The sequence below is a fragment of the Lagenorhynchus albirostris genome, chromosome 2, assembly GCF_949774975.1.
Source record: "Lagenorhynchus albirostris chromosome 2, mLagAlb1.1, whole genome shotgun sequence".
NCBI classification, from domain to species: domain Eukaryota; kingdom Metazoa; phylum Chordata; class Mammalia; order Artiodactyla; family Delphinidae; genus Lagenorhynchus; species Lagenorhynchus albirostris.
Genome location: NC_083096.1, coordinates 16,360,532 through 16,483,866, shown reverse-complemented (window position 1 = coordinate 16,483,866; position 123,335 = coordinate 16,360,532). Strand labels below are relative to the sequence as shown.

The following is a 123,335-nucleotide window of genomic DNA, read 5'->3' as shown; positions in this document are numbered from 1 at the left end:
GTAGTTTTTTTTAATGTTAGAAGGAAAAACTAGTAAATACGTATTTTAAAAAGCAAAGTGGAAGTATACTTTTAATACGTATTTTAGAAAGCAAAGCTGTATCGGTAGTTATGATTTGTAAAAGTGGAGACTGCGGGCCACAAACTTTTCCTGATGTTTGTTTCAAGTCTTAGAAAATAAAGTTAGTTCTCACATCTAGGGCGACCATATAATTTATCACACAAACCTGAGCACTTCCAAGAGTGAAGAGGATGCTTTTCATCTATACACAGGACACCAGGGGTAAACCAGGACTGTCCCAGACTGTCACCCTAAAATGAAGCCACTTTCCAGTCGGAATCTGTAACAATACATCAGTTAACTTTTCACCTTTTCTCGGTTCAGTATGATATACATTGTGTATTTCCAAGCCTTTTTTTTCTTTGCCTATGCTACCGATTCTAATAATCACTATCAGAGCTATAATTTGAAAATACTTGTACGATTTTTAGCATTTATATAAAGATGCACCACGCCCAAAATGAAGTTCCTGAGAGATGCCTGGTCAAGATTCTTCTGAGCTCCATGGAAGCCCATCCCCCACACAGACAGGAAGAAGAGGAGGAAGATGAAAATGGGATTAACAAGTATTTCATGTATTCTGGGTGCAGCCAAATTCATTTTTAAATTTTGGAAAGTGAACAATAGATAAAAGAATCTGAAAGGTAAAAATAAAGTGTCCTCTTCCCGTTTTAGTGCACAGAACGAACAGAATGTTTCTGTCATTTGCTGCTTCCGGGTCACCTAATACTGACTTTTTACATGTTGATCTTTCCTGTTTAGTAAACAGTGAAGGCTGCAACAAAACCAGGGACACCTGGGAAGTTAACGTCACCTACAGTTCTGGTTTCTTTTTAGATTATTTCAGTTATCTCTATGTGTCTTTTCTAGTACAAACGCAGTATCTTCACAGTCAGTATCAAATGGCAAGCTGTTTACCATAAACCAAAGGAATAAATCCATAAATGGGCGTGTGCTCTGACCCAAAGAGACTTCAGCAATACACAAAAATGATTTTGGCTACCTGGTTATTAGAGAGAAGCTTTTGTTTTTTAAGAGGTCTTTGTTAATTAAGTTACTTAAGGTCACTAGACAACAGATTGTTGCAAGGTCAATCTGGTTATTTGACCAGTTACAACGGTTAAATGGAATCGATACCCCGGTTGTACTGATTGTTCAGAAACTAGTCCCTCGCCTGGTGTGAGGGCTGGAGGGGAATCGTTTAATTCAATGATAGCCTAAATCGTGCCACCTAGAGGAGAAAAGTGGTATGTCCTACAGCTTCCTATTTGGAGAAAACTAACATACTCAATTTCCCTGGGTATTTTCATCACAGCCTATTAAACAATGATACAATGTCATGTGGCTGTAAATTTTTTTTAACTGTAATTAACTTTCACCTCAAGGGTATTTTCCATTGACTTTTTTTTCCCCCAGAGGAAAAATAAAGTGTTAGTTACTTGTTATCTCCTAGCCAATAACATTCTAAACTAAAATCTACTCTTCATTTTTACAAAGCATAATTTGAATATCTAAATTCTTAATAGCAAAAATGTCAGCACTTACACTTTTATGAGCCATCTAATGTCATTAAGTAACAACCAGAGCTATGGGCAATATATTGTATCTTAGTATAAAAGGAGCTAGTCATGTTCCAATAGACAAAACTATTGGACACTACTCCAGTACTTAGTAGTACTTCCATTTCTGCAGCATCAAGATAAATAGCAAAGTTTTAATTATCAGACATACTCAAACAAGATCTATAATAAATTCTCCAATAGTACACTGTATAATAAACTGACAGTGGCAACCAAAATAAAGCCTGAGCTGACAAGCTACCTTTAAATTGCTAGTGCCAGGAAAATGTTCACCTTTTGATACGTGCCGTAGGTTCGTGTCATGAGTAAATGAGACTAAAAAATGTAATATGCCTATTTATTTTTCCCAGAGCAAAGTGCAATTTCTAGAATCTCATTTTCTATAAGACCTTAATGATTTCTAGAATGTCATTTTCTATACAACATTAGTATCACCTACAATGTGAGGAATCACTGTTGTGTAACAGCTCTTTGACTGGAGCTTGGACTCAACTGTATTAGTAACTGTGAACCTGGGCAAGTTACTGAACCCATTGCCTGTTCCCTCAACTATATGTTGGGGACAATAACAGCACCTACTTCACAGGGTCATAGGAAGACTGACTGGATGAGTTAAGGGCATTATAAACTGTTAAATACTATCTGGCACACAATAATTACTGTATAAATGTCTGCTGTTCTTATGACTTGCTCTGGTCCAACTTATACTTGACTGGTTGATGGGCCGACCTTCATGCAGTCATCAACTGCACCTCTCCATGTCAACCCCTTGGAGTGTTCTATTAAGACAGTATTTAGAGTTTTGGTTCTGGAACAGCTGAAGTAGACAGTAAATATATTTTAATTTCTCATTAAAGGTCAGGACCTTGGTACTCAGTGTGAACTCGACTTTTCAGGCCGTCAAACATTATTTTCTTAAAAAAAGAATGTTTTACGTTCTTCTATTCATCTAATGAATCTTTGGCATTTGAAAATTTTACTTATGCTATCCATAATTTTTTACATTTTCAGTCTACATGCAATTCTTGACACGTGATTTCACCAGTCTTCACGCCATCATGTTAAATGGTAGCACAAAAGTGGAAGTACCACAGTTGATGTCTGTGTGTGCCCTCAAGTCACTGAACTTGTAGGTTGTCTAGAATTTGTTGTTATTAAAAATAATGCTATTATACTGTTCACACAGCATTTTCTGTAATTAGGATCTTTTCCTGAGGAGGGTTTCTAGAAGTAGAATTACTGGGTGAACACAAATTTTACTATCTGCCAGACTTTAAACTTTTCTGGGAGGAACTCATTATCTAGAAGAGGAACGTTTATGATTAGAGATCAGAAATGAATAACAAGTCTACACGCACAGCATCTAAACCTCCAAATACATAATACTGTTTCCTGAGACCCTCCCTACTACATAGCAGGCACTGTGCTAGACAGACGCTGTGCGCTCATTGTTCCAATCCCTCCAATATACACAAACATATCCCTGTGCCTGAGGTACATGCTAGCCTTAAAAAGTTTTAAGACATTTTTGCAACAACACATGGCTTCATGTGAGTCCAAATTGAACTCTGAACTCAGTTCTGATTCCAAAATTTTGCCTTCTGTCATCTAACAACGAATACTGATATTTCTAAAAATATTCCATGTAAATATAACTTCATTTATCATTAAAAAGTGTACTTGGGAGTCCTCATAAGGACCAAAGTATGGCAGCTGTGTCATGCAATAGATATTCCTATCATTCCTACCATTTGGAGAGAAGGATAATGTCACCTTGAACCTTTTGGACTCTGAGCTTTTACTATTTATAATACACTTACGAGATCCCAGTGTTACTGTACAAAGACAAATATTACGTAGAGGCAGCCCTGATGTTGTGCTGGGTACTACTCAGTATTTCAGGATAACTGCTGTCTGGCTGCCCGGCTGATGTTTTGAGAGCTGATGTCAATCCCTTGTTTATGTCCATCCCACGGGAGGGGATCCATTTTTACCGAAGACTGAAGTCTGGCTCTGCGAGCACGCAGAGGCAACTGTCTAGAAGCCTCAGGGTGAATCAACAGCTGCAAGGCCACCCACACAAAGGACGCGGCTCTCAGCTGTCTCTTCATTCAGAGCCCCAGTTGGTCCTGACCCCATACAAATTTGGTGTTGCTGCTTTGATGTTTATGAACCGATTGCATTAAAGACCCAGGGTAATGATTCTGGGGTTAGAGAAACTGTTCTTTATACAAATGTGGTTTAACACCTCATCATTTTAAACTGGCTGTACTAACAACGCTCATGGTGCTCTTTGTTTTCCGGGGTTTTTGCCCAAATCTGCAACCTCCATTTGCTCTGGCAGGATGTCGAGTGTGTGCTGGGATAGATCTGAGCTGCTAGATACCTCGGGAGCTCTGCCACTCAAGGCGCTTCCTCAGGAAACCTCCTAAACAAGGAGGCTCCCGACAGAAGTCCCCAGCGCTGGAATTCACTGGCTTAGATGGCACCTGCTGTCTGCTGCTCTGACAGTTCTCAGCACGTCCCTTTAGTGCATCACGAACCTACTGTTTCACAGTACAGCACTGAGACTTAAAGTTTAGTGTGTTCATTCTGAAAGCTGCAGGTGGTACTACTAAAAAAGCAAATGCTATGTGTCATACACAGTGGCCTAACATGTAAGGACAATAGTTATACCTCAGGAAATAATTATAAAGCAACTTAATATAACTTTTTAAAAATACAAATAGTGAAAAAGACATCAACCATAATTTAGTCAATAAAAATCACACCAGTATTTGTATATACTTAAATTGTATCAGTAAATGTTTATGTAACAATTCAAGATAGACTTATGATTCCAAAATTTACTGATATTTTATTAGACTAAATATATGCTCTGTGACTTTATTCTCTTCTTAGGGAGACAGACCACCACTAGCCATGTGCAGCTTTTAAAATTTGAAGTAATTAATGAAAAATCCAGCTTCTCTGTATCCCTAGCCACACTGGAGAGGCTCCATAGCCACTTGTGCTACCATATTGGACAGTGGAGATATATTTCCATCATCACAGAAAGTCCTAGTGGACAGTAGTGATGTAGAGACTAAAATTATAAGGAATCAGGCCCACTTCTCTAACATATACCCTTGTTTAACTACTCGAATGAAAACCAAAGAGCATTTGACAGAAAGCTAAATATATACTCCTGCTATAGTGGAGGGGTGGGTGAATGAGGTGAGCGGTGTTGGACCAGATGTTGCTAACAAAGCAAAATGAAACATATTTTGTAACTGTCTCTGAGGACAACTCTTCTGAATACAAAAGTTTCATCACACACCTAGATAAATAGCCCTAAATCATAACTCCCTGAAAGTAGGCTCAGTAGACCAGATGAAAAATATTAATGTGCTTCTAAGCTACAAAACATCCTTTAGAGAATCTAAAATTGTTTAAGAATTGTTGGACGATATCTTCAAACTACAAAATTCTGATTAGATTTATTACAACTCTTAGTATTTTGTTAACCACCAATCACTACTCTAAATGTCCTGTCACCTATCTCAGACACCATTTTACTTCCAAATCTGTTCATTGGTCCTCCTGATTGATATATTTAATCAAGTTCTGAAAAGCTCACACAGGGAAAAAATTTACCAGGAGGCCTACCTTGCTGCAATAGTCAGTAAGATTCATCTATCCAGCTGGCCAAAATTCAGACTCCTGCTTTCTTGGGGAAGGAATGAGAGAGCTTTTTGTAGGCATGGAAGAGTTCTCTCTCCCTTTTCCAAAATTTGTTCTAACTGCCAATTCACCTCAAATAGTCTTCGTACTCATAATATCTGCAGGACTCAACAGACTCACTACCTATCACAGATATACTGAGTGGAGACAAACATCAGTCATGTTGATCCTAATAGATACATTTAAGGAAGGAGCAGTATGAACTCTGCTTCCTTCAACTGAAAACCATTTCCAAGTAAAAATGAACTTATCATCGACAGAGTACCGACAAATTAACCTCTTCACACCCCTAGACAAGCTTCATTATTCTAGGACTCCTATTACTGTACAATTCTGTTACAATAGTTTTTTAATGTACAACTTAGATTCCACTATAATAGTTTTTGAAAAGGTTATCTTTTAACAAACATTTTTAAAGTCATGGCACATAACTGATTTATTTCAAGTTATCACTGTTAATCCAAATTGGCACACAATCCAAATCATACAGTGGGCACGTATTGCAGGAAGTCGACTTTAAAAAGGAACAGGAGATTTGACTTTTTAATTTTTTACAGGAGCAAAATTACCCCTTATTTTGCCATAAACAATATCACTCAAATGATTCTAGTACCGTTCCTGGAACAGGTGCTCAATTAATGCCAGATAAATGCTTCATTTAACCTTCTAATTCTAGTAGGAAATCTAAGTCAAGAATCAATGGTAGGGCTTCCCTGGTGGCACAGTAGTTAAGAATCTGCCTGCCAATGCAGGGGACACGGGTTCAAGCCCTGGTCTGGGAAGATTCCCCATGCCGCAGAGCAACTAAGCTCGTGCGTCACAACTACTGAGCCTGTGCTCTAGAACCCACAAGCCACAACTACTGAGCCCACGTGCCACAACTACTGAAGCCTGCGTGCCTAGAGCCTGTGCTCTGCAACAAGAGTAGCCATGACAATGAGAAGTCCACACACCACAACAAGTAGCCCCCCCGCTCGCCGCAACTAGAGAGCCCGCGCACAGCAATGAAGCCCCAACGCAGCCAAAAATAAAAAAACAAATAATTTATTAAAGAAAAGAATCAACGGTAGCTAAAGTTATTTCACATCTAAGTTAAAAATGTACCATTTGCTATTTTATGCATTGCTGTGGACTGAATTTTTGATCCCCCGCCTTCCACAATTTCATATGTAGAAGCTCTATTCCTAATATGATAATATTGGAGGTGGAGCCCTTTAGGAGGCAATCAGGTCACGAGGCCCTTATAAAAGAGGCACTGAGAAAGATGATCTCTCTCTGCCTCAAGTAGACACAGCAAGAAGTCAGTTGTCTACAAACCAGGAGGAGGGTGCTCATCGGACATCAAATCTGCCAGCACCTTGATCTTGGACTTTCAGCCTCCAGAACCATGAAAATAAATGTTTGTTGTTTTTCCCACCCAGTCTATGGTATCTGGTATAATGTCCTGGACTAAGACACACACACACACACACACACACACACACACACACACACACATTCACACTTCCTTAAGAAATTACAAATGTTAAAAAGTATCTACTGATTTTTCAAATGTATGTTTTAAAAAGTGAAATTCACGTGGCACAAATATATCACTATACTAAGTGCAATAATGGTACTCTGTGATCATTAAAAAAACTGAAAAAATAAAACTTCCATCCCATTTCACTTATGACTCTTTTATATTATATAATTTTATATTAATATATTTTATATATATATTAAAATTAGTATAATATAATTTTATATTAATAAACATCTATAATAAAATAAAATAAGTAAATCCGTATAGGGAAGAAACAAGTTATCCAAAAGATGTAATATCAACTTACTTATTTGACCTCCTCCTATCTCTTCTAAATATTTATGCTCTACGATGAGTCCTTTACAGGCATTCTCTCAGGCCTTACAATTCCTTACAAGGTCCTCAGTTTGTCCATGTTTCTGTTCACACTTCAACCTTAGGACTTCTCTGCTGTTATATGTTAACTGGGACATCTGTAGGTGTCTAGAAACTGCAATTAAATGGCTTTATGGTTAAGTACTGTGTTTACATGTCCTAAAGACCAGCACGGGAGGAAGGATTAGTTTAGCTGGCAGCCACTGAATATTAAGTATGTTCATATGTGCAAAACACAGTGACTGAAAAGCCTTAAGAGGTTTTCCAACATTTAAACATTCCATTTCACCCACTTATTCATATTATAAAAGACAAAATATTTTAAAGGATTGGACTTACCCTCAAATAAATCTTCCAGAATTTCCTATGGAGTCATTTCAGGTTCTAAGTACTGAAAGCGAGCCTTTGAATTAGTCCATCCAAAGCGTTTCCAAGATATATTTTTCAACGAGTAGAATAATACTTAATCTATGTAGAAGTCTAGGTAAGTTGAAAATAAATTCAGTATTCTAAGTTAAAGTACTAAACTACTGTAATGATTCTAAGTTATTGTCAGTCTGTAACAGGTATTAATTTTGTGAGATTTCAACAGCTAAAAGCAAAAAATAAGCAATACTAAACTATGCTAATGCTGAGAACATTCACCCTAGCCAACTGAATATCCAGATAAGGGAATAAGATAATACCTAGGTACTGGTTACCTGGTTACTATTTTCCATTGTTCTTTTTAAACAAACAAAAATAAAATCTTTTTATTACTCTATTACCCTAAATAGTTACCAAAAATAAAATCCAAATATTGTTATTTTTAGATAACTATGGGGGGGAGGGGTATAGTAATGCTGTTCTTTCTCTTTTCCCTCCTTAAAGAACTCAAAGACAATATCAGAAGTTAGGTGCAGAATTATTTATCTGATTGATGTCAGAATTTAAATGTTGTAGGGGGACTTCCCAGGTGGCGCAGTGGTTAAGAATCCGCCTGTCAATGCAGGGGACACAGATTCAAGCCCTGGTCCGGGAAGATCCCACATGCCGCAGAGCAACTAAGCCCGTGCGCCACAACTACTGAGCCTGCACTCTAGAGCCCGCAAGCCACAACTACTGAAGCCTGCACGCCTAGAGCCCGTGCTCCGCAAGAAGAGAAGCCACCACAATGAGAAGCCCACGCACCACAACAAAGAGTAGCCCCTGCTCGCCACAACTAGAGAAAGCCCGCACGCAGCAACGAAGACCCAACGCAGCCAAAAATAAATAAATAAATTTTAAAAATAAATAATAAATGTTGTAGGTAAAATATTTAGGGTAGAGATGACAGAGCTAGATTATTTAAAACATCCATCTAAAGATACAGAGCTTTTAAAATAATATGCTCATCCTTAGGTTCATATATGGTGGTATTTTGCTTAAATATTTGACTGCCAATATGCAGAAATATTAATACACATAAAACATCCTATCTTTATGACAAAAATTATTTCACGTGATTTACATATGCTTTACACCTTCTAACATAAGTGATTTTTTTTCTTATAGCAGCAACTCAATTTTATTTTGGAATAAAATGATTTCTGAAAGAAGAAAATCTGCCAATATTCTCTTCTTTCCTTTCAGTTTGAAAATCTTGCTCAATTTTTCTAAATTAAACTAATGACTATATGATAAGTTTATGTTAAAAAACAACTTTTTTACTAAACAAGAAGTTATTTACCCATTTCTATCACCTGATGTCCTGTTCAGAAGAAATTTTGCAAAGCTTTAATATGATTCAGAAACAGAATAATAGCAGGAAAAAAAAAGTAAAATCTTTAATTCTGAGAAGATAAAAGTTTTTAGGTGCTGCAAATTTGTTTCTCAAAATTATCTACGTGTAAGGTTGTATTGAAATATTTATCTGTGTTAAGTTATACTGAGATGTTTAGCATGCTCATGTTACTACTGAGGACTAGTTGTTCACATTTACTTATATTACACTGACAAAATAGCAGTTCTATAATTTAAGAAGACACTAAATTTCAAAAGTTTGGATACATACAAAAATGTACTTTGAGCTCTGCTGGTTTAATCATTTGATATCTTAGATGTATACCTTCCTTTAGGATAACAAATACCAGGCCATGGACTAATTTAACTTTGGTTACATAATACTTGTAACACCCAAATGGGTTTGCAAATATAAACGTCTCTGCTCTAGCACAGTTTTGAGGGGAGGATTATCCTTCGATATATAACAGATGCAAGCATGTGCAATTTGGTAGTAGGAGGGAACTATTTTTACTATGGAAAGATGGAGTAAGGGATGGACCCTTTTAAAAAAGAACAGATCACTTTTATTAAATAATTCCCCTACAAAGTTTGCATCTTAGGCCCAGTTTCACAGAAATTTTGGAATGATATTAAATAGCCCTGCTTTCATTTCTCTTTTTGTTTAACACCTAGATTCTGAAAGTCATCCAATTTAATAATCTTTAAGACAACTATAAGAAATCAAGTCTCAGATCAGATGCAGTATCTGATGCAGACTATCTGTTGTCTAACTACCATTTCACTGGTCAGCCAGTCCATAAAAAAAGAATTTAAGCTAACTCAAATATTTAGGGAAAATAAGAGAAACGAGAACATGTCAAATATGCTTCCTAAGAAATTATGCCTCATTGCATAAGTTAAATATGAGAATTTCCACCTCAGTAAATCTCTCATACAAAAATAACCTAACACTTAAAATAAATCTAAGCCATTATTTATATATATTACTTAGCATATAAAAAGAAATAATATAAAAGTAGAAATTTGATGTTTCTTAAATCATAATTGCCAGAGTGTCTAAAAATAAAATCATCACCCCAAATCAGAAATGCTATAATTTAAAAATTTGCTACATAGTTTTTCTCAATAGCTCACCAAAAAAAACACACCAACCCTTCCCCACAAAAAATATACATATATAGGTCTGTAAGTTAGAGGCTGAAAAATATTAACTTCAAGGAGTTCATTTTAATTATGAATTGATATTGCATTTCTACAACCCTTGGTGATACTTAAATAAAACACCAATATCCAAAAGCAACAGGTAAACCTATAATGAACTTGGCAAAATGCATATCTCAAGTAGAAATATTTTTCTACGAACGTTCTAAAGAACAATGCTTAAAATTATACAAGGTTTGAAATATCATTTTAACCAAGTTTACATGAAAAAGAGAAACACCAAAGTTGATAATAGTGAAAGTCTTTTGGCTCTCTTACAAATGGTATCTTTATAATTCCCCAACTTTCAGAGCACGAGTATTTTTCTAGGAAAAATAAAATGGAAACTGTGTTTCTTATATAGCTTTATGTGTCAGAGTCACTTCCAGACCCCGGTCTGTTGTCATCTGGTCCATCACTTCCTTTGTCCCAGTCTTTCATGGATGCTCCCATCATGAAATTATCACGTAGGATAGCCCATCCTGGGCCCTCTTCTGATTTTGCTTCAGTCTGTGGAAAATTATACAATCAAAATATTCAGAAGTCAATTTCATCATAAGGAAATTTTAAAATTCCAAGCTATAAAACAAACCTGTCAACACTTTTATAATAGGAGTGAAATCAAGACAAATTATAGACTGACTTTATTTATACATTATGATCATATATGCACAAATATGTAGTACTATGTTAAAATATTTCAGCCTTATAAAAGAATCATGGAGCAGAATTAAACTTTTTTTTTTTTTGCAGTGGGGGGTATAATACAGTAAAATCTAGGTTTGGTATCAATTTTTAAAATCTTCTGACAATCAAAACAGACTTACAAAATATCGTTTAACATTCAGTGATAACTTATTAGAAAATGTTTGGCAAATTATTTTAACACAAAGAAAAATTTAACAAAGGTTTTTAACCCAAAATAAATTAAAGGCGAGAAAATGAAACTAACCTGATACTGTGCTAGGTTTTAATAGATGCTATCTCATTTAACATTTGATAAAAATTTGAACCAGGGCTTCCCTGGTGGCGCAGTGGTTGAGAATCTGCCTGTTAATGCAGGGGACACGGGTTTGAGCCCTGGTCTGGGAGGATCCCACATGCCGCGGAGCAACTGGGCCCGTGAGCCACAACTACTGAGCCTGCGTGTCTGGAGCCTGTGCTCCGCAACAAGAGAGGCCGCGATAGTGAGTGGCCCCCGCTCTCCGCAACTAGAGAAAGCCCTCGCACAGAAACGAAGACCCAACACAGCAAAAATAATAAATTAATTAATAAAACTCACTCCAAATTTCAAAAAAAAAAAAAATTGAACCAAATGTTCTTTATTTAGGTTATAATCTCACTGCCTGGCCAAATCATGGACTCAAAAGACTAATCACATGCTAAAACCATAAATATCTGAAACAGGCAATAAACATAATAGGTAGTCAATTCATTTTGTTTATTCATAGGATTTATATAAAACTATGTAAGAGAGGCTAAGAATTACAGCCTCTTATTTCATGCTACAACAGTACCACCTTGTGGCATTAATTAGGTAATGCAGGATGCTGAACTCTAAACTGGTTTCTGTCCTTCATTCCACAAATATTTACTGAGAACTGCATATCAAATACCTTTCTTAGTGTTAGAAACAGAGTGATGAACAAAACAAAGTCCCTGTCTTCATGGAGCTAACAGTCTGTGCTTTTCTACTCATGCCATTCACAGAAATACACAATGTGGGAAAAATCTCTCTAAATATACGGGAACCCATTTGGTTAGAAAATACTGTTACCTTATGGGAGCCATTAATCATATAAAAAGCAATTATTAAGGGAAAAGATCTCTTAACTGGGTTAAGAGATTACTTATCTAATTCTGCTGAAGCTATCTTTTATTTTAAAAAATATAGCCCTGAAACAGTCATACCATTAAAAAAAAAAAGGACACTATTACAAACGGGAAAAATCTCCTATTGGCTTACTCCTCAGGGCTTGTCCCTCAGTAGAACCCAAAGACTGGACAGCATATAAATGTGACCAAAGATTTGCAGAAATGACTTAGTGAATCAAACAGTGCACTTTGTACTATAATTTAACCAGCATAAAGAAACAAAAACATCTGTGCTAGGTTAAACCCAACAGTAAAACAGTTCCAATGCTTTTCACGCCACACTGATAGAGAGTAATGAAGTAGAAAGGCAATTTATAACGCTGCTCACAGAGGATGCTAACACCTCCCCATCCCTCATCTCTACAGTGTCAAACCTACATTCCTAAAAACGATTTCTGCTTCTGTCAGATTAAATTACCTAACTGGATAAAAGGCCATTTTCCCTGATTCAACTGAAGTTTTCTTTGCCAATCTCTTCACCTTACTTAAAAGAGACAGTTGCTCCCAATGAACAGAGATCCACTTAGAACCAATAACTGTAACACTTCTCCTGCCAAATTAATTATTCAAAGTTTTCAATTAAATTCTAAAAAGTGTATGCTTCCTGGTATAGGCATACACAAATTACTAACTAGTAAAGACAGCCTGACATTAATGTTTGTGTTTACATGCGAGTATGCACAACCTTAATGGTAAGGCTCCATGTTTAAATAACTACACCCAACATGCTATGAACACGTTACCGACCCAGAGCAGGCAGACCCCACGTGACCGACTTCAATGCAGACTTGCTTCTACATGAGAGCTCACCCTGACAGCCAACTTCTGCCGCATCACAGAGTTGCAGGCACCACAAGAAACAAGGGAAGGAAGAAGGGGAGACGACGACAAAATCTCAAACAGGCAGTTCAGAAAGAAAGAAAGGAATAACAGTGGACCAAAGGAAAAGATTCATTAATTTAAATGGTTAGACCTACTGTCTCGATCAAGACGATCAAGTAAACGTATGTTTTAGGCAAAGAGAGCGATCATAGCATAAATTCAAAGCTCTTCTCAATTGTCCAACTGGAAAATAATGAAGTAAAGCTTTACTGGAGGGTCTTGGTGGTGGCGTTCTGGTTTTCAAGCACTCATACAGTCTGCTTCAGTCAGTCTCAAAGTGTGGCCCTCACACCAGCATCAGCATCACTTGTTAGGAATTCACAATCTCAGGCCCATAAATACAGAAACATTAAAAAAACAACAACCCCCAAAACTTGGGCCCTGTTCTGGACCTACTGTATCAGAAACTCTGGTTTAAGCTGTTTTAATAAGCCAACCAGAGCTTCTGATGCTCACTAAAGCCTGAGAACCACCAAATAAAAGGACAAATATTTCTTAGAGACAGTTTTCTTTCACTGCTGTAAGACTAAGTACACTTTACGGCTGAGAGAGAAAAGATTTCAGATTTTGGAATCCAATGCAGACACAGCACTGGATGCCTGACAGACTGCCATCATTCAAGCTACATTACAGTGGCATTTTTATACCACAAAGCAACAATATGGAGAAAAAAACTGACAACATAAAATTTAGTACGAACAAGTGTAGGTTAATATAGTTTAAAACCAGGTATTTTCTATAGTATCTCTCAAGATGGCAGCTCAAGAAAAAAAACCTCTCTCAAGATGACCCTTTAACTTCTAATGCTTCCACATGCTGAAGAAATATGCAGCAAAAACGAAGGCAGGGGATCTGTGTGAACATAGACAACTAGGCCTGCTCAACTGCACAGCTTAAGCAACAAAGGAAAAGTGACTGCTGTTTTAAAGACATAATCCACTAGGACAAGATCCAAAGAGAAAAACAGCCACAAAGTTTTAGACGGTGGAAGCAGATGGACTGGAGGCAACTGTCTTGGCAAAGCCAAGGAAGGTGAATCCTACAACTGCGACTGTCAGGCTGACAGCTAATCCAAATCACACGGCAGAATGTTCAGGGGAAAAAACCCAAAACTTAGAAACGGGCAGTTCTGGGTACTTCTGGAAGTGAGGGTAAGAACAGAGGAACCAAAATAAAGAGAATTGGGTGACAGTTATCTTAAGAAACAATCAGGTCTCTAGATCCGTTCCACACTCCACACTCCCCTGGCAGAACATCTGAGGTTTAACCCCTGGAGAGGTTATGAGCTAGCACAGATGAAGGCATAGGTGCAGTACCAAAACCAAGGGATTAGGTTACACACACACACACACACACACACACACACACACACACACACACACACTCCACCCCCAACAATGAGTCCCAGCCTTCTTCTCACATTGGGCTCCCAAAATGCTGGTCAGCAGATCTTTTTTCTCCAGGCAGGAGATCAGGAATACTCTAGAAAATCTGACCAGTTAATAATAAATAACCCACAGAGAGAAGCCTACATTAAAGCTCACATGTCATGTGGACAATATCCACATACTCAGAGTTTCCAGTAACCTTTTTAGGATTATTTGTTCTAGTCATGAACAGACAACTAAGGTTTATCAGAAAGAAGACAGAGAATAACATAAACACAAGCATTTAAAAAGCAACTTGCTTGGGAGACTGGATTGACATAGATACACTAATATGTATAAAATAGATAATTAATAAGAACCTGCTGTATAAAAAATAAATAAAATAAAATTCAATAAAAAAATGAAAAATAAAAAGCAAATTGCAGGAAAAAGAAACTATTCAGGCAGACAGCAGAAGCAAGAAGAACTACAATCCTGCAGCCTGTGGAACAAAAACCACATTCACAGAAAGACAGACAAGATGAAAAGGCAGAGGGCTATGTACCAGATGAAGGAACAAGATAAAAACCCAGAAAAACAACTAAATGAAGTGCAGATAGGCAACCTTCCCGAAAAAGAATTCAGAATAATGATGATGAAGATGATCCAGGACCTAAGAAAAAGAATGGAGGCAAAGAGGGAGAAGATGCAGGAAATGTTTAACAAAGACCCAGAAGAATTAAAAACAAACAAACAGAGATGAACAATACAATAACTGAAATGAAAAATACACTAGAAGGAATCAACAGCAGAATAACTGAGGCAGAAGAACAGATAAGTGACCTGGAAGACAGAATGGTGGAATTCACTGTTGTGGAACAGAATAGAGAAAAAAGAATGAAAAGAAATGAAAACAGCCTAAGAGACCTCTGGGACAACATTAAACTCAACAACATTTACATTATAGGGGTCCCAGAAGGAGAAGAGAGAGAGAAAGGACCAGAGAAAATATCTGAAGAGATTATAGTCAAAAACTTCCCTAACATGGGAAAGGAAATAGCCACCCAAGTCCAGGAAGTGCAGAGAGTCCCATACAAAATAAATCCAAGGAGAAACATGCCGAGACACACAGTAATCAAACTGGCAAAAATTAAAGACAAAGAAAAATTATTGAAAGCAGCAAGGAAAAAATGACAAATAACATACAAGGGATCTCCCATAAGGTTAACAGCTGATTTCTCAGCAGAAACCCTACAAGCCAGAAGGGAGTGGCATGACATATTTAAAGTGATGAAAGGGAAGAACCTACAACCAAGATTACTCTACCTGACAAGCATCTCATTCAGATTCAATGGAGAAGTCAAAAGCTTTACAGACAAGCAAAAGCTAAGAGAATTCAGCACCACCAAACCAGCTCTACAACAAATGCTAAAGGAACTTCTCTAAATGGGAAACACAACAGAAGAAAAGGACCTACAAAAACAAACCCAAAGCAATTAAGAAAATGGTAATAGGAGCATACATATCGATAATTACCTTAAACGTGAATGGATTAAATACTCCAACCAGAAGACACAGGCTCGCTGAATGGATACAAAAAACAAGACCCATATATATGCTGTCTATGACAGACCCACTTCAGACCTAGGGACACATACAGACTGAAAGTAAGGGGATGGAAAAAGGTATTCCATGCAAATGGAAATCAAAAGAAAGCTGGAGTAGCAATACTCATACCAGATAAAATAGACTTTAAAATAAAGAATGTTACAAGAGACAAGGAAAGGACACTACATAATGATCAAGGGATCAATCCAAGAAGAAGACATAACAATTATACATATATATGCACCCAACATAGGAGCACCTCAATACATAAGGCAACTGCTAACAGCTATAAAAGAGGAAATTGACAGTAACACAGTAATAGTGGGGGACTTTAACACCTCACTTACACCAATGGACAGATCATCCAAAATGAAAATAAATAAGGAAACACAAGCTTTAAATGATACATTAAACAGGATGGACTTAATTGATATTTATAGGACATTCCATACAAAAACAGCAGATTACACTTTCTTCTCAAGTGCACACAGAACATTCTCCAGGATAGATCACATCTTGGGTCACAAATCAAGTCTCAGGAAATTTAAGAAAATTGAAATCATATCAAGCATCTTTTCTGACCACAATGCTATGCGATTAGAAATCAATTACAGGGAAAAAAATGTAAAAAACACAAACACATGGAGGCTAAACAATACGTTACTAAATAACCAAGAAATCACTGATGAAATCAAAGAGGAAATCAAAAAGTACCTAGAGACAAATGAAAATGAAAACGTGACGAACCAAAACCTATGGGATTGCAGCAAAGGAAGTTCTAAGAGGGAAGTTTACAGCAATACAATCCTACCTCAAGAAACAACAAACATCTCAAATAAACAACCTAACCTTACACCTAAAGGAACTAGAGAAAGAACAACAAACAAAACCCAAAGTTAGTAGAGGGAAAGAAATCATAAAGACAAGAGCAGAAATAAATGAAACAGAAACAAAGAAGACAATAGCAAAAATCGATAAAACTAAAAGCTGGTTCTTTGGAAAGGTAAACAATATCGATAAACCATTAGCCAGACCCATCAAGAAAAAGAGGGAGAGGACTCAAATCAATAAAATTAGAAATGAAAAAGGAGAAGTTACAACAGATACCGCAGAAATGCAAAGCATCCTAAGAGACTACTACAAGCAACTCTATGCCAATAAAATGGACAACCTGGAAGAAATGGACAAACTTTTAGAAAGGTATAACCTTCCAAAACTGAACAAGGAAGAAATAGAAAATATGAACAGACCAATCACAAGTAGTGAAATTGAAACTGTGATTAAAAATCTTCCAACAAACAAAAGTCCAGGACCACATGGCTTCACAGGTGAATTCCATCAAATATTTAGAGAAGAGCTAACACCCATCCTTCTCAAACTCTTCCAAAAAATTGCAGAGGAAGGAACACTCCCAAACTCATTCTATGAGGCCACCATCACCCTGATACCACAACTAGACAAAGATACTACAAAAAGAGAAAATTACAGACCAATATCACTGATGAAGATAGATACAAAAATCCTCAACAAAATACTAGCAAACAGAATCCAACAACACATTAAAAGGATCATACACCATGATCAAGTGGGATTTATCCCAGGGATGCAAGGATTCTTCAATATGTGCAAATCAATCAATGTGATAACCATATTAAGAAATTGAAAAAAAAACCCACATGATCATCTCAATAGATGCAGAAAAAGTTTTTGACAAAATTCAACACCCATTTATGATAAAAACTCTCCAGAAAGTGAGCATAGAGGGAACCTACCTCAACATAATAAAGGCCATATAGGACAAACCCATAGCAAACATCATTCTCAATGGTGAAAAACTGAAACCATTTCCTCTAAGATCAGGAACAAGACAAAGATGTCCACTCTCACCACTATTATTCAACATAGCTTTGGAAGTCCTAGCCACGGCAATCATAGAAGAAAAAGAAATAAAAGGAATACAAATGGGAAAAGAAGAAGTAAAACTGTCACTGTTTGCAGATGAAATGATACTATACATAGAGAATCCTAAAGAGGCCACCAGAAAACTACTAGAGCTAATCAATGAATCTGGTAAAGTTGCAGGATACAAAATTAATGCACAGAAATCTCTTGCATTCCTAAACACTAACAACAAAAGATCAGAAACAGAAATTAAGGAAACAATCCCATTTACCATTGCAACATAAAGAATAAAATACCCAGGAATAAACCTATCTAAGGAGGTAAAAGACCTGTACTCAGAAAACTATAAGACACTGATGAAAGAAATTAAGGATGATACAAACAGATGGAGAGATATACCATGTTCTTGGATTGGAAGAATCAATATTGTGAAAATGACTATACTACCCAAAGCAATCTACAGATTCAGTGCAATCCCTATCAAATTACCAATGGCATTTTTTACAGAACTAGAACAAAAAATCTTAAAACTTGTTTGGAGACACAAAAGATCCCAAATAGCCACAGCAGTCTTGAGGGAAAAAAACGGAGCTGGAGGAATCAGGCTCCCTGACTTCAGACTATACTACAAAGCTACAGTAATCAAGACAGTATGGTACTGGCACAAAAACAGATCAATGGAACAGGATAGAAAGCCCAGAGATAAACCCACACACCTATCGTCAACTAATCTATGACAAAGGAGGCAAGGATATACAATGGAGAAAAGACAGTCTCTTCAATAAGTGGTGCAGGGAAAACTGGACAGCTACATGTAAAAGAATGAAATTAGAACACTGCCTAACACCATACACAAAAATAAACTCAAAATGGATTAAAGACCTAAATGTAAGACCAGACACTATAAAACTCTTAGAGGAAAACATAGGAAGAACACTCTTTGATATAAATCACAGAAAGATCTTTTTTGATCCACCTCCTGGAGTAATGGAAATAAAAAGAAAAATAAACAAATGGGACCTAATGAAACTTAAAAGCTTTTGCAAAGCAAAGGAAACTACAAACAAGACGAAAAGACAACCCTCAGAATGGGAGAAAATATTTGCAAAGGAATCAATGGACAAAGGATTAATCTCCAAAATATATAAACAGCTCATGTAGCTCAATATTAAGAAAACAAACAACCCAATCCAAAAAAGGACCTAAATAGACATTTCTCCAAAGAAGACATACAGATGGCCAAGAAGCACATGAAAAGCTGCTCAACATCACTAATTATTAGAGAAATGCAAATCAAAACTACCATGAGGTATCACCTCACACCAGTTAGAATGGGCATCCACAGAAAATCTACAAACAACAAATGCTGGAGAAATGTGGAGAAAAGGGAACCCTCTTGCACTGTTGGTGGGAATGTAAATTGATACAGCCACTATGGAGAACAGTATGGAGGTTCCTTAAAAAACTAAAAATAGAACTACCATATGACCCAGTAATCCCACTACTGGGCATATACCCAGAGAAAACCATAATTCAAAAAGACACATGCACCCCAATGTTCATTGCAGCACTATTTACAATAGCTAAGTCATGGAAGCAAGCTAAACGCCCACCGACAGACGAATGGATAAAGAAGATGTGGTACATATATACAATGGAATATTACTCAGCCATAAAAAGGAACGAAATTGAGTCATTTGTAGAGACGTGGATGGATCTAGAGTCTGTCATATAGAGTGAAGTTAAGTCAGAAAGAGAAAAACAAATATCGTATATTAACGCATATATGTGGAACCTAGAAAAATGGTACAGATGAACTGGTTTGCAGGGCAGAAATTGAGACACAGATGTAGGGAACAAACGTATGGACACCAAGGGGGGAAAGTGGCGGCAGGGGGAGGGGTGGTGGTGGGATGAATTGGGAGATTGCAATTGACATATACACACTAATATGTATAAAATAGATAACTAATAAGAATCTGCTGTTTAAAAAATAAATTAAATTAAATTAAAAAGAGAATATAGTGGATAAACTTTAGTCAGTTGCTTTTAGTGTCTTTTACAAAAACAAGAAGCTCTGGGGAAAACAAGATGTTTCTGCTAGGACAAAATGCATGACAGGACAATACTGCCTGGGTGTGGTTTGGTTTTTAGTGCCTGGGGCATAGTCCATATTAATAGTATTTCTCATAATCCTCCTGATATGATCACTGGAGAAGAGTGGGAATTGAGCTTTTTCACTTATTTCTTTAAAAAAAAAAAGAAACTATTCAAATAAAGAAAATTTAGGGGAAAATACCATTAATATCCTTGAAGAGTTAGAAGATTATATTGCATCCACAAAGAGAGAACAGTTACTATTTTAAAATAAACATTAAGAGAATAACAAAGAGCTTGAAATTTAAAACACGATGGCAGAAATAAAAAAATTATTATAAGGGTGAGAAGACAAAGTTAAGGAAACCACGCAGAAAAGAGTAAAAAGAAAAATGTGATGGAAAACAGAAGAAAAAGTAAGATAATTCGAGAACCAGTCCAAGAGGTTTAACATACAAATAACAGGTCTACAGACAGAGATATGCAAAAATGTAGAGGAGGAAAATTGATGAAATACTTCAAGAAAATTTCCCGAAAATGAAGGACACACATTTCCAGAGTGAAAGGAGCCCTCCTGAAAGTCCAAAACACTAAAAAAAAAATGAGCCACATCAAGGACACCATGTACAGTTTCAGAACAAAGGGGTGCTAAAAGAATGCGCTATAAGCTGCCAGAAAGCAAACAAATAAATCACATACATACAGATGATCAGGAATCAGAATAAGATTCAGATTTTCCTACAGCACCACTGGAAGCAAAAAAGCAATAGATGAATGCTTTCCAAATGCTAAAAGAAAAGAATTTCCAATTGAACATTTAATACCCAGATACACTGTTATTCGAGTGTGAGGACAGAATAGAGGCACTTTCAGACACATGAGGTACCCAAAACTTTACTTCCAATTAAGCCTTTCTCGAGAAACTACTGAGAATGCCCTCCACAAAAAGGTGGAGTAAATCAAGAAGAGAAAGACACAGGAAAGAAAAAAATAAGGACATCCAATGCAGGAAAGAGAAGGGCATGTCCAGGATGAGACTGAATGGAGACTCCAGCACGGTGACTAGTCAGGCAGGGAGGAAAGCTTGCAGCGGTGACCTCGGGAAAGGCTGCTGAGAGCTGTCATCACCAGCCAACTGCCACAGTCCCATCATTTTAACTGGACAAAACCCCTAGAGGGTATGCTTTACCGAAACAGTGGGAGTAAACCAAGAAAGAAGAAGATACGAGATCCAGGAAATAGGGAATCCAATCCAGCAGACATTCCAAGGATCAGAAGAAATTTACGTCCCAGGATGACAACTGTGAAGCGGCCCAAGGGAGCAATCAACCCAGAAAAAGGAAAATAGAGGATTCTAGGAGAGAATGTCTCCAATAAAGTTTTTATAATAGATACATTACCTGAGGTAATTTCATTTTGAAAAACTAAATAAATTGTGGACGTTAAATATGAAAATCAAGGCAATTATTCATTTCAGGAAAAACAAATAGAAAGGAAACATAAGTAAGGAATATTACAATCTTCAGCTGTAAATAATACTTGTGCAGGCATAATAATATATGTTGAACACTGAATTAGCAAAAAATTATAAACTAACTATATTGAAAGGACATCCGGGAGGAAACAGAATGTGTAAGAGGAATGAAATATTTGCCTACAATAAGAGAAAGCCAACAGGTAACACCTCAAATTGACAAATCAAAAGATCTGGCTCTGTGATAGCTGGGAATATGAGATGTGTAAGTGTCAGCAGAACTAGCCACAGGAGCCAGCTGTCCTGGTTGCCCAGGTTGCCCTGGGGTCAGAGCCGTGCAGAGTAGACAGAATGGTGCAGAAAACTGCTTTATTTGATAATGAGCTTTTTGGCAAAATGTGGTCTTTTAAACTATATGCCTAAGTAAAAATTAATTTAAAAAGGAAAAAACAGGACAACAAGGAGAAAACCAACTATTCTTCAATCATTTCCACAAATCCCCAAGTTTTACAAGCCTCCTCCAACATCTTCCTAAAAAAATCTCCCCCAAGAAACCTTTCTGGTTTTATTAACCATAATGATTCTGCTTTCCTTTCTAACTTATTCAATGAAAAAAAGAATTACACTATGAAGCTATTATGTGCCAGACACTTTATATAATATTCCCTTGCTTCTAATTCTCCTAAGTTTCCTAGCCAGATTGCCATCATCCTTCTCATCTTTAATAAGGAAACTAAGGCTCAAAGAAGTGAAGCAACTTATTTAAGTCAGAGTTAATAAACAGCTGAGTCAATACTTAAATCCAGATCCATTTGATTCCAAAGCCCAAGTTCTTTCCATAATACTACACTGCTCTACAACTTAATCAATATGAACACAATATATTACTAAGTCATCTGTTATAACCTAAAAATTACACAGTAGAGTGAGTACTAAAGTACACTGAAAACAACTGAATACACTTTCAGATAATTTCTACGAAAGTCAAAACTTGGGCAAATTATCTCACACAACAGACTTACATAATTTCAACTTACTGGATCTTTTCCATAAAGATGACTTAACCATTAAGTAGAAAACCTCCTAAATGCTTGGAGCACCCACAAAGAAAAGGTGGATCAGAGATTAATATAAGAAAAGGAGAAAGCTTGAAGCAAATTCCAAATGTGTCATTTGTTGGTAAAATTTCCCTAGGGTGATCCCTAGATAGGTTTCATTAAATGTTAAGACATCACGAGAATTAAAGGTTTTTGTTTTATTTGTAAAATAGAAGTAGTGGCAATATGATGTATTATGTTTACAACAGGAATAAAAAACCAAGAGAGTTCTGGATGTGAATCATTGTTAACCACTGACTACAACACTACAAATGAGAAAGTTTAGATAGAGGTCCGAGACCTGAAAGAAATTAAATGTACTTCCCTTTCTTAACCTTGGTATAAATGTAATGTAAGAGACAGTTAATCATACTGTACATGTGAGGCACAGATTATTTACCACCATCAGATGGAAGTTGTTTTGACATCTAAGTCTGGATGTCTTGACATCTAAGACGGGATTGATAAAAATTTAGCAACTTATGAAGTCTGTCAGGGTTACTGCAAGGCAGCAATGACTCAATGACCTAAAGCAACCTACAAGACAACTCTCTGTGCCTACATCAACTGAAAAATAAAACTGACTTAAATGCAAAAAACTTAATGAAAACCATATGACGCAAGGAAACAAAATAGTCCCCACCCTCACTGGCCTGGTTTTACACAAATATTTAATCAAGATCATACAGAAGCAGTCTGTGTTGATTTTGAAGATGAAGACAACCCTTAAAAATGTTAATCAGCTTCCATTTCAAGGTTCAAACATACACTGGCAGCTATTGAAAAGAAAACTGAAAACAGAGGTTTGGAATTATTCATTAGTCTAATACCAAATAATTAAGAGCTTAACCTCATTTCAGTTTTGAAGGGGGAAAATTAAAGTCAAATCCTAAAAAAATAAACATTATAATCATATCTAAATTTAGCAATCAGCAATAGCTGATTTCATTGCTTTCCCTAAGAAGAGCGTTCTGTTTCCATTTTAATTTATTTTCACCTAAACTAAAAAAGGTTCATACCACTGGTTAAATTCATCTTAATACCTTTGTTGTTGCAAATTTTTGTAAGCTATTTACAGCTGTAGTTAGTAATCTCCCCTACATTTGTGAAAGGAAAATCAAAATGGAGTCAGTATTGCTAAGAGAGCCCTCTAAAACACAGCCAAGGGGCCATTAAAGAAGTGTGACTTATGCACATCTCAGCCTGGATGGAATCTCACCCTTTGACCTGATGAAGCCATCCAGAACATCTACCAGAAATTCGTGACAGCATAGCCTATCTACTTATTGGACCCTACCCTAAAACAACTCATGATTTCTTAAGGACAAAAATATTTTCTGACTTCAGTCAGAGTCAATCACAATTCTCGTCGGGTGACTTTTAACAACCTCATGGCTTTTCATCTTTATGATGAAACTTTCTCTTCCCTGTAACACTCTTCTGGGATCAACCGAATCGTCTGCATCTCCCAAACTGCAATTCTTAAGACCCCAAATAAACTCTTTTCTTATTTGCAGACTCCTGCTTCTTTTTTTTTTTCTTTTTTTTTTTTTGGTTGACATATTAAATCCTATCTAAAAGTTCTGCCTTGAAATGAAGGGTATATGAGAAATCCCTTTATATAAAAAAATGTATTCTGGTAGAAATCAAAAGAAGTAAAATATAGCCCCAAATCTTTAGAATTTAAATAAGAGCACAAATGATTTTCTAATTGTGCAAGACATTGTTCACATACCTCTAAAGAACTGAAAATTCAAATATAAAGGACTGAAAATTTTCAATCTAGAATATACGAGAATTCCAATGAAGAACCTACTGATTCAAGTTTATATGAAAGATCCCATATCTAAACAAACTCAAACTTTTCTCTGATTCCCACAGAATTCTTAATAAGCAATTCCTACTTGCCTTTATCAATTTTTGCCTTCTCTATTCCTTCACAAGCTTGTTTAACTCTTACTAGGATGGTATTCCAGGCAACAAGCCCACTGGGCTTCATTTTTGTTAACTTTTTGTTTAGTTTCCAGATTCTTGTACAGTTTACAAATTCAGATGGGTAATTTCTAAGATCCAAGCAAACTAGAAAAGCATTTAATAAGAGATCCCAGGAAAAAAGATCAAGATGCTGAAATCATGTCACCTTTAATTACAGCCCAAGCACATATTAAATGTACAGAACTCTCTAAGAAAACCTAATGCTGCCTGGCTTTCCAAGAATTCAGGCCTAATATTCCTGGAAAACAAGCTTTTTTGATGCATTTTTTTTCATCCACTATACTGTTTTTTGCTTTTATTTCATTTGCTGCCCTTCACTTTACTATGCACTTAACACTTATGTCCTTGTTCAAAGTGGTTCTATTTGGTTTCTTCTGTTCTAACTTGCTATCTATATACATCTAGCTCCACAAAATTAAGTCTTAGGAAACATTCCTGCATCCCTTATTTTCTTCATTGTTTATATTCTCTTAAGAATTGTTAAAAGCTGACTATACTGCCTAAAAAGACAAACAGAACATCTCAAGGAGCCTTTTGACACAAGTGCTCTATACATTTTCATACTCAATTAGGATTATGAAATATTTAGAATACACTCTGCCAAGTCAGTCTCTTAAAGCACATCCTTATTCTTATACCTACTACATTACATAGTACATTAGTGAGAATTGAGATTTATAAACAAATTAGCAGAGCTATGAATTTATCTAGAAAAGAGACACCAATGTTTTAATATCACAACTTTGTTAAAAGCTTAAATGAAAAAAAACATACATAAGCCCCTCCTCCATGTGAGGACACAGCAAGAAGACATGGCTATGAACCAGGAAGCGGGTCCTCACCAGACACCAAATCTGCCAGTGCCCTGATCTTGGACTCCCAGACTCCAGAACTTTGAGAAATGAATGTCTGTTGTTTCAGCCACCTAGTCTGTGCTAATCTATTATAGCAACTTGAATGGGCTAAGACAGCATGTTACCTATTTCCTCTTCTGAAATATGAGGGACGATAATAGTAAATACTCTCTCCCTCAGATATCACATACACACATAGCCATAAAGGTCATTGATATAAATAAATGGCTGCTTTTGCCAACACAAAACTCCTTGTCATTCTTTTAAATGTAATATGTGATTATTATCCCTCCATTCTTCTCCTTAATTTCTTGAAGTACCCAACCCCCAAGGTCTTTGCAGCAATGAAACGTACAGACTTCTTGCTAGTCCAACACTGCCGTTAGTTTATGAGACGGGGTATCAACAAGGAAAAATTTTTTTTTCAAAATATGGAAAAGTTCTTTGTAAAACCATGAAAAGCTAGCTATACAAACAAAACTAAGTTATATCTGGTAGATAATATGCATACTATCAATCAATCTAGTGAAGTCAACAAAAGATTTAAAAATAAATGGATTGTCTCACTAGAGTTCCTTGTACAAATGGGTGATTCCAAGTCTGGGACACAGGAAGTTCAAGGTTTGGTCTGGGACATCTTGTTATCCCAGAAGGCAAGAAGTACTCAAAGAAAAATGGGGTCATGTCAAAAGGGCACAAGAGCCACTTTGCACTGGTTCCCATTACCTCATTTGTGAATTTAAGCATCAAAAAGCATAATGTTTGTAAAATACTGAACAAATAAAAATTCTTATGTCCATGATACTAAACAAAAAACAACAAAAGGCGGGGGGAGAGAAGGCTCTCTTGCCAGCACTGGAGATGACTGCTAACCCAACTCCTCACTCCAGAAAGCAGTAATTAAAGGGAAGGGAACATTAGCCCCCATCTTTAGGAAATTAAATTCATCCCTAGAAAAATTAAATAAATAAAAAATAAATGAGAAAATCACCATTCTGTAAACTCCAATGACATAACTGTTTTAAACAAGGATCATCAATTGATGCTAAAAGGCAAAGGAAAGATAGAGAAAGGTACTTGCTCCTTCCAAAGTTATTCATCCCAGAAATTACTTTATAACTGTAGGGGGAAAATGCACTTTTAATACGGGACTATTTATTACCACTTTAACCAAATGAAAAACTACCATCACTAATATGGATGTGATGCAATAGTAAGTACAGAGCATCTAAGTATCACACCTATGAAATAGGCCAAAAGAGTTTAACCTAAATCCTAACCTTTAGTCCTAACTTCCAGCCTACTAAAAAAGGGGCAGAGAGGAACAAGTTAAAAGATATCATGACAAAACCATCAGGCAAATTCAGAATCTGGATTCATTCTTCAAGACAACTGGTTTGTCTCTTTATATATTCTTCTTAAAAAAAGGTGGGGTGGGGTGGGAGAGGACAAGGGACTGGTCAAGAAGAAAAGAGACCAGGATACAAGCAAATGCTCGGTGTGAACCTCGACTGGATTCCAGTTCTCGAAGTTATAAAAGAATCCTTTGAATTCTGTGGTATGTGAATCATACAACAATAAACCTAATTTTTAAAAAAGAATCTCTGGGACAGTATAGGGACTACCTTCAAATAATCATCCCAAACAAACAAAAACTAGGTGGAGAGAGGATAGGCAGACAGGTATAAAATAAACACATGGACAAGTGCTAACAATTTTAGAAACTAGGTGACAGAAATACTGGTCTTTCACATGTTTTTCCTGTTTGAAAATTTTCTATAAAATAACTGAAAAAAAAAGGATTCTAAAATTTCTATTAGGCAAACAATGATTAAATGATATCCAATAACTTTAAATTCCTTGATAAATGAATAGAAAGTCAATTCTAACAGTAAACTTATAAAGAATTTTCTTTCTTTCTTTTTTTTTTTTCTTTGGCCACACTGCGTGGCTTTTTTTCTTTGGCCACACTGCGTGGCCACACTGCGTGGCTTAAATGAATAGAAAGTCAATTCTAACAGTAAACTTATAAAGAATTTTCTTTCTTTCTTTTTTTTTTTTTCTTTGGCCACACTGCGTGGCTTCCGGGATTTTAGGTCCCCGACCAGGGATTGAACCCAGGCCCACAGCAGTGAAAGCGCCAAGTCCTAACCACTGGACCACCAGAGAATTCCCCAAAGAATTTTCTAAATGAGTCTAATGAGTTTCATAATTCTGAAGTGTTTTACTATAATATTTTATCTTACTTCCTCCTTAACCAGTTTTAAGGAATGAGGTTTTAAAGTGGGTCATTCCCCAAGTGCTACTACATAACCAGTGAAGGGGAGGTGAGACCCAGAACTCAGCAAGCTGTCTTGCTTACCTCTCTGTCTAGTCTGGGCAGGCAACACTGGGGCTCGCCAGACAGCCCCCCTTCTTTCCAGCTCATCTAGGTGAGAGAATGGAGACAGTTTTCTGTTCTGCTTCTAAAAAAGTACCTCACTATTTTAAGCACACGGGCACTAATGGCTGAAAGACAGTTCTGGAGCAATAGAGACTAGGTTTTCACCCCGAGTCTGTCAATTATTATCAGTGTGTCCTGAGGCAAGTCATTTAATCTGACTTTGGGTTTCTCATCTTTAAATGAGAGTTCTAGTATTTCTTAAAATGATAATTATATAAAAACACCTTCCATAGTACCTGGCGCAAAGCAAACAATAATAAGGCCCCTCCCAGCCCATTTACCCTGTCCCTACCACTAATGCCCTGAGTCATCACGTACACACAGAGCCCCCGACTGAGGACATCTGTGATCTTCTAATGTTCTGCGCACTATTCACAAAGTTGAGAACGTTCAAATAGTAGGAAAGCACCCACTTAGAAACCAAATCCCCCTTGCTAAGGAAGAAAGTTACAGTTCAACCACAGCTTGAAGTGTGGGGTAAGAGAAAGTGGACACATTTCTAGGTCCTCAAAATCTAGTTTTATTACTTTGTAAGAAGAATGCATTACTAGGCCAGACACACCTAAATGAGAGAGAACCTTCCAAATCTAAACACAATTTTTATTCAATTATTAGATAATTTTTGGACGATCCAGTAATTCAGCAGTAGTAACAACAGTTTCCTTACAAACTAGCTTCCAAATTCAGATTCATCTTTAACTATTATCTGTTAGGAAAAAATAAGAACTGACTATAAGAAACTCATTCTAATGACATGCTATTGCAAACATTTATATAGTGCTTCCTAGATGCCAAGCTTTCAAATTCTAAGCACTTTACGTATACTAAATCACCTGACTCTCACAGTATCTCTGTGAGGTCGTTATAACTCCTAGAATGACTGTCTTAAACAGAGAAGTATCCTAGGTTTGGTGTGGGTAAGCAACCCATCTGCAGTTAGCGGCAGACCAAGTATTCTGAACCCAGGCGGTCTGGTTCTCTAGTCAGTGTGTAAAATAATTCTTTTGATTTTTAAAAATGCACCATAAGTGCAAACACATGGGTGTAAGACACATCTTGTGCAGGACATTTAAATTAAAAAACAAAAATCAAAGAAAGAAAGAAAAAGCCTCAATCTCACTGATGAAAATCCTATGCAAGCAGCCACTTCAGCCCCTTCAAATACAACATTTCTTCAAAGCAGGCCAGAAGATGTACGGCACCACTATTAATTTTTATTTTAACAGTAACTAAAGATTTCCACAGCAGCTCCATAATTATATTTTTCACTTATACCCATATTTCCCCCATGTCAAATGCTGTATGTTACCACACTGCCAAACGTACGTTCACTTTGATTAAAACTGCTGTTCAAATCAGAAACCACCCTATGTTAAAATTAAACAGCATATTTTAAAAGTGAGTACAAAGAGAAACTGGCTTTAGGCTGTTCCCATCAACAGCAAAGTGTACAATCATGCTCATTCTTACTTCAAACTTGGAGTCTCTCTTTTGTCTAAACTCTAATCTATTTAGGCATTTTCAGTAAACAAACATTAAGCTGAATTATTTACAAAGTGAGCATTCCACACATTCCTGTTAGAGCCGCTTTCATGTGAGAGTAAAACAGTGTTGCCCTGCAATGTAGGGGCAACTTAAGGACAGCATCTTTCTCACCCCCTTGCCTGCCTTCCACACCCCCAACTCCTTTTAAAAACGGAGGCCTGGAAATGACCGGGGGACCACCTAGGGACCTGTGTGAGGAGTCCCTCCATTCCTAGGCTTTCTCCCTTGGGAGGAGAATTCAGTAGGTCTATGAATCAACAGGAATGCACAATTTTAAAAGTACACAGCAATTCAGAGTCTAGGTCTAAGTTACCAAGATACCAAAGAAGCCAGGTATTTCAAAAGTATTCCCACCACTAAATACCTAGCTGTGAAGAAATCACATAGTTGTCATTTATGAGAAATGTATGAGAAACAGAGCCCCCTAACTTACCTCTGTGCTTGACACTTAAAGCACTCATATCACAAAATCAGAAAAAAGTAAATACCTAGTCTCTTCCAGTAACTTTTCCCCTTGATTTTGATTGAAATTTGTTGTCCTGCAATCAGTAAGGAAATTACTTTCTAACAGAAACTAGCTAGCACTTTCTCTTACTACAAAATTATTATTGCGGTTTCGTTTTAACAAAAGCCCAAATTGATATATTGACAATTTCAAATAAATGAAAACACTGCAGAAAGTCTGTAATTTCAAGAGTGTTAATAACATATAGTCAATGATCTCCTAACAGCAGCCAATATGCTCTCCTTAGAGACTTAACAGATTTAAATTGCATCACCTTTGCTTCTGTGCCACCTTTAAGGAAACAGGCACTTAAGTTCCAAGAAATCTTACTGAATTTTAGTCAACTTTTCAAGAAAAGAGCAAAAGGAATAATCACAACTTTGAAAGGTAAGGAAAAAAATTAGCAGCTCTAATTATTAAAACCTTGATTATTCAACATACTGGGAAAACATCACTCTAGACTGGTATGTGTTCTGAATGGGGGAAGGAAGGTACTATTCCCTTAAGGATTAAAACTAATCTCCAGTGAAAACTTTTCTTATACAAAATGTAAGTTTTTGTTGCTTCCTTAAACAGAGTGCCCTAAATACAATCTTATCTTAAAAAAAAGAAATTCACTCAAGGTCAACATCAAGGAAGCAGCCAACGTGCCCTGCCACATGTTGGTATGTGGCTGGTACATTCAGGGCTGCATTTATTTGGTCCAAGGGAGGGATTTACAGATTCTGGATTACAGCATTCCCTCCGAATAGGTGACAATTAATTCTTTAAACCTAGAAATGTTTCCATTTCTAAAGTACACTATTCACCTTCCCCGACTGGGTAAACAGACTAACTGTCCTCTGTGTTCGGGACCCTGCAGAGACAGACAGACTCGTGAGCTCCTGCACTAAGCGGCCTTCACACACACTGCTCTTCGGGCCGCCTGTTCCTTTGTGTCAGGCTTCCCGCACTAACCCAGGGCCTCTGCCCCGCGCTTGACGTTTTTGACCTGATTTACTGTCATTCGTCTCATTTCTCATTACAACCTGGAGCAGACATTGCCTCCAAAAGTCTTTACCTCTCAGACATGTTCCACCTTTTACAGTCTTGATTTGGTGAAAGCTGTCACCATTTCTGAATCTCCCAAGCTGTCGTCGACCTCACAGTCACCCCACCCACAGTCCCTCCCTCTCCTTCATCCCTCTGAATCAGGTGAGTCCCAGACCCAGTCAACCTCAAAACTGCCTGTCAAATCTGGCTCCTCTTTTCTTCTCACCCCCATGCAACCTTAGCTCACCCCCTTTTAGTTCTCCCCTCCTGCTCTGATTACCACAATAGCCTCCCACTGGTTGGTCTTCTGACACTGGCTTTACATCCTCCAGCCTTCTTTTTCTTAAAAATAATCAAACCTTATCACATCACTTACCTGATGAAAAATTACAACTGGCTCCCAAATGCCTAAAGGATAAAGTCCAAATTCCTTAACTGAAGGTACGAGACTAAAAAATCTGATCCCAACTTACTCACTAGCTCCCCACCCGTCAGCAAACACCCTATATTCCAACCCCTATGGAAGAAGAAAAGAGAAAAGAAAGAAAATTATAAAGAATGTGAAAAACTGGAAAACTCTTAGGCTTTTTCCCCTTACAGTAGTACAAAGATTGGCAGTTCTTTTCCTCCTAACCAACTGCTTAAGTGTGCCTTGAAAAGAAATAAAAATGAGATGCACGGTCTCTTTTTTCCTTGAATTATTACTAGTGAAAATGTCTACTGATTATGGCTTCGTTCTCTGATGCTTATTTCATTTAAGTGTTTTCAAAGACTGTCTCAGTATAGGCTGGTTTCAGCAACACTGAACACTTGTTCCAATTTATGACTTTCTTCACGAAATTCTTTAGCTTGAAGGTAAACACTTCAACAGAAGTATCACTCACTGCTGCCTCCTTCCCTGTTATCATCTGAATTCACCATTATACAATGAAAAATGCTTCTTCAGTTACTCAAAGCACCTTTACCTACAGGCTAGGTTGGTTCAATGGATGAACTAGTGCCACCACTACGTTTGCTTCATGACATTTTAAAATCAAAGCTAAGGTTCTTATATTCTTCCAAAGCACATTCCTCTTGAGAGTCACATTTCCAAAGCACATTCCTCTTGAGAGTCACATTTTCTTCCAAAGCACATTCCTCTTGAGAGTCACATTTTCTATGAACATTCTCACATCATAATTTTTCCAACTTTAAAACTTTCTAATTTCATGAGCTAACATCTATACCACCTGGAACATGTACTAAAACAATTTTTCAAATGGTTTCTCTTCTCGTTTCTATGTGAAATATTCGATGGACTGATTCATTCAAAGAACCAACCTCCACTGAATTTGACATTCAATACTTTACCCCAAATTTTTATTTTTTGGCTAAGAATCACTCTTTTCTTAGGCTTTCTAACTTCCACTAACAATGTTGCATTTCATAGCCCTATCTCACAAAATATAAATAAAATAAAAATAAACTAAGTCCCCTGTATTGATTTAACAAGATTTACTGTGACATGATATGATAGGGAATAGAGAAAACAATGGGCATAAAAGTGGATACTGGGTAGTGAACTCACCAGTAAGTGACATACTTCTGCATATAAGCTTTACAATATGAGGAACTTTTTAAAAAAGGAAAAAGCAAAAAAAAAAAGTGTTAAATTTGTGAATGCCAAGGTGTAATGTGTTTACATTTATTAACGTGATGTATATCATCTGTACAAATGACCTGGCTTAACATGATGAAAGAGATACACAATTATTTATTAAGAAAAAAATAAACCATACATATGTAACTGAAGAAACAGCTCATTTTTTTAGAGATGAAAAATACTTAGAATAATAACTGCCCTAGGCACTAGAGTGAAGGCTTTTTTTGATTTACAAATATTAGCTGTTATTTCTTCTGAAACAAGCCCATCAAGTAACTTTTTGTCTTACTTCACAGTACCCAAGCTCAGCTCCAAGGAGTAAAGTACAGTAATTGGTGACTCAAATGTAATTTAATATATCAGTGTGACATCTTTTAAAATACTTGTAAGTCATTTCGAAATCTCTTTCCCTAAAGATGATCTTTAAAAAGCAATTACACCTTTTCTGCCCTAAGGAGGGGTTTCTAACATATGAGTTCCCAAGTACTTTGCTCTAGAAATAATGACTACCTACAACAAAATTAGGAAAGAAAAAGATTTAAAAACTTCTAAGGGCAACAGCATTATCCAAGTCAGCAGGATCAGAGGAGGAAAAATGTCTTGATAAAGAGCTAATGATATGAAAGGCAGTCTTGGAACATATCAAACAGTACTCCAATCTAGGCACCAAAAGCCTTGAAGAAGATCATGGTTTTAAGTGAAATAAGCAGACTTTAAACAGCTGAAGTTGTAGCTCACAAAAACAGTAAATATAAAAACATAAAATGAAGTAAGTCAAATGTAGATGTATAGTGCACAAATACATATCACCCTTAAAAAAGAGTTATAAATCATAGATATGTGACTTGTAAAGAAATGAATTAGTAATTCTCGTTATCTACCAATCAGATTACGTAACAAAAATTAACAGACTAGCCATATGTTTTAAAAAGCATATACTCTCTTTTTTTCTTTATTTTCTAAGAAACAATGCTAAACGCACATGTGTCAGAGCACGAATCTAAATATCTAAAGACTCGCAAAGGAGAGAGAGAATCACAACGATTGTTTCCAAAGAAGATGCAAACCCATAGAAATAGAGGTGAATAGATCTGCTACGTGGACGTTTCCCTCTTTATATGGCTAAAATTTTAGGAAGTGTGCCTATAATGTATTTTTCAAACAATTCACTTCAAAACATTAAAAATGTCAAAATTTAAAGGTTTATTGTTTGTGAAATACTTTATAATCAACTTAAGACTACCAGTAATTCCATTAAAGCAATAAGAAGCTACGACAGATGAACCTTTTTGCTTTTAAAATAAAAAGGAGGTCTTCCAATTAACCCCCAGACGTGCATTTATCTCCAATTCTTACAGGAAAGCCTACAAAAATTAAAATAAAGGTATAAAAGTTATAAACATACAAGGAAACAATACAGAAGGGAAAACAATAGGAGACACAATATGCCAGCAAATTTTGGGGGGATGAAAACTAGACAGAGTAGTAGCAACCAATTAACAGAGAAAAATAAGCTGATGTTTAAATGACAAACAGTGGATCCATGCTCAGGAACTGGGGGCAGTGGGCGGAGGTAGGGGTAATGGGTGTGATAAAACAGAAGAATGGCTGATAGTCCGTGTAAGCAGCAGTTATTAGACCTCTTGGCCCCCTCGCCAGCTTATGGAGGCAGGTGACTGACACTAACATGGACAGCAGTTTACTCCCTGAAAATATTAAACCAGAGAGGTCCTGGACTCTGGAGCACTGGCTAACACAAAGAGCTTGTACTGGATAAGTCTACGTACTGAATGCTGGAGCCCCAAAGACTATTCCTACATTCTGCTCCAAGAATACTGGCAGCAAGTTCTTACCCCATACATAGGCAGAGGATTCTTAAGAGTCTTCTCTAGAAAAGATATAAAGTTCCAGAAGAAAGTCCTACAGAAGCTGACATTTGGACATTCCCCAACAAAAGCACCAACTCTCTTGACTCTTCTATAGCTGAGCTCACCAACCAGTAAAGCCTGGGCTCATGCTGGGATGCTCAATCCATTCTCTAGTACTTTACTCGTAAATATGAGTAGACACTGAGGATCGCCATGTACTAAGGAAGGCCTCCAACTGGAAAGACTGAGGCCAAAGCAAACAGCAAAAATGAGCTCAGAAGAGACTAAAACAACGCAGAGCAGAAGACAAATTTAAGATGCCTATAATTAATTCCCCAAAGAGAACAGACAGTGCATTCGTGAAACAATAATAGGATCCCAAGAATAAAATAAAGGAACAAAAAGTGTTCTTCAAAATTAAAAAATATGAAGTCATATATTTTTAAAACTCAATTTAAGGGCTAGAAATCAAAGAACTTCCCCCAGAAAGGTGCCAGAGAGAGAGAAAATTAGAGGGGAAAAAAGTTATGAAAATAAGAGGATCAATCCAGAAGATCTAACAACCAATTAGCAGAAATTCCAGAAAGAGAACACAGAAAAAAAAAAAGGCACAAAAATCATCAAAGATATTAAATCCAAGAAACCAAACAACGTGTCTAGAAGGGAGGAACGTGAACTTCTCACTGGGTTGAGAGAGCCACCACGGGCTCAGCACAGGGAGTGAGCAATCCGCCCGGCACATTTCACTGCAGAGTTTCAGAACAGCAGAGATAGAGAGACGAGCCCAAAGGTTCCAAGGGGTAAAGAACCAGAAATCAAAACAGCACAGGGCCTCTCACTGGCAAAAAAAAAAAAAAAAAGAAAGAAAGAAACAATAACTTCAAATCTCTGAGGGAAGATTATTTCTAACACACACATCTATATTACATTAGTTTCCCATGTCTGCCATAATATCACTACCACCAAGTGGGTGGTTTAAAACAACAGCCATTTAGCGTGCCACAGTTGAGAGTGTGGCCAGGCCCCCCTTCCTGAGGGCTGTGGGAGAGAAGCGCTTCTGTGCTTCCTCCAGCTCCCGGGGGCTGTCGGCACTCTGACTCATGGCTGTCACTCCAGCCTCTGCCTCCGCTGTGACACTGCCCCTTCTGCTTCTGCCTGTCAGATCTCCCATGTGTCTCTTACAAGGACACTTGTCACTGGACTTAGGGCCCATGCAGATAATTCAGTATGATCTCTTCATCTCAACATCCTTAACTTAATTACATCTGCAAAGACCCTTTTTCCAAATAAGGTACATCACAGCTTCCAGGTATCAGGACGTGGACTTATTTCAGGGGCCACCATTCAACCCACTACATATATCTAGCCAATGCATCAATTAAAAATGAGGATACCCAAATACGTTCCCAGAAAGCTACTGGTAAATGTAACCTCATCAAAATGAGGGAGAAAGCCAAGAGAAAATAAGACATTTAGTCCAAGAAACAGAGACTACTGCACAGGGAAGAGGCAAAGGGAATTCCCAGGACAGTGATAAAGCAAAGTCGAAAATAGACAGTGCCTAGCAGGTAAAAAACAATCAGTCTGGACTGTAGCAGGGTGACCATGAAGAAAATAGTACTGAGAAGGGTTTAAGAGTTCTTTTGAAGAGTGTAGCAAGCCTTTGGTGCATAAAACAAAGCAAATGTTAATTCCAGGAAAACAAAAACTGTAAGGAAATAAAGAAAGAAAATATTATCATACATTACTTGGCTTAGCAGTGAATAATGTTTACATTGAATACTGATTTAGCCAAAAACATGAATATACTATATTGGAAGGACCGAGTATGAGATGTATGGGGTCGAAGGAATGTTAAGAATGCCAATTCTTTACCTCCCATAAAAGATAATATCTAATATTGATAACAACACAGTATGAATATTATTTAATATATGCAGGTAAACACTAGAAGAAAGATCTATTACCTTGGGGCGAAGGGACAAGACAAGGGGTAGAGGGGGATGGGGAAGGGTATTTTATTTAGTTATAGTTCCCTTTTGGAGCAGTGTTCCTATTGCGTTGCAAATAAAATTTTAAAAAAAAATTAATGCAGCAAAAAAGAAAAGGTTCTGAGAAAAGTAACTTGTTCAGGGCCGTAATATAGCTAAGAAACGTTTGTCACAATGTCTCAAAGTTTCTAATATCTTGCAGGAGTATGGAAATTCTTGAAACAGGGTTCTTAAATCCCCAAGTCACATGTCTTCCTAAGGATTCAAAAACGGACAAACAGACAAACAAATAAACCAACCAACCACACACACCACCAAGAGCACTCCTGAGGTATACTGACAGTAATGGACCCGACCTCTATGTTAGATTATTACCACTCTACCCAGCTTTGCTTAATATAACACGACTGGCTCTTGTTTGTTTTGAACTTTAATGTCACAACCACCGGGTAAAGGGCCTGAAGACATGAAGGTCTTTCTAGATTGGTATCCTGACAGACAGCTGCCAGTGAATCCAGTTTATATGTGGATGGACGCTAAAGATTTCACAATATTAGAAATAAGAGATTAAAAGCCTGTGTTCTGAATACCATTATGCTCAGAAAAGAGACACCAATGAGCAACTTCCATAAAATCTCTTCTGTCAGACTGTATGAGGAGAGAAGGAGCATTTATTAGGCAAATGTGTAGCAGCAGTGGTGCTAGGATAAGGTGAAATAAGAGAAAAAGCTGAAATCTTATTCTCTACTTAATTAACGTCCTCCTTTATCCAGTCCATTAATACATGACTCATTTCCGAATGGTGTTTTGGCACACCAAACCGATTCCCACCTTGGCCTTCCCTCCTTCTCTTCAATTGCCTTAAAAGTCCACCTATTTCAAGTAACCTACATAGACTTAACTGTTCTATGTCCTAAATGAATAATATAGGTTACTTTGAAATTCTCCCCATAGACGGGAATAGCCACTTAATTGATAGTCTATTGTACCTAGTGTAATTGATGATAATAGTCTAGACATACTAATTGAGCATTTGTATGTTGTCATGTTAATCTTATTTACTTGAGATCATGTGTCTGTCTGAATTGTAAGCCTTTAAAAGATACAAGGATAGCACCTGGTACAAATAGGTACTTTACGTTTTTCCATAAGTATAAGATCAAAATGAAAACAAACATTTTTAAAAGAAAAAAATGTGCCAGGGTAGCACTGGTGTGGGATAGGTAGTTCTAGAAACAAATTACTTTTAAAGCAAAGCCACTTTGGTTTAAATCTCAAGGAATTTTTGACCTTGTCTCAGATTAGTACCATGCCTGTGATCACTCAAGTAGAAAAAAAGAAGGTCAAGGGCAAAAGAGCAAATGGTAACAAAGAAAATGCAATAATTCCACTGAAAAGAACCCTTCATGTATTTTCATAACTCATGAAAAAACTAATCCCAAAGCAAAAACAAATGCTTCTACTAAAACTTACTTTGAAACCAACGAGGAAAAGGGAAAAAAAGTCTTTCCTTTTCCATTGCCCCATTAGCTCTTTCTCATCCAATGCTGCTGGATCTTTCTCCAGTTCTTACAGTAAAATATCATTACATCACAAGTGAGAACAGAACACAGCCTGTTAGACTTTTTAACTAAAAAGTACAAATCCCCATGCACAGTATTCATGTGTTCATAATTACTTCTGACAAACACTTTAAAAAGGCAGCACCAGTGAGCACCACATTTACATAAATATACAAAATTTGAGTCCTTTGATATTCAAGAGATCAGCAAAGTATAAACAGCTTAGAAAATTTTTGTCAAAATTAGGTAAAATGGCCACTTAATCAAGAAACTTGAAAAATACTTCAACACTAGGCTAGCATGAAATTCCTAAATGCTCTTCTTGCCAGAGTTCCCATTGTCTTCCCAAAATACAAACAAAAAACTTACGAAAGCAACTCTAGTTTCCTGATTGAAGTACTCTTTGTTGGCCATAGAAACCAAGCCATCAAATCCAACTATGTACTTTGCTTTAATTTAAAAAAAAAACACAGCCCTTCTGAGAGTAAAGCACATTTCAGAACCTTTCACCTGGTACAGTAAAAAGAAAGCTAGTGGGGGTTCATAGGTCAAAAGGCTGGAGAAGCAGAGATTCATGCCAAAGATCATGAAAAGTATTTATGTTCTTCATCTCCCAAACAGCCAAGTATCATCAAAGCTGCCTCAGCACAAGGATGAATTCTCACCATATTTCCCAAAGCTCCAATTCTTCATTTCAGAAGTTACACACCATCACAATTACTGCTGTGGGTAACAGTCTCAATTGAAGCTGTATCCCTCACTTAGTCTTCTACAAAATGCACAAAACGCAGGATTTCAGATAGGAGAGAAACTGCTCTTGTCTCTAAAAAATTTACCTGAATCTACTGGTTCCTGAGTTCTAACAACATCTATAACTGGCAACTTCCATACTGAATAAGTCATCATGAAATTTAAGAATACAAACTTTTAAATTAGGCTGTGGGCATGTAGACATTTTAATAAAATCTGAAAAAAAACAAAACAAAACCAACCCTATAATTTTATAGTATGCTTTTTCACCTCAAAACTCTAAGAGCTGACATCTGATGCACTGAATCCTATCTAACGGTCTTACCTGTTTGGCTTTTGAGTTCTTCCCAGTCAAACATTTCTCATTTGTGCTTCCATCCATTCCTCTGAGAACACTGATGAAATCTTTCTTGGAAACAGTTGATATCAGCTTAGCACGCTTTCTAATAGAGCCTCCAGCTTCTTTAACCTTTTCATCAACGTTCTTCTGATGCTTTTGAACAGCATTAAATAATTGCACCACACCCCTATAGAACATAAATGACCAGAGCAATGTAGTTAAGTAACAATTACAACTAGAACACAAACTCTGAGGACAGAAACAATATATTTTCACTGCTCAGAAAAGAGGCACTAATTTAATAGGCACTCAAGTGAAAAGCGCTGAATAAATCTGAAAAGTGAACATACATTTCAATGAATGAATATAAACTTCTGAATAGAGAATAAATATATGTGGATTGATTTGTGATTTTTTTTCAGCTTTAGTCTTTCTAAATCAACTTTTGTACAACTAGAACTAAGAATCAGAACTAAGATGTTTTAACACAAACATCTACTTCTCAAAATATAAAGGCTTTACAGTGTAAATGGAATGAGCACAGCCTTTATTTACAGTTAGCTGTCTAATCATCTGATGCTAGGAAAGATTTTCTGGATCTCAATTTCATCTGTAAATGGGAAAAACAATACTCAAGAAGCTTAAAAAGTATTCAGCTATGTTACCTGCAACTCTTATAAGACTAATTTAAAAAAATATTTTTTGAAGTACTTTGTGCTATAGTTAAACTCACCGAAAGATAAACTCTGAAGATTAAGAACTGTCATGTCCATTACAGTAGCCACGAGGCACACGTAGCTAGTGAACACACAAAATATGGCCAGTATGAACTGCAATGTGCTCCAAGTTTAAAATACACACTGGATTTTGAAGACTCAGTATGAAAAAGAGAATTTTAAAATCTCTTTAATAATTGTTTTATATTGATTACACGCTGAAATAATAATTTGACTACACTGAGTTAAATGTATTATTTAAATTAATTTCACCTCTTTCTTTATACTTTTTTCAATGTGGCTATAAGAAAATTTTAAATTACACACATGGATCACATTATATTTCTACTGGACAGCAATGATTTAGACCATTAACATCCCTTCCAGCTCTAAAATTCTACAACCTATTAATTTTCCTGCTCTAATCATCACTGGCAGAGGCAATCCACCACAGGCCCTGAGCATCCCTGCACGTTCTTGCTGGGTTCTTCAAGAATGCAAGGCCCCGACTGCTCTTTACCCAGGCCATTTCTCAGGGTTGTGTTTGCAGTACGCAACCTTGAAAGATGAGGTAATGTCTCCCCCCGGACAAAGAGCAGGCTTGTTACCATTCACCATAAAAGCAACAGACTCCCAGGTACAGAGTTCCTCTCCTGTAACACAACCCACCACAGGCACAGGCATCCATCTAGGGCACCTGCACTGCCCCCGTGGGACACAGGGAACCAGTGGGAACGTGAAGCTCTGGCTACTGCTTTTGCCGTGAGTAACAAAGTCCTTTGTCTCTGGCCCACAAGCCTCTTGTCTCCTGCCAGCATCGAAGAAACTTTACCAAGCTGGCTTATTTGTTTATAAGGAGGGTAAAATTCCATACCCTTCACAGCAGAGCTGGGACCAAAGTGAGGAGAGTGAGATGCCCAGGGTATAAAATTTAAGGAGGCACTTATTCTCTGGCACTAATCCTGCACTCTTCTAAGCTCTGCACGGGTATTAATTATTTAATTCTCAGAGAAATCCTATAGGGTAGGTATAATATTCTCTCCTTTTTGTAAGGAAAAATAAACTGAGACAGAGAGAAAGTAAGTAAATGCCCAGGGACACCCAGCTAGTCAGCCAGTGTGCAGGGACAGGTCAGCAGTCTGGCTCTACTGCTCCCTCTCTTACCCATGCAGCCTCACTGTCTTACTGTACAACACCCAGATGGACTGTTGTAGGCAAACAGGACATTTAAGGGAATTCCACTAAATGTAACTGCTATATTCTTTAAGCAGCAACCCAACTGTTACCTCCACCGTGGAGCCTGCTGCAACTCCCCTACAGTCTCCCATCATATGTTCCTAACACATCAGACGTACCTTTATTTACAAAGAGACTAGAACTCCTATACGTAAGTGGGCAAAGACCATGAAGCAGCCACCAGCTTCTATTTATCTTTGAACACAGAGGGCAACAAATGAATGTTTGGTGCCAATGATAAAAAAAATGCGGAGTGAAAGGACAGCACGAAGTTGCTATAATGTGTAATTTGTGACGTCATATAGTGCAAAATAACAAAAATAATCATCTAGCGCCATAATTTAAGACAAGCATCCTAAGAGAAATGCAGTAAGAGGTCTGATTATACTGTTCTTGTGACTATAAAATACAAGATGATATGAAATAGGTTCATACCAAATATCCACTTAGCACGTTATATTCTTGCCTCACGAGACCTCCAGAATCTGCGGTTGAATCCAGTATTAAATAGGCAGAGGCTCAGACATAAATCACTTGGCTCTGAGAAGGCAGACCTTAAGAATCAAAGCTAGTCAGAAATGGATCACTCCACAGCTTTAGAGTACTTATTTTTTAAAGGGCAAGAACACTGTCTTACCTCGTTGCAATTCTCTGAAGATTTCTCTCTGTTTCTTTGTCTTTGACAACATCTGGCTTTACTCTGCACATCATTTCCCATTCCCGCTTCTTATCAAGCTGTGTTATAAATATTGTTATGTGAAAGAATATTAGGCATTTTTGAAAGTGCAGCATACTTTGATATGATACTCTGTGAAAGGACAAAGGTAATAAATCATTCTGGCTTAGTTTGTCACAGGGACTTTCAAAAACCCACACTTTCAGGGGTTCGGCTCAGGGAGCCTGTGGTTAGCACTCCGAGTGTCATGTGAGAGGCACCAAGTGAGCTGATGGCAGGCTCTCTGACAGCAGGGGCCTGGAGAGCCGCCAGCTGGGCAGGACAAGGCAGGGTGTGCGCAGCCCCGTTCCCGCCCTGCCATCACCAGATCCTCGGAGGGGAGCATCAACAAGGCTCCAAACTACCCTCTTCCGTAACCACAAGTTTAAATACCGTTTCTCTTTATTTTTAGAAACTGACTTCCTCAGCAGTCAGAACTATTCAGAATTTGTATCAGCTTTGAAAAGAATAGCGTCATATCCAGATATACCCTGTTTATACAGTGACTATTTTTCTTTTCTCTTATGGCACATCTGACCAATATCCTTGCCAAATATGGCATATCAGTCACAAACTACAACAAATTGATTCTTTGCTATAATGCAGAAATAGAAAGGGATCAGGAGATAAGGAAATCGCAAAGACAACACAATCTAATTCAAAACTGTTTTCCGGGGGTATCCTGGTCTCAGGTACCTGATTTGATACACGGCTTCTCCAGGTCCCCTCCTCAGGCCAACCTATCACCAATATCAAATATACTGAAATGATGAACTAATCACCAAGAAGCTGATGAACATCAAAACCAGTAAGAATCAGTGGAAAAAAGTCTCCTTTTATCTTTTCCTTTTCTCCATTCATTTAATCTCTCATTTTGTATTAATAAAAACATCTGATCACGGTAAAACCAAATCTTTGCTCTTGGTATCAAGATTACTCTGATTCCTTTTTTTTTTTTTTTTTTTTTGCGGTACACGGGCCTCTCACTGTTGTGGCCTCTCCCGTTGCGGAGCACAGGCTCCGGACGCGCAGGCTCAGCCGCCATGGCTCACGGGCCCAGCCGCTCAGCGACACGTGGGATCTTCCAGGACCGGGGCACAAACCCGCGTCCCCTGCATCGGCAGGCAGACTCTCAACCACTGTGCCACCAGGGAAGCCCTCTGATTCCTTTTTAAAGGAGTAGATTCTTCCCCAAATCATGTAATTTATTTTAACTATCATGAAATTCATTATCAGACTATGCCAGAAATTAAAAAATCTTACTTTTAAAACAGTTGATTCTTAATTTTCTATTGTACCCAGGGGATAACAGGCATGCAGGATCCCAAAATATTTTTTAACTTTGAAATGTACTTTTATACTTATGATTAGAAATAAGTAGCCAATATTCTGGAAACCAGTAATATTTAACATTAAAAACCGATGATAATTTACATAGCCTCTACCCGGAAATATACACTCAGAGTGTTTGTGGCTGCCGTGTTGTGTTTCTGGTATCCACACGAGTGCTTTCAAGCATTATGTGGACAGTACCATCTCTAGCACTCAAAGCTTTGGCCTAGAGCAGAGTTACAGACTCGTTTCTGTTGGCTTCAAAATGCTGTTCTCTCATTGGAACACGAGGACTACAGGTAATTAAGGATTAAAGCCTCTTCTAGCTTTTGCCAGATAGAAAACAAAGATTCAAATTTTCAGTTGAAAAGCTATCAGTAAGATTTAGAGATAAAACTGATCTTAAATAAAGTACAATGAGAATATCAAATTAATAAAAGAGCAGGTTGTTTCTAAGAGCAACACTTGAAAAGTTCCATCTTTATATAGCCTCTTACAGAGAGCCAACCAGTATTAGGAACAAAGAAAACATTCATCTTGAAACAAGATAAGGGGATGGTGAACTTAAAAGGAAATAAATGTCATTGAAATCTATTTTTCTTTCATTTTTACCTATAACATAACTCTTGGAAATGAGTACTTTTATATTGTCAGTACGATTGTAGAAAGTTATTTTTCTCTCATTAAAAAATACCTATTTCAGTAACCAAATATTTTTAGACATAGAAATACCTCATCAGGGGATATAAAACCTTATTATTGTTTCTCTATCTCCTCTGTAATACACAACAGCAAACTTAAGTCCAACTTTTGGCCTTTCCCTTTCATTAATAGGCGGCACTAGTCTAACTTCTTCCACCAGTGGTTTAACAAAAGGTACCAGGAACTCAAGTTTATCCAATAGTGAAACAGTTTGTTTTCAGAACTGCAACCAACCCCTGACAATGACATCATAAAACAGATTTTGAGCAAAAAGTAACTAACATGATTCTATTAGTTCAGAATTAATAAAGTTAGTATCTGGACAGCTAAGTTGAATAAGATACTCAAACCCAGGAGTCACTGTCACATGTATAACTACTTGATTTTAAAAGGATAAATTTCCTTGGCGTTTACATTTCTATTGCTTTGCTTAGATGAACAAAAAGTGAACATGCTCAACAGAATGACTCAGACTAGATTTCTGAACACAACCTTGGTTATGCACCCTCACGTAAAACGCAAGTTACAAACTGTAATGTTAATTGGACAAACACTGCAGGGAACAATCTGGTGCAGATAAGAACTAGACTAGACAACCTAACCTACAGAACAACTGGTAGGACACACCTGTTTTCTTTTCTCTAGTCTCTCTTGCTTTAACTTCTCTTTTTCCTTTTCCAGCTCCTTGTTTTTGACCAGAATGGCGGGTTTACTTTTAGGAGTCTTCTTGTTAAGGATTTTAGCCATGGCATCTGCCCAGCCCACATTAGTTCCAACGCTAGCTTCTACAGCATTTTCACTGCCATCATCACAGGGCTCAGCTTCATCCTCATTGTCAGCTTCTACTGCTTCTTCACCAGAGGAAAAGTGATCCTTTTCCGATCCACAGCTTCCTACAGAACCTAAGAGTAGAAACAAATTAAACTTTAAAACCAGAGGCAGACCTTGGCAAGGCCATGGTAAGACCCCGGGGGCCCTTCCTAAGGCTAACGGTTCTCCATCAGTCTCCATTCTTGCAAGGGGAGACTTTTCCGAGTCCCACAGCTGCAGAAATAGCGGAGAATGGCAGGACCCTCCATCCTGCTGCCATCCTCCCGCAAAGACCTGGCCCAGCCATGTGGACGGGGAGGCCGCAGTGGCTTCAGCACCCAGGACCCAGGGAGTAGAAAAAAATCCAACAGCCCCACCACGTCTTGTCATCAATGTGGTGACAGACGCTGACATGGTGCCAGTGCAGAGTGTGTTCAAATCCCCAGGCTTTGTGTCATTAAACTACTTGAGATGACTAATGAAGGTTACTTTAAAAACAAATAACAACAAAAACTTTAATCTGTCAAGAAGATGGTATAGTGATCCCATGGCACAGAGAAGTCAGATTAGGTTCTCTGAGGGCTTTGGCCCAGATGTTTAAAATTCTGAATTTGTGTGCAGAAAAATCTAAAAACCAACTTCCTTTTATAGAAGCTGCATATGACATTAACCAATTGGGGTGTTTCAACATTTCTGAAAAATAATCTAATGAAGTGATACGTGCCCAGGGTTTGACTGCACTGCTGGGTGACTGAGTGAAAATATCAAGTTCTGGGTTGAGGATACAAATTCGTATACTGTTGAATTTTCTCATGCGGAACCACCAAAACAAGCATATACAGGTTACCAGCAAACTATGTCATCATGTAAGATTCAAATGGCTGGGATCAGAGGAGTGGCCTAAACAACAATCCAGTTGGTGACCTTACTCAAAAATCAACTTGCCAAGAAGCTCTGGGTACTTTTAAGTTTTGCAGCCTGTCTCAAATTCTGAAGCTCACTGTACTTAAACAACAAGAACACAAGCGCCAGCACAGTGTGCGGGTAACTATATGATCCAGAGCCTTCTGAAGAGCTTCTGCTTTGCTCTTCAGAAACCTATGGAACTATTAGGAAATACTTCAAAAGTAGTTTTATATCAGCTTATGGCTACGATCAAAGTGAAAGGAACTGAATGTGTAATCAGCTCTTCAATTCTGAGTGATCCTCCCTAAACTCTTGACTTTAAGCCATGAATTAAGAGAACTGCTGAAAAGACCTGACTTTTAGCTAGTCATCATCATATTTACTTTTTGGTATTACTTTTGCATAAACCTTTTTTTTTTTTTTCCCCCACGGGCCTCTCACTGTTGTGGCCTCTCCCGTTGCGGAGCACAGGCTCCGGACGTGCAGGCTCAGCGGCCATGGCTCACGGGCCCAGCCACTCCGCGGCATGTGGGATCTTCCCGGACCGGGGCACGAACCCGTGTCCTCTCATCGGCAGGCGGACTCTCAACAACTGCACCACCAGGGAAGCCCCAATACCTTTATTTTTTAATTGTTGAGAATTCATGAAATAAAAGGATGGAAAACTAAACATTTAACATATTGAAACTAAACTTGTAATATATTAGAAAAAAGCAAATAAAAATATATAAAACAAAACATTTTATACACATATAAAAATGAGCCTCAAGCACAGGAGTAAAAAATGAAGTATCTTTGGGCTTCATGCAAATCTAAGGTGATATAAGAAATCTTACTGCCTGCAATATAAGAAAAAGTATCTAAATTTTGCCAAACAAAAGCTGAAAGCACTATCATTCAATGAAAATCTGAGTTTCTGCTATATACCAGATTCCAGAGTCACATTATTTTTCCCCCAGAAGCATCTCCTAGGATCAGTGTTCCCTGGGAAGTGGGTTGAGAAACAAAGTTTGGAGAACATATTTAGCTGAAAAACATGTATGTTAATATCGCATATGTTTATTCCTCAGTCAGCAGCACTAGACAGGCACGAATAACAAAATAAACAATTCTTTGAAAAGTACTTCTTCTAAGTAAGCATTTATCCAAATGTAAAGAGGCACAACAGCTTAAAAGTTTGTGTCAATGAAGAATCTCTGAGTGATTAAAAGCAGAAGTCTTTACTAGCTCCTGGTAAAATGTCAAAACTACAACACTGACATCTAGTGTTTTGTCCTGATGAATTCACACACAAATTGCAGCGAATTTCAGTTTCACCTACACTGTAAAGGCAGCCAAAGGCTTTATGGTTCTGTAAGCCACTCCAATTTCTCCATTTCTAAACCCTGGCTATTTTTCTTTGGTGTGTTTCTTATCCAGCCTGACTACCACAACATGCATGGGATGGACACAATAAATCCATGACGTTTTATAACACCATTTCATACCACCTGCACTTACCCCACCAATTAAAAAAAAAATCCCAGAATAATTTACTGAAGTCATAATTTTTATTTTATTATTTTTTTAAGAAGCTCCAGCTCAGAAGTTTTTAGTCACGCATTCACTGCCGATGGAAATGATGATATTTTATATAAATTTAAAATGCCACTGTAATGAGGTCTTCCAGCATACTAAAAAACAGGATTTACTTCTAGGATACCAAAAATAATCACTATGCAAATCAGAAAATAGAACTGGTCCTTAAAAATTTACTGTAGCCTATGAGGACGAGATTTTTTGAATTGACCATGAACTGATATTTAAAAGAAGTTAAGTGGATGTAGATAAGCAAAAAATTCCTTTGAAGTCGTGTGTGTTATTTTAAACATTAACTCTAATTCTGCATTCTATTTTAAAAATCTGGAAATTAAGGAAGGGCTACAAAGAATGCTTATTGGAAGTAATAACTCAAGGTTCCAACAGAACTTTCTGCATTCATGGAAATGTTCTATTATCAGAGCTGCCCACTAGCCACCAGCCACAAGGGCCTACTGAGTACTTCAAATGTGGCACAGCTGAGTCACTGAATTTTTAACTTTATTTAATTTTAATTATTTTAAATTTAAAGTGACTAGTGGCTATCATATTGGACAGGGCAGGGTTAGACCTCTGAGATAATGAGGTAGACACAGGCATTTCTCCATCTCTTGCTGCCTTTTCCCCAAACTTCCACCAGCCTTTCAAACTTGCCATCTGTCCCTGATCCCAGATATATGGTTAGCTGCTGGCAGAAAAGTGAGCTATTTACCTTAGCCTTTGGGATAAAGTTTTAAAAGAAGACTGGGATAAAGTTTTTAAAGAAGACTCGCAGTCCTTCAATATTTACCAAGAATCGTGAATGAAGACGAAGGAAGGCGAAAATGAAAAATCAAATTCTCCTCGAAGAAGCCAAATGTTTAGTAGGATATATAAATTAGTTAAAACCAATTGTAAAATTTGGTTTTACAATCTGTAAAATTTGTAAGTGTTCTTCTAAAAGAAAAACAATGAAGAAAAGGGTGATTGTTTAGGGGTATCTTTTACAAAGATGATTTCAAGTTGTTTCTTAAAAGTAAAGCAAGAGTTTGAATGACAAGAGAAGGAAAAAGGCCAAAGAAATAAGTTTCTACAATGAGGCCAACTGAAAGAGGCAGGGGGCAAGATCACTGAATCTAGAACCAAAAACATCCTAGATTTGAGTCAATGCTCTGTATTAAAATTAAAACTATTACTGTAATCATCATTATTATTGACATTCCAGGCAGAAGAAACCAGCATGTCCAAAAGCATGGGAATGTTGAAGAAGGTAAGATATTTATAAAATAACAAGAAGTTCACACTGGCTGAAACTGGTGATTTGGGGATTGGACGGTAAGAATTGGGTATGAAAAGCTGGTTGGTTTACATAAATAAGCTGGCCTGATTTATCATCCAAGAAATAAAATATACATCAAGCCCCAAGTTCTGCACTATAGGTGTGTACTTCCAGTAAGTGGCCAAACTTCTAGTGCTTTTTTTCTCTTACCACCTACCTCAAGTCCTTACTTTTAAAAAAGTTTCTCTATTGGATTAAGAAGGTTGTTCTTTTAAACTACAAATATCATCTGGGAGCACTAAGGCTATTGGTTAACCTTGGTATTACTTCACACCTTTAGAATTTACTCTAAATCAAACAGAACTCTCATAAAAATTTGACTGAGATCAGCTAGCAGTGGCTAAAGAGTAAAGACACAGAACTCAGGCTGCCTGATTCAACCTTATCTCCAGACAGAAATCTATGTGACTTTTCTGAAGGTTTTTATGTTCTCAACCTTAATTTCCTTGTCTGTACAAATGGCAATAAAATAGTGTCTACTTCATCAGGTTTTGTGATAATTAAATGAGTTAATATATACCAAGTTCTTGAAGAATGCCTAGCCCATAGTAAATGTTTACATGTCAATTACACACCACACACAGGACACAAACAACGTGGCTGTGGAGAAGAGAGGAACAAAGAAGAAATAACTCTGGTGGCTGGAATCTACAGGACATGTGAGGTGCTGAATGGGAAGCTTTAGATGATCAGTTACAGCACAGGGGTTAAGAGCTCAGATTATAAAATTAGGCAGACTTGGCGCTATGTCCTGTTTCCATTACTTCCTACCAGGGTAATCTTGGGCAGGTTACCTAATCCCTGTGTCTCTGTAAAATGGGAATAAAAACAGTACCTACCTCACTGGGTTGTTATGATGATTAAATAACACATGAAAAGCACTTAGCACAGCCCTGGCACATAGTAGGCACTAAAGAGATGACAGTAACCAGAAGACAGACAAAGGTACTAAGAACCTGGGAGCCAGAGCAGGGGGGAATCCCAAAAGCTTTAAAAAGGATGCCAAAAAACTGCGGGGAAGGGGGAATAAATTTTCCTTCCACTATAATTCTACCCACCGTCTTGGCTATCGTCTATAACCCATGCACCAGGCGTTCATGGTGAGAAGCCACCTTTGACTCTATTTCAGAAGTGGTCGATGTCTCCATCCTACACCTTTCCGAGCACTCTAAAACATGTGTTTAGGGCTAGGTGCTACTTAAAACACTTTTTATGCATTATCATTTAATCCTCACAATACTCTTTGAGTTGCTATTATTATTCTATTTACAAAGGGAACGGTTCTCAAGCTTAAAAAAATGGCCAAAGTCACAAAGTTAATAAGGTAGGATGATAGGGCTGTTGATTTCTAAGGCACTACAAAGCTTTGAATCAAAGATTCAGCTCAGACTAATGTGTACTGAACTAATGCAGAAAGTATTCACAAAATAGCTTAATAAAGCTTGAATTAAAAAGGAATTTCTCCCTAGGCCACAGGTAACAGAACAGCCATTGCTTGCGCCCATTCTCATTTTGCCCCTAGCTATGCAGAGCTCTACAAAACTACTGCTCCCCACTCCAGGTTTAGATCATCTGTTCCGATCGATCATGTCATGTGATCTTTCCTGCCCATTAGTACTTAATTTAGAATATTCAAAATTGATACTTGAAAACTTTTTTAAAAAGCATTTACCTCTAAAAAAAAGGAAGTTACCCCATAAAAATAACCAAAAATAAAATGAAAGTTCTACCACAGGACAAACTATAGGATGTGATTACTGTGTGCTATCTGGGCAAACCAGAGCAGACAGAGCCTGGAAGTAGTCTGTTTCCTGAGTCTGTCCTATAAATTGCTAAACCACTCAAGTAGGACTATGATATACTTCATTTCTTAGGCATGTTCCTTTGCTATTTAAGTAACTTAAACGATGAAGGAGGCTATAAGCTACAGTTTGATGAAAAGCCCATTTATCTGCTAGGTTATTACATCTTGAATACTGTTTTGTAGTTTATCAAAAATGAAGGGATAGCTCCTCAGATCTTCTAAACCGATTGTTATCAAGTCTTGTGTTAGAAGTATATGGCCATTTTTCAAGTATGTAACCAGATAATTCAGAAAAAAATGAAATTACCATTCCTCCCTACTAGTTTATAGGCATATGGACACATTCTGTGAGGGAGGGGTCAATCACTTCATGGCACTGGACCAAGGCTTTTTTCACTTGGGTTGATTCACTGACTACAGAGCTTTTTTTTTTTTTTTTAATAAAGACTATTAGTTTAAGAAGCAAGTAGGCATTGTGTCTAAACCTCCAACAGTACATAAATTCCATAAATCTGAGTAGGTCAATGATAACTCAGAGGTAGAGGTTATCATACTCCTCTTTATAATACTTGATATCATCACCAGTGTTCTCATTTTTTTCACGATTTACTGACTGGGAAGGCTGGGTGTACCTGTGTTTTTTTTGTTTTGTTTTGTTTTTTTGCGGTACGCGGGTCTCTCACTGTTGTGGCCTCTCCCGTTGCGGAGCACAGGCTCCGGACGCGCAGGCTCAGCGGCCATGGCTCACGGGCCCAGCCCCTCCGCGGCATGTGGGATCTTCCCGGACCGGGGCACGAACCCGTGTCCCCTGCATCGGCAGGCGGACTCTCAACCACTGCGCCACCAGGGAAGCCCTACCTGTGTTTTTTATTTAGACTACAAACTTAAGAGCCAAGTATACATTGTATCTAAACCTCCAACAAGGTATCAATTCAATAAATCTGAGTAGTTCCAGGTTAACTCACTTAGGGGTGGCATCCTCTCCTTTATAATGCTTGACATTTATGTGTTACTCGAACGCTGACTACAGCATTTTACCTTTCACATACCTCTGATTCGTGATCATCCGCAATTTTACTATGACCAGATTTCAAACCCTACTGAAGAGTATTACAATTTACCAAAACTTCAGCCTGAATCATTTTGCTATCACTCAAGTTTATATTACATACAACTTCTGTTAATTTTTAACTTCAGCTAAAAATACCTGGTACATGAGAAAAGAGTGTAAAAATCACATTAAGAGAGTTTTCCAATTTATAATAAATGGATATTGAGTACTACACCATGTTTCAGGATTTATGCCAAGTTCTGAGACACAGCTGTAACCAAAGCTTTCAAGGTCTCTCCCCACTGAACTAGGAAACTTCTGCAAAGTCTGACAAATAATACTTAAGAGGTTTACATTCATAAATGCACAATTTTCTACCTTTCTTAAACAATGTGTCAAAAGAAATTAAAGCCAGAAGATTAAAAAATAAAGTTAAAACAACACATGGGTTATACCTGTGTGTTTTCTATGGAATTTAAGTAGCATCTTGCTAAAGGAAGTTGCTTTCAAATGTTGATATAAGGCACATCCCTATCAATTTTTATGAACCAATTAAAATTCAAAGATAAGTCTCTAGTCTCTAATTCAACTTCCTGATAAAATGAGCTGGTACACTTTAATAATAAGTCTATAATTTGCTGATTCCTCATGTGTCTGAAGTCAGCTTCAATCGTCTGCCTTTATAATCTCTCCGAATCCATTCTCTATAAATTTTTGATAACTTAATAGTTCTGCCAAGGCCACATGTACACAAATATCTGAACTAGAAAAGCTGTTTCCATGGTTCACTTTTTTCCAGAAATATCTGATTTCACAAGAGGAAAAAAATCAACTTCTTATATTAAATACCAAATTCTGAGTTAAACCAAAGGAAAACGTCCCATCCAAAGGACCTACATTACTGAATTTATTAAATAAAAGGCCCTTTATTATTTATGTCTATTGAAGAGACACATTCTAAATCCTGAAAGAAACAGCAGAGGGAGACAACTAAGTAGAAATCTAAAGGACACAGAGAAGCTGGTTACGAGGAAGTGAAGAAAAAATAGCAGCTACTAGGACAGCATAAGTATGGCTAGGAGGGAGGAGAGCAAATGTGTTCACGGAAGGAGGAGTTCAGAAACTGTGACACTAGCGAGCTGGGGGGCGACAAGGTGTGAGCCTTGAGGAGTAAGCATCCGTCAGATCGTGGAGGCTGGGTATGCAGACTACCACCAGTTCAAAATGATATAGTCCATCCTCCTCATTCACTGGCTTCTGTATTTGGGAAAATGAAATTATGAATTCAGCCTTGCAAATATATATATATATATACTTTAATATCTTTATTGGGGTATAATTGCTTTACAATGGTGTGTTAGTTTCTGCTTTATAACAAAGTGAATCAGTTATACATATACATATGTTCCCGTATCTCTTCCCTCTTGCGTCTCCCTCCCTCCCACCCTTCCTATCCCACCCCCCTATCCCACCCCTCCAGGCGGTCACAAAGCACCGAGCTCATCTCCCTGTGCTATGCGGCTGCTTCCCACTAGCTATCTTCCCACTAGCTATCTACCTTACGTTTGGTAGTGAGAGTAGTGCCTCTTTGGTAGTGCCTCTCTCTCGCATTGTCACAGCTCACCCTTCCCCCTCGCCATATCCTCAAGTCCGTTCTCTAGGTCTGTGTCTTTATTCCTGTCTTACCCCTAGGTTCTTCATGACATTTTTTTAAGGTCTGTGTCTTTATTCCTGTCCAGCCTTGCAAATATTAAGTGTGAGGTATCTATGGAACAACTAAGCATAGACAACCCATAGTTGTCAAAATCACTATTATTAATCCTGAATTTTACCACAAATACATGACTAAATGATTAGATTATGGAGTAAGAAGGACAGAATTAAGAGACAACATCCTGCAACTATGGACTGAACAGTTTTCCATTGGGAGGCACAATGGAAACAGTATCTCCAACCCTCTGTCTCCGCATCTGTAAAACAGAAACACCATCAGTTACCTTGCAGGGTTACCAGAGGAAATTCTAATCTTTTTTCTGGAGAAAGCTCCAGCTTATACATCACGGTTATCAAGGGCTGGAAGGCTTATTGGGTGGTCAAGAGATGGGACTAGCAGTTTTGTTAGATCAGAAAAAATGTCATGATCATTAATCCAAATATTTATGAGTAGGTGCCTTGTGCCAAACATTAAATGCTTTACATATATGAGCTCATTGAACCTTTGCAAAAATCCTGAGGAGACACTTATCACCTCCATTTTAGGGATGAGGAAACTGAGGCAGGTCAGTAAAGAAGCAGTACAAACACAGGTGCCTCTTATACAACTGAGTAAAAGTGATCATTCATTTCTAGAGATAATACATGGATATTAGGAGAAAAGAAGGAAGGCTGGAATAAGTGAGGAAGGAACGAAGACTACACAGTTAAAAACAGCGAAAGGAATGCTACAGAAATCTGACCACAAAAACACCCCTTAGTGATGGAACCTCCCTGAGTGGAAGAAAAATCTGTCTCAACACCAAGGTTTCCTCATACCCAATCATTCTTAAGATTCTATGCCCTTGCTCTTTTACTTTCCGGAGAGCTTTTTTTTTTTTGGATCATCTCTATCCTCCTGGTTCCTCAACCATATCAGCGGAGTTAGGGGTCAGAGTAAAGGCTCTAGAGCAAACTTCAGTAATGGTCATGTCATTTACCAACTTGTTTATCAGTTTGTGCATTGGGGGAGCAAGATAAAACCTCTCTGTGTCTCAGTTTCTTATAAGTAAAATGAGGATAATAATAACCCTGTCTCACACGGTTGTTGTCAGAATTAAAGTGATACATAGGGAGCTTAGAACAGTACCTAAGCTAATATTATTGTTATTACCTATTACCTAATTCCTCTAACAGTATAGTACACCCAAAATTTATGGTGCTACAAGTTTATTTGGAAGTTGGTTATCTGGAAAATTGAATGCTTTCCTTCTGAAACACATTTCAAGTGGGGACCTTCTCTCTGTCTTCCCTGTACTTTGCTAGTGCAATCCCTAAAAGAGTTTTGCAATTGCCTGATTGTTCTGGCTCTCTATGGCAGTCACCATACAGTTAGCAGTGATGTTTATAAAGATGTGTCGCCCTCCTGCTTAAAAGGTCTCAAGTGCTCCGTACTGTCTACAAATAGAGAATCCTATTTCCTTCATATGGTAAACAAGGTCCTTTACAATCTGGCTTTATCCTCTGTTCCTAGTCTCAGTGACTCCTCTGAAGAGCTAGAGCCACAGCCAACAATTCACTTCAACCTAACCAGCCATGAGTTTTAAGAAGCTGCATGCCACTGTATGTGCTTTTCCTATGTCTGAGAAAACTGTCCTCTCCACCCCCAGACTTAGAAAACTAAGGCTTCGATGAAATGACACCTTACTTATCCATATTCATTCAGCAAGAAAACGTACTTAGTACCAAAATGTGTAAGGAAGGCCCTATGAAAATAAAGATACATAAGACATCGTTCCAGCACTTGAACTTATATCCAAAAGGAGAGAGACACGTTAAAATAAAATAATAATACAGTACATTGTAAGCAATATGTATAAGATAGAAGAAAGCAACGCCTAGGCTGGGTTCTATAGGATATGGATTTCTCTGTCTCCATCCTTACCATTTTTAACTGGACCAGGATCATGGTAACTACAACCTTTATAATGAGCTCTTAATAATACTCAATACATTGTATTACAGTCCTGTGTTTAATATCTATCTTCCCGAAGACTAATTCTAGGGCAGGAATTTACTTATCCTTTGTATCCTCAACACCCAGAGGGTGACCAGAATACAGAAGAACACAATTGTTCATTGAACTGAATTGAATAATAAGGTCTCTATATTAGCCAAAAGCCTTCTTAACCCAAAATGTAATTGAACTATAATAGCAAGAGAACCCTAGAACCTAATCATATTTACAATAATGCACTGAGAAGTCAGGACAGCTCTAACTTGAAATTATCCAGTACTTGAATAGAGAAATCTACTTTCCACCTAAATCTGTAAGCAATACTGATATTCTGCTCCAAATGCAGTAGTATTTCTTTCTCTGACAACCCCACAGGAACCAGTCTATTGAGTTCAAAAAATATTGGGAGGGCTTCCCTTGGAGGCGCAGTGGTTGAGAGTCCGCCTGCCGATGCAGGGGACACGGGTTCATGCCCCAGTCCGGGAGGATCCCACATGCCGCGGAGCGGCTGGGTCCATGAGCCATGGCCGCTGAGCCTGCGCGTCCGGAGCCTGTGCTCCTCAACGGGAGAGGCCACAACAGTGAGAGGCCCGCATACAGCAAAAAAAAAAAAAAAAAAAAAAATATATATATATATATATATGGAGGTGTTCCAATCCCTGCTCAATGAATAGTCTGTTTTCCTTAACTCCTTTGGCAGGAGATAAGGATTCCAATTACCTAGGGACTGCAGTAGTATATGACAGTTTCTTCTTCTTAGTCCTGGAAGTCGAGGTTTATTCACTTATTTACTTAAATAGCTGCGAAGGATCCACAGCACGGCAGGCACTGTCTTAGGCACTGGGTACAGAGCAGTCTCTCCTCTTATGGAACTTACATTCCGGCTGGGAGAGACACACAGCAAATATACAATATGTCAGAGGGTTTGAGAAATGCTGAGGAAAATAAAGCAAGGTAGTAACTCAAAAAGTGAAGGCAGGGAGACACGGAGAAGAGTAGTGGTGTACATTAGATAGGGCGGTCAGGGACGAGTCTCGCAGACAAGGCATTGAATCAGAGACTGAAGGAGTGAGTGAGAGAGCGAGCCATGCAAGCATCTGAAAAGTATTCTAGGCAGTGAAACCAGCAAGTGCAGAACCCATGGTGTGAGAGTTATGTTTAACATGTATAACAAACCACAGGATATCAATGTGGCTAGTAAGGGGCAGAGCAGAGGGGCAGATGATGAGAGAGATGCCTGAACTAGATCATACACAGGCTAAGGACTTTGGATGTTATTCTGAGATGGGTAGCCACTGGCTTATCTTGAGCAGATAACTGACATGATCTGAGGTACATTATAAAAGAATAGGTCTGCCTGTTACAAAGCTCTAGACAGTACAAAGGAGCAATCACTGGCAGTAGTAAGTCAGGGGTCGTCTGCGACCCCTTTAACCTAAGAAGCTAGTGCCAAGAACGATGGTAAAGAGTAGAAGCATGGACACATCATGGTTGAAAGCCTTAAAATATATTTCCTTCCTTTCAATAGCAAACGTCTCTGAGAGAGAGAGTTATCATCTGCTACTTTTATTTATTCTACTTTAATCACCTACTCTTCTTTCATTTACTATCTCATCTCTAACTCCCCAACAGATGCACGCACCTACCGCAGAAGAAAATTCAAGTATACCATCTGTCTTCCTTTTTCGGCCTTTTGCTCCTTGCTCTACATGAGAACTAACTCATTCTTGTAATTCCAAATATCCCTCTTCCTTTCGTCCCTTGCTACTATAAGCTTCGTTTTGCTGCTATAAGCAGGAGCAGTTTCATCTGTTTTAATTAATTACAGTGACGATAAAAATGTCTAATAAAAGAACTTGGAAGCTTTAACACGCAACAGGGACCCTTCCCTGAACACCACTTTCCCAAGCCTTCTCAAGGAGCCAAAGTCGCCCCTTCGCCGTCCTGAGGAGACGAAATTCGGGCGGCTAGCGGCAAATGCATTCGCATCCCCTGCTTCCCGCAAACTCATGCCGGCCTTTGAGCAGCCAAACTCAGCCCTAGTACGTTACCTTCATTATCGGTAGCATCTTTGTCCTTATCTTCCAGCTCCGATGCTGCAGCCGGGGATATCATTTTCATCTTCCTCTTCTTCTTCAGTGAATTTTTCAGCTTTTTCCCCGCACTCACACGTGACTCTCGAACGGCCGCAGCCATGATTCCTAACCGGAAGCGTTCCGTGAGCGCTGCGTCCGGCTGTAACACAAAGGACTTCGGCATCTAGTTCCGGTGATACAAGGTTCCGGGGCGGTGCCATTTAGCCGGGAGTTCTCGGGCTGGAGGCTCACAATATGGATTGGAAAGAGGACTGATTGGTTGTCTTTACGTGCTATCTGCTCCAGTAAAAAACAATAATAATAATAAAAATCAGTGAATATACGTTCTCGGCCGACTCCTCTGCCAGCTCGCCCTTGTCCTGGTCCGCCGCCCCACTCTGACCCCCAACCCGACCCGGTCCACTTTCATTTCCTCCCCACGGCTGTTTCCGTATCTGCTGCCGTATTTCATGTAGGTTTATGGTGTTGGACTAACGTCCGGAACGTGCCTACTAAACGCACTAGAAGGGAGGAAGCGAGGACAGTCGCCTGAGGGGTCGAAATCTCGCTCTGATTAACCCCTGAGTGGCTTCCAATTGCAAACCGAATAGAATCTCGCTTTCTTCCCTTGGGTCGCAGGTGTGAAGGGTTCCAGCCCCCACCCCTCCCTCCCACCTAGCTCCGCCCCGCCCGCTCAAGGCGCCCGACCGCGCGGTGGAGACCGAGAAAACAGCAGCTTTGCTTTCCGCGGGCTGCTCCTGCCTCCCTCCCGGGGCCAGCTTCTCCCTGAGGTCAGCCTTTGACACCAGCTTTCCCAGCCCTGCTTTCCCTCGAAGCTGCTCCCACAAGCTTCCCCTATTTCCTTTCCCTAACTTGTCGGCTCCTGGATAATAAGGACCATATATCATTCACTACCCTACCCCCGAGGCCAGCAACGGAGCCTGGCCCGTGATAGGAACCCAAACATATGTTTGGAAGAAATGAATGAATGAATGAATGACAGGATACAACCATTCACAAAGTTAATGAGTCAAACGGATAATGTAGCAAACTCTTACATCGTGTTCCATCGGCCAGGCGTATTCTAAAGACTTTCCCTAAGCTTAGCATTTTCCTGGAAGAGCATTTCTTGTTTTTCTTTAAAACCCAAAATTTCTAAAGGGGGAGGGGGCACACTTCTTCTTTGGGTGCTGTTATCTCTCTGCTCCTTTTATCTGCTATTACTATCTTCTTCAGAGTTCTCTTCACGTCTTACTAGCCAATCCCTTGTTATTCCAATCCTCTGTTAAAGTTAAAAATTCTGTATATTAAACTTTCCGAATCAAAATACTAAGTGGTGTCCATCTCCTGATTGGCCTTAACTGATATAAAGATCAGTGTTGTGATGGAAATATTATCAGTACCCAAATACTATCCCCCCCAGCCTGCAGCACCGTTAAACCGTTCCGTTAAGGTTTAGTCATTTTTAGAAGAGTGGGGGTATTCAGAGTAGAGTTCCTTGTTAAAAATGCAAATATTTATAGGACGATAACAGATAAAACAATTTCTTCTGGATGATTTATTGCAGCTTGGCTGATGTGAGTGCATTGAAGAGCTTTGAACTACTGGACATGGAACAGATGAGAAGGAGAGGTAATTGCACAGTGTATCGAGAGCAGGGGGTGCTGGGTCTGCAAGGTCTGCATGCTCTGGAAAGATATTCCGGGTTAAGTAATAATTCTTGGGTTCTCTACAGAGAAAGGAATCTATAAAAGGAGAGTGTAAAGAGAAAGAAGATATCTCAGGATCATAGGGAATATCATCAGTGTTGCTATGTGGGAAGGCATAAGAAAGAGGGATGAGGATAAAGAGTTACGAGAAGAGCAATGCTAGGTCTCTAAACACTAGTGGGACACATTCTCCAAAAGAAGTGATTGTCATCAAATGTGGACTCACAGGAAAAGAAATCATAACTATTTAATTGATTTGTCACTTTAACAAGAGATGTAAAGGAAAACTTAAAAAAAGAAAAAAAAAGAAATGATGTACTATATTCCTGAAAGACAGATCAAATTTTCTAAAGCAATTTATTTATTCCAACAAAAGTGCCATTGGAAAGTTTGGGGAGAAGAAAGGAAAAGAGCAAAGTCTTGATAAAATAATTCTAAGGTTCAAAATAAGTAAATGATAATATATATATATATATATATATATATATATAATATATATATTATATATATATTATATATATAATATATATATATATATATATTTATATATTATATATATATATATATAATATATATATATATATATAATATATATATATATATATAATATATATATATTATATATATAATATATATTATTATATATATATATATATATATAATATATATATTATAATATATATATTATTAAAAAATATATTTTTTAAAAAGAGGAGTCTTGAGACAAAGCTTGCCTGTTCAGATATTAGAATATACTGTACATAAAGCTACAATAATTAAAATGTACAGGTCAAAAGAAAAAAATAAGTGATAATGAAACAAATTCTAGAATATGTAAAAACTTAAAATATTATGCAGGAACTATAACGAGGAAAAGAGAGAAGAGAAAAATTCTGCAAAACTTATTTTAGTAAAATTAACAGTTTAGTGAGAAAAGAAATTAGAGGCTCACATCTTACCCTAAAATTAATTCCAGAATTAAATATGAAATAAATATAAGGAAAAAAAAGAAGTGAAAGTCTGATTTATTGGATTGTAGAAACAACTTTCCAAGTTTAAAATCAATGGAAGTAATTCTGAAAAAGAGAACAATAGATGTAATTATATAAAAACCAAAAACTGTGTATCTAAGAAAATGACCAAAATATAAAGGTAAATAGAATGTGAATAAGACAGAAAATCGATTTTGAGATGACTACATGAAGAATTCATATGACTTTCACATCTGGTCAAGGTGGAGTAACAGAGAGCAAATTTATCCTCCCACCTGAAACAAAAAATAGACAAAATAAACAGAGCAACATTTTTCAAGAACCAGACATTAGATAATGAAGGATAATGACCAATGAGAGATGGGAAACAAACTAGGTGATCCCATGATCTCCTCAGCATACTGCTTGGAGAAAGTTTCCAGACCTGGGCACAGAGAGAGGGGATCGAAGCTGAGCCTGGAAGACTTTTCAAGTTGGAAAGATACAGCTGAGAGTCAGGGAAGACCAAGGCAACTAGAGTTAGCAGGATAGAGTACCAGAGAGAAGAGAGACAACTCAGGAGATCTGTGAAGAGGCTCCCTCAGGGATTTAGGTCAGTACTGATCAACACATACACGTGAGAAACTACCCAAGAACCACCCAAAAGAATTAGAGTCAACAGCTACTTACGCTCACGTGGGACTGGGAATAGTGCCTATTCCCACCAGCCAGACTGGCAAAATCGCACAACACACAGGGTATTGGTTAGAGTATCTATCAAAAACTTAAGGGTATGAGATTTTATCTTATTTGCAAGGTAACAAGAAGCCTGCCAAAATTTCATGAATGCTGGTAGAAGACACAAGACTTTTGGGTAAGAGTGGAAGGGCAGATTATTTATTATTCAGAACAATAGTAGTAGCAAGAGTATCAGCAATTTTTTAGACATTTCTCCGAGCCCCACCACAGAGTGACTCAAAAAGAGCTAGATAACATTTGCACGTGCAATGGGTTGACTTACAGGAGAGGGGCTTGAGCTATTTACAATAGCATCAAAACCCACAAAATACTTAGGGGTAAAAGATGTGAAAGACCTATATGCTGAAGACTACAAAGCATTGCTGAGCCAAAATTAAAGAAGATCCAAATACATGGAGAGGTCTACCATGTTCATGGATCAGAAGATGCAACATTATTATCAATTCTTCCCAAATTTATCTATAGATTCAATGAAATCCCAATCAAAATTCCAACAGACTTTTTTTGTAGAAATTGAAAATCCAATTCTAAAATACATATTAAAATTCAAAAACCCTAGAATAGCAAAAAAACAAATGAAAAAGGACAAAGTTGAAGAGTTAGCACTATACAATTTCAAGACATTATAAGCCTACAGTTATTAAAATGGTATAATATGGTCATCAAGTAGACAAATAGATCAACTGAACAAAATAGAAAGTCAGGAAATAAAAGCACACACATATATATATACTTATTTATATACTGATTCTATATGTATATACTGATTTCTCTCTCTATATACTGATTTTATATATATATATATACTGATATATATATAAAGAAGAAAGATCTAAAATCACTAATCTAAGTTTCTACTTTAGGTAACTAGAAGGAGAAAAGCAAATTAAATCAAAGTAAGCAGGAGAAAAGAAATAATAAATGTTAGAGCAGAAATCAATAAAATTGAAGGGAGGATCTCAATAGAGAAAATCGATGAACACAAAAGCTGCTTCTTTGAAAAGATCAATAAAATGGATAAGCCTCTAGCCAGGCTAAGAATAAAAGAACTTCAAGAAGTTCAAAAATTACAAATATTAGAAACAAAAGACAGGACATCACTACAGATCCTATGGATGTAAAAAGTATAATAAAGGAGTACTATGAACAACTCTATGCCCACAAATTTGATAACCTAGATTAAATGGACCAATTTCTTAAAAGATACATTTTCCCCAGATTCACACAAGAAGAAATAGACAATCTGAATAAGCCTGTATCTCTCAAATAAATGGAATAAATAATTAATAACCACCCCAAACAGAAAACACCAGGCCCAACTGCATTCACTGTTAGGGACTGAATTGTGTCCCCAAAGTTCATAAGTTGAAACTCTAACTGCCAATGTGATTCTATTTGGAGATAGCGTCTTCAGAGATGACTGAAGTTAAATCAGGGCCTATGGGTGGGCCTCAATCCAATAGGACTGGTGTCATTAAAAGAAGAGGAAAAGATACCAACGATGCATATACACAGAAAAGGTGGCCACTTATAAACCAAAGAGAGAAGCCTCAGGAGAAACCACCCCTGCTGGTACCTTGAAGCCTCTAGAACCATGAGAAGATAAGCATATGTTATTTAAGCCACCCAGTCCGTGGTGTTTTGTTACAGCAGCCCTAGAAAACTAATACTCCCGCCCTATACATGTCCTTCATTTTAGTAAGATAAATTGGATCATTGTTTAGGTCAGTTTATAATATAAGTCAGGTTTTCTGTTCTTTACATCCAAAAAACATTGCACTGGATACACTACATGACCTTGGTCAAGTTGCTTTACCTTCAAAAGGGTAAAGGTGTTTCTGTTTCCTCATATTAAAAATAAGGGAGCTGCACTAAATAAACTCTAAAAATCTTTTCAGCTTACATTTCTATGCCATTATAGAATAAATTTCCAGGTAGACATTGTTTTCCCAAACCATCCCCCCTTCGTTCAAAATCTAAGGTTCAAGACTGATATGCAAACTTTTCCTAAGTTATTTAATAGCAGTAATCTAAAATTAATAGTAACTATAATAATGATGATGATGATGTTGATGATGATGGTGATAATGTCTGACTCTGAACTCTGTGTTTTTTTAAAGTAGTAACAGAGTGGAAAGAATATAAAGATGAACATAAATTCTCCTGTGTAGAAAGGTTCTGAACACAGCAGCGTAGGGAAACTTCCTTTGTGGGAAAAGAGGACTCGCAGAATTTAGATGCCAATGAGTGTGTGGCTCTGTGTCTCCTCTGGAGATTGACTAGAAATTCCTAGGAATGATCTTTCATGTGTCACCTTAAGGCTTCTGAAATCCATTAAGGAGCAGCTAACTAGAGCTCCATTCCCTCTCCAACCAGGTAGCTTTGCTTTCTAAAGGAAAAGTGGAACTACCAACAAAACCCCAGCATTTCAGACTCCTGTTCATACGGGTGTTTCTGAATCTTACCATCTTTATTTTAAGGACACATGTTTCTGAATGCTTTGGAACATCCTTAAAAAGAGGATAGCTTTCCTCTTTATCTTTACTCTCCTCTGGCACTGGACTTCTGCCGGTGATATAATTAAGACCCAGGCAGTGGCCTCATTATTCCTAACCAGACTGAGGCAATGTTTGACTGCCTCTTTAGAAACATCCCTGTAAACAAGAAACGGACAGCTTACATCATCTGGTTGGTGTTAAGCAACGAAGCAGGAGAATACTGGCAAGACTAACAGGCTTTATTTCATTTGAACAAATTACTCTTGGACTCCTGGTCTCAGAGCCTTCATTAGTGACACAGGTACTTTCATGCATCAAGAAGACATAGTCCACCTTGCATAAAGCCTTTCCATTAAACACTCACCTCCCTATGGGAGTTAACAGTCTCTTAGGCAGTATTCATCAGCCATGGCAAGATTTGCCCTGGATTTTTGAATGATCAAGCAACCAAAAGAGAAAAGTGGACTACCTCGATCCTTCCAGATTTTCAGATTCTCCTTTCTACTAGTACAAAGTGCATCCTGAATTGTATACAAGGAACTGCCACTTCTTTCTCATGGTGACAGTTGAACCCAATCTGTGTGTCCTTAATAGACCAGTGATACTTACCATGTATGGTAAATGCTGTAATTTGTCCCCTTTCTAGAACTTTAGGTGTTGCCTCAAATGAATAGGTCTAGGCAAATCTTGCCCATTTCCTCCTCTTTTATGCCTATTAAGGTATTATGTTATTAAGGTATTATTATTAAGGCATTACATGCACTAAAATTGACCAATTTTAAAAGTGTAGTTTGATGAGTGCTTGTACAGAATCACGTCACCACAATAATTAAGATACGGCATCATCTCCTCACCCTAAAGTGTTCTCGTGTCCCTTTCTATTAGACCCCTTCAATCTACCACCAGCCCCCTAACAACAACTGAGCTCCTTTCTGACACTCTAGTTTTGCCTTTTCTACAATTTCGTATAAATAGAATTGTACAGTGCATAGTCTTTTGTATTTAAGGTCTGTCTATTTTTATCGATTCTCTAATTGTAATTTCATTAGCACCACCCCACTGATTCAGGAAAGTTGACCATATTCAGCTTTATCTGTATAGATACCATGTTTGTAAACTAGCTATTTTAAAGCCACCACCCCCCATTTTTGTTATTGCACAATAAAACACTGCAGGCAAATATTCATATAATGCCAAGTGCTATGAGATGGATGGTAGTAATTTTACGGCTGCTATTCTTAATCTTCCAACTTGCCCTACAGGGTCACACACACAAAAGAATAAGAGAGCATTTGAATGCTGTAACATAATATCCACCTCTCCTGTGCTTAGCAAAAAGCATGTACATTTTTGGCATAACAAGCCAAAGTCATCAATATGTGGATAAAATTTTGAGAAAAATACAAGTTAAAACTGGGGTGACTTCTCAACTCGCGTAGATTTGCTAAATATTTCTATAGTTTCAAAATGGAATTGGTTGTATTGTTTACAACAAAATTAATCAAATTTTACTGTAAGAATTAAAAGATGCATACAAAGAAAAAATTTACATTTATGTTTAAATATAATTTGGATCAAAGTTGTATATACTACTTTTCCACTAAACATTATGCCATAAGGATTTTTGTCACCAGATTTTCTGCTGTTTCACTGCACTAACTACCACCAGCACTGAATATGCTTTCCTCTCAGTACCTGGAAGGGATGCTAAGCACAGAGCACTGATGCTGTTACCCTACAGAGTTTTTCAGTGTTTATTTCTTATTGAATTTAGGGGTATTGGTTACACTTGCTGGGTTCAAAATATGGGCTCCGCACGTGGCACAATGCACCACTCAGACCTCAGGCTTCTTTGTCTTAGAAAGCAGGGATTCTGTTTTCTGAATCTCTGATTCACAGATGGGTGATACCAAGAATCTTGACATTTAGACAATGGAGAGATTTGTCTAGCCTTTCACTCTTGTTCTGAACACTTGCTGCCCAGCTGTGTGAGAAGAACATTTTTATTTTCAGAATGATCCTGGACCTGGGCAGTAAAGGATCCCAATATGCAGTGAGTCTAGAGAGGGAGCTCTCAAGTTGAGAAGGAGATTAGGGATGAATCGCCAAAAGACAACCTCCCCTTTCTTAGCAAGAAAATTTGTCTTTCTGTTGCCTCTCATGGTCATATGAAGTCATGGAGGATTAAAAGAAAGCATGTGATCTTGTGGATTGTTTTCATTTTGTTTCTGTTTTATTTTTTTATTGAAGTATAGTTGATTTACAATGTGTTAATTACTGCTGTACAGCAAAGTGAATCAGTTATACATATATATATATATACATTCTTTTTTGTATTCTTTTCCATTATGGTTTATCATAAGATATTGAATGTAGTTCTCTGCGCTATACAGTAGGACCTTGTTTATCCATTCTGTATATAAAAGCTTACATCTGCTGACCCCAACCTCCCACTCCATCCCTCCCCCAACCCCCTCCCCCTTGGCAACCACCAATCTGTTCTCTATGTCCGTGATTCTGTTTCTGTTTCATAGATAGGTTCATTTGTGTCATATTTTAGATTCCACATACAAGTGATATCATATGGTATTTGTCTTTCTCTTTCTGACTTACTTCACTTGGTATGATAATCTCTAGTTGCATCCATGTTGCTGCAGATGGCATTATTTCAGTCATTTTTATGGCTGAGTAATATTCCATTGTATATACATACCACATCTTCTTTATCCATTCATCTGTCGATGGACATTTAGGGTGTTTCCACGTCTTGGCTATTGTGAATAGTGCTGCTATGAACATAGCATGCATCTTTTTGAATTATAGTTTCTCTGGATATGTGCCCCTTTTTCTTTTAATCATAGAATTTTAATGCCTGACAAGGCCTTAGATGTATGGGAGGAGGTGGGTTGAGACCTATATGCCCAAGGCCACACAGGAGGAGGAACTGTCCAACACTCACGGGCCTGACTCCCAGCTCTGTGTTCTTTCTTCAGCATCACGTTGCCTCTCCATGGAAAACAAGGCTGTGCTTTTCAGGCTCTACTGAAATATTAACTTTCCAGCATTTTGGACTCCACTACCTTGGGGAGTTGTTGTGGTATTAAATACACAGAACTTTCCTTTTAAAAAAAATTGGGGATAGTCATGTGTTTGATGAAGCCTAATCTTAGCCACTATCACAACAAATGAAAAATGGCCATTACTACCACAAACACTTTCAAGGTAAGCTAGAGCACATTGCCTACTTGCTTTTCTAATTTTCTTCAAGCTTTGTTCATTTTGTCATTTCCAATGGACTCATTCATATGAAAGTAGAAAACATGAAATTAATTTTCTTAAGATGGAAACTAGACCACATTTGGCAACAACAACAACATCAAACTCAGTGCACTAGGGCCTTGTCTTTGCACAGGAGACAAGAGAAATGGGTGGAGAATGTGAGGGTTTGCGATAGAATTTGTAGCTAGCTTCACCTCCAGAGAAGGTGTCTCCATGAAGCTAGAAGTCCTCCAGTGGCCTGAGACCAGATTTCGAAGTCCTGATCCAGATGTGTGCATACGGCTGTAGGTTGAAGTGCGTACCATGGCTTTGCCTCTATGTATATTTACCCACAGATCTTTTGGGGAGGATTTTTAATAAATTGCTCCTGGAATATTGTTGGCTTTAAGGAAACCTTGGTGTCTTTACTAAAGAAGAGAGTTTTCCTCTCAGTGTCAATATTATTTCCTGAGCTTGCCATTGAATACGGCTCACAATGGTAAAACTAGATATTTAGAATGGCTTTGGATCAGAAGCAGGTCCCAAATGGCTACCTGTCCATTCAGGTTCTTTAATGTGAGCAATATTAATAGAATCCCTGGAGCTGGAATCTCACATTTAGAAAACCCGTCAGTAATATTCTTGTTACACTTTGACTATCCGTTGATGATCTGTGTCTCACTCACAGGAAAACCAACAGAAATGAAATTGTATATTTTTTATTTTGTAATGGCCCAATTATGTTCAGCCTCACCTAGTAACGGGTCTCTCTAATTAGTGGATAGAAGTTGCAGGGAAGCTATGACCTTTGGTTCTTCCTTTTACTAAGGGAAAAGGCCTTATACTGTGTGAGGGGGGTCATGATGAGATTGTTCCTGAAATCCACTAAGTAGGTTAATAAATATATTCTGACTACTGTTGATTTTTCTGTGAGATAACCAGAAGACCATTCTGCTAACTTCAGCAAGCTCAGATTGTGGTAGACTCATCAATGCTACATTTTTGGTCCTTTATACTTGGGATTCCTCCCCGAGTTTCCTTGTAAAATGGGGATCAGTGGAAGGATGGGGACTGCTTTGACAAGCTTCTAGTAATTTCCTGCCTCCAGGAAAAACAGGTAGATAATCAAAATGGGCCTGTGTGGCCTGAGCTTCTCTTCAAAAGGAAAATGCAAACAATGTCCTTCACAGACAGTTCCAATGTCAACCTTCATAAGAAGTAAAGAGTTAGAAATTATAGTGATAAGCAATAAGTAATAAGCAAAGAGGTCTCCTGAATCAGAAAAAAAGATGGAACCAATTGAAATCAAATGGGTATTAACAAGAAGACCTGCTCTGCTGGTTCTTCCCCAGGCCTTGAGTAGGGTCAAATAGAACAGTGAAAAAGGTCAGAAAAAAGATGCCTGGCAAGATTATGAATACCACTCGCATTCTACTTCCTAATATCTCTTGAATCTACCAGGTTCTGTCCATCCTACTGCCACTATCTTGGTCAAAACCTCCATTTTCCCTCCAGTGGACTTCTTGCCAGTGGTTCTCAATCTCAGAAGTTTTTCCCCGAAGGGGCCTTTGGCAGTATCTAGAAACATTTTTGGTCATCCCACTGGGGCATATTGTTGGCATATAGTGATTGTTCTGCTAACCATCCACAAGGCACAGGACAGAACTCCACATCAAAGAATTTTCTGCCCCCAAATGTCAATATTGCAGAGGTTGCCAACGCAGCCCTAGCCCCTGCCCACCCCTCATCTTGGACCACTCTCCTCCTGACCTATGCTTCAGGCATGATGGATTTCTTTGTTTCACAAAATTTCCATCTCATCTCCCATTTTCAGTCCCTCGTGTATGTTATTTTCGCTGAAGGATATACTCCCTCCCCTACAACTCTACCCTCTCATTACCTAAACGTTATTTTGAGTCCCTTCCACAAGGAAACCTTGTCCAACATCCACCCAGGCTCTTATACACTAACAAGCATATTTAGGGTCATTTCCAAACCTGGGTGGAGCTGATAATGAAATCCTCAATATTGGCGGCTGGCCAGTGAGAGAGGATGTGATGGACATGGGTTTCGCAGGGCATGGAGCAGACATGGCCGAGTGCTGACCCTTCCCTACTTAAGTTTTCTATTTGAAATGATTGTTAACTGACAGACATTTTACTGAAATAAATTCCAAGCACCATCTGTGCTCCAGCGATTGTGTCAGGTAAAGAAGGGCGAGAAGAATACCGAGATGAACATAACATGCTCTCACATCGTGTATTGTTCAAAGTGCGTACCAATTGCGAAGAGCAGATGAGGAAGTGACTAATCTGATCTCTATTGGTGTTCATAATCATACAATAAATTTTCACTGAGTATCTACTAAACGCCAAGCATTGTGCAAGGTGCAGGGCATACTAAAGGCAAATAGCAAACCGTTTTTACTCTTAAGGTATTTCCTATACAGTGGAAATAATAGCTAATTTTACTGGACTTCACAATTCCTTCACATGTATTGTATCTCATTCCTTCCCTCACACTTTCCGCATGAATCTGATGTTATAATTATGCCAAATTAACAGAGGAGGAAGCTGAGCTTTGGAGAAGACAGTTAAATAGAATGAAATATTTTGAGTGAAGGGCCCACGTCTGCCTTATTGTTTGTAACTCCAGTGGCCAGCTCAGAGTGGGTGGTCATTATGTACTTGTTGAATGAATGAGTAAACTTCTTTGCCAAAGGTCACAGCTTAGTAAGTGATGCACTAGGATTCCCTGCCTTCCAAATTCATACTCATTCTTCCACATCAGATCCTTGAAACAGTTTCATGTCTGCCTTTAATTAATGTCCGTTTGTCTACTAGGTGTTTAATCCATGAGGTATAAGAAGGACACCTATAAGAGGAAAGGGGAAAGAGACATGCAGGCAAAGCAAAAGGGATGCTCATGATTCATTGTTTCTCTCTCTCCCTTCAGCTAGTTAGAAGCCCCTGGAATAACAGGCTAGTGCTTTAATGAATCCCTTTGACTCCCCCTGTTAATGGCAAAGAGTATTCAATTTTACACAGAAGTTATAACAGAGGAAAACTTCCACAGCAGATGGAGTCCTTTAAAATTATGTTTCATTTTCACAACTGTAGACGTAAATTTAAGTAAATGAGATCTCTCGTGTTAGTTGTGAAGGTTTTGATGGTTTCATAAATCCCGTGATATGCCTTGGGTGTTAACTATAGTTAACTTTTGGAAGTAGGGTCAGGAAAGTTAGTGAAGGGGAAATTATACAACAAGGTGGGTTTTTTTCCCCTTAAATTGTTGAATACGTGTTCTTTTGGAAACAAAAACACTAATTCAAAAAGATATATGCGCCCCAATGTTCATAGCAGCATTATTTACAATTGCCAAGATATGGAAGCAACCTAAGTGTCCATTATTAGATGAATGGATAAAGAAGATGTGGTACACACACACACACACACACAAACTCACAATGGAATATTACTCAGCCATAAAAAAAGCACACCATTTTGCCATTTACAGCAACATGGATGGACTTGGAGGGCATTATACTAACTGAAGTAAGTCAGACAGAGAAAGACAAATACTGTATGATATCACTTATATATGGAATCTAAAAAATACAACAAACTAGTGAATAAAACAAGAAAGAAGCAGACTCGCAGATATAAAGAACAAACTAGTGGTTACCAGTTGGGGGGCGGGCAGTGGAGGGGGAAGTATAAACTACTGGGTATAAGATAGGCTGCAGGATGTATTGTACAACATGGGGAATATAGCCAATATTTTGTAATAACTGTAAATGGAAAGTAACTTTTGAAATTGTGTAAAAAAACTTTAAAAAAATTTTTAAAGAGTTCTTTTGGGGAAAGATCTTATGGGAACTTTGTATAGAGTATATGAGTAATTATAATGGTGTCAAGAAGATATACACACACACATACACACATATATGTACTGTGTCATTAGTAACTCATTTTGAATAATCATATACTGAGGGTGAAAATTAGTCCTGGCATTTGTGTCATATTAATCCAACCCTGGACAGGTCATGAATGTTGGAAACCTGATACAAAATGGTCTGCCATTCATAACTCCAAACCTTTCTTTTTTGGAGTCACAGTTGTGAGTTGTGGATGTTACAGATGGTGGCGATTATCATAACGATTATCGTTATGATTATCTAACCTTAAACTGAGAACTACTGCCAGGCAGTCTTGTCTGAAAAGCTCTTAGGCATCAACACTGCAGGAAGACCATGACATAGTATCTGAGGTTAGGCTTGCAGAGGCTGCCAGAATTATTCTCCCTCCATCAAAGGAGTTTGATCCCCAAACCTAAGCTCTAAATGCAATCTAGCAGTTATGTTTGCCTGTTCCTGCCTGCCATAAAGAGCATGACCATATAAGTGTGATACTTGGTAAACTTTTAGAAGGTGAAAGGGAGCTAGGCCTAAGCCATGACGGTTTTTAGAGGAAAATATGGAAGAAGAGAGTTGAGGACTTTTTTTTTTTTTTTAATTTGAGGATGTAAGGAGGAATTATTAGAAGTTCAAAATCAATTCTGAGGAACTAGAGCATAATCAAGACTGGCTACTGACATCATTGACCAAGAGGCAGGTCCAGTTTGAGAGAGGACATCAAGACTTCTGCATGGTGATTCTCTGCATTCCGTGTAATCAGTGCCAGTCAGTCTGAGAGTCTGTTCAGGAGACTATGAGAGATACCAGAACAGATTCTGGTTCAGGGACTGCTAGGAGAAAATGGGAAGGAGGAAGTAAGTCACGTTCCTATTCACCTCTGTATGAGTTTCCTAGGGCTGCCACAAAGTACCACATACCAGTTGGCTTAAAATAGCAGAAATTTATCCTTTCATCATACTGGAGACTAGAAATTTGAAATCAAGGTTTTAGCAGGGTTGGTTCCTTCTGTATACTCTGAGGGAGACAGATGTTCCATGCCCCTCTCCTAGCTTCTGGTGGTTGCCCGCCATCCTTGGAGTTCCCTGGCTTGAATATACATCACTCCAGTCTCTGCCTGCATCGTTATATGGCATTCTCTCTCCGTCTCTGAATCTCTCTCTCTTTATAAGGACAGCAGTTATTAGATTTAGGGTGCACTCTAATACAGTACAACCTCGTCTTAACTCGATCGCATCTGCCAGATAAGCTCACATTACAGACACCAAAGATCAGGACTTCAGCATATCTTTCTGGGGAAGACAGTTCAACTCATGGCAACCTCCTTCCCTCTCTTTTCTTTTTTTTTTTTTTTTGTTTTTTAAAGAAGATGTTGGGGGTAGGAGTTTATTAATTTATTTATTTATTTTTGCTGTGTTGGGTCTTCGTTTCTGTGCGAGGGCTTTCTCCAGTTGTGGCAAGCGGGGGCCACTCTTCATCGCGGTGCGCGGGCCTCTCACTATCGTGGCCTCTCTTGTTGCGGAGCACAGGCTTCAGACACACAGGCTCAGCAGTTGTGGCTCACGGGCCTAGCTGCTCCGTGGCATGTGGGATCCTCCCAGACCTGGGCTCGAACCTGTGTCCCCTGCATTAGCAGGCAGATTCTCAACCACTGCGCCACCAGGGAATCCCCCTCCTTCCCTCTCTTATGCTAGGGTGTCTTCCACTTGTCTTCACCCAGCTGCCACTCATTCCTGATATGTCACAACCTAGCTGTCACAAGACTTGAGCATCCGTTTGAGCTGTCTCTCACATAGTAGACACTGTCTGGATCGGTGTTCTCCTGCAGCACGCTGGATTTGTGATTTGGACTGCTGGCCCTTTCTTTGCTCTGCAGGTGGGAGTGGGTGGGGTGAGGGGATGGGGGGAGCAGCGTCACACTTGTCTCATTGTTCCCAGCTCCCTCCCAGGTAGCATTGATTGCATCCGGCATCTGGGCTGTGTCTGTCATCAGCAGTGAGGCCTCAGCTTGTCTCTGAGCGATGAGTTTGCCATTTATGAAGAGTTTGCAGTCATTTTGCATCCTCCTTTTCATGTCTTTCTTTGCTCTCTGGTACACTCAAATTCTGACCAAAGAAAGGACAAAAATAGGGACTCACAACTAAACACTGATGCAGTTATGTGTGAAATCTTTGTTGCAATTTCCCGTGTAAAACATTTTTCTCTCTCAGTAATACTTTGCAGTACCATGAGATTCTGAAGGGAGGGAGAAATGTTTTGCTGTTGATTGCTATATAACTTGGAAGCTATCACTATTCTTTAGAGTACAGAGGTGACAATCTCTAACATTAATGCACAGTTCCAAGGGGGACTGTATACTGGGATTCATATTTTCAATATAATTGAAGGAGGGGATCCTACCGTAATAGAAGCTGTAGATATGAGTAACTATACAAGTCCCACAAATCCAATGCTCTTTTAAATTAATTTAATTTAATAAAGCCATAATTTCCAGTTTCCTATGTAATCTGAACTTAATTTTTTTAGAATAATAAAGTCCAGAGTTTGAAGGAAAAAAATTTTTTTTTGCTGAGATGGGAATAGTAAGAACTAAAAGAGAAGAAAATTATGCCTTCCAAACGCTATCTCAACAGCAAGAAGCAGATAAAAGGCTTTCTGTTTTGCTAGCATCTTCTTATTGTTACTACAGCTAAAATATTTTTAAAGAGAGGGTTATTGATAAAAAAAATTTTTGAACACCAAATAAATTTCTATTCATCACAAAGGCTTTTCTTTAACTGTCTTTGCTAAAATAGAAATGTTTAAAGGAAAAAAAAAACAACAACAACAACAGGAAAATCACCTTAAAAGGGACCTGGAAAGCACCAGACTCCATAAAAATATTCCCATCTTGCCTGCTTCCTTATTTGTATTGTGTTACATTTCCTGCAAAATGATCTTGTTATTGTTTCAATGTACAGAAATGCAAATTTATTTGCCTGACCAAGTGCAAATACTAAGCCATTGAGGAGAAAGAAGTGGTTGTTTCCAAATTAAGGACTTAACAATTTTCTGTCCCTGAAGACCCTCCCAGGATGCCATGAAATGCACAGCCACGTCTGAAATCTGAAAAAGTGTCCTGTGACCCTGTGGTCAGTTCTGCAATGGCAAGAGGTCTTTCCTCCCTCTCTTGGGGGGAGGCCATTGCCGGCCTCACTCTCGAATTCTTTATTTGCATGTGCTAGCCTTTTTATTGCAAATAGGGCTCTAAATCTTACTTTAGAAATGGATATTGCACTGTGTGCAGGTGGCTGCGCGGTAGAAGCTATCAATAATGTTAGTTATGAAAACCTGATCATAAGTGTTTTTAGTCCATTAGCCATTTCACTTTATTTATGTCCCCTTTCAGGCAGGATTTGAAGGCAATATTCAAAAGATGAAGTCTGGATGAAGAGCAACACAAGAGGATATAAAACACTGTCACATCTTTTCATGCTAGAAAATATTTCTTCCTTATATTATTTTTTTTTTAAACAGCTCCTAAAAATAAGTAACCTCTGGGGGAATGAGGAAGGCAGGAAGAGGAACTGGGCCAAGCACAGATATATTTAACACCTATTTATCCATCTATCTATCTATCTGTCCATCTCTCCCTTTTCTATCGTTACATTTAATTACCTTTAACGCACATTACCAAATTTTAAAAATTACTTATCACACCCCCAATGTACCTACAGGCAAATTGGACCCGTTTTGCTTCATTTCAGCTCCTAACAGAAATTCAGCTCATGATTTATGAATAAAGTCCTATTTGCTGTTATGTGCTGCTTTATTTTCCAAAGAGCCTGCAGTCTAAACAGTTACACCTGCAAGGAGAGAAGGTTTCTGTGCCTTTTCCTGGTGGACAGTGGCCACCAACTGTTGAGATAGCTGGTGTGTGGTTACCAGTTTAATGCATCCCCGAAGCCACTGCCTGATCCTCCCGCAGAGAGAAGCACATGCAAACGTCAGCCCACGGACTTCGCTCCAAGCTTCACCTCAGCGCAGTAACACGGCTTTAGCGATCACTTCCAGAGATTCGCTCCCATTTCACAAAAAAATGCCCAAGGAGAGCAGGAGAAGAAACCAGACTGGCGAGGAAAAGGATGTCTTGAATCATCTAACTTTCTGTTATATTAAAACGCATCATGAGGGCTTCCCTGGTGGCGCAGTGGTTGAGAGTCCGCCTGCCGATGCAGGGGACACGGGTTCGTGCCCCGGTCCGGGAAGATTCCACATGCCGCGGAGCGGCTGGGCCCGTGAGCCATGGCCGCTGAGCCTGCGCGTCCGGAGCCTGTGCTCCGCAACAGGAGAGGCCACAACAGTGAGAAGCCCGCGTACCGCATAAAAAAACAAAAAAACTGCATCATGTTATAAAAGCAAAGGAGAATGCATTTTTTTTCCAGGAGGTTAATAGGCATTTGGGGGTCTTTTAAGAAAAGAATCAAATGTTTAGTCTAATGTCCCAAACCAGTAAAAGAGGTGTTGTAACTCAGTGTTGGGCCCCATGCTTCATTTGAGCTCTGCACACTTAATGGTGAGTCCCTGACTTTCACGTTAATTTTCATGAATGACGATGCGTAAGTGATGTTTTAAATCCCCGTGCAGACCCAAATGAAGGTGAACCCTAGCAACCTGAGTTACCTAGTCCTTCTCTGTGGACTCATTTCTAATTGAATGTTAAGATCAAAGTTTAAGTTTATAAGAAAGAAAAAACAAGTGCAGATAAATAGTTATTATCTGACATCCTTATGAAAATTCATGACCTGCCGTTTTATCAGAGACCTTCTAAGAATTCTAATTGTGAAGTCTGCGGAGCTATTAAATGGCTAGTACACTTCAGTCTCTTGATAAGAAGTGAGTTAAATAATTGTCCTGTTTAACTTGTGCTTGTTAACCTTTAAGGTCAACTAGTTTGAACATACGTTTAATGAAATCCTGGAGCCAGAATTTATGATACCGCTGCTGAATGTTAAATTGGACAATTTACATAAGCAGGACATTAACCTTCTGAGCACTAAATAGCATTTTAGCACTTAGCCACTGGGGGCAATAAGAAACATGTTCTATATATTTGTGATAAGCTTGCCTGGAAACTCTCATGATGACCAATTGGCCTACCAAGTTTAGCAGCATAATTAAATGAATGGACTCAGCCTAAGTAAATGATCAGTGCTGTGTACAGTATATCATTATAGTTCGAAGGAAGAAAAAAAGATATGAATAATTTAATAATACATTACTAATTTATCAATGCTAAGTGACTTCGAGGTGGCTCTTTGCAGTTCATTGTTTTCAATTCGATATTTGATTGACTGCTCATGTGATTAAAACTGAATGTATTTCATTTCCTACCAGAAATATATAGAAGCAGTAGATTTGATTTGATTTTTTTTGAGCTGAGATGTGTGGGGTTTTCTGCTTTGGTGAGATTACAAAATACCTACTACTGTGCACTGATTAGCAGGTAAACTAGGCATTTGTCACAATCAGATGTGTGTAGTCCCTACTCCTTGGTAGCCTTCCTGAGGGGAGGGCACTAACCCCTGCATTGTGCATAAGCCCAGCTTGCAACACAGCAGCAATTATCATTACGGTTTGGAAGGGTCAAGCACCAGGGAAAGCAATTTGCGCTTCACCCAGGAATGTTCCTGCTGATTGTGGACAGTCAATCCACTGGGCTGGCTGTCCAGGAGTTGCATTCTGTAAACTCAGTCTAATACTCGGGCGTACTGCTGGCCAAGCATGTATTTGGGGAAACAGTACGTTACCCTGCGGTCAGCTGGGGCCCCTGCCCCTTGAACTTCTAGGGTAAAACTGGATCCCAGTCCATTTCTGTGACAGTCCAAGACTCTTCCTTATATTTCTGAGAGGTCCTGGGTTTTTACTTCCTGTGCCTCTCTCTCTTAACCTCACTCTCATTCTCCCTGTCTCTGTTGTCTTGAGAAACCCTGTGTGTGTTGTCCTCAGCCTTTTAAGTAGCTTCTTCTAGACGCTACTCATGTCCGCCATTCTGTGATTCTAATGCCAAGCAGTCTGGTGAGGTCACATTGCTGAGCACCCTATCTTTCGCTGGTCTCAGCCTTTATCCATTCCTCTCTCCTCTTCACCTTCTTCTTTAAAGGAACAAGATTGTTTCTCTCCATCTTGCCGAGGTCCCTCTTAGGTTTACCTTCTACCCCAAAGAAACAACCATTTCTGTAAACAAACATTTTCTCCTTTCTAAAGGAGAAATCGTAAGTGTTTTCACATCTAGTTGCAAAAGAATGGGAATATGGTACAAAGTGAAGCGAATATTTGGCAAATATCTGGTTGATCTGCTTGACGTGGCAAGTCAGGCTATGCGTGGTAAGTGCTCCCTTTCTGAAGACATGGCTTCCTGATCTGAACCACAGCCTGCTTCAGCAACAACAAACAATAATAATTCCTGGCATTTTTACACTTCAGAGAATGCTCTGCTGTATATGGTCTCATCTCATCCTTGAGAATCTGAGAGGCTGTTATACCAATTTCCCACACATGAAATTATAGCTAAAAGATTTAAGTCCCTTACACAAACCCTGCCCTGCTAGTTGGTGACAGAACCAAATTAAAAATTTTTTTGTCTGCTTCCAAGTCCAGTGCTTCTAGGTTGGCATGACCCATGTGTTCCGATCATTGTTCAGATCCACAAACATAGATTGCACACCTATTATTATTTATTAATGTTAAAATACTTCTAAGTAATTTATGTACATGATAAAAGATAGAACAATACAAATAATTATGTAGTAAAAAGTAGACTTTCTCTTTTCTCTGAATCACAGTTAACCCTCTCCAGAGACAATACCAGGATCTTGTAGATCTTCCCAGTGATATTCTATTTTGCATGAGTTTGTATGTCTATCTTTTAAGGTCTGTTTGGTAACTTACTGCTCATACTAGTCAGAGCCTTGACTTTTCATGTAACAATATGTCTTGGTGACTGCCGTATTAGCACACGTTAATCTATTTAATTTCTTTTAAGGTTGCACAGTATTCTGTGTATTTGTCATAATTTATTTATTCTTCTGGTTCCATCTAAATTGTGTGTCTTTTCCTATTACATACAATTTTAAAATCTTTGTAATACATTTTTATATTTGAATTCAAGTATATCTGGAAGATTAATTTCTTATTTGAAAAGAGTCATTTCTGATACTATTCCTGGCCATGCACTGGTTACTCAGCTTGGCGCCAAACTACCCCATTGCAGAAAGCAGGCTTTCCTATTGATGTGTGTTCTATTTTGCTCTCAGTTGATTTAACTTCATTCCATCTTTCTAAAGTAAGCTATCTCTGGGTTTGAGAACCAGAATTAGGAATATAGCAGAACATTAGGAAGTTAACTGAGACAGAGTATCTGGCCAAGGTAGAGTCAAGTAGACATAGTAAAGGGTTTAGACTCTGAAATAATACAGACCTGGGTTCAAGTGGTAGCTCGACGGATTACTAGCTATATAACGTGGGCAAGTTACCTAGGCTCTAAGTCTGTTTTTTGCATTCTTCTCTATGTGGCTAATAATAGCACCGACATTCATATAACCGTAGCAGTATGAAATTGCATAATGCTTGTAAACACACAGTTTCTGGCTCACAGGAAGCAGTCAAAAAATCTTAACTATTGTGGACTATTAATATTGTTTAAACTTTACAAAATAATTGACTAGATAGCTGAGTCAATCCCAGACAAAATTTGATTGTTCATTTTTAATTTAAAACTGTTTACATCAAGCTATTACTTGACAATTTTTACTTGGTCAGAATAACAGCCAGACAATTCTGTTGACCTAACATTGTTTAGAACTGTCTTATAAGTAGATATGGTCCAAGCTTTAGCAACTACTATATACACACTGTTGGGTGAGAAAAGTATTACTGTTCAGATAAGTGTTTTCAACTGAGACCTTATATGAAAATATTTTATAGGCATGATGTCTTATTTCCCTTCTCTGTTGCTAGTTTGCTTTTATTATTAATTTTATATTGTTCTGTAATGTGAAAGGACTCAAGTATGGGATTAACAGACACATACTAACATATATAAAATAGATTAACAACAAGGATTTACTGTATAGCAAAGGAACAATATTCAATATCTTGTAATAATCTATAATGGAAAAGAATAGAAAAAGGAATATATATATGTGTGTGTTTGTATATGTGTATACATATGTGTGTGTGTGTGTATAGAACCGAATCACTTTGCTGTACCCCGAAACTAACACAATATTGGAAATCAACTATACTTCAACTAAAAACAAGTAGAATTCAATGGAAAGCAGTTTAGCTATATAAATCAAATATTACATGTGCATATTTTTGAACCCAACAATTCTACTTCTAGAAATTTATGTAACAGAGATATTTGGAAAAAATCTACAAATACTGTTCCTCATATTTTTGTTCTATTGCTTCTACTAATAAAAAAGTAATAGAGTAAGAAAAAAAAAAGAACTCAGAAAGAATGCCTGGCCTTCACTACTTTGGAAACTGCCAGGTCCATGTTTTTTATATAGTTAGAGAAAAGGAAAGATAGAATCAAGTTGCTGGTCATCCAGATGCCTAGCCTGACTGTGGAAAGATGGAATCCTTCCTCTCGAATTCCCTATGAGGATCACTCTGATCAAAAACCTGCCAAGATATTTAATTCCTACTTGGACTGTACGAGCCCTGCTCAAACTCTGCAAGTTCGCCTCTAGACAGTCCATGACATTTCAGCACAGTGAAAATGAAGTACTTGGACTTGAAGTCAGAGGACCTGAGTTTGTGTCTTATTTGGCTGCTTTTGCAGCCTGAGTGGGCAGTTGCTGAAGTCAGCTTCTTTGTCTGTCAAGTTTTACCTACCTCACAGGAGCAAATGAGGTGATGGAAGTTTTTGTGAATAACAGAACATGGGGAACATTTTAGCAATTGTTGTTATTATGATTATCATTGAGACTGGAAATAATGTTCAGAGAGTCAGAGATAGTGTCTGAGGCCAGCAAAAGGAGTCATTTCTGGATAGCTGGCCCTTTTGTAATACTTTCCATTCTGTTTAGCATACCCTTCATCAGTATTTTCAGACCTCCTAGAGCTTTTCTGTTGGCAGAACTTCTGTCTTACTCCAAGGTCCAGCTTGACATTTCTATGTATGTGTGTGTGTTGACAATATTGCTGAATGGTTTTCTCACCTTTGTTACCCCTCAGGTAGTATACTTTGAGCTGACACAGCGGAAACTATGAAAAGTCGGTTTCTTGTCTTTTAGATCTTTCCATCATCTCCCTCCTAGCCTGTCATCCCAAGGGCCTCCAACAAATCACCGTGTGTTCTGGAAATGCAAAACCACTGGAATAATCGCCATATCAAGATGAAATGAGAAAGGTAACTTGCTGCAGAGAAACCCTATACACTTTATTCTCTCAAAGCTAAACAGATGTGGTTTATGGATTAGCTGATAGTTTGAGTTAGTTAAACCAACAATCCTCTCTTATGTGTTTGACACTCAAGAGTTAAAGGTGTCACTGATTCTTTTTTTCTCCTAATTCTTCTAAAATGCTCAGTGGTTTTGAGGAATTTCTGGCCAACAGATGTAGTAAGAAAGTATTTCCATCTTTGCTTCTGCCTCTCCTTTGTGGTACACCTTCCCTTGAGAATATATCAATACATTAACATTTTTAGGATAATTAGGTATGGAGAATAACTATTTTTTTTACTATATTATATTTTGTTTTTAAAATTTTCATTGAAATATAGTTGATTTACAATGTTGTGTTAGTTTCAAGTGTACAGCAAAGTGATGCAGTTATACATATACCTATATACCTATTCTTTTTTAGATTCTTTTCCATTATAGGTTATTACAAGATATTTAGTATGGTTCCCTGTGCTGTATAGTAAGTAGGTCCTTGTCGGTTATCAATTTTATGTACAGTAGTGTGTATATTTTAATCCCAAATTCCTAATTTATCCCCCCCACCCTTTCCCCTTTGGTAACCATAAGTTTGTGTTCTATGTCTGTGAGTCTAGGGAAACAGGTAGACTTTGGTACATAAATATCTATTTTGGAATCTGTAGCGCCCCCTAATGGTTGCCATGTTTATCCACTTAGAGTCGGCTTTTTCTCTTCAAACATACTACTTGCCAGACGCTAGAAGAACAGTAGTTTGGGGACATTTTTCAAAGGATGCAAATGATTTTATGGCCTTCTTATTGGCTAGTATAATCTTAGCTAGAGCATCTTTTCAATAAACATTTGATGCCTTCATAAGCATATTTCCTCGTCTCCTATTTACTGTTCTTCCATGTTTCCTATACTTTCTTTTCTTGGCTTGGAATAAATTATTTAGTTGAGCACCTTACACTATTTCCAATCAACATCTGGCTAGAAATCTATACAGACAGATTTTTTCATCTGTAAAGACAAACTCAAAGAATTTGAAAATGAAAATGTTGGTGTAGCCATCTGAAAAGCTTTGAACCATTCTTTCAACTTTAGGGCAACCATCCCCCACTTTGCAAGGAACATGCTTCCTGTTAACTGGACGGAAAAGAAATTTCTCTGACATATTTTCCACTCAGCCCTCTTCTAGGTAATTCCCTTCATTGCTTTGGTAAGTCAACCACACTAATAGGTACCAGTGATTCTGTGCCTGCCTTGGGCTAAATGGAACAGGTGAAAAAACCCTTTCAGGTTGTCAGGTATTAATGTAAAATACCCCTAGACCTCACTGCTTATTCATCTTCATCTAGTTGACTAATGCTTTTCCCATGTTGTTACATGTTAGTAAATTAAAGAAACCTTCCAGACGGTTCTGTCAACAGTTTACTGAAATGTACCTCATTAGCGAAGTTGAGCTGTCACATGAGTGTAATTTAATCCTATTGAATTATCACTCAAAAATGCCTAAGTGCTCGGTTTTTGTACACCAGATAGAACACTTGCTACTAACACGGTCACGTTTCCAGTTAATGAGAGAGGAAACAAGCAAAAAATATGCAGCATCTCCTCTGTCCCCCTGCCCCTCCTTCGCCAATATAGTGATACTAATGTCAACTCCTGAGCAGAATATTACGTTTCACTGTAGATCAGAAACATCCCCATGGATCATCTTCTTTTCAAATCTAAAAAGTAACGCTTGCATGCTGACTGCTACCTCCTTTATTTCCTTGTCCACTAACAAAAGGACTCATTGATACAGAGGCTAATCTGAAGGAGTTCAGTTTGCAGAGTCTATGTACAGCATTTCTTTAACGTTAGGGGAGCTTTTTATTGTAAGACATTATTTGTGACCTGATGGAGGTGGTATCATGTTTCATCGATGGCAAAACAGCACATGAAATTAATTACTTTGCTTTAGTTGTATCTTTATTGTGATTATTACATTATTCCAAGGTGAACTGTGTCAAGGGAAGGATAAGAACTGATTATAAGAGTTTGGGGTTTGGGGGAGTTTGGGGTTAGTAGATGCAAACTATTACATTTAGAATGGATAAAAAACAATGTCCTACTGTAGAGCACAGGGAACTATATCCAATCTCCTGGGATAAACCATAATGGAAAAGAATATAAAATAAGAATGTATATATGTGTATAATTGAGTCACTTTGCTGTACAGCAGAAATTAGCACAACATTGTAAATCAACTATACTTCAATAATAATAAAAAAAGAACTGATTATAAGAAACCCATGCAGGGTTAACATTTTGTGAAGCTCTCCTTTGCAGAACACATTTGTAACTGTTTCCTTGTGACAATTCAGGTAATTGTCACAATGTGGTCAAGGTGTGAGTTTTTCACTGTTGTGATTTGCCTAGTTGATCAGCCTAACCTGTTGAAATTGAGGACAGTCTCTTTAATAGATAAAGATGAACAGCCAAGAAATATATAAGCAGGTCTAAATAAATTAGCCTGACATATCACACATATACTGATGAGGTATCTGTCATAATCAAAAATGCTTCCTATGGGACGTGTCCTGTACTCTGCATCTTACATGGATTAGTTTTTTCACTTCTCTTAACAACGCTCAGTGTTTGGCTTTATTCTGATCACCATCTTATAGTTAAATAAGATGCAACTTATTGAAGTAGAAGCTAAGGTTATCCAGCTCACAAATGGCAGAACGAAAATGTGAACTCCAAACCCACGCACTTAGCATCTAGGCGGCATTGCAGTAGCAGCTATGAAAGCACAGAGTCAAAGCCTGATCATAAGTTCTGGATGCTCTAACTTGTCACGATGGTTCTCCAAAAGAATGTAGTTCTGTTGCTTGCATTTGACCTCCTGGTTATGGGAAAGAGAAGCTGCAGAGTTCTGCAGTTGTTTTCCTATTCTGTCAGAGCAGATTAGCTATGGCCCTAGAGTGGGACTTTTGTGCACTGTGATGCAGGTCACAGGACAATGAAACAAGACCCTGTAGCTTGCGGAGGCCTGGCTAGTGCCCCCGTGACAGCGCGCTCAACCGTATCTGCTTGCTGTGCTTTTATGGTCATGAAGATTATAAATTATATGGCTGTTTTCTTAGCCCTCTTACCTTCCTCCAACCTCTCTCCACCAACCCTCCATGTACCTGTCAGGCTTCACCAAAGATGCACTAAATTCTAAATGGTGGAAAACTGACTCTGCATAATGGTGGGTGAAAAGGACCAGGGAGCCTTATATTCCCATTCAGATGGCAGCCAACTTAGCCTGAGAAATAAAAAGGGAAATTCCTGGGAGAAAAAGCACAGAAAGGACACATATTTTCATATTCATTTTTTCCTCTAAAAGTAGAGCAAAGGGACCAAAATCAATCTAATGCATGTGTATTTTTTCTGTTATTTCTACTGGTGGAATAAAACCCATAAGCAACCTCTGAGATCGCTATACACACAGAACTGTTATTGATTTCCACAGCTATTTTATATGGGAGACACAAATGCAGGATGGCTTTCGGGGATTTTACTAGATCTGGGAAACCTCATTTGGGAAGCAGAAAAGAAGTTGGAGAAAAGTTGGGTCAGGAATACGGACCCACCACTATTCACTCGTGTTACAAAATATTTGGGAAATTAAATTAGAAGATCTCAGAATTCCCTTTCAAGTCTAAAATTTTAAGTCAGCCCCGCCATCTTATGATTATTTGGGAGTAAATATAATCTCACCTACCCACCACTGACACCATATTTTAGTCTTCTCAAAGTGTGGTCCCCAGACCAGCAGAATCAGCATCACTCATTAAAAATGCAAAGGCTTAGCATCACCCTGTTACCAAGTCCAAGCTCATACTGCTCACCACATGACAGGCCAATAAATCAAGAGAAGAGTTTTTGGGGTAAGGCATAGTGACTTTATTTGGAAAACCAGCAGACTGAGAAGATGGTGGACTTGTGTCCCAAAGAATCATCCTCCCCGTGTTAGAATTCAGGCTTCTTTTATACTAAAAGGGGAGGGGGATGCAGTCCTTGTTTTAGCCAGATTCCGGAGATGTGTTCATTTCTTTTTTCCTGCAGCCATTCATGGTGGGCCTGGGCAGGATGTTTCCTGTGAGCCAAACAAGGTATTTTAACTTAACGCTCATTACTTGGGAGGCAGGGTTCCTGGAGATGGGCCATTATGTATAATTTAAGCTTATAGGAAACATCCCTTTAGTGCTTAACTTGAATACAAAAGTTAGCTTAACAGAATACAAAAGTTCTTCCTTATTACAACCTAACATCTACTCTATTAATGACTCTGGTGGTGGGGGTCCAGTAATATGTGGATTAACACACCTTCCAGGTGATTCTCATGCATGGCCAAGTTTGAGACCCACTGACATAATACTTACATTATGGTTCATTTATACATATGTTCCTCCATGTATTCTATGATAAACTTCTTGGAGCAGGAACGTATTGGTTTTGCTCTAACTTTAGCTCATCGATTAGGAGTGAGGCACAGCCTTTGCTTTCCTGGAGATTATAATCAAGTAAGGAACATAAAACTAGCAACCCTCAATGTGTGAAAGAGATGGGTTTCTCTCTACTCATCATTTGGAGAATCATGAGTGTGGGAGTGACAGACACATATTTGATGCCCTGCTTTTCCCCATCCACAAAGGCACAAATGAGCTGCTTACTTTTGCTGGACAAGCTTTAATATATCTTTGTAAATTAAAAATCTAAGTGGTAATGTTTGATAACAGTACAAAATGCAACTTAAAGTTCGTGCCTAGAGATCAACTGGCATGGAAATATATTGGATTCTCTAGAAAATGATCATCATGCTGACATCACCTTTTTGGACATATCAGCACACTTTTGAGACAGGAAAAAGGACTGAGTACAGTGTGCCAAGCCTTTTGATAAAGTTATCATGCACTCCATAAGTGAGGAAGACGTTGCTAACCTTCTCCAAGGAAGAACTCAGAGTGAAGAGTCCCCACTGAACGAAGGATGTTTCATTGTCACTCCTTGCCTCAAAACACACTGAGCCAAGTCACAGTTAGTTTGAAAATGGTTGCAATTTTCAGATTTTGCCTTCTCCTCACGCTTCCAATAAAAGTGAGCCTGCCCTTTCTATGAACTCGTCAACAAAGAAGTAAGAACTAATGATAACATGCCTTTTAGATGATTTAAGAGTTAGTGCATCAATGTGGTTCCCTTCAGCAACTCTTCTTCGTCTTATTATTTTTCTTAATAAACCACACACACACAAATTACATGCACACAGCCATTCATTCATTCATCATTCATTTATGAAGTGGTCATGCCTATTTCCCATTCCAAACCTTTTTATCCTACCATGTCTGGTTGGTCAATCATAACAATCTTTTGCCTGTCTTCCCACCTTCTGTTTCTCCATCTTCAGAGTTCACCTCCTCTTTACTAATCGCATTTTTCTTATTTGCCCTCAGGGTCCCTCACATTTATTGCATTAGAAGACGAAGGGCGTAGTAGCCCTATTCACATGGGTGAGAAGTGTTGGAAGAGATTAGAAGGTGGATAGAAAGGACTGTTTGGACTTAATGTATTTGAGGTGCCTGTGGGACAAACATGTGGAAATTATTTCCAATATGCATGGGTCCAGGGCTCAGAAGGAAGATGTGGTGTGATGAATTAAGGATACACATGGTAGTTTAAAGTCCAGATGTAGATGAGATCACTGCAGAGATTAAGTAAAGGGAAATGAGATTTGAGCACAGAGTAGGTTCCCAGTAAATGTTTGCTGTTTGTGGCATTTTACTGGGAAATTTACTACTAGTATGTGTGTCATGATCCTTTTAGGTTGTCATGACCTGACCCTTTGAGGTTATGAAACTTGCTCATTCCTGGTGTTCATTATGGATTCTAACTCTCCACTTCAAAAGTTACTTTAAAGAGAGATATTCCTAGAAATTTTGGTTAATCAAATGGCAGCTCAGTGGATGGAACACTTTCAAAATAAATACTGAAAATAGGTTTTAACCCTCACCCCTCTTAAGGCTAAGAAAAGAAGTCTGCTTTTTGTAGAAGGAAAATCCAATAGGAGCTATAGTCAGAGAAGAAACGCTAGCAGGGTCTTCAGAGATCAAAGCTGAAGCGCTTATTTCCTATAAGAGGAGACTGAGGCAAAGAACGGTTAAGAAGCTAACGCAAGGCCCCCTGCTTAAAACTGGCAGAAATCTCAACCCATGTCATCTGAACAACAGATTTAGAGAAAGACTCTTTACTATACATTCTGATAATGCTGGGAATGCTCCCTGGAGCTTAAAGGGTCAAAATAATGACCTATTTCACAACTTCAAATTAAAACTTAAAAATTTCAGTTACATTTTTACTTAATTGAAAAAGGAAGGCAAGGTCTGGTATAAGGTAACTTCTTAAGTTTCATTGTTTTTTTTTTCTTCAGCTGTTTTTTGGGTTTTTTGTTTGTTCGTTTTAAGAGGGGAATGTGGATTGGAACAGGTAACATTAGGTCACTTTTAGCTTCAAAATGTGGCATTCTATAATTCCTAAAAATCATAATATACTTGTGTAAGGAAGGATGAGAATGTCAGTAAATCAAATAATAACACTCATGCTAACATTTCATAATTATAAAAAGATTCAAAATTCTTGATCAATACAATCAATTGTAAAGTGACGATTTTGCTTTCCTTGTTCTAGTTTGTCTGATAATCTGTATACACAGCTCTTTTTTAAAAAAAATTGAATTATCGTAGATATGAGTGATTTCTACAGTCTAAAGAGCCATACTATAACATTCAAAGGAAAACTTTAGACTATTATTTCAGAAGAACGGGCAAAAGTAATAGTTTATTCTTTCTTCATACTCTACATTTTTTTTCTCCATGTTAATGAATGTTTTAAGTGTGAAAGCCCAAACTTCGCAAGTACCTAATTCTTCCTTTAAAAAGAACCGACACTACCTTTTTCCTGACTTCCCACCACATAAATTGGTAGTGGTGGAGGAGAGGGGAAGAGTGAGTTTTAGAAATTAAAGAAATGATCATCTCTAATATTCTCCTCCAGTCCTGCAGGTGACTCACTGCAGCTAATAGCAATAAAACATCTTTTATGTGTAGCCGAATTCAATAATCTGCCGATTATTTATGGATCTGACATTAGTTCGTTATTTATTATTCATTCAACAGACATTTTTCAACCTCGACTTCTGTGCTGGGTAATCAGGTAAAAACATATATGATGTAACACCAAACAGTTGCTTTTGTTGAACTGAGGGAGGAAACTCTTCCATTAGGCAGAACTTTTCAAAAGCAACTTAGAACACGATATGGAGTAATTATGGAAGTTGGTAGCAGGAAAAAGAGATAACGCAATTCCTTCATCATTGCCCTAATCAATTCAACTTGTAAAACCACTAGGAATCCCTAAATCTTTTGACAGATTCACAAATATGCAAACAGAGTCACAATGATAAGATGAGAGAGAAAGTTTTACTGTTTGGTATGAACATCAAACAATATTTTTATGAATTACAGAGATTTATTTAAGAGTTCCTTCTCTTTACCCCATAAAACACATACAAAACATTTCTGAAAATCAGCAAACAATCAAAGTCACCCAAAGTTTTTGATTTCCTTGCTTGCCATCCAAAAATGACCGTGAGGCTGTAACAAGATAGAACAGTAGATTAGAAGTAGGCTTGGTAGATAAGACAAAGCAACCCTAAAAGAAAATCCTGAACCACACACTCAATGTGGTTGAGTATGTTAAGGACAGTCAATTCTAGACGTGTATCACAAGGTTGTTTCTGGGGTTAATGTTAAATCTTTTAGAAAATTCAGAGTAAAAAATCTTTAAAGGTGGAGATAATAGAGCATGGTGTGCAGAATAAAGATTGTGGTTAAAAGACCCAGGTTTAAATCCTCCTATAAAACTTAGTTTTCTCATTTTTAAAATAGGCATAATAATTCCTACCATGCAGGATTGTTATAAAAAGAAATAGGCAATAAGTAAATGGTCATTTATAATAGTGGTTCTCAATAGGAGATGACCTTGTGCCCTCTTTCCTGTCTCCCACCCCAGGGGACATTTGGCAAAGTCTAGCAACATTTTTGGTTATCACAACTAGAGAAGGGGTATTACTGGTATCTAGTGTTCAGAGGCCAAGGATATTGCTGGGCACCCTATAAAGCACAAGACAGGCCCTACAACAAACAATTATCTGGCCCAAGTATCCATAGTGTAAAGGTTGAAAAATCCTAGTAAGTACAGAGCATAGCAGGTGGGTAGGAAATCATGGTTATTACCATTACCTACAATACTTCAATACTAGATCTTACATAAAAAAGAAGCATTGTGTATGTGGGGTGAATAGACTAAATATTTTTCTAGCCCTTATGAATGAACTCCAAGATCTCCCTGGAGATCTTGTACATAATCCATTGTACAGCTTGAATACTATTCTCAATTAGCTCTAGTGACATCCAAAATGGATCTAGGTTGAGACAGGCTTCTATGAATGTATAAGGAATTTCCTGTCAATGTTACTGTTTGTCAAATAGCCAGCCTCTTGACAGGCAAAACAACTAAAACTTAAGACGGGCTTAGACTGGAAAGGTAATTTAAAATTGTTTGTCAAGGTTGATTTTCCAATATGTTCTGTCTTAGATCCATCTCTCTTATGATTACCTGGTTATTTCTTCCCACTCTTTCCTCCCTTACCATGAGCTGAATTTGGGTGTTCTCCTCACAACTCCCTTACCAGGACAATTAGGCTTTGGGTCAGTGGGACACAGCATGCTATCTATAGAATACATTCGAAAGCCCATGGTCCGTGAAAGTCTTAAATTTTTATTTCTGTGCTTTCCTGTAAATATAACAACATTCCTCTATCTTCTCTATTATGGAAATATCCTATGATGTTCTTCTGTAGGAATTTTTTCCATGGTAACTTTGAAAAAAATCACAGAGTACTTAGAGATTTTTTTTGACATACCAATAAAACAACCTAAAAAATGCAATCCATTACATCAGATTCTGACATTTTCTAAGAAGGATCTGTATTCAATTAAATCTAGTTTCTCACACATGGTTTTTAGGATTTGTTTTTTGGATTTGACATCCTCATGTACAAGTTTCCATCTTCATTTTGTCATGTAACAATTCTGAACACTCTTTTTTTTAACTTCTTTCCCAGCTTGCCTTCACCATCCATGAGACGGTTCATCACTTCTGTCTCACTATGGTGATTGTACTTTTCCACTTTTCTAATGTGGCTCATGCACATTTTTGATTACTCTTTCATATTCAGTGTTGGTTATTTATTTACACAAGAGTTAAAACATCGGCTGTTTTATTACTCTTTGTATTTCTACAAAGTGTCTAATGCAATGCAGGCACACCATAAGCCTCCCAATAAATGAGGATTCAACGAATAAAGACCTACTCACGTGCAACCAAGTTACGATGTAAGCACTGTTGATTCCCAAAGAGTGATCTGTTTACACGGTCTTATCAATGCTGCCTTGGTTCTTTCTGCTTTATGTTTAAAACATCATGATCATGTCACAGGTGAAATTTATCTGTAAATAGTACCAGATGTTACAGTAGATCTAAGCTTTATAGCCACAAGAAGGATTTTAAGAAATATTGTTAAGAGTTTGTATCTATTTTGAACACCTTAAAGTCCCTGAATAGGATACAACATTGTATCCTTGATAAGTATGAAATGAAATGAAGTTAGGCAAAATCTTAATTATAAATAAAGTTCCCACACTGATGCAGTTCATTTTTTATTAGTTACCTATCAAATGGCACTGGACTAAAAATTCCTTGCTGAATATTTAGTTTTATAACATGCTGTCAAAACAAGGGATTTTGATATGTCAATATGACTTTTAAATAAATATTATTAATTGAAACTGAGAAAACATTTCAGCCTTGCCTTCAATCCAACAAATATTTATGGAATACCTATTATGTGTTAGATGCTATTCTAGGTACTAGGCATATAGCAGTGACCATACCTTTTGTCCTTAAAACTTACACGTGCAATCTGTATTCATTTGCAACTGGAGGTGTATGGAGAGAATAGTAGTTTGCTTCTTAACTAAGTTAATAAATATGCTGTTTGCATTTTCTGGCGTATTTACTTACTTGATGATCTGGATTTCACATGAAAGAATCAACATAGTAAGGAAAGAAGTCATGAATTCTTTTTGTATTCTTTCCAAACGTTCGAGACTGAATAGTTTCAAAGCTGTTACCTAGAATGCTTCAATAATGGTTTGGTGAATTCCCAATTAGGATGACTTTTTATTTTACTTTCTAATTTACTGTTTTACTTACACATAATCACTGTTCATTGTCTTACAGAAATATACTTACAAATAGCTATCTAGTTACATATTTAGGTGTGTTCAAATTTTAATATTTTATTTTAAAATAAACAGAGAATTTGAGGATAGGGAAAAATAAGCAGAAAAAAAAACTTACCTCTGGTCATTAGTGTAAATCCAGTTGTCTGTACTTTACAGGGAATTAGTCGCTTTTTAGAAAGAGCTTTTAATTGCTTAATCTAAGTAATGTGGGCAATGGCATACGTGTTTTATTTTAGAGTCTATCTAGCCCACTCAGAAAATGTAATGGACCTAATTTTCATTTAGTATAGGTCTGTGCAGTTCCTAAAACATCTAAATGGCTATTAATTTAATCAGGTAATTTAACTATAGCTCTAGAAAAGGCCACCAGCTAGTTGTCACGCAATGATTATGAGGATGACATTTCTATCCCATGATGCCAACGGCAGACTTTGATACATCATTTTCTTTTTGAAGGTTAAACTCAGATAACCTGCCTTTGGCATTTAATTAGCTACATATTAAACACTTTTTTAATAATAAAATGATTAAAAATTTTATTGCTTCTCAAATGAGGCCCTTTTCGATAGATTTAATGACTTGGTTAGAGCTCTATAGTTTGTGAACCAAACCTTACTTAGGCCAGTATGTAGTAATGATATGCTTTACAGCTTGCAAAATCTGTATTTTATTCAAATGATGGCCATAATCATTTTGGATAAAACTTATAATGCTTTTTTCTGTATTTTTAAGTCTTAACTGTTAAACATCATTGGAAAGTAACCAGAAACCCCTTGTTTCAAAATTTCCAGAAATTATCAAGTTCAAGATGAATAAAGAGACCATGAAATCTGTTTAATGTGCGGAATCTTATATACTAATTGTTTACATTTCAAAAAATCACTTGTCACCATTGAATATCTGCCAAAAAATAATACAACTATTGTAGAAATGATGGAGAAGTGTGAGTAGACTGCAAATCCCCATCCATATTTTCACTTAATATTAGCTCTTTCTTCAGTGAAAACAGTCATCAGGAGACTCTTCATTGTTCATTCTTAGTGCGAATTGGGAAGGAGAAGGGGGAGTTAAAATATCTGTAAAATAGGTTGAAGAGACCGAAAGCTATCATGCAAGAACAGGGTGTAACTACAGTCTGAATAAAAGCGACCGTTGTCCTTTTATTCATTTTTAAAGTTTTTTATTTAATTTTGAATTTATTTTATTATTTATATATGCATAGGTTTTAAGTGCTCAGTCCAATGACATTTCACAAAAGTATACAGCAATATGACCACCACCTCAATCAAGCTATGGAACAATTCAATTATCACTCACACTTCCTCATGCCTCTTTCTAGTCAGCTGCCCAACTGTTTTGAATTCTGTCACCATAACTTAGTTTTGCTTGTTTTAGAGCATCATGTAGATGTAATTATATGGGGGACATACTTCTTTTGCTTGTCACATTATTTTTGAGCTATACAGTATTCAAGATTTTCCCCCTCTCAGTAGCTTGTTCCTCTTTATGGCTGTGTTCACACTCCATTGTGTGAGTACATCACAACTGTTTATCCATTCACCTGTTGATGGATGTTTGGGTTGTTTCTAGCTGTTTACTATTATTAAGTAAGCCATGAACATTTTAAAATAATGTTTTGAACATGTTTTTATTACTATTGACTAAATATCCAAGAGTAATACTGCTGGGTCATTATAATACTTGTATCTTTAACTTGAGGAGAAACTGCCAATATCTTCACTTTTGATGTAGTTGTCAATGGACCTGCATCTACTCCCTTCAGCATAAAAAGATAAAAGGATATAATGAATACTATTCAGTGCAAAGTATAATATGAGGTTGTTTAGAATTTTAATTGTGATTTTCTTCTGTATGTAGATGTAGAAATTTTCTCTTTGGTGGTTTGACAGAATGGTCCCCCTCTTATTCCATATCAACAGATTACCACTTTTATTTCGGGTTTAGGTAAATGTGGACTTGTTTTTTGGGATTTTGGTTGTTAGAGAAAATAAGGGAAAAAACATAAACACAAATTATTAATCAAATTAAAATGAATGATATAGAAGAGGCTACCTGTTATTTTGTCAAATGTATATCTCTTTTTACATTAATGAAACTTCTATGTAATCAAGCTATGTAGATGGCAATAATTTTGGTCCTTAAGATCTTTAGTCAGCAACAAATGAGCACATTTTACTATTAATCCACGTTACTCACTTTTAACTTTTTATGGAGCATTTTGTTAATTATAGTACAAAAATTTTGAGAACATCTGTGAACTATAGAAATATCCTTGACCTTTGATCTTGTGAAAAGAAATTTATTACAGTTTGACTCTATCAGCTTAGAATACATTCCTGTTTACATAGAACCTTTATCTTTAAGCTAATTGTATACAATCGTATATAATTATGGTGTCTCGGCAGAAACTAACAATTTTGAGTCAAATAAAATGGTCTGGAGGCACTTTATTTTAACTTTACTTAATGAGTTGCCACCTCTTTTTGATGATCTAGAGCTTCACTGCCCAGTAAGGTAGCCACTGGCTACATGTGGTTATTGAGCACTTGAAGTGTGGCTAATCAGGATGGAGACTTAGTACCAAAGATAAAAAATCTCATTAATAATTGGTATATTGATTATGTATTGAAATGATAATACTTGGGATATGTGGGTTAAACAAAATACGATATTAAAATGAATTTCACCTGCTTCTTTTTGTTCTTTTCAACATGGCTATTGGAAAATTTTAAGTTACATATGTGGCTCCCATTTTATTTCTATCGGATAGAGTTCATCAAGATGTATATTCTCCTGCTATAGAAAATATAGAGCAAGTATCGCTACATGCTAATTATCTGTTTTCATGGATATGAACTGAGAGTGGTTTCAATAGTTAACTGATCCACAGAGTCCCCTAAAATGGAGCTCTGATGAGTAAGAGAATGGCTAGGAGGAGAAATCTTAGCTCTCCCGAAGTACCTAAGCTCTGTAGATGGCAGAAGACCAATCCTCCCCAGCAACTTGATAGACCCTCCCCGTGCTGAAGTTCCAGATTGTTGAAAGGCATTTATACCAGTTTTTACGAGGGTGAATTGAGGGTGAATGGATAAAGTGAATGGCATTCCATCCTGGATCCTCTATTCTCATTTCAAACCTTGATGATCACCATTCTGCCTATGCATCATTTGCATTTATCCTCGTGCAGTCTCAACACAGAAGACAAGGATGAACTCAAGTGAAGAACTAACCTACCCTGAGGCAACTAGACTTAAAATTTGAAAGTAAAATTCCACTGAATTTTTGTTCATGTTCTGTGCATAACTTAAGAATGCAGTAGAGAATTGAAGCATAGATCCATCCCTAAAAAAGAATAAACAAAAAAAAATTTGTAGACAAATGACTGAATGACCAAATTAGGCATTTGATTTGAGGCATTCGTAGAATTCCCCCTTGTGTGTTTGGATGCTACCAAAAGGCAGGCTGTATGGGGTAATGGAAACATGAATGTTTGGGGAAAAGACCAAGGAAGGTTCTCTGGTTTCTGGGAAAGTTCCCATCTACCTCAGGAGTACTTGGGGCATGGTCCTCATTGATAACTTCTAAAAGTGAGTCTATAGAGGGTATAATTGAAAGAGTTATGAAAAAAGAAAGAAAACAATTTCACCCAATTGACAAAAGGACTGCAACCTTAATTTGCTCACCTGTGTATAGGATGCTACATCAAATGGAAATCTACCTGCCACCCCTCTAAGTTACTCTGTTTAGAAAGACCTCTGCTTGCTTAGACTTCCTTCTATAAATGTAATGCTTGCTGAAATGTCAAATTGAGACTTAGACTACCTATACATATTTTACCCACCAAATAGAAGCTATCTGTGCTTCCTCAAACAAGCTCTATCAATGCATTTGAATCATGTTATGTTTTCATAACACGAAACAATTCACTGATGTGTGAAAAGACCAGTAAATCAGCAAGTGGCTTGTTCTGTGTAAACCCAATGAGCTCATGTATTTGAGTAATTAGACTGGAGGTGCAGCTGTTTAGTGCCATGAAGTTTCTAGTCCTTGGTGAGACAGAGATCCAGGAACTGTTATTTCTTATTGAAGAAATGCTCATGAATGTGACACTGAATTTCTGAACTATGCAATCCAGAGCTCTTTGTATATCCTTATCAATCATAGTTTATATGAATAACCATTGAATTATCAGAGACGTAGGCAGTCTTCTTTAAGTATAAAAAGGCACTATGATACAGCATTTAAGAGCAAAGATGCTGGAGCCAAACTGGGCTCTGCTACCTACAAGCTGTATGTCCCTAGGTACTCACCATTCTGTGCCTGTTTCTTCATCTTTAACATGGAATAATAATAGCACTTAATTCATGGAATTATTCTGAAAATTAATGAATTAATAATTTTTAAATGCCTTGAAAATTGCTTGACATATCTAAGCTGTTAATTATTACATATTTTATGTTGCAATTGAGGAAGTCTCACTAGTTCAATGGAATTACAGCTGCATCAGTTTAGGAAGATGTCACCTAAGGTTCTATGGCCTTGGGTGGACTTAGTCACAAACAACTGAAGCTGATTTCCTACAGCCTTTCAACAAACTGCTAAAGATGAGTTCTATCTCTTCTCCATGGGAAAGCATTTTGAAACAGGGACCTAGAGGCAATGGAGCCCTTTCTACTTACCAACTACACATTTTTCTTTTACGTGAGATAATTATGTAAAAAACTGTGCAAGCTAGCCATCCACTGGCATCCATTTCTGCAACCCAAGCTTTTAGCACAATCTTTGGCACAGAGCTAAGACACCCAGCAAATAATCATAATCACATCCAAAGTTGCTATGGACTGAATTTGTCTTCCCCCAAATTCATATATTGAAGCTCTAACCCCCAATTGATAGAATTTGGAGGTGGGGCCTTTGGGAGATAATTAGCTTTCCATGAGGTCATGAAGGTGGGAACCTCATTATGGGATTAGTGTGCTTATAAGAAGAGGAAGAGGACAAAGCCCTCTCCTCACCATGTGAGGATACAGCAAGTCTGCAAACCAGGAAGAAAGAGCTTACCAAACACCGAATCTGCCCTTGACCTTGGACTCCCCAGCCTCCAGAACTGTGAGAAATAATGTTTGTTGTTTAAGCCACTCTGTCTATGGTATTTTGTTATAGTAGCCCAAACTGACTATGACAACAGCTAACATTTGTTAAGCATTCTTGCCAGACACTGTTCTAAACATTCTATATATATTAATTTTTAATCCTCATAATTCCATGAAATATATACTATCATTATCTTATTACCCCTATGTTGAAGATGGATACCAAGGCACAAAGAGGTTATATACCTAAGATCACCCAGCTAGAGAATGGTCACACTGATGTTAAGACATGAGCAGTCTGGTGTGGGGCCTGCACTTTCGATCACTACATTATACTGCAATAAATATCTTCTAAATGAATGAATCAGTGCACACTCAGGACACAATTTTCCATCACAATTTTATTGTTAATGTTTCCTTCAAATAAAGAGCAAAGATTTCCCTGGAAGAAAAATTTGAAACAATACTGAGATATGATAGAACAAATATGCATAAAGTATGGGTTCAACACATATAGGCAGTTTTGAACAACATTCACCACGTCTCCAGGGATGGGTGAATATGAAGTCCATGGTAATTCAGTCCAGGGACCAAGGGGCAGGGAAATGGAAGCGTTACCTTGGAGAATGGCTCATGATCTAGAGAGTTAGGATAGTAGATGTTACATGCATCAATTCAGGCTCCAGACTTCCAGGGACCTCTTACACCTAAGATACCTAAGGCACGTGACCTAACAGCTTTCAACTTCAGTTTCTTCCTCTGAAAAATGGGGATAATATTAATCCCTACCTCTTGGGGTTGTTGTGAGAACTGAATGAATTGGATGTGTGCAAAGCAAGGAATACGGTGCCTGACTCACAGCGAGTCCTCAATAAGTGTCTGGTGTGTTGTCAGTGCCGGGGCTCTAAATCTCATCTCTGTAAGCTCCTGAGAGCTTTTTGTTGAGTCGTTTTGGCCTCTTGCTTCTGGTTTTCTCTCTGGAGAATTGTCAGGGTGCCCTTGTGATTTAGTCAGGCTTGAAGAAGAGGTTTACTAAAACCACAGATGCTCCTGATGAGGCTGGCTCTGTCGGTCATGGGTTTCTTGCTCAGAGCAGGGAGACTTCTCTCCAGCTTTCTCTCGGCTTGGATCAAGTTGCTTCAACAGACCAGCATCTACTTGCCTACAAGCTATAAATCAGCTTTGGAAAACATGTTTTTCTACAAGTCCAGACATAAAAAAATAGACCTGATTTCCTCATAGTGCCTGCAGTGCCTCCCTCTGAGACAAAGCCAGGTTGATTTGTTTTTTCCAGAGCAACATGAGTGCCATTAGTGCAATTGTATCAGTAAACTTCTTTTGTCAACAGACATTCCCAGCTAGGGACTTGGGCACTGATAAGATACAAGCCAAATGTGTATTTAATCATAAGATCTATATATTTATTTATTTAACATCTTTATTGGAGTATAATTGCTATACAGTGTTGTGTTAGTTTCTGCTGCATAACAAAGTGAATCAGCTATACATACACATGTATCCCCATATCTCTTCCCTATTGCGTCTCCCTCCCTCCCACCCTCCCTATCCCACCCCTCTAGGTGGTCATAAGCACCAAGCTGATCTCCCTGTGCTATGCAGCTGCTTCCCACTAGCTATCTATTTTACGTTTGGTAGTGTATATATGTGCATGCCACTCTCTCACTTCGTCCCAGCTTACCCTTCCCCCTCCCCATGTCCTCAAGTCCATTCTCTACATCTGTGTCTTTATTCCTGTCCTGCCCCTAGGTTCTTCAGAACCACTTTTTTTTTAGATTCCATATATATGTGTTAGCATACGATATTTGTTTTTCTCTTTCTGACTTACTTCATTCTGTATGACAGACTCTAGGTCCACCCACCTCACTACAAATAACTCAATTTTGTTTCTTTTTATGGCTGAATAATATTCCATTGCATCTATGTGCCACATCTTCTTTATCCATTCATCTGTCGATGGACACTTAGGTTGCTTCCATGTCCTGGCTATTGTAAATAGTGCTGCAATGAACATTGTGGTACATGACTCTTTTTGAATTATGGTTTTCTCAGGGTATATGCCCAGTAGTGGGATTGCTGGGTCATATGGTAGTTCTATTTGTAGTTTTTTAAGGAACCTCCATACTGTTCTCCATAGTGGCTGTATCAATTTACATTCCCACCAACAGTGCAAGAGGATTTCCTTTTCACCACACCCTCTCCAGCATTTATTGCTTTTAGATTTTTTGATGATGGCCATTCTGACTGGTGTGAGATGATACCTCATTGTAGTTTTGATTGGATTTCTCTAATGATTAGTGATGTTGAGCATCCTTTCATGTGTTTGTTGACAATCTGTATATCTTCTTTGGAGAAATGTCTACTTAGGTCTTCTGTCCATTTTTGTATTGTGTTGTTTGTTCTTTTGATATTGAGCTGCATGAGCTGCTTGTATATTTTGGAGATTAATCCTTTGTCAGTTGCTTTGTTTGCAAATATTTTCTCCTATTCTGAGGGCTGTCTTTTCGTCCTGTTTATGGTTTCCTTCTCTGTGCAAAAGCTTTTAAGTTTCATTAGGTCCCATTTCTTTATTTTTGTTTTTCTTTCCATTTCTCTAGGAGGTGGGTCAAAAAGGATCTTGCTGTGATTTATGTCATAGAGTGTTCTGCCTATGTTTTCCTCTAAGACTTTTACAGTGTCTGGCCTTACATTTAGGTCTTTAATCCATTTTGAGTTTATTTTTGTGTATGGTGTTAGGGAGTGTTCTAATTTCATTCTTTAACATGTAGCTGTCCAGTTTTCCCAGCACCACTTATTGAAGAGGCTGTCTTTTCTCCATTGTATATTCTTGCCTCCCTTATTAAAGATAAGGTGTCCATATGTGCATGGGTTTATCTCTGGGCTTTCTATCCTGTTCCATTGATCTATATCTCTGTTTTTGTGCCAGTACCATACTTTCTTGATTACTCTAGCTTTGTACTATAGTCTGAAGTCAGGGAGCCTGATTCCTCCAGCTCTGTTTTTCTTTGTCAAGATTGCTTTGGGGGCTTCCCTGGTGGCGCAGTGGTTGAGAGTCCACCTGCCGATGCAGGGGACATGGGTTCGTGCCCCGGTCTGGGAAGATCCCACATGCCACGGAGCGGCTGGGCCCGTGAGCCACGGCCGCTGAGCCTGCGCGTCCGGAGCCTGTGCTCCACAGCAGGAGAGGCCACAGCAGTGAGAGGCCCGCGTACCGCAAAAAAAAAAAAAAAAAAAAAAAATCACTTTGGGGAACTTGGACGTATATATGTCTTAGGCTCCATACACAGGGATTTTACTAAGAAGGGAGAAAGCTTTTTCTCAAAAGATGGTCTTGTGCTAAAAAAAACCCCAAATTTCTTCCTCCTTTAAATTTCTAAAATGCTATAATTCTTCAGAAGGATACTAGACCCTCGATACTGTGTAAAAGCATAAAACTTTGTCATAGAGAGACCTGGTTTCACGTCTTGGTTCATTTGCCTACTAGCTGTGTAAATTTGGACACATGTGATGCATTCTTTCCAAGCAACTCCCTGCAGCATCCCTGTTCTTCATCTGGAAAGTGGGGATAAAAATACCAATTCCGTACGAGGTTCTATAAAGGATGAAAGGAAACAATCCATATAAATTCCTTATCATGGGCCTTATATATAATAAGAGCTCAATAAATGGTAGCAATTATCACTGTCACTGACAATTTGTTTTTAGTGTTCCTGTTGGTGACATACTACTTGAATAGTTTTGGCTGAGTATGACACCTCCTGTTCCTATGATTTTGCAGATTTGAAATTGATAAGAAAAGCAAGATGATTTATTATGTATGTAATATAACTTATTGCCTTGTGCCTGAAACTTCATTGAAGTAGAGCTCTCTGTACGTAATTGGAAGGTAGCTAACAACACACAAGAAAATAATGATGGTAAAGATAATTCTTGTTATTGACTGAGCTCCCACTATGTTCCAAGGACTATTCCAGGTATTTTATGTACAACACTCTATTAGAAATATGTTCTTATTTTTAATTTACAGATGAAGAAACTGAAGCTTGAAGAGTTTGCTTGCCCATAACTGGCTTATAAGAAGAGCCAGTATTCTAAACTTCTGCTATCTGAGTCAGATATGGACTTGATAAATCTAAAGATAGGAATCCTATGTTAATTATTATTTTTGTCTCCTCGAGTTTTTATTGTGAGAATGAGAAAGTGAATGAAAAATAATGAAGATAATGGGGTAGAAAATGTTTAGGATATGAGCAACAAGATTTCTAACCTATTATTAAATTTAAAAACACACACACAAAAAAACCTTTCCAAGCAAAATTGGTGGTCTTCAGAAGAAACAGGTGGAATAATTTGAAACTGTTCAATTTTGAAATTGCCATCCCTAAGAGATTTTTTTATCCTTTACTCTCAAATAGGCATACTTTTCTAAGGGCTTGCTTATTCTTTTTTTTTTAATTTCAAATTTTTGATAAATTTTATTGGAGAAAAAAATCAGATGAGGAAATAGAAAGTAACTGGGCGATAGACGGTGGGACGCGAAGGCTACTTTAATTGTGTGGCCAGGGAAAGCTTTTCTGAGTTGATGACATTGAGGCTGAGAAAGACAGAGTCATGGAAATACCCAGGGAAAAGGCTGGGGGCAGGGGAGTAGCAAACGCTAAGACAGCCAGGAGGCCTGTCTGACAGGGCTTGCTTATTCTTTCAGCTTATTGGTCAGCATTACTAATGTCTTAATGGAGAAGTTTTGGGCAGTTTAGGAAATGACACGGTAAAGGGGGTTATGGTGGTAAGGAAGAGATTGTAATTTTTCGTAATTTTCTACTTGTCTTCTTTCTCCAGGCTTTTAGGTGAGTCATTAGCTTTGTCCAAGGAGACGACTGCTGTTTGTAACCCTACTTTTTTTTTTTAATGCTGTTTTTTATTCTAATATATATATATATATATATATATATTTTTTTTTTTTTTTAAACTAGACCTTTGGTTTTTTTTCTTTCTTTCTTTTTTTGGCCATGCAGCATGTAGGATCTTAATTCCCCAACCAGAGATCGAACCCATGCCCCCTGTATTGGGAGCATGGAGTCTTAACCAGTGGACCGCCAGGGAAGTCCCTGTAACCGTACTTTGTCAATGAACTTACCTTCAACTGAAAAAGTGGGCAGCATTTTCCTTCCTTAATACAGCTGTAGGGTCTCCCTGTTTCTCTTGCCTCTGGCTGTTTCTTTTGCTATACCCTCACCTAATAAGATTTATTTGAGTTGAATATTCATATCACCTTTGCCTAAACCAACTTTCTTCCCTCCTTTTTGCTTTCCTGCTGTGGAGACGTTCTATTCATGCCAGTTTTATGATTTGGGGGAGGAGTTTTTCTTTTTAAGTCTCTTTTACCCTCCGAAGGTCTCCAGAGGGTAGAGCAAAGACTGCTGATACTGGCCGTGTATCTCAGTTGGAGTGAAAAGCTAAGGATGGGGGGCAAAGGGGAGATATTCTACTTGTCTGTGATTTCACAGGACCCATTTCTGTACTTTGCTGAACAGGAAGGAAGCCTCCCAATGCTATCAGATCAACAGATACACATTTTTTTTTGTTTTTTTCCAGACCAGATGCTCACTGGAGGGGAGTGATATGCTGACCAAAGACATCCCCAAACATGAAGCTGTCCTGCTGGGATTGTCCTGCCAGTGGTCATTTTCCTTCCTGCCATGTCAAATACTCCCAACCCCAAAGCAAAGAGCCCCTCTGCACAAAGGTTGAGATTGCGTCCCAGCTGTGGCCATAACAGGGACATCGATCCTCATCTGTTCCCCACCACTGAATTCTCCACTGCAGGTTAGAAACAAGCAATGCAGCCTCCGCTACCAGCGACACCGGTGGGACCTGGCTTTTAGAAGTAAGATTGAATGGCTATTAGAAGAGGTGACGGCTATAACCTAACACTGTACAGAGAGACCAAGGTAATGAAGTAACACAGGTTTGTAGAATGTGGAGACCTGGAAGGCTCTTTAGACATCATTCTGGCCAACCCCTTTGCTTTACAGGTGAAGAAAACCAGGACCAAAGAGGTTAATTGACTCATCCAAGGTCATAGTGTGAATTATTGTCCTTTGGTTGTTCAGGTCACCCTTAAACAAACATTTTTTTCCCAAGGTTTCTAAGAGTTCAGAGTTCGTAGTCCATCAGCTTTAATAGTTTAAATGCTTCCCTTTAGAACTCATTCATCGGCGGTGAATCATGGGAACCTATCATGAACATGCCCCACATGTTATAGGTGATTAAAAAAGGGGAAAGAGGTTTCTGCACCTAATATCTTACAATTGAATTGGAGACTTAAGAAATATAAATAGCAAGAGGAAAAATGAAATTCTTATGTATGTAAAAAAAAAAAGAAATACTTGATGTATGCATGTAAATGCTGTGCATAAAGAGAATTCTATGGAGTAGGTGTCCTATGCTTTATCTTAAAGAAACTAAAGACCATGTGTTTGTATTAATATTTAGAGAGCCATTAATTTACTATTGGGATTATAAAGTAAAAGTGATAAATAACAATTTATATTTGTAAAAGTGATAAATAACAATTTATATAATGTCCACGTATAAAGTTTCCTGGGCATTTCAGCAGCCACCAACATCACTGAAAATATGTTTATGGCCCACGAAAAAATTCCATTTGAACCTTGGCTGTTTGAAACATAGCTTCCTCTCTTCATCCTTATTGCCTCATTTCTAGTATAAAGTGGTCAGATTAGATGATCTTTAAGGTTCTTATACATTTCCACTTTCCTTGATTAGTGAGTGACTAAAAACAAAAGGCAGAATAGTCCAGATGTTCTAGTAGGTTTACATTTGCATCTGAGAAAAGTCTTGAAGTACCTCAATAGGTTTAAATTATTGTTTGAGTGGTGAAATATCACTGAAAATTTTCTATGAAATTCTCCCAGCAAAATAACTGGTTTTAGAGTTCTGCACTGTTGATCTTGTAGTTCCAGGACAGATTTGGGATAATTATCGTGATTTCCACTGGGTAGAACAATATTTTAGGATCAGAACAATCAAACTCAAATTATACAGGTACAACAGTTTAACAAACGTGACACATATTTTATAATTCATATGAAACTGATGAGTCCCTTTGGTCTACCCATCAAAACAATTGTCAGAGGTAAATAGGCACTCATTTTCCATGTGAATTTTTCCATGTTGCTGCTGGTAAACCGTTTCTAAGGATATAATAGCAATAGCTGCCCCTGAAAGCCTCGAGCCCCAAATGATCATTTAAATGGTTCTTGTGAATGGCACAACTCTTGTTTATGGGTGCCAGGTCCCAGTGTTTCAGATACATAGAAACAGCCTTTGCCAATGCAGCTTTAGCCAGTAAGAATAGCTAATATTGATACTTACTGAGTGCTAACTATGACTATACTGAAAGTTTTGCATATATTATCTTATTTAATACTCCCAATAATCTGAAGACGCAGGTACTGTTATTATCCCCATTACACAGATAAAGAAACTGAATATTAGAAGGTTAAATAGTTTGCCTAAAATACATCTAGAAAACAGTAAAGCTGAGATCTGAAGCCAGATGTACTGACCTCACGGACAATACACTAATCACTATACAGTATTACCACGTGGCTTGCAATAGTCTAGAAGACAAATGATTTTTAAGTTGCTCTGATAAATACCCTTTATGTAGAAAATGATGGGTGTGCAGACTGAGTAGTGTGTATGATGGTGGTGGAGGTTAGAGGTGCGGGGACCATTAATTTTTATTGACTTTAGTTAATTGCAGTTAATTCGAATCTTTCAACGATTTTGGCCAACTGCACGTTGTGCCTGTCTGGGTCTGCAGTATCACTGACAGCAGAGATGTGGGTACCAGGCTAAGCAGGCATCCTTCCTCCAGAACCTTCACTGGCAGACACGAGCATGCATCATCCATCCCGGGTCTGAACAGCAAGTTCAGAAGCCATCTCATTATTTAAATTTCTGATCTGCAGTGTTGTATGAAATACCGTGAAGAACCCCGTGCTTTAGGATCTGTGGAATAGCCACACGTTTTCCAGCCTAAATCTAAAGCAATGGTGCTGATAATTTATATGAACGCATCTCCCCTTTCTCCATGTAGTTAAAGATAATGAAATAGAGAACCGCGCTCTCCGAGAATGTGACAGGCCAATTTACGATTCTAATTCTCCGTTTGGTCTTCTAAAATATACTATTTTAGCAGCTTTCTGCCTTTAACAGGTATTTCTTGAAAGCAACTCCTACTTGCATGACTGTTCCGTAAATGTTTGGCTTGAAAGAAAAGGAAATGTGTCCCTCAAACAAGTGTGTTTCTTTCAGGGCTACTTCTGTATGTGAATTTCTCCGTGGTGACTACCCAGTGTTTTCTGTTATCATCTTCTCAGCGTTCAATTCATTACCCCTGTTCATTATTCAATTTGTTGGGCTTTGAGCACCTGAATAATTGAAAGCTATGCAAGTATTATAAATTATAGTGTCCACGTTCATAATCCCCATTTTAGAGTTTATAGCTTCACTGTAAAAATTCACTGTGTTGGAACCTTACATACAAGGTCTTATACTGAAAACAAATTAATTTATAAATACATTTTTTTCTTCCCTAAACTCAATATTTAACAAATCTTACATTTTTCCAGTTACGATTTTTAGGGCTTTGACTGCCACGGCAAGCCCAATGAAAAAGAATGTTTTACATGTTCATTCATTCATTTTTGTAACAAATATTTACGGAGTGACTATACCTTTGACAGTGTGAGGCTGGGGCTAGGTCAGCCTATTCTCTTTGAGAAGAATGAGAGAGAAAGCAGGCTTTGCAGCCCTTTAAGTTATGGCCTCCACCTCCTGATGGCACTCAAAAATCTAAACAAACCAAAGAAAACCTAAACCAGATCCTCAGCAGCCGTTCCTCTGTAGTCTCTGCCCCTGGGTCCTTCCTGGTCCACCTCGGGCACTGAGGGCTGGAAGATTCTGTAGCCTGCTTGAGGCAGGTAGCCCAGTTCTTTGCTCTGCAAATAAATATGGGAATAAAGTTTTTCAATGAGAGTAAGAAGGAAAGAAGAGAAGATGGGTGAAGTTTAAGAGACTGATGACCCAGCTAGTAAGTGCCTGAGCTGGAAGGCAGGCTGCAGACTCAAGTCTTGTGGATGCAAATCTAGTGTGGTGGGTTTTGTTTGTTTGTTTTTTTGCGGTACGCGGGCCTCTCACTGTTGTGGCCTCTCCCGTTGCGGAGCACAGGCTCCGGACGCGCAGGCTCAGCGGCCATGGCTCACGGACCCAGCCGCTCTGCGGCATGTGGGATCTTCCCGGACCGGGGCACAAACCCGTATCCCCTGCATCGGCAGGCGGACTCTCAACCACTGCGCCACCAGGGAAGCCCTAGTGTGGTTTTTAATTTCATCAGCACTGCCTCTGCATCGCTAGATTGGTTGATTGATTGGCTTTACCATGATAAAAATAGCTTTACTGGGGTTTTTTTTCTCCATAATTATACCAGCAATCCCCACCCTTCTCTTTGTAAAAGCTGAAACAATGGATTAAGGTAGAAAGTTGAAGGTGAAAATCACCTGGAAACAAATTTGATTGGCATTAGTTCAACAAGTATTTCTGAAGCACATATTCTGTACCACTTGGGCCTTGGTCAATTGGGATAACTATTACAGATGTGGTTCCTGCCCTTAGTTAACATAAAATTGGTGAAAGATACAAAAAATAGGCAAGAAAGCAAATGAATGTATATTATTTTTCTGATGGCTAAGAGCAGAGAATCATGATGGCAAATCAACAGGGAAGGTACTACTTATGTCAAGCTATTAGAAATGATCTCTCCTGGGAAGTGGTATTGTAGAGTATGGCCTTCCAAACTGTATTCTATGGCTCTGTTTATGCATTTTTATTTTTGACAAAAACAAGATCATATATGCATATTGTTTTGCAGCTTGCCTTTTCAATATAACCGTGTTAATCTTCCATGTAAATAAGTATAGACTGAGTGTATTATATTGTATGAATTATATCATAATTTAAGAAAATCAATCCTCTATTGATGAATATTAATTTTTTTTTTGCTTTCATATGCATTGCAAGGATGGACTTCCTTTAAAATATCCCTTGGGGCGTATTTACCATTATTTCTTAACATAAATATATAGGAACAGAATTTCTGAGTCAGAGAGTATACACACTAAAAGTTTTGATACATGTTGTCAAAATACTATATGAAAACTTGTACCCATGTATACTCCCTGGAGCATCATGTTCAAATAGGAGACAGAAGAGAAGAATGATTTGAGAGGGCAGCTTTGGAGTTAGATTGCCTGGGTACAAGTCTCAGGTCCTGCACATGTGAACTGTGTCTGACTTTTGACAAGTTGTGACACCCACCCAATATCTCAGTTTTCTCATCTAGAGTGTGGGCATAATAACTTATGGGATTGTTGTGAAGATTAAATGAGATAACTCATGTTCATCATTTAACAAAGTACATGGCACATAATAAACGCTCAATAAAAATATGAGGTATTACCATTATTTACCCTGTGCACTTGTGAGCACTGGCTATTATCATTTTTATAAATTTTTAACATTTTAATTATAAAAATTATAATTATACCATGCTTATGGTAAAGAATGTCTCCAACCACAAGGAAGGATATTGACATAATCACTCCTCCTCCAACTGCTATTCCACGTCCCAGAGATAACCACTTAAAACTTTTTAAATTGCCACTATGACTGAGTTAAATGCCTACATCTGACAGTCACAAATGTCGATTTTAGACAAAATCTCCAGATAGACCACTATAAAAGAAGAGGATTTCACTCCTCTCCTATGTCTACCTGACTTTTGTCAGTTTATTTTCCAGTTCTTCGATTTCCCAGTTCATCTAAAAATAGTATTTCAAATGGAGTGCAACATTTACACGTCTGTATTCATATTTGCCTCCATAAAATCCACTAAGTTAGATAAACCTGTTACTGCAGTGGAGCATCTAGCAATTGTAGTCTATAGTCTATAGTCTGGTTTGGTGGGACAGTCCTGGTTTACATTTTTTGTTCCAGTATAGTTTTTAATAGTGCCCTTGTTTGCTTTTATTTTTTATTTTTTTCAAAGAAGCCAAGTTTATTTATTTATTTTTTTAACATCTTTATTGGGGTATAATTGCTTTACAATGGTGTGTTAGTTTCTGCTTTATAACAAAGTGAATCAGTTATACATATACATATGTTCCCATATCTCTTCCCTCTTGCGTCTCCCTCCCTCCCACCCTCCCTATCCCACCCCTCCAGGCTGTCACAAAGCACCGAGCCAATATCCCTGTGCCATGCGGCTGCTTCCCACTAGCTATCTACCTTACTACGTTTGTTAGTGTGTATATGTCCATGACTCTCTCTCGCCCCGTCACAGCTCACCCTTCCCCCTCCCCATAACCTCAAGTCCGTTCTCTAGGAGGTCTGCGTCTTTATTCCTGCCTTACCCCTAGGTTCTTCATGACATTTTTTTTTCTTAAATTCCATATATATGTGTTAGCATACGGTATTTGTCTTTTTCTTTCTGACTTACTTCACTCTGTATGACAGACTCTAGGTCTATCCACCTCATTACAAATAGCTCAATTTCGTTTCTTTTTATGGCTGAGTAATATTCCATTGTATATATGTGCCACATCTTCTTTATCCATTCATCCGATGATGGGCACTTAGGTTGTTTCCATCTCCGGGCTATTGTAAATAGAGCTGCAATGAACATTTTGGTACATGACTCTTTTTGAATTTCGGTTTTCTCAGGGTATATGCCCAGTAGTGGGATTGCTGGGTCATATGGTAGTTCTATTTGTAGTTTTTTAAGGAACCTCCATACTGTTCTCCATAGTGGCTGAACCAATTCACATTCCCACCAGCAGTGCAAGAGGATTCCCTTTTCTCCACACCCTCTCCAGCATTTATTGTTTCTAGATTTTTTGATGATGGCCATTCTGACTGGTGTGAGATGGTATCTCATTGTAGTTTTGATTTGCATTTCTCTAATGCTTAATGATGTTGAGCATTCTTTCATGTGTTTGTTGGCAGTCTGTATATCTTCTTTGGAGAAATGTCTATTTAGGTCTTCTGCCCATTTTTGGATTGGGTTGTTTGTTTTTTTGTTATTGAGCTGCATGAGCTGCTTGTAAATTTTGGAGATTAATCCTTTGTCGGTTGCTTCATTTGCAAATATTTTCTCCCATTCTGAGGGTTGTCTTTTGGTCTTGTTTATGGTTTCCTTTGCTGTGCAAAAGCTTTGAAGTTTCATTAGGTCCCATTTCTTTATTTTTGTTTTTATTTCCATTACTCTAGGAGGTGGGTCAGAAAGAATCTTGCTGTGATTTATGTCATAGAGTGTTCTGCCTATGTTTCCCTCTAAGAGTTTGATAGTTTCTGGCCTTACATTTAGGTCTTTAATCCATTTTGAGCTTATTTTTGTGTATGGTGTTAGAGAGTGATCTAATCTCATACTTTTACATGTACCTGTCCAGTTTTCCCAGCACCACTTATTGAAGAGGCTGTCCTTTCTCCACTGTACATTCCTGCCACCTTTATCAAAGATAAGGTGTCCATATGTGCATGGGTTTATCTCTGGGCTTTCTATCCTGTTCCATTGATCTATCTTTCTGTTTTTGTGCCAGTACCATACCGTCTTGATAACTGTAGCTTTGTAGTATAGTCTGAAGTCAGGGAGCCTGATTCCTCCAGTTCCTTTTTTTGTTCTCAAGATTGCTTTGGCTATTCGGGGTCTTTTGTGTTTCCATACAAATTGCGAAATTTTTTGTTCTAGTTCTGTGAAAAATGCCAGTGGTAGTTTGATAGGGATTGCATTGAATCTATAGATTGCTTTCGGTAGTAGAGTCATTTTCACAATGTTGATTCTTCCAATCCAAGAACATGGTATATGTCTCCATCTATTTGTATCATCTTTAATTTCTTTCATCAGTGTCTTATAATTTTCTGCATACAGGTCTTTTGTCTCCTTAGGTAGGTTTATTCCTAGATATTTTATTCTTTTCGTTGCAATGGTAAATGGGAGTGTTTTCTTGATTTCACTTTCAGATTTTTCATCATTAGTATATAGGAATGCCAGAGATTTCTGTGCATTAATTTTGTATCCTGCCACTTTACCAAATTCATTGATTAGCTCTAGTAGTTTTCTGGTAGCATCTTTAGGATTCTCTATGTATAGGATCATGTCATCTGCAAACAGTGACAGCTTTACTTCTTCTTTTCCGATTTGGATTCCTTTTATTTCCTTCTCTTCTCTGATTGCTGTGGCTAAAACTTCCAAAACTATGTTGAATAAGAGTGGTGAGAGTGGGCACCCTTGTCTTGTTCCTGATCTTAGTGGAAATGCTTTCAGTTTTTCACCATTGAGGATGATGTTTGCTGTGGGCTTGTCGTATATGGCCTTTATTATGTTGAGGAAAGTTCCCTCTATGCCTACTTTCTGCAGGGTTTTTATCATAAATGGGTGTTGAATTTTGTCAAAAGCTTTCTCTGCATCTATTGAGATGATCATATGGTTTTTCTCCTTCAGTTTGTTAATATGGTTTATCACATTGATAGATTTGCGTATATTGAAGAATCCTTGCATTCCTGGAATAAACCCCACTTGGTCATGGTGTATGATCCTTTTAATGTGCTGTTGGATTCTGTTTGCTAGCATTTTGTTGAGGATTTTTGCATCTATGTTCATCAGTGATATTGGTCTGTAGTTTTCTTTCTTTGTGACATCCTTGCCTGGTTTTGGTATCAAGGTGATGGTGGCCTCGTAGAAGGAGTTTGGGAGTGTTCCTCCCTCTGCTATATTTTGGAAGAGTTTGAGAAGGATAGGTGTTAGCTCTTCTCTAAATGTTTGATAGAATTCGCCTGTGAAGCCATCTGGTCCTGGGCTTTCATTTGTTGGAAGATTTTTAATCACAGTTTCAATTTCAGTGCTTGTGATTGGTCTGTTCATATTTTCTATTTCTTCCTGATTCAGTCTTGGCAGGTTGTGCATTTCTAAGAATTTGTCCATTTCTTCCAGATTGTCCATTTTATTGGCATAGAGTTGCTTGTAGTAATCTCTCATGATCTATTTCTGCAGTGTCAGTTGTTACCTCTCCTTTTTCATTTCTAATTCTATTGATTTGAGTCTTCTCCCTTTTTTTCTTGATGAGTCTGGCTAGTGGTTTATCTATTTTGTTTATCTTCTCAAAGAACCAGCTTTTAGTTTTATTGATCTTTGCTATTGTTTCCTTCATTTCTTTTTCATTTATTTCTGATCTGATTTTTATGATTTCTTTCCTTCTGCTAGCTTTGGGGTTTTTTTGTTCTTCTTTCTCTAATTGCTTGAGGTGCAAGGTTAGGTTGTTTATTCTAGATGTTTCCTACTTCTTAAGGTGTGCTTGTATTGCTATAAACTTCCCCCTTAGAACTGCTTTTGCTGCATCCCACAGGTTTTGGGTCGTTGTGTCTCCATTGTCATTTGTTTCTAGGTATTTTTTGATTTCCTCTTTGATTTCTTCAGTGATCACTTCATTATTAAGTAGTGTATTGTTTAACCTCCATGTGTTTGTATTTTTTACAGATCTTTTCCTGTAATTGATATCTAGTCTCATGGCGTTGTGGTCAGAAAAGATACTTGATACAATTTCAATTTTCTTAAATTTACCAAGGCTTGATTTGTGACCCAAGATATGATCTATCCTGGAGAATATTCCATGAGCACTTGAGAAAAATGTGTATTCTGTTGTTTTTGGATGGAGTGTCCTATAAATATCAATTAAGTCCATCTTGTTTAATGTATCATTTAAAGCTTGTGTTTCCTTATTTATTTTCATTTTGGATGATCTGTCCATGGGTGAAAGTGGGGTGTTTAAGTCCCCTACTATGAATGTGTTACTGTCAATTTCCCCTTTTATGGCTGTTAGTATTTGCCTTATGTATTGAGGTGCTCCTATGTTGGGTGCATAAATATTTACAATTGTTATATCTTCTTCTTGGATCGATCCCTTGACCGTGTTTGCTTTTAAAACCATGTTACTTGGATGATAACTTAGGTGTTCGCCCAATTTATAGTAAGAATTTGAGGAGCCTTTTGAGCTTGCTGGCAGAAGGAGGTGTCTGATGGCTTCCTGGCCACTGTGTCATCATATTTTACTGAGTGGCTAAAGAGAGTATGTTGCCTTTGCTTTTTAAAGTTTCATATCTATTCTTGTGGGCTCTGGTCCCTTTGCCATGTTTGATTTAAATGGTGCCCCTCATGTCAACATATCATTTCTATTCAGGGCACTGTTTTCCTTAACAATTTTGAGATGGCAAAGAGAAAAAGAATCTAATTAGGATATTTATCCCACGGTAGATTAACTACTACCTTGTTAATGTTATTTTCTTATTCCTTTAAAAACTATTTCAGATTTACAGAAAGGTGAAGAGAATGATAACAATTAAAAAATCTCATGTTCTCAACATCCAGCTTAAAAAGTAAAACATTACCAATACATTTGGCTTCCCCAGTGTTCCGTGTTCCTGTGTACTCTTCTTGACTGCAATATCCTTTTCTTACCCCAAGACAACCACTCCACTGAACGTAATGTTTCTCATTTCCATGCATTTAAAAACATAATTTCAATGGGTAGTGTATAATATAATAGACAATATTGCTTTCATGCTTTAAAACTTTATATAAATGATGTACAATTTAGTTTTTTTTTTTTTTCCCTCAACATCCTATTTGGGAGTCTCCTTGGTAACCTGTATAGGGATAGTTGATACTTTTTCACTAGTCTACAATATTGCCTCCTATGAATATACCACTACTTACCCATTCTGCTTTCCTTTGTTCTTACAAACTGTGTTCTGCAGTTTGTCATTGAATATTCTTGACCAAAAGTGTAAAAAACAGATTGCCATCCAAGTGGTTGTAACCATTCATATTCCCACCAGCAGTGAAGAAAAGATTTAAGACCATTGGTAAAACTATTTATCTAACTCAGGAAATCGGGCAACCAACTAAATATTATACATCTATTGTAAATAAGGTGCTTGTCCTAGACGTTGAAGATAGATACAAAGATATACAAGAGAGTCTGAGTAGAATATATATGCACAGTGAAATTCTTTGCAGACAAATGCCTACTACATGCCATGTACCGCCCTAGGCAGTAGGAATACCAAAGTGATCAGGAAGGTAAGATTTGGTCAGAAAGGTAAGAACAGAGGTGGAGAGGAATCAGACAACATCTCAGGGAGAAATGCTGCGAGTGACCTGGATATCCCCTTTATTCTCCTTCCTTCTGAACCTTCTGTACAGTGGCGGTTATATACCACATTGCTGAATTTTCCAATTTGCTAAGGAAGACAACTCAGAAATGAAAATATTTCATAAATGTTAATAGACGGCTTGATGATGCAAAGATTTTATTATTGCTGGTAAATTCCAATACCTGAGGCAAAATATATACTTAGGTAAATAGGCTTTTCACAATTCTAAACACACTTGAGAAAATTACAGCTTTCTGTGTATAGACTTTGGTTTGCTCAAGAACAAGAATTGTTATAAGAAGATATAAAAGCTACTTATTTTTTATGGGACTTCTGCATAAATCTTATATCTCTAACATGATCTAGTGACATAAATTTTAGCAGCTTGTTTCTGTTTCATCTGCTGTGGAACCAGCGCTGTCCTACAGCAATATCCAGGGGTGGAATTGAGCTATTTGCTGGTGTCATAAATAAGTAAGGATGTCATGGCTGTTTTCATTTGACTGAGCAGTAATGGAGTTAATTATACTATCTGTCTTTGTTTTTGATCTGTGTTTCCAAAGTCATCTAAGCTTTGGGGAGTTCTCCTATTTTAACTCTTCCCTTTTCTGATTGGATTTCATAGGCTTTGGAATTTCACAGCTATCGATTACTACTCCCTTTTAATTTCCACTTTTCATTCACAACTGTGCAGATTGTGTTTCATATGGACTCTTCTTCAAAGAAATAAGAGAACTGGCATTATTTTGTACTTGATATGTAACTTTTAATTTGAGCATTTTATACAAGTTATCTCTGGAGAAGGACGGATTTTCGCCTAATTTTGTAGTTAAGACAGACTCAAGAGAAATAAGTAACTTCTGAAGTGTGAACTAGCAAGCCAGCGAGATAGGAATGGATTTAGAATTTTCTTGAGTATTTTTGCTGAGATTAGGAATCATTGTTGAAATGAAAAAGGATTTCTATGAGTTTTTCTGCCAGGCTATTACTTATCAAGTTGAGAGAGACAAAGTAGATAAATACACACATACATACAAATATGTAAATAGTTGGAGACCTCAGATTAATTTTTCATCTTTATTGATATTATTTATCTTAACTACATAATCTGAAATACTTGAATTACTTAATCACTGTAGATACTTTAGCTTTAATTAATTATCCTTTTAATTTTTTTTTTATTTATATATTCTCTCATTTAATTGGCAACTAAGCTCCCAAAGAAGAAAACTGAGGGGAAAATTATATTCACATTTTATTCAATACATATAACAATACATATTAAAATATTTAAAAATAAGGAGATTTTTAATTTTTTGCTTTTATAAATTGCTGGACAGTTTAGATATCAGATACATAGGAAAGCAGCACATGCTATTCTCAAATATATACATACACGCATGTATACATACATAATATACATTGAAATAATAAAATGACTTTCTAATTTTTTGGTTTAATTTTATTTAAACTGTGATCTTGCTTTTTAATAGATCTAACTCTTCTTTGATAATGTTCCCTTGGTAATGAACAGCTTCATACAATAGCTTTCTGATCCATCTTATAAGTTTGAATTTGTTTTCCAAATGATTTAAACAATCTCTAGCTGCTTATTTTTATTTAAATTAAAAGTAAAGAAATCCTGACATAAAATTATTTTATCTTGTCTTTTGTCTCCTGCACAAATGACTTTTACTATTAATCATGGTATTTCTATGATTGCCATCATTTTTTTTTTTCTTTTTTGGCCACGGGGCATACAGGATCTTAGTTCAATCCCTGACCAGAGATCAAACCCGTGCCTCCTGCAATGGAAGCATGCAGTCTTAACCACTGGACCACCAGGGAGGTCCCTTACCATCATTTTTATGAAGAACTTATGAGTCAGTTATTTTTAACATGAAAAGAAGTAGGTTAAATGCCAGAGAAATACACTAAAAATGGTGCTGAGAGTCATGGAGGGATTTTGTTGAAATGCAGGTGAGAAGTTGAGTAGGAATCAACTATGAGGCATAAAAAGATGTTTTAAATTTTGGCCTGAGATTTTCCATAAGGAATTCATATAATTCTTCTTCTTGGCAGGAGTGTGGAGAGTTTGGGATAGGATTAGTTGTCAAGGATTTTCTACAGACCTGCAGAGGGTAAATTTTCTATCTCTGGGTATTGAGGTATGACCCCAACAGTATTCTTTTATCTTTTAGGGTTTGGGTAGGAATTTTTATTGGTGACTGTTAAGTTAACCCTGACCTCATCACACCTACCCAAGTACTGCTATGGCAAAATCACTTCGCAAACTGATAGGCAAGTAACTTGGGAGAGATTCAAAGAAAACCTTCTGATATTAAAAAAAGAAAAAGGTGGGAGGGCAGGTGAAATCTGCATTTTGTGCTGATTGAATGTCTTGATTTTAACGCAATCACAATTAAATTGGACTTGCTGTTCAAAAGTAAAGAAAAAATATTCCACTGACCCTGACACCTCCAAAAGAGTAGAATTGAAAAGAAAAAACAAAGCAACACACTCAGGCCCTTTAGTGGCTGCTAAGTTTCAGTCTCAGCTTTCTCTGTGCCCTAATGTGGAGAAGAGGTGTGTGTCTCTTGTCTTTAACAATCGTGGGATTCAACATAAGTCGCTGTGAAGTTTGACACATCTTTGGAATGTAGGAAAAAAATGTACAAACTAGAATCCCAGCTTGTTAATTTTCTGAGTTGTTTAGGAAGTAACTTACAAGGGAAATAGATTTTCTTCATGGGTTTTATGAATGCTACCAAAATTCCATACTTAAAAGTGAGTGTAACTGAGCAACATGCTCTTCCTAAGGAAGGTCAAATGTTCTTCCCTTTGAAATCTTTCAGGCTCCCAAACCAGTTTGCATATTGAGTTTCCCAGAACTCTTTTCAACTACCTGGAGCGGTTGAGCATGAAGAACACCATTCTCAATGTCTTTAGCTACAAATTGGTAAGCAAATAGGTTCCAGAGGCCTGGTGAGGAGGGGCACTCCCCTTCCATCCAGTCTGTTTATTACTGAGGAAGTTCTGATCAAGTTTATGGTGTTAAAGACTCCAACATATCAACTCTATTGAAGAGCAGGACAAGCCATTGTAAATATGAACCATCAAAGCATTAGCCATTTCAATGAAATGAAGCAAATCAATTGTTTTTTAGAAAGGTGCCTTTCTAAAAAAGGCACCTTCCTCTCTCAGGTTCTGAGTTGCTGTGTCAAGTTCACATTAAAACAACTTGTGCTAATGGGATTTTAGCTCAGGATCTTGGAAGGTCAGTGACTTGGCCAATAAACCATGATTTCCTGAATCTGTAGCAAAACAATCACCTCACTGCTTTAAAACCATTGAAAACAATTCAGGGACATATTAGCATTAGGACAAAAATGAAATAGCTAAAATAATTGCAGTTACTTGGGTTGTGAATTTGCTTCTATCAATCAGCTGCCTTTTATTTAATATAAATAATTGTTTTTTTCCCCTAAATGTGTTACACTTTATTAAAATTGGTATATGTATCAGATGCATGTAGACAAAGAGGTATTATCTTTTGAAATCAAAACATCTTTGGTTAATCTCTTGGAATTCTGTGTTCTGGAAAATAATTTCAGCTGCAAACAGGATGCTGAAAGTAATTTTTGTATAAACCAGTAAGGTAGTCATTACTGTATCATAGTCTGATTATTTCTTTTAACACATTAATTGAGCGCCTTGTATGCAGCAAACACTGAACTACATATTCTCACATGCTCTCTTGTTGACTGTGAATATCATCAGCCTTTGTACACTGTGGGCTTCTAATGATCAGGGATCTTGTTTCATAAATCTTTGCTTATCCTTAGGACCTAGCAACGTGCCTGGGATATGGTCCTCAAAATCTTTCTGTTAGATAGACATAAATATACGTACTTAGCTTTAAAAAAATTAACTTCTGGCTGAGAATTTGAATTCAAAATATTTAACCCTTTGGAGAAAGCAAAAACAGTTACATTATGGAATTTTTTCCCATGTGATCATACCAAAATTCTGTAGTGTTTTAGAAGTATATGCTATGTTTAAATTGAGAATGGACTGAAATGAAGGGAGCATGTTTTGCCAAAACATTCTATTTGTACTTAAAAAGTTATTCAGTATTAAAAATTAACCAGCATTTAGGTAGAAGGTTGGGATATTTATTTGAAGTGAGCTATATATTAACTAAAACTAGATCACGAGAAACAGAACACTTTACCCATAGTCGAAGAATTCATTCTCTTTAAATTGGTTAGATATTCGTTTGTGTACAATTTACCAATAAAGATAGGTATGTAGGTAAGTAGGTAGATAGATGTATAGACAGATAGATGCATACGTACATACACAGACAAATAGAATTTTTTTTTCATTAGGAGCCAAACACTAGGCTAGCTACTGCAAAGCATAGGCTAGAATTTGAAGAAGACAAACTTTCTGCCACCAGTGCATTCACAATCTTCTTTATTTGGAAATGGACAGTAAACATAATTTTTTTTTTAATTTATCGGCTGCACCACGTGGCATGTGGGATGTGGGATCTTAGTTCCCTGACCAGGGATGGAACCTGCACCCCCTGCATTGGAAGTGCAGAGTCTTAACCACTAGACCACTAGGGAAGTCCCTGTAAACATAATTTTAATACAAGTCAAGTAGATGACTTGCGCTTTTTTTTCTTTCCTCTTTTTTTTTTTTTTTTTTTTTTTTTTACAGTCCCGGTCTTTTATTTTCTTTACAGCCGTCATGCTATGAATTCATAGGGAATGGGCTCCATCCAACAGTTCAGGCTCCTTTCCATTGGTTCTCACGAAGTGTGCTTCTCTGGGTGGAGCAGGCTGGAGCTTCAGCTGAACCCAAGTACCTTTCTCTTCGGCTTCCTTCTTTTTCTGATCATTTTCCTTCACACGTTTCGGGAATCTGTCTCAGCTCTTAGAGTGTTTAATATGCTCAATCTGCACATTAGTCTTGGCAAGAATTTTGCCAGTATGTTTGTGGTGAAATGGTGGTAAAGATGGGAAGCAGAAGAAGTGGAGGGATTTGAGAAGGTAGTTATGAAAGAAAGAGGTTCAAGAAGGATTTCCAGATTTCTGAGATGGGCAATTAAGAGGACATGGAGGGCTTCTCTGGTGGCGCAGTGGTTGAGAGTCTGCCTGCCGATGCAGGGGACATGGGTTCGTGCCCCAGTCCGGGAAGATCCCACATGCCGCGGAGCGGCTGGGCCCGTGAGCCATGGCCGCTGAGCCTGCGCGTCCGGAGCCTGTGCTCCGCAGTGGGAGAGGCCACAACAGTGAGAGGCCCGCGTACCACAAAAAAAAAAAAAAAAAAAAAAAAGAGGGGATGGAGTTGTAGTCCACAGATATAGTAACAAAAAGAAAGAACTTTTTTAGTAGGGAGGAAAGTAGTACAAAAGTTGTGGTAGAAAAAAAGAATGGATTAATTTAATTTTGGATCTTTGACTTTAAAAAGTCTCTGAGACATTCAAGTAAAAATATTCAGTAGTTAGTAGATTAAAATCAAAATTTGGAATAGAGAGGGAGATTGGAAGTCACCTGGCATTCTCTAAATCCTGACTCTACTACTTCAGCTCCAGAATGTTTTGTGAAACTTAAGTCATCCAGGAAGTCTGTATTTTTTTAAATTGTTTTCCCCCAAATCTTTATCTATTTAGTGTCTATGTTTTAGAAAACATCTTTCTTAGTGTAGATTGATCTGCAATTTTTTAAGATATTGCTTTATTAAAAAAAATTATAGTGGCTCAGAGCAGGAAATGTAATCAGCAACTTCTGAGTTGGTATTCTAGCTTTGCTACTTCCTAGCCGTGTGATCACGGGCAACCCATTTCACCTCTCTGAATCTTTCCTTACCTGTAAAGTGAAGATATCATTGCTGAATGAAAGCACTGTCATGAGGATTAGATGATATATAAAAAGGCTGGCAGAAGAGGTGATGTTGCAATAACTTAAAAATGGCTATATTAATGTTAATAGGATAAATATTGTTGACTGGTAGTACATAGTAGACGGTATAATTGGCCCTTCTACTAAATTTCTCTCGTTTATTGCTCACAAAAACCCTGGGAGGTAAATATTATAATTCCCATTTTATAGAAAGATAAAAACTCAGAGGTCAATAGTCAAAAAGCTGCAGAGTCAAGATTTGAAGCCAGATTTTTAAAATCTTATTTCTGGCATTTTACTTGCTCCCTTAGTGCTTCAGAGATTATGGATTAAAAATTCTTGTCTGTTTCCCAAGAGCCTTCAGTTTTGTACCATATAGAAGGATGCTCTGTAAGTACAGATGAGCAGATTCAGGACAAGGCAGAATATTTATTCAGCTCTATTATGTGCCAGACACTGTAGCATGTAGTGAGAATACAAATAGTTCTTGCTTTGCTATTGATATCTTGGCACAACAAGCATTTTTACAGATAACTATAATGCAGTATGTGGTCTGTGCTCAACTAGAGGTGGGCGGCGAAGGGAAACAGCACAACGAGGAGGGAACAATTTAGTTTTGTCGTAAGTTTGGGATGAGAGTGAGATAAAGTCCCCCCAGAATCCTCAGAGAAGGTGAAATCTGAACTGAGCCTATTTTGGAGAAGTTTATGCAATATAAAAATAATTCTTGATCTGTGTCTCTATTAAATTTGGAAGGCCATAGTTGACATGAGACATCTCCTCTTTCTCACAGTTTCTTATCCGACACTAGAAATAACACTATATCTGAGAGCTTATAGTAATTGGTGAATTGTATTTTAGTGGTATTACTACAATTGTATGTTAGTAATTGTATTTTAGAAAAATGATCTGACCACTTTAGAAGACCTAGATTTTTATAAATTCTGATTTAGTAAGTACAAAATATATACATGTTTTTAAATATTTTATTTGTTTATTTATTTTGGCCGTGTTGCGCAGTATGTGGGATCTTAGCTCCTTACCAGGGATAGATCCCGCACCCCCTGCAGTGCAAGCGTGGAGTCTTAACCACTGGACTGCCAGGGAAGTCCTAATAAGTACAAGATATTTTGAAAAATTAAATAACTACCCTGATGGCCTGAACTCAAATTCCAGAACTGTTTCTGGAATACTTCAGATACATCATCTTAGGAGGTTACTTTACTTTTCTGTTGTTCAGTTTTCTTATTCGTAAAATAAGGTTGTTGGAAGAATCAAGTATTAGGAACAGATGGCGTAATAGTAAAAGCTTGGGCTCCCAAGTAAATTGGCCTGAGTTTGAGTCCTAAACATATTGTATGCTAGCTGTGTGACTTTAAGCAACTTACCTAACTTCTCTGTGCTTCAGTTTCCTCATTTGTAAAATGAGGATAATGATAACCTCCTTCAATTGTGCTAGTACAATTTACTGAGTAGTTTGCCATTTCCTAATTTGAAATACCATCTTTATTATATATTAAATTCTTACATAAGGTAGATAAATAGGGGGTTTTCTAATGCATTCATTGTTCAGTCTCTATAACATCCAACTAGTATATTTTGTTAATTGCTTTAGCTTTATAAGACATAATCTTGAATACATAAAAATCATTTCTCCCCCCCATCATTCTCTACCTCTATACACACACACACACACACACATACACGCACACATGAGCATGCACACACAGAGGTTTTGCTAGCTCATTCTTCCTCATGGTAAACTTAAATTCATTTTGTAAAGACGCAAAATAAAATCCTGTTGAAGTTTATAGAAATTGTATCAACCCACAAATTAATTCAAGAAATACTATTAGATCTCACTAGCTAGAAATAAGTCAATTATTTTCTAATCTTCTTTCATATCCCATAGGAAATTTTTGTGCTTTTCTTCACAAAAGCTTGTATCTTGCTTGTATTAATTTCTGATTCTTTCATATATATTTGTTGTTAACGTGAATGGAAGAATAATTTTTCCATTGTTTTTCTGATTAGTGCTCTTCTCTGGGAATGTTACTGATTTTGATATTTATTTTGCAACTAGTCAACTTTCTGAGTTATCTTGTTATATCTAATAGTCTTTTAGTGGAGCTTATCTGATGATCAACTGGGTTTTTCATTACACCTTCTTAAAAAAAGATCTGAAATTATGTTTTATCATAGATTGTTGCCTTAAATGTTGTTAAATTCCTCTGATTTATATAGGTTTAAAAAATAAAGGCAAAGAAATATCTTACTCTAAAAAGCTTCAGGAATTTATATTAAAGTGTTGAATGAAACAATTTATAGTTAGCAAATTCAGTAGAAAATTTAATTCTACTCTTTCTTATAATTGAATATTTCACACTCAATAATGCATTTTTTCTAAATTCTGGAATATTATACTTCTTTACCTTCCATGTTTTATTCCTTATAACTCCTTAAAATATAGGGAAATTAAAAGTCCACTGAATGGTGTCCATTATCACCTACTCCTGTAAGATCAGCTATAGACAGCGAGCGGCTGCAATACTTGTCAAGTTTGATCGCTTTGAAGTCTGAACACAGGATTCATTTAATGGCACTCTCTTATTTGTACCAAGAAATAATGCTGACCTAGGAAACAATTTGTTTTGAAACAGGTGAATGGCAGGAACGTTAAATTTGGTCCCTAAAAGTCTGAAAAAAAATCCATAAGTAGAAAGGAAAATTCATTGAAACTGAAACTATAACATTTTTATTAGCTAAGAGAAAAAAGCGAACATCATTTTCCTATATTATTGATACAGACATTCTAAACATTACTTCGCCAGCAAACTAAATTGGAATTTCTGACATAGTTCTCTTTGGAAAACTTTCTTATTTGGGGATTTTATTAAGCCAAATTATGACTGAACATTAACAAAAATTACAAATAATGTTTATTTTTGTAGACTTTGACTATAAGGTATCAGTGAAGCATCCACTGAGTATCTAAGTCCTAATATTTTAAGATTTCGGATTGTGTACTCAAGTGGTTGAGCCAGACAATCTTTTATTTACATACATAGAAGGAGAAGGGCTATAGTATTTCTGCCGGCAGGTTCCAAAGAACTGAGTAAACTTTCATTATGTGAAAAAAGGAGAAGGCAGGGAAGATTTTGAATGCCAAAGCTGCTATGAAGAAAGAAAAGGCAGACTAAAGGAATAGATAGAAAAAGTCATAGGAGGTATTGGAAAAGACTTCTGATTTTTAAAAATTTTTATTGAAATACAGTTGATTTATATGTTGTGAAGACTTCTGCTATTGATGTCATCAGAAAGTCATATCGTCACTAAAGCACAAAAAAACACATAGGAGTTACATCAGCTGAAGTAACAGAATTTTATTTACAAAGGTACTTTCTTGGCTTTTATATTTTGTTAAACCTTCAAAATCATAGTATCATAAAATATCAACTTAGCAAATTCTTTTTTTTTTTTTTAAACTTCTGCCTCAGTTCTACAGCAGCAGTTCTGAAAGGGTAGTCTTTTTTTTTTTTTAAGAAGATGTTGGGGGTAGGAGTTTAATTAATTAATTAATTTTTGCTGTGTTGGGTCTTCGTTTCTGTGCGAGGGCTTTCTCTAATTGTGGCAAGCGGGGGCCACTCTTCATCGCGGTGCACGGGCCTCTCACTGTCGCGGCCTCTCTTGTTGCGGAGCACAGGCTCCAGACGCGCAGGCTCAGTAGTTGTGGCTCACAGGCCTAGTTGCTCTGCAGCATGTGGGATCCTCCCAGACCAGGGCTCGAACCTGTGTCCCCTGCATTAGCAGGCAGATTCTCAACTACTGCACCACCAGGGAAGCCCTTAGCAAATTCTTATATGAAGTGAACAGGTATTTTTTAGATTGTAAATATATTTGATAATGGACTGCATAAGAAATTAATTGTAAGACAACATAACATTAAACAAATCTCACGCAATAAGCTCTGTTATTCCACCAGAGAAAAGCCTAGTTTATTGTTATATTTGACCTGATATATCCTATTTGAATTGTGGTCTCCAACACTGGACAATAAGTAGTTTGAGGACACTTCTATATATTCAGTTACCTAGCATAGTATTTTATATATAATAAGCACTGAATAAATATTTTTGATTCAGAGAATGATACTTTCACTGGATACTTCCAAGATCTTAGACATTTTAAAATTAAAAATCTAGTTCGCAACTTAAATCACGTGAATTGAAGCCAATATTTTCTAAATTCTTTAATTAAAAATATTTTGTTACAAATGTTACTCATTCTTTGAAATTCTTTGCTAAATGATACATATGCTAGCTACTATTATTCCAAAGGCATATGCTACTTAATATTATTTCTAAGACATGAAGTTGTTTCAAAAATGTGTTTTTGAATGACAGTATACTTTTGCACCTCATTATATTTAAATTATATTTAAAATGAGTATCATTTTGTAATAAAATTTAAATAAACTGGTCTGTGAAAATAAAGAAAGCCCTAAGAAAAAGGACTTTGCAATCCTAAGATCCATTAAATATTTTGGCTTTAGACAAATCCTCCAAAACTGCAGTAGAAGTTATAAAACAAATGTTTACCGAGTGTAAATGATCTCTCAGGCTTTCACAGTCATTCTTTTTTATATGGAATAAAGTGTTCTTTAAATTCTATAGTGCTTTACAATTTTCAAGTTTCACACACATGATTTCGTATAATCCCATAATCACCCTTTCTTTTCTCGCCCCCTGCCCCGTGCCTATCTTGCGCCTTCCCCCTTCCCTCTCCCCATAGTAACCACTAGTTTGTTCCCTATATTATCCACACTCATTCTCGATCACTCACTCCTCCTCAACCTTTTTATCTATTCCAAACTCAAATTATTTTGATTTCGAGGGGAGTTACTCCGCCTATTTATAGAACACATCCATGTTGCAAAGGCAGCACTTCAGTGTTTGAGGCTGGTAGGGCTGGTGGAAGTCAACGAAACCTACAAAAATACTCATAGGCTCAGATACACTTGCAGCTATTGTCCACTAGGGATATAGGGCGATAATAGCACAGTATCTTGGATGAGTTATGAAAACTAACTCCCAGTTTTGATCTTGTTTGCTAATACGCCCTCAAGTCAGTAATTCAGACCATCTTAAATTATTTCCTTATCTAGATGGTAGAGCTGGCAAATATAACAGGAGGAACACCTGAAAAATGACTTTTAAAAATCAAGTTACTTCTGTATCTGCAGCTGGTACTTGGATCAGTACAAATGAAATTTTAGTGGCCAGTGTAAAATGCTGAAGGTCTTTAAATTTACATCTATTCTTTTTTAAAAAGTCCCTGACTTAAAAAAAAAACTCTTCTCTCCTTTTTTTCCTGAAAGAAATATGAAAAGATGTGTCTTAGTAGTTTCAGTCTACTTGACTGTAAAAAAAAAAAAAAGACTTTGAGACTTGGCTGTTTGCCAATAAATCATTCCTCTCCATCATTGGCTACTGTCTATTTTATGAGCTTTGACTAAGCCACAAATATTGTGACAACATAAAAGCCTAATTTAGTAGAAGACACTAATGAGAGAAATGTCTCCTTCATTCTCCAGGTAATGAAGTACACTTTCAGGTAATGTTACGGTGTTTGCATTTTTTTTATTTTCACAAATATCCAATCATCTTGAATGTATTAATTGAGATCCCAGAGTAGTAAATGTACAATTATCTGACATACATACCCAGCTAACAAGTATACAATATTTGCACTAGGCGCCATCCATCAGATTTATGTTATTTTCCATGTTCATTATGATTGTAGGCTCAAATGGCAGTGGTCATTACCCTGGTGAAGATACTGGTATGCAAGCAGTTGTGTGGGAATGAAAGCTTTTAGATTCATCTCGTTGCAACATAGTATTAATAGAGAATTTAAACTATTATTTGTCACTTGAAAAAATACATGAACAATTCTTATCGCTTAGAATATTAAGAAAAATGAATGTAACAGATGAATTACTTTTATCAACAGAAGAGGGTAAGAACACGCTGTTTTCAGTTCTAGCTGAATGGTCCTTTCTACCAGGAACAC

At 37.6% G+C, this 123,335-nt stretch overlaps 1 protein-coding gene and 1 long non-coding RNA gene across 3 annotated transcripts; one reads left to right on the top strand and one right to left on the bottom strand.

Moving 5' to 3' along the window:
* Window positions 1-10,579: 10,579 nt before the first annotated feature.
* Window positions 10,580-57,159, bottom strand: RRP15 (ribosomal RNA processing 15 homolog). Its single transcript, XM_060127133.1, has 5 exons — window positions 56,985-57,159; window positions 44,385-44,659; window positions 41,646-41,743; window positions 39,042-39,243; window positions 10,580-10,737 (listed from the first exon to the last, which is right to left on the bottom strand). The coding sequence occupies exons 1-5, from the start codon at window positions 57,127-57,129 to the stop codon at window positions 10,594-10,596; spliced, it is 864 nt and encodes a 287-aa protein (XP_059983116.1). The 5' UTR covers window positions 57,130-57,159; the 3' UTR covers window positions 10,580-10,593.
* A 353-nt stretch (window positions 57,160-57,512) lies between these two features.
* LOC132515685 (uncharacterized) lies at window positions 57,513-101,567 on the top strand. 2 transcript variants are annotated; one of them, XR_009539163.1, is made up of 4 exons: window positions 57,513-57,647; window positions 58,576-58,640; window positions 79,401-79,516; window positions 100,651-101,567. It is a non-coding gene; the product is annotated as an uncharacterized LOC132515685 (long non-coding RNA). The 2 variants fall into 2 exon arrangements; XR_009539164.1 differs by lacking the exon at window positions 57,513-57,647 and adding an exon at window positions 57,672-57,799.
* Window positions 101,568-123,335: the final 21,768 nt, after the last annotated feature.

Bases quoted from the DNA above. Each gene is read 5' to 3' on its own strand.
- RRP15 (XM_060127133.1), bottom strand. From the start codon at position 57,129: ATGGCTGCGGCCGTTCGAGAGTCACGTGTGAGTGCGGGGAAAAAGCTG. The intron at 44,660-56,984 runs GTAACGTACTAG...TTCTACTCTTAG, and splicing joins AGATGCTACCGATAATGAAG to GTTCTGTAGGAAGCTGTGGA. The intron at 10,738-39,041 runs GTAAGACCGTTA...AATTTTCCACAG, and splicing joins AGAACTCAAAAGCCAAACAG to ACTGAAGCAAAATCAGAAGA.